Here is a 128,833-nt window from a genome sequence, read left to right as displayed (position 1 = left end):
GTCCTGATGTTGGAGGGGTTGTGAGGGGGGAGCCCTGGTGTTGAAAGTGAGGGGGGGAAGGAGGTGTGGGGAGAAACCTGATGAATGGAAATGAAAAATGAAATGAAAATCGCTTATTGTCACGAGCAGGCTTCAATGAAGTTACTGTGAAAAGCCACGTGCGGAATTCTCCGCCAGGCCCGACGCCGTCGTGAAACCCGGAGAGGTTCACGACGGCGTCGGAGGCCGCTCCTGGCCCCCTATTCTCCTAGGAGGGCCGTGCCGTGAATCTCGGCCGCCGGGCCTTGTCGCTGGCATCAAGGCCCGGCACGCCGAGAATGACGCAGCTGATGTCATGACGGATGATGGCAAACCCGCGCATGCGCGGTTGCCGTCTTCCCCTCCGCCACCAAGATCAAGACGTGGCGGCTTGATCTAGCGGGGCGGCGGAGGGGAAAGATTGCGTCCCATTTAGACGCCGGCCCGATGATCGGTGCACACCGATCGCGGGCCTGTCCCCTCCCGAGCACGGTCGTGGTGCTCAGTCACCTGTACGCCCCCCCCCCCACAAGCCCCAAACGGGCATCTCACGCCATGTTCACGATGGCAGCGACCAGGTGTGGTTGCCGCCGTCGTGAACCGGTCGCGAACAGCAGGCCGCTCGGCCCATCCGGGTCGGAGAATCGCGGGCCGCCGTGAAAAACGCGACACCCCATTTTGGGGGTGGTGGGAGAATCGCGGGAGGTGCGAGAGCGGACCTCCCGCGATTCTCCCACCCGGCGTGGGGAGCGGAGAATTCCGCCCCACATTCCGGCGCCTGTTCAGGGAGGCTAGTACAGGAATTGAACCCACACTGCTGGCTGCCTTGGTCTGCTTCAAATGCCAGCGATTTAGCCCTGTGCTAAACCAGCCCCTGATGTTGACGGTGAGGGGGCGGGGGGGGGAGAGTCCTGATGGTGGGGGGCAGGAGGAGAGCCCTGAGGGGCTGTTTAGCTCTTAGGGGCTGGTTTAACACAGTGGGCTAAATCGCTGACTTTTAAAGCAGACCAAGGCAAACCAGCTGCACGGTTTGATTCCTGTACCAGCCTCCCCGAACAGGCACCGGAATGTGGTGACTAGGGGCTTTTCACAGTAACTTCATTGAAGCCTACTTGTGACATAGAATGTAGAACAGTACAGCACAGAACAGGCCCTTCGGCCCTCGATGTTGTGCCGAGCAATGATCACCCTACTTAAACCCACGTAACCCGTATACCCGTAACCCAACAATCCCCCCATTAACCTTACACTACGGGCAATTTAGCATGGCCAATCCACCTAACCCGCACATCTTTGGACTGTGGGAGGAAACCGGAGCACCCGGAGGAAACCCACGCACACACGGGGAGGACGTGCAGACTCCACACAGACAGTGACCCAGCCGGGAATCGAACCTGGGACCCTGGAGCTGTGAAGCATTGATGCTAACCACCATGCTACCGTGAGGTAGCTACCGTGAAATGAAATTTTCATTTCATTTCATGTTGAAGGTGGGGGGATAGAGCCCTGATGTTGAAGGTGGGGGGAGGGGGGGGGGGAGGTGTGGGGACAGCCTGATGCTAGAAGTAGGCATGGAGGGGGGGTGGGGGGACAGCCCTGATGCTGAAGGTGAGGGAGGGAGGAGGAACAACCCTGCTGCTGATGGTGGGGGGGGGGGGGGGGTGAGAGAGGGGGTGACAGCCCTGATGCTGAAGGTGGGGGGGGGGGGTGGGAGAAGGGGGGACAGCCCTGACGCTGAAGGTGGGGGTGGTGGTTTGGGGACAGCCCTGATGCTAAAAGTGGGGGGGGGGGGGGGGGGAGGTGTGGGGACAGCCTGATGCTAGAAGTGGGCATGGAGGGGGGGTGGGGGGGGGGGGCAGCCCTGATGCTGAAGGTGAGGGAGGGAGGAGGAACAACCCTGCTGCTGATGGTGGGGGGGGGGGGGGGGGGGTGAGAGAGGGGGTGACAGCCCTGATGCTGAAGGTGGGGGGGGGGGGGTGAGAGAAGGGGGACAGCCCTGACGCTGAAGGTGGGGGTGGTGGTTTGGGGACAGCCCTGATGCTAAAGGGGGGGGGGGGGGGAGGTGTGGGGACAGCCTGATGCTAGAAGTGGGCATGGAGAGGGGGTGGGGGGGGGGGGGGGCGGGGGACAGCCCTGATGCTGAAGGTGAGGGAGGGGGGGGACGGGACAGCCCTGCTGCTGATGGTGGGGGGGGGGGGTGAGAGAGGGGGTGACAGCCCTGATGCTGAAGGTGGGGGTGGTGGTTTGGGGACAGCCCTGATGCTAAAAGTGGGGGGGGGGGGGGGGGGGGGAGGTGAGGGGACAGCCTGATGCTGAAGGTGAGGGGAGGAATGGATGTTGTGTATATGGATATAATGAAAATGTTTGACAAAGACTAGTTAACAAAGTTTAGACTCATGAAATAGGACATTCAGTGTCCACTTGGATTAAACAAACTGGTTAAAGGACAGAAAACAACAAGTTGTGGTAGATTTTGTTTTCCAGACTGGAGCTGATAGATAGTGCTGTTCCCCAAGGATCAGTGTTCGAACCAAATAATTTTTTGATACATATAAACAACCTGCCACCTATGTTAACTAGCATTTGTCAAACATTTACTTTACATCCATATCAACAACATCTATTGCATTTCCTTCTTGAAAGCCTTCTCCATTACTTCATCAAAAAGTTCAGTGATATCAGTCAAGCACAATGTGCCTTTTGCAAAGCTGTGTTGGCTCTCCTTAATCAGACAAACCTCTCTAAGTGGCTGGTTTTTTTCCCTTTGATTATTCTTTTTTAAAACCTTACCCCTGAATTTAAACTGACTGCATGTAGTTATTAGGAATGTTCTTACATCCTTTTTTGAATAGTTTGAATATTTGACACCAAATGTGGAAACAGTAAGGATGATTCAGGCTGGCAGAATGGGCAGACAAATGGCAGGTGCAATTTAATACCAAGTATGAGGTGATACATTTTGGACATAGGGACAGGCAATACAAAGTAAACCACATAATTTCTAAAGATTCTCGAGGGGCAGAGGGAACTGGGTGTTCATGTGCGTGGGTCTTTACTGGTGGAAGGACCTATTGGGAGAATAATTAGCAAAGTGTGGTGTCTCGAGAAATACAGTGGAGGCTTCCAGTAGTAAACAAATGGGTTTATTGATGAAAGGCACAGAACACTAAACAACAGATCTACAGCTCCCTGGTCCTTACTGCACGGGGTCCTGCTCCCAGGACATTGCGTAAACTCCCCAATGGCCGAGGTTCGCATGCTTGCCGCGATTGGCCCCCAAGCCGGTCACGTGGTCAGTGGAGCTTGTCATAATATACATACAAGTATATGATGGTGCACAGACAGGTATTGATTGACACACAGGATGACCTATGAACACACTGAACACAGCAGCCAATCACTAGACAGGACACAACCACTATAAAGCCAGAGGGCACTAGTTTTCCCGCCCTCTCTTGGGATCCAGCCTCTGAGACAGTCAGAGCCCGTGAGCAACAACTAGAACATACACCACGTGGTAGTAAGATAGTCTGGTCAGGTTAGCCTCAGGTCTCCAGTCAACTCAGCATAGTGTCAACCCACAGTTGAAGTATGTATGATAGTTAAGAGTTCAATAAAATAGAGCTGCATTTCTTCAAGTGTTGGAAGCCTGTCTCTCTCACTGCTGCAGTAAACGTAGTCCTTGCAGACCCAGCTTACCCAACACATCATGGTACCAGTGAGTCATGCTCGAGTTTGACGGACCTACCTTGAGATAGTCTGCCTTTGACCAGCGATCAGCCATCCGGTAACATGGACAGCGTCCGCCCTCCCCCGCCGCTCCGCATCGCCGGCAACCTCGCAGTTCCAGCTATATCTTGAAGCCACCGACCTCGAAGCTGCATCGGATGCCAGGAAGATCGCTCTCTTCCTCTCTACAGCCGGGGACCACGCTATCCACATCTTTAACTCCCTCACCTTTGCTGAAGGCGAGGACAAGGCAAAGTTTAAAACAGTCCTGCTGACGTTCGACAGCCACTGTGACATCGAAGTCAACGAGAGCTTTGAACGCTATGTGTTCCAGCAGACGCTTCAGGGTAAGGATGAACCTTTTCAGTCCTTCTTAACCCATCTCCGTATCCTCGCGCAGTCCTGCAACTACGGCTCCACTTCCGACTCCATGATCCGCGACTAGATCGTTTTCAGGGTCCACTCCGATCCCCTTCGCCAGCAGCTCCTTAAAGTTAAGCAGCTGACTCTTACCATCGCCATCGAGACCTGCGTCCTACATGAGCACGCTAATAACCGGTATTCCCATATCAAGGTGGCAGAGACGGCGCGGCAAGGTCCCCACGATGCGGAACGGGTGCAGGCCATAAAACAGCTGCAGGGCCTGAGTCTGGATGAGGGCGGCCATTTTGCGCACTTTTCCCAGGCTCCTGCGCATGCGCGCAATGACCGAGGGGATGGCAAGGCCGACGACCGAACTGCGCACGTGCGCACATCGTTCGACCGCACCGCGCATGCGCGGTGGCGCACGGAGCGTCCTGACGTCAGCGTCATGACGTGCAACAACTGTGGCTCCGCCCATTTAAAGCGACAATGTCCCGCGAAATCTCAACGCTGTCTCCAGTATGGCAAGCTTGGCCACTACGCAGCACTGTGCAGATCTGCTCAACTGCCCAACACCCAGCAATCCCAGCCGCAGCGCAGGAACGTCCGGTCAGTACAGCAACCCGTTGCAGACTCCGACTCCAACATGGTTCCAGATCCCGACACCGAGGGACTCACATCCCCATTCCGGGTGGGCATCATCACCAAGCATACGATGCTTTCCGCAAAAAAGGTCAAACAACTCCCAGTGATGAGCATTGATCCGGACGACGAGTGGTGTGCCACCCTTATGATCAACAAATCTCGCATACGCTTCAGGCTGGACACCGGCGCTTCAGCGAACCTCATTTCAAAGTCTGACCTTTTACACCATCCGCGTCAAACCAAGCATTCTTCCACCGGCCTGCCAGCTCCTCGACTACAATGGCAATGCCATTGCTGCCAGTGGTTCATGCCAGCTTGTGGTACCGCATCGTTCTTCAAAAGCAACCCTGCGTTTTGAAATTGTAGGATCCAACAGAGCTTCCTTGCTCGGTGCTCAGGCCTGCAAACTCCTGAATCTTGTGCAGCGGGTTTACACCATGTCATTCGCAGAGGCAACGGCTTTGCCAGATGTCAATTTCCAAGCCCAATTAGATGATATCATAGCACAATACCACAGAGTCTTCGAAGGTATGGGCACACTCCCTTACCGATACAAGATACTTTTGAAGCCGAATGCCACACCTGTGGTTCATGCACCGCGTCGGGTGCCGGCACCCCTTAAGGACCGCCTCAAGCAGCGGCTGCAAGACCTCCAGGACCAGGGCGTCATTTCTAAGGTCATGGAACCCATGGGTTAGCTCCATGGTTTGTGTCAAAAAACCGTCAGGGGAACTTCACATTTGTATCGACCAAGAAGATTTGAACCGTAACATCAAGAGGGAACACTACCCTATACCTAAATGAGAAGAGCTCACCAGCGAAATGGCTCACGCCAAGTTTTTCACGAAGCTGGACGCCTCCAAGGGGTTTTGGCAAATACAGCTGGACGCGTCCAGTCGAAAGCTGTGCACATTTAACACCCCGTTTGGTCGTTACTGTTACAACCGGATGCCCTTTGGCATCATCTCCGCCTCGGAGGTGTTCCACCGAATAATGGAGCAAATGATGCAGGGCATTGAGGGGGTGCGAGTGTACATCGATGGTATCATTATCTGGTCCACGACTCCTCAGGAGCACATCGATCGCTACAAACGAGTGTTCCATAGAATCCATGAGCATGGCCTGCGACTCAACAGAGCCAAATGCTCGTTCGGTTAAGCAGAAATAAAGTTCCTTGGTGACCATATTTCACAGTTCGATGTGCAGCCAGATGCAGACAAGGTGTCGGCGATCAACGCCAAGAAGACCCCGGAGGACAAGAAGGCGGTCCTCGGCTTCCTAGGGATGGTCAACTTCCTTGGGAAGTTTATCCCCAACCTTACATCACACACCACAGCTCTCCGCCATCTTGTTAAAAAAACTACCGACTTCCAGTGGCTCCCCGCTCATGAGCGAGAGTGGCGTGAGCTCAGGGCGAAACTCACCAAGGCCTTGGTTCTGGCGTTTTTCGACCCTGCCAAGGAGACGAAGATCTCCACGGACGCGAGCCAGGCTGGTTCTAGAGCCATGACACCTACTGAGCAACGATATGCTCAGATTCAAAAGGAATGCCTGGGCCTCCTCATGTGGATTGACAAATTCCATGATTACGTGTATGGACTCCCCAAATTTACGGTGGAGATGGACCACAGGCCATTGGTGCACATCATCCAAAAAGACCTCAATGATGTGACGCCATGGCTACAACGTATCCTCCTCAAACTCCGCCGCTACGATTTCGACCTGGTCTACACCCCGGGCAAAGAGCTCATTGTGGCCGACGCACTCTCGAGATCCATCACCACGCCGTGTGAGCAGTCGGACTTCATCTGTCAGATCGACGCTCATGTGAAGTTTTGTGCATCCAACTTTCCGGCCACTGATGAAAGGGCCGTGCAAATTCGTTTGGAGACGGCCAGTGATCCTTTACTCCAGCGGGTCATACGACATCTCACGGATGGTTGGCAAAAGGGGCAGTGCCCACAGTTCTATAATATAAAGGACGATCTGGCGGTAGTGGACGGCATACTAATGAAACTGGACAGGATAGTAATCCCACAGAGTATGTGAGAGCTGGTCCTTGGCCAAATCCACGAAGGTCACCTGAGGGTCGAAAAGTGTCGCGGTCGAGCCCGAGAGGCAGTATATTGGCCAGGCATCAATCAGGATAACGCTAACATGGTCCTCAATTGCCCAACGTGCCAACGGTTCCAGCCGGCTCAGCCAAAAGAGACTTTGCAGCCGCATGAACTGGCGTCCTCCCCATGGTCCAAAGTTGGTATTGGCCTCTTTGATGCAAAGGGCCGAGACTATGTCCTCCTCGTGGACTACTTTTCTAACTACCCCGAGGTGGTCAGACTGACTGACCTCACATCAGCAACAGTAATCAGGGCATGCAAAGAGACCTTTGCCCGTCATGGCATTCCACTTACAGTTATGACTGATAATGGCCCGTGCTTCTTCAGTCAGGAGTGGACGGATTTTGCCCAGCTGTACAATTTTAGGCACATCACTTCAAGCCCCCACTACCACCAGTCGAATAGGAAAGCTGAAAAGGGGGTCCACATCGTTAAAAGACTGTTGTGCAAAGCTGCTGACTCAGGTTCAGATTTTAATCTGGTGCTGCTAGCCTACCGGCGACTCCTTTGTCCGCTGGCCTGTCCCCAGGACAGCTGCTAATGAACCGCACACTACGGACGACGGTGCCGGCTATCCACATCCCGGACCTTGCCAATTTTCCGGTCCTGCAAAGGATGCAACAGTCTCGGGTCCAATGCAAGTCAGCGTATGACGCCCACGCCACAGATCTCCCAGCTCCGGTCCCTGCTGACCGAGTTCGTGTTCAGCTACCTGATGGTGGTTGGTCTGCCACAGCTGTGGTGGTCAAGCAAGTGGCCCCGAGATCATTCCTCGTTCGCATGCATGATGGATCCTTTCTTCGGCATAATAGGCGGGCACTGCGGCTAATTCCACGCTCGCCACCTGAACGTGATGTCCCACCTCGCCTGCTGGTTCCTCAGGACGCGCCCTTCCACGAGGCCACTGATTTGCTAGTTCTTTTACCGACCTCTACATTGGAGGCAGCTCCGCCCGTTCCAGTGTAGGCGGCCCCTGACCCACCCTTGAGGCAGTCAACCAGAATTCGTCGCCCGCCACAGAGACTGAATTTATAGACTGAATGTTGCATTACCTTGCGATCCGTTTACACATCTGTACATATTGTTTCTTCCTAATTTGTTGTCTGCCCTCTATCTGCACTAGACACCTTCCCATGTAAATACGTTCACATACTTTGTATATAGTCAGGCTCCTGTACACACACACACTCACTATTTATTGACCTATACACATTTTTTTAAAGTAAAAAAAAAAGGGGGGAGATGTCATAATATACACACAAGTATATGATGGTGCACAGACAAGCATTGATTGACACACAGGATGACCAATGAACACACAGAACACAGCAGCCAATCACCAGACAGGACACAATCACTATAAAGCCAGAGGGCACTAGTTTTCCCACTCTCTCAGGATCCAGCCTCTGAGACAGCCAGAACCCGTGAGCAGCAACTAGAACATCCACCATGTGGTAGCAAGATAGTCTGGTCAGGTTAGCCTCAGGTCTCCAGTCAACTCAGCATAGTGTCAGCCCACAGTTAAAGTATGTATTGTAATTGAAAATACAGAAAAATGTGTCATTTGAAACATGGAAGTCTGGCAATATCTGGTCTGAGAGGATACAGGGAAAGATCCCACAAAAGGTTAATAGCAGCTGCAAAGAGCAGGATTATAAAATGCAGATTCTTTCTCACAAGCAGGCTTATCAAACACACAGGATCATTGTGGTAAGCTAAAACAATGGCTCACACCTTTATTGAAAATAACTATCTCAGGAAGTATCTGGAAAGGCATGGAGTTTCAATTGAATTAAGTGACGAATGTTTAAAGCAGGCAGGTCTTTCAAGTCATAACCAAGTTAAATTTTAGCACACAGCTAAAAGTAAAGTCTCACACCTTAATTGAAATAAACTCTCTTAGTAAACAGCTGGAAAGGATGGATGATGCTCAGTCGAATTTGGTGTCAATTCTAAGTGTAAAATTCTACGAACATCAAGTCAATTAAAAGAAAATTGGAGACGACCTGTCTACGAGAGACATAATTTAAAGTCAAAATCAAAGGCAAAGTTATGAGCTGGGGACAATTGGAAAATTAAACGATTAGAAATCACAGAAATAAAAGTAACACCTATTGAAACCAAAGCATTTTGTAATCAGATCGGAGAGGTGACGTTATGCCCAAAATGAATAATTAGTTGTATTAAAATGTTTACATCAAAGATACTTTTTAACAATCAAAGTGAAACAAGCTCATTTACAATACAGTCGTTAAAACTTAATAACTCTTTGAAAGAGAATATAAACCGGAAGAAAGGCAACAGCAACAGGAGAGAAGGGGAGGAGAACTCAGAGAGAGAGAGAGAGAGAGAGAAAGAGCTCGGTCATGGGAAAGACAAGACAAGCAGCCGAGTTTAAACAGTTGTACATCTAAGGAAGACTAGAATTTAAACAGGAGTCAGAGTCAGCTTAGAGATAGCTAGCAGAGTTAGCTCTTATAGCTCAGTACATGGATCAACAAGACACGGCAACAGAGCTAACCAGCGAATACATCCCAAAATGACCAGAATTTAAAGAAGATTGAGTGTCAAGGTGGGCCTGAAGGTCCCTACAACCAACCAGCAGGATCCAGAAGCAAGATATTTTTACCTTTCTGTAAAGAAAGTGTTTGCAGCTTTTAAAAGAAAAAATATAATAATAAAATAACTTACTTAACCTGAAAGAGTGTTTTTTTTCCTAAAGTCTACGTTACTTACTTAGCAATGCAGGACCCAGGACATCGATGCTACTAAGTGGTAAGTAGATAAAATCTTCGGTGAAGGTATGGGTTATACTGGGGGATAACTTGAAAATATAGTTTGACCTGAATAGCACCCATCAAAGCCTGCATTGGAGTCAGGGAGTGAGAATCTCTGTTCACCATTTAGAATATTGGCCCTTTTTGGTATAGGGGGAATTCTAAGAATACTGGTGAGTTTTCAAAAACAGTATGATAGTTAAGAGTTCAATAAAATAGTTGCATTTCTTCAAGTGTTGGAAGCCTGTCTCTCTCACTACTGCAGTAAATGCAGTCCTCGCAGACCCAGCTTACCCAACACATCAGAGCTCACTCCCTCAGAGGGGTCCACTTTCACATTTGAGCCCCTTAATACACTTCCCCATAACTATGTACAAAAGTTACAATTGTTAACAGGGTCAACTGAGGAAAGAGAGTCCATCAAAATGCCCAGCTGTCTGGAGACCTCCGGATCCTCTAGGAACTCTTGGATACAATTCTAGTCGTTCAAAACAGAACTGGCAATTTTCATGCAAATGGTCATCCTCTTTTAACCAAAATAAAGCAATTGTCCATTTTAAACATTGGTGTTGGAGTGCTGGGTACCCGTGACATTTTCAGGTCAACCAATTATGTATCAAATATTTACTTTGAAAGCTACTTCCTTTGTTCAGTGTCTGCCTGGCTCTACCTTGATTAAAATCCTTTATCACATCTAGAAAAAAGCCAATAAATTATATTACTAAAACCATCCCTTCAGCAGACTGGCATTGTTTTGGAGTGGTCAGAATCCCATTTGCTCATCACAATAGCATAATGTGCAAAGTAGGAAGACAAATTATTGAAGGATTTGACATGCTGATTTATTCCATTTTTACATCTCTCCCCACAACCACTTTTGCATTCCAAGTAAGAACTGCTCTTGCAGCAATCCTGCTCTCTACTTAAACCAGCGGCACAGTGTGCACTGTTGCTTCACAGCTTCAGGGTCCCGAGTTCGATTCCTGGCTTGGGTCACTGTCTGTGCAAAATCTGCACATTCTCCCAGTGTCTGCGTGGGTTTCCTCCAGGTGCTCCGGTTTCCTCCCACAAGTCCCGAAAGACATGCTTGTTAGCTGAATTGGACATTCTGAATTCTCCCTCAGTGTACCTGAACAGGCGACGGATTGTGGCGACTCAGGGATTTTCACAGTAACTTCATTGCAGTGTTAATGAAAGCCTACTTGTGACAATAAAGGTTATATTATTATAAAACCTTGTCTATCAAAACGCTGCCTTGATTAAATTTAAAGACCAGCCTCCACTATTTTGTAAGCATCACATGATCGCACTGTTCACAGCTCTGTTCATCACTTTGCTGCTCACACTGTAATTTGCTGGATTGAATTTAACCTGCTTTTGCTGGATAATTACACAGTGACAGATAAATGGCAGTGTTGCAGCTATACTGGATCAGCTTGGCTAGGGACACAGCTGGTTCTGGAGCACATTTCTTCAGTACTGTTGCTGGATGTTGGCGAGCCATATAGCCTTTGCAGTATCCAGTGCCTTCGGCCATCTTGTGATGTAATTTGGAGGGGATCAAATTGGCTTTTCACAGTAACGTCATTGTACTATTAGTGTAAGCCCACTTGTGACAATAATAAAGATTCTAACCGCAAATCCATGCAACTGAGTTCATGGTGCAAAATGGTGAAGCTTCAGAAAATGAGATATTGAAATGTTACCCAACTTTAAAAAAAATATATTATTAGTACTTCCAGTTTTTACAAAGATATTTACAAACAGGTTTGTGGTTTATTTAGAACGGTTTTTACATGCAACCCCCCCTCCCACCCCCACCACCCACAGGCTTCCCCTTCCCTCATCTGTAGCATTTTCTGCTTTTTTTCCCTGCTGGGGCTTTTATTTTTTATTGTTTTGTGTTGGGAGGGGGAGGGGGCCTGCATGGCCCTTCGCCTCCTCCCCTTGCCCCCCCCCCCCCCCCCCCCATGCTTCACTTTGTGCTTCTCTTGGGGATCCCTTGTAATGTGGAGCAGGGTTGGAGATAGCTATCGCAGAATATTCCATTCTTACTATTCCTGGAAGCACCGCTTTTCCCACTGCACAGAAGTCTATCCTTGAGTATGCTTTGTGAACCGGCAAAAAGAACAAGAATTCCTTCTCACCGGGGTGTAGGAATCAACTTGGGTCCACCACGCCATCTGCTCCATGAATATTGACAGCTGGCTGGCCATGCCCATCCTTTTCCCCGATTCAGGGTTCGATCAGTCTGTCAGTGGGTTCTGTACACAGTTGAAATCATCCCCTATGATCAGTCGGTACATGTCAATGTCGGGGATTTCTGCCATGGTCTTTTTTATGAAGAATGTGTCATCCCAGCTGGGCACATACACATTAACCAGGACTATTGGTGCCCCGTCTAGGACACCGCTGACCATGACGTACTGTCCCCCTTTGTCCGTGGCCATCTTTGTCGCAGTGACCTCGTCCTCTGCTATTCCCCGAGCCCTCGTCCTGTAGCATGAATGGTACCCTGTCCCATCCAGCCCTTTCTCACACAGTCGGTCCTCCTCCCTCAGTCTTCCTGCAGGATCAAACCTATGTCAGCTTTCTGATGGGTGAAGACTCTGGATTTTTTCATTGGGCCGTTCAGTCCCCTGGCATTCCAGGTGATAATCCTGGTGGGGTTTTTTTGTCCCCCAGCTGCTGTGGAATCAACCATATTTACCTAGTGGACCTAGCCCTGCACACTGGGGTTTCCCTTTGCTAGGGGGCCGTCCAAAATGGCTATTGGCACCGTTCTCACCATGAGGCCGGGACCCTCAGCTCCAGGTTTTCCCTTTGTCCAGGGGGCACCCAACACGGCCGCCAACTGTGTACGCCATGTGGGTGCATCCCTGCACTCTGGTGTCTCCCTTTGCCCAGGGACCCTCCAAAGTAGCTGCTTGCAATCTTGTTTCCTCTGCTGTTCCTCCCCTGCCAAAGCCCTTATATACCCAACTAATTTTTCAAATGTTCCTTTGTGTTCCTTTCCCCCCCATCGGTGTCACCCTTTCCCCTTGGCCCCATTTGCTTTCCCCCTCCCAGGCCTTGTGCCCCCCCCCCCCCCCTCAAATCAGGTGCTCTCTCCCTGCCAGGTGCGTTGCGGTCCCCCTTGCTTTCTATCTTCCCATGCTAGCTATTTCTGCTAGTGTGGTGGCCCTCCTCCCTAGGCTGGTCCAGCTCCTTCCTTATGCCCGCTGACTGCCCTTTTTCCCTGTTTAAACTGTCACCTGTCGTCCCTGTCCCCGCTTCGTTCTAAGACCCAGTCTTCACTTTATGATCGGAACAAGGCAGCAGTCCCGCACATACATGCTCAGTGTTCAATGAGTCATTTGCTTTTTCAGAGTCTTTCCCTGCACAACTCTCATCGTTGTTGTGTCTGTCCCTTGTCCAGGCTGTTGGTTCTGACAAACTCATTTGCTTCCTCTGGGGAGTTGAAGTAAATGTTCCTTTTTTTTTGATATGTGATCTTGAGCCTGGCCGGGTACAACATACTGAAATGTACCCAGTTCTTGTACAGGGCCGATTTCGCCTGATTCAACTCAGCCCTGCGTTTTGCTAGATCTGCCCCAATGTCCTGGTAGATTCTGTCCTTCCCAGGTGCTCGGTTTTGTCTGAGGTGCGTACCGCAGGATGCTCTCACGGTCTTGATGTCGGTGGAGCTTTGTGATAATCATCCTTGGCTGCTCCCCGGCCTTAGGTTTTGGTCTGAGCAACCCGTACACTGTCGAACTCTGGGGGTTTGGGGAAGCTGTCGCTCCCAACCAAGTTGTCCAGCATTTGGGTGACATAGTCCGTCGGGCCTTTGCCCTTGATACCTTCCGGCAGGCTCATGATCCTGATGTTTTGTCATCGGGACCTGTTCTCCTGATCCTCGACTTTCCCCCTCAAGTTCCCCAGGGCCACCACAAACCTTTTTAACCTCCCTTTATGACGACGATTCTGTCGCTCTGGTCCGTTGAGGCCTTCTCCAGGTCAAGGATCATCCTCTCCAGAGTTGCCACTTTTTTCCCAGTCCATCAATTGCCTTCTGCACGGTGGCCATCGCCTCTGCCACCTTGACCGCGCCTGGATCTCTATCCTGAACGCCTCATTCATGGCAGTCAGCTTTCATCAGGAAGCTCTTCCATCCGTCTCCAAGTGGTTGGGGGCCTGATGCTCGGGTTGTTGGCCACCCTTGCTCCTGGGTAATCGGGGCACCTTCGCCTCATGGGCCCACTGTCTAATCCGCCTGCTCGTCATGGCTCTTCCCGCACCTTCTGCAGTCTCTTCGGTCCCTCGAGCTCCCATTCACTGGCATCTTTTCTGGTTTGTTCTTGAGAGATTTCCTCCTTTGAAACTTGGACAAAATTCAACTAATAGTGCCTTTTTTTGTCATGGTTCAGAGGAGAGCCACCTGATGTGCGTCCACTCAGCACATCGCCGTACATTTATTACCCAACTTGACACAATGGGTGGAACTTCATGTCAGCAGTGCAGGACCTGACCTCCTCAATGAATTCTGGTGGTACACCCACCAATCTGATTTCCATGGGCCCCCCAAAAAATTAAGATGTCTAATTGGTAGCAAGAACCTTGCCACCAGGGACATTTAGTTGCTGAACTGCTGTGTTGGGGTGGATGCTCTGCCCCGTCCACCAGCACCACAAGAAATGGTGGTCACTGCTGGTATTGCACAAAAGGTCTATGGAGAGGACCATTAGTAGTCAAGAGTGGGGATCCCAGAAAAAAGGTGGATGGAGCCAGTAGCCTCAATTGGTCTCCTCCCTCGAGTCTGCCCAACTTGCCCTTGAATCAAGAGGGAGGTGGAATCTCCAACTTGCTGCCTGGTTACATGCCCCCATGCCCTAAACTGCACCTTGAGAGGGGCAGGGCAGTGAATTCTACCCACTATGATTCAGCAGGTTTGGGTAACAACGAGCTAAGCCGTTTTTACCAGGTTTAATCGTACAGTTTGTGCCTAATTAATTGAACTGTCATTGTTCCTTCTCTTGTCTACTGCAATTCATGATAGTTGATTAACTTGAAAGTCAGTGCTTTTAAAACTAATTCATTAACCTTTCCAGCATGAATAGGAACATTTTAAATGAAAAATAAAGCTTTATTTGCGAAGAAAATTTTAGTTTGAAGAGTTTATTTTCATTAACCTATCCAGCAACAAGAACATTTTAAATAAAAACAGTAAAGCTTTGTTTCAGAAGCAAATTGTAAAGTTTCAAAAGTTTTATTTTCAAAATAAATATGTCAACTTAACTTTTCAAACACTTCAATTTTAATCTGTTTGTTCAGTATTATCATTTGTTGGATCAAAAGGGTCAGAGCTAATATTAGGATTTGCTGATTTAAATTGATCTCCAGATAGTATGAAGAATCATAAGAAACCATTTTCATTCATTTTAGACAGCAAAAAGTGACCCTTGTACCCAGCACAACTCAAAACGCAGTTCCGATGTGATCGAATGGCCTCGTCGTGCCCAATTTGGTGACACGTCGAAGCTGTAAAATCTTGCAAGTGGCCTTGGAACCCCTCTCGAGATCTAACAATTTTTAGTGATCTGGATCTCTATCTTGCTGGGTGAGATCCAGATTAACATATATGTGGGAGCCTGATTCTCCCGAGGCCCGGGAACAAACTGTCTCACCTGAGACTTTACCAGAGCGCTGTTTAGCACTGGCCCACACCAACATGGACCAGGCGTGACGGCATCTGGGGACCATCTGAGAACCTTGGTTGTCGGGCTCTGGGCAGGGTGGTACTCTGGCACTCCTGCTGGCACCTGGGCACTGCTACACAGGCACCCTAGCAGTTCACTCTGGCACTGTCAGGGTGTCAGAGGACCCCCAAAGAGGTAAGTTGGGGCAGTGGGGGGGGGGGGGGGGGGGGTGTCGTAGCCGCATTTGGAAATGGTGCCCCGATCACTTCCTGCACTGACAAGCTAATTTTGTCTGCACAGGAAGTGAGTGCAGTGCAGTTCCAAGAGGCCAAAAAAAACACAACCGAGTCCCGTTTGATAGTGGGTGCCGAGCTCGTACCCGCTATATGCACCCGAAATTGAACTGTTTTTTGTGTGTTAAATCACACCCATTATTTCCCCTTGCCTGAATGGCAAAAAGGTATGGACATCCTTTCACCACCATCCCAGTCCAAAAAATAACTTGATTATCAATTTAATCATTATATTGTTATCGTGTATGGCAGGAAAAGAGGCTTGGGAGGAAAACTTTAAATGGCAGACCCACCATCTCTATATCTTTTGCTTGACAAAAGGTTTTGGCACTTTTTACGCAGATCACGTTTCCTAGTTCTGGAATGGGTAGAAACAAATTTTTGTAAGTCAATGCTTAAAGGGTTGGGGTGTGTTTCAGAGCACCACAATAAAGGGATCACATCATGATAGCATTCTAGTTTACAGACTTCATCAAATGTTTGAAAATATAATCCCCACAAGCAATGCGAGCTTTCATCTTTTGAGTAAGTGTCTAGGTTTATATAAGCCAGTGTTTAAATGGTAACCTCAAATTGCAGGTGTCGTTAGAGGCCATTTCCAAATTCAATATGGCTGATGGGCACAAGATGAAGTAAAGTGGGAAGAGTCTTATGTGAAGCACAAACACAGGCATAAACTTATGTCTGTTGGGCCAAACGGGTCACTTCTATGCTTTAAAATTCTTTGCAATTTGTACCTTCAGATGGGATTGAATATAAAGAAACAGAAGTGAAGCCAAATTTTCAGTTTACAAAGTTCATACTAGAATTGCTGCTGCTGACACATTTTAGTTCAGTGCAGAATGAATACCCTGAAAGAACTCTTGCTAAAGAAAAAACATGAAGTCATATCGGCCATCATTTGAAAGGAAGTGATTTGAGTGCAATTTCCATTAGAACTCCTTTAAATAGTTCTCTGAAAAGCACAACAGCTGGTGAAAATTACAATGTTGTTTCAAAAAACTTACAAAAGTTCAAAAATACAAGTTTCTGTAATACAGTATAAATGCATACTTTCAAATAGATTACATTACACAACCAGGAAATCTGGTGCTAAGCACTTTTAGCCTACTTTATTTTATAAAGGATCAATATCGTAATTGTGGACTCAAATTTATGCAATTAGAAAAAGACAAGGTTATACAAGGGAGCAGCAGTATCAACCTACATACTACTGAACTAGAAGTAGTTTTTCAAAAAAGTAATGTAAATTTTTCTGCTTTAACAACAGCATGTCAACGAGAAAAACAACAAACTGAAGTTCGATAAAAAGTTACAGAAACTAACAATTTTATATTTCCTCTCTTTAAGAAGATTAATCAAACTATGTACATCTCAACATTCAACTCAAAGCTTCATATAACTCATGGACAAGTAATGCTTACAAAATGGTGTTACCCAGACTGCACTACTCCCTGAAAGGTTCAAGAAAACAAAACAGCAATTGTTTTGTTTTACCTTCAGGTTTTGTATGGACTCTTTGCTTTCAATTATGGCAATAATTAGAAGAGTCACAAACAAGAGAGCATGCACAAAACAGAAGCAGAATTTAATCTGTGCACCATCTTCATTTTTAATCCAGACGTCCTTTTTTTAAAAAAAACTTCAGGTTATGTTCACACTATGCCTTAAACCGTAACTTTACACTCTGACTTTTCCTTAGGGTGGAGAGAGCGAAGGGTTCTCAACATGAAATTTCTGTTGATTGAGGGCCAGAGGTTTCAACACCTCCCACATTAGTATTCGAGTTAGCATTGGTGTTCTGGTTTAACCCCATGGCTGGGTGACTATAAATCTTGGATGCTTCTCCGGTGTGAGCTCGACTCCTGTTGCCTTCTACGCTGGATCCTGATGCTGAACGGGATCTCATAAGACGAGTCATGCTGGCTGCAGGCACTATGATTAAAGAACAAGGCAGAAATAAAAGAGTGCATGGCTCACGAGGCGCAACGATGACCATTAATAATGTACTAAACCCATCCAAGGTAAATGTTTTTTACTTACTGTAGCCCATGCCTTGCACGAAGTATTTGAAAGCTTCTGTAAGCTTTGCTGGCTACAAGAAACAACCAAGAATGAAATAATTTAAAATGCATTAAACTTTTCAGATCTATTTTGTATTAAAAATATTCATCATGCTTACAACAGACTATGTCCACAATGTGCCTTTTATTTGGAAGGTGGCTACAAGTACAAGAGTGCTCAGAGAACTCTACTTCAGTCAAATCTACCCAAGACCCTTCCCACCAAAAATATCCAGATGGGAGACAAAGTCAGTTCATATATTTGGGGGGGTGCCCTAATGGGAGGATGACACCACCACAATTTATGTGTATGTAGCACATTGAATGTAATAAAATGTCCCAAAGTGTTTCACAGGGTCATTACAAATCAAGACCGTAGGGTAGTCATATAAATAGATAAGGAAGAACGATGGATGTGGTGTATTTGGACTTTCAGAGCACTCTTGATAAAGCAAGAGATTGTGTGAAATATTAAAGCGCATGGGATTGGGGGCAATATACTGGCACAGATTGAGAATTGGTAAACAGACTGGAAACATAGTAGGAGCATAAATGGGTCTTTTTCAGAGTGGAAGGTGGTGAATCACAGGGATCAGTGCTTGGGCCCCAGGCATAAATCAATAATTTGGATGAGGGAATCAAAAGTAATATTTCCAAGTTTGCTGACAACACAGAACTAGGTGAAATGAAGAGTGATGAGGAGGAAGTAAAGAGGCGTCAAGTGATTTAGAATATTGAGTGAACAGTAAAATACATGGCAATGACGTATCGGTGAATAAATTGAAGCTATCCACTCTAATAGGAAAAACATAATGGCAGAGGATAATTGAAAATGGTATTAATTGGGAAATGGTGATGTACAAAGGGACCTGGGTGTCCTTGCAGACTAGTAATTGAAAATCAAGTACACTTGTGCAGCAGACAGTTAGGAAGGCAAATGATATGTTTGCCTTCATTGTAAAACAATTCGAATACTGGAGCAAGGATGTTTTACTGAAGCTGTACAGGGCCTTGGTGAAACCATACCTGGACGAGTATTGTGTGCAGTTTTAGTCTCCTTATCCAAGAAAAGATATACCAGCCATAGGGGGAGTGCAGTGAAGGCTCATCCGACAGATTCCTGTAATGGCAGGATTGTCTTACGAGGAAAGGTTGGGTCAACTAGGCCTGTATTCACTGAGTTTAGAAGAATGGGGGGAAATCTCATCAAAATGTTTCAAATTCTGACAGGGCTGGACGCAGGGATGATGATTCCTCTGGCTGGGGGTCCAAAACAAGGGATCATGGTCTCCGCCTTTAGGACTCGCCTATACCACATAAGGCTGTAGAGGCCAAGTCACTGAATGTATTTAAGGAATAGAAAGATTTCTAGACACAAAAGACATCAAGGGGTATGGGGTGAGAGCAGGAGGATGGTATTGAGAAAGAGGATGAGCCATGATCACTTTGAATGGTGGTGCAGGCTTGATGGGCTGAATGGCTTACTCCTTGCTCCTATTTTCTATGTTTTAAAGACTATCATAGAGGAAAGTGAGTTCAAGTCTCAGGTAGCTGAACACATGGCCCCAATGCAGAACAGTTTAAAAATCAGGGTTGCTATAGCAAGGTTTTGGGGCTGGGATTAAAGATTAGAGATTAGCAAGATTGAGGCCATGGAGGAATATCTCCTTAAATCAGTATGTGAAAGACTGACATAGCAGGTTTCAAATATACCTGAACAACTTGTGGCATTCCTCCGCAGTCAGACATCTATTTCAAATCAAAAGGAGAGAATAGTTAATCAAAATCTTGTATCTAAATGTGTGGGAATGGTACAGCCCATTCTTTTTCTGATAAGAAATGTTATTCTAAACATAAACAATAACAAGAAAATTACATTCCAACAAAACAGAGTTAACAGTTTGTACATTTTCCCCCCTTTTAATGCCCCCCCCCCCCCCCAAGCGATGAACAGCTCCTCAAGTATCGCCATGAAAGGCCTCCACCTTACCTCAAAGCCCTCTTCTGACACTCTAAAGCCAAATTAAACTTTTCCAACCGGAGAAGCTTGTGTAGATCTCCCAGCCAAGCCCCAATCCCTGGTGGCGTATCTGATCTCCAATTCGAAAGAATTTGTTGCCGGGCAATCAGAGGCAAAGTCCAAAACATCAGCCCCATGCCCTCCAGCACCTCAATAGACAATCACCATGGGGATGTGGTCCGGCTTCACATCGGCCCCACTATTCTCAATAATGTCTCGAACACCACCTCCCAGAAGCTCTCCAACGTCTCGCAAACCCAGAACATAACTCGCCAGCCCGCGCCCACATTTCTCACATCCATCCATTACCCCTGGAGCTCAACCAAGCCCGGGTCATGTGTACCCTGTGCACAATTTTAAACTGAATGAAGCTCATTCTAGCACAGAAGGAAGTGGAGTTCACTCGCCGCATGCCTCACACCAGAGAACCCATCCTACCTCCCTCCCCAATTCCCCCTCTCACTTAAAACAATTCCACCAGTGGTTTACTCTGCTCTCTCAACCACCCTAACTATCCCCAATCCTGCCCTCTCCCACCTCATCTGGGACTAGCTCCAGCAACGCATATTCTGTAGTCGGGGAAATGCCAGCAGCTCGTTTCGCACAAAGTCCTACATCTGCCAGCACCTACACTCACTCCCCCTCAGTAACTCAAACCTCTCCCACAGCTCATTCAACTCAGCAAATTTGTCATTTGACCGTGACCTGCTCCAACTCCTCCTCCCTCAATCACCTATACATCCCATCCATCCACACTACCCTCCCCCTCGCTCAAACCTGTGGTTCCCATACTATTGCGACGTCAAGACCGATATTTGATCCAATTTAAAGTTCCCCCTCGGCTGATTCCAAATCTTAATAGTCCCCCCCCCCCCGCAATGCCACATTTGCTGCCCAATGTGCATCAGGTTCAGGAATGCCAACCCCCCCCCCCCCCCCCCCCCCCACGCTTTTGTAGAAGAGCCTTCTTCACCATGGCACATTTCCTCCCACACAAATTCTGAGACCAGCGCCTCACCCTTCCTGAAAAAGGCTCGAGATAAAAATCAAGAGGGACTGAAAAACAAGCAGGACATTCCCCTTTACCACCTGAACACTCCCTGTCCATGTCAAGTGCAACATATCCCACATTTAAAGTTCCCCTTAACCCCTTCCACTAACCCTGTCAAACTCCACCTATGCATTGTGGCCCTCATGCATTACCCAAATCCCCAGTTACCTGAACTGCTCCCTTGCCACCTTGAATGGTACCACCCCTAGGTTTTCCTCCCCATCCCATTCACCGGAAACACCTCACTCTTCCCCATGTTCAAGCTGTAGCCCGAAAAAGTCCTGAATTTCTCCAACAAGCCTATAATTCTGCACCATACTTTCCAATGGGTCCGACAAACAACAGGTCATCCGCATACAGTGCTCCCTAACCACCCCCACCCCACCCTCACAAACCACAGAGTCATGAACATAGCCCAGTCCATCACGTAATCTCCCATCCACTGACTCTATCTACACCTGCCACTGCTCTGAGAAAGCAGGCAACATAATCAAAGACCCCTCCCACCTAGTTTATTCACTCTTCCTTGGGCAGGAGATACAAAAAAGTCTGAGAACACACACTAATAGATTCAAAAACAGCTTCTTCCCCACTGTTACCAGACTCCTAAAAAACCCTCTCTCATGGACTGAACTGTCTCTTCACACATCTTCTCTACTGAGTAGGACTACACTCCTGTATGCTTCACCTGATGCCTATGTATTTACATTGTGTATTAATGTATGCCAAATGTTTTTTTTTGTGTATGAAATTATCTATCTGGACTGTATGCAGAACAATACTTTTCACTGTACCTCAGTACACGTGACACTAAACAAATCCAATATCTCTGCCAAGGGGGCAACCGTTATTTTGGGTACTCTCCACCTTTTTATTACTTGTATCAGTTTTTAAGATCTCTAGCCAACTTGCTCTCACTATTTTTTCCACTCAATTTTTTGGTTCCCCTTGCAGGTTTCAAAAACTTTCCCAATCCTCAGGTTTACTACTATTCATCACATTACAAGCCACTTCTTTTAATCTGATGCTATACTTGACCTCCCTGTTAAGAAAGGAATGGGTCATTCTTGTTACATTTTGTTACGGAATGTATTTTTGGGGAATATTATAAGTAGTCAGGACACTGGTATAGTTGAATACGCTGTTCGAAGTACTCAGCTAATTTTGATGAGCATTAATAAGCAGTCCTTGAAGTGCTCCACATGATTGTTCATTACAATTGATATTTCTCATTTTGCAATGCGGAGATAAATTAAGTGCATTCTAGTATGAAACAGCACAGGATGTGCTTTGAGGTTGCTAAAAATGTTAATATCCATCTTTGATGCATAAAAAGGTGCATGCTGTTTTATAATGAACTGCATAGAACATGCACTGAGATTCTATAGAGGATAATTTAGCATTCAACTATGCAGTTTTACCAGTATTTTGTCCACATTACTAATTTTTTTAAAACTAACTTGACATTAGAACAGAAATATAACTGTGTTGGAGCTAGTAATCTCCTGGCATCCATACAAGTACCTAAAAATACACCCCAAAACAAAATAAACTTTTAAACCACTTATGCAAAACCTATTTTAAACAAAAAAGTGTTTGAAAATTCCCAGCTCATGAGATTTCATTTTACACCAATAAACGTCATGAAAATAGCCCAGAAGCTCAATTCCAAAATAAAGAGCTTTCAAAGGACACTTCTGGCAGCCTTTTAAAAGAAAACAAAGACTGGAAACTATTGAAACAAGAAAATTGCAAGTGAATTTTAAACAATAAAAAAAAATGTCTATTACCATGTCCTGAGCAAATCAGTGTGGTCAGCAGTGATGTGACAGTGCTCATCACGTGTAAAGTTGCACTTTCACATTTTTGTTACTGAACGCAAAAGGTATTAATAAGAATGATAGCACAGCAGCTGCAAGTAGCTATCTCCAAAAATCGTCTGTCTAGGAGCCTCTCTCAACATGGAGTGATTCCACACCGAGTTTTGATTGGTCATCCAGGCCAGGTGACCCCCTACTCTACTACCCTTAAAGTGTATCCATCTCAGATGGCCACCTGCAAAAGGACCTGTCAAATTATTGGGTCCAAAGCTAAGGGCCGCCCCAAAGAGCGCAAAATCTCAGAGGGATAAAAAGAGACACAGCCATGTGTTTGGTCTCTCTTGGATCCAGCCTATGCCAACCCAAGTGCAGCATAACGACCAGACAGACAAGTTCAAGACCAACGATCGATACCAGACGGATAAGCCCAGCAGAAACAGAGCCACGTCTTCCACCCAGCCACACAAGATCCGGACAAGGCCTTGTCCATCTGCATAGAGCCGGTTGTCCTGAAGTTAAGTGTAGCTTATTGTCGTTGATTGGTGTAGTTTAACTTGTGGTGTTTTGTGTTGCATGTCAAAGTAATCCTTGTGTGTAAATAAACCATCTTTGAACTTGAACTGACTAACTGGTTGTGTGGTCCTTTGATCAATATCCAGTAAAGCCTTGCGGTGGTATCATTTGATACCTGGCGACTCTAAAGAGCATTATTAATTGGCAACATTATTGGCGAACTCTGACGTGACTCGATTAGAAGTGACTTCTAATGAGTGACTTCTAAGTGACCGAGAGAACCCATAAAGCTTTGAAATCCAATTGCGAGAGAAAGAAAGAACGAACCACAAGTGCAAGCCCATAATCGACCATATCACCGAATTTCAGAAGTGTGTACGAACCTGCATGCGTACTAACAGGGATCCAAGGTAAACTCGTTAGATTGTGTCAAAACTATCAAGGGAATTGTGAACTGGAAAAGAGCTGTGGCCATATCCGCAGTTCAAATTGCCGCCTTAGCCCCCTGTCCCATACTAACGATAGGAAACAGAGATTAACGGTAGGAAACAAGAGAAAAGAAAATTTTTAAAAAGATATTAGAAGCAATGGCCACTAAAGCGATGGAACGTTTAATGAACCCACAGGAACCCGAGGTTGCAGCGACCAACAGTGCAGAACAATGCCCCATATGGGAGGAAGAGTTGAGGAAGTATTTGAAGGGGAACGGATGGCCCCTTTGGTCTGATTTTTATTCAAATGAAGAGCCAGGTCCAGGAGGCATAGGACAAACTTGGTGGGACAACCTAACCGAGGTGCACAAGAAAAATGCAGTGCAAGTGTGAAAGCCGATGGCAATACTGTCCTGTCTGGCAGAGTTGCGAGGCACAGAGGAGGTCGGGAGGACGCTCCGCAGGCAGCTAGCTGAGAAAGAGGAGAAGAATGAGGGAAACAATAGTGAAAGCGAAAAGATTATTGAGCAACTCTGGGATCAGTTGGCAGCTAAAGATAAAGAGATGGCTGATGTCAAACGGGCACACCAATCTTGTTTAGTTCACCTTAGCAGCTTGCACACACAGTACGATAAAGCCTACCAAGGTACATAGCGCGCAGTCTTGGTACGAGAAGAGACAGAACAGCAGTTAATGAGTCAATGCGCGGATTTAAAGGCAGCTTTACGAGCGCTCCATAGCTCCACTACAGAACAAAAGACAGAGCACTGTAGCCCATGCGAAATGTAGACAATAGAGAAGTTGCAATCACTGCTTTCAGTGCAAAATGGATTTAGGTATACTTTTGGACAAAATTTAGATGAGGAAGGTGCCCCCAATTGACAAGAACTAAATGAAACCGCCCAGAGATATGTGGAGGACACAGAAAATCACAATAGAGCCCCCCATGCCCCAAAAGAAAAGCACCCGCACCACCGACTGCACACACCCTCATGAATCCAGTCACCACACAGCACAAGTCATCGGATCAGGAGGAGCCCGATTGAGTTTACACCACCCCATTATCCATCACCCAATTGAGGTGTGCCTGAGCTAAAATTGATCCATTTGAACCCACCGCAGACCCGCATAATTTATTTGAGAGAGTACGCCAGCAAAAGGTTATGTACGGTCCAGACGAAAGGGAGGAAGTTAAACTTATAGTAATGAGCGTTGACCAGTCCGTCAGCTCAGCTTTGCCAGAACCCCAGAATGCAGCAGGAGGAACCCTATAGGAGATGAAAACGGCCATTTTAGATGTGATCGGGTACAACAAGGGAGACCCAGTAGAAGGTTTAAACTGCTGGAGGCTAAAGGAGGGAGAGCATCCGACCGCATTTGCAGGTCGCCTTTGGATCCATTTTAAGGCAGTATTTGGGGATTTGAACCGTGCATACTTAAATGAAGACGACACCACTAAATAGTCCCGCACTTTAATCTCCCACGCAACAGAAGGAGGTCAAAAGGTTTGTGTGAATTACAACCCCGCAGACCACACACATAATGAAGTTTGTGTTTTGAAACAACTCTCCAGAGCTTGGGAACAACCCCTACACAGACAGGCAGATCAGGAACAGATAGAAGCAAATATGCACCCAGTTAGAACTAACCAGGGACTCACATGGATAATCGAGGCTAGAGAAGTCCAATATCCCAGGGAACCATACTGAAAGGAGCAATACACCAGAGAGCCTGCTCCACCTTACGTGCCCCGGGGTAATGTTACCCTGTGGGCACTTCGCCCGGGATTGCAGGAGACCCCCGATACCAGCTAGACTAGCGCCCAAACAGATAATGCAGTAATCAACACCACAGACTGACGGTGTTCAGACCCCCCCAATTTGGGTCTGTGACACACTCTGGGACAAATCAGGCAGACCAGTAGTCACAGGCACAGTCTGGGGACATCCAGTAGAGTCCTGCACCACTTTAAACTCCTCCACAATGTTTCAGCGCAACAAATGGCCCACCACAGACACCATCACCCTTAGTGGGTTTACAGGACATGTACAGCAGGGATACATTACAGCCTCCGTAGATATTCAGATAGGAACCATAAATATCAGGCACCCCATTGTTTTAGTTGACTTGCCCCTAAACAGCCGGGCACATTCTAGGAATCGACTTTATGAGCTCCCACAACCTTTCTTTTGATCCTGTGAATAGGCTTGTATGGAAAATGGCCAAAACAACGAGAGCCCCCGTTATGCTCACAGTAGGGGACTACGAACATAAGATTTGCTCAGTAGGAGACTATTGGTTTGATCTGCAAACAATTAGTACAGACCAGACAATTAGAGAGGTCCTCAGAAAACATAAAGCATCCTTCGTCCAACGCAAACACGATTGTGGGATCCCAGGCATGGTCACAATTTCAGGTCTCGATCCCAAGCCCCAGAAGCAATTCGGTTTCCCACAGCAAGCAGAGGGTGAGATCTCAAAAGTCATCAATAGCTTACTAGATCAAGGAGTAATTTGGCCCATAGCCTCAACAAACAATGCCCTAATTCAGCCCGTAAAGAAACCCAACGGTTCATGGAGATTAACCATTGACTACCGAGAGCTCAACAAGGTCACCCCATTAGCAGCCCCCACTGTTGTCATGAGTCCCTAAACCATGCTCAAACAGGGAGTACACGCAAAGTACTTTACAGTGCTGGACATTAGCAATGGCTTTTGGTCCATTCCCTTAGATAAGGCCTGTCAATACAAGTTCACGTTCACATTTCAAGGACAGGAGTATACGTGGACATGCCTCCCACAAGGTTTCCACAACCCCCCCTCCTTTTCACCGACAATTAGCCAACGGACCTTCCAAATGTTCCCGCCCCGAATGCCTTATTTAGTGTATGGACGACTTACTCCTACAGACAGACACAAAAGGAAGAGCATGTTAAGCTTCTTTCAGAATTGCTAGGTCTCTTACAATCAATTGGATGCAAGGTTAACCCGAAAAAACCCCAGACCCTAAAAGAAAAAGGTCCTTTATTTAGGCACCGTTATCATCCATGGGAAGCGAGAGATTGAACACAAACGAATGGAGTCAATAGTTAAATTGCTCCTGTTCCACAATGTCACTGCACTCCGGTCATTCTTAGGATTAGTTGGATATTGTAGGAACCATAGAGATGGTTTTGCCACAAAAGCAGCCCCACTCTCAAGAGCTCCTTAAAAAGAACGCCCCATGGGAATGGCTTCCTCAGCACACGGACGCCACTGATGAATTAAAACGTGCCCTAGGCACAGCCCCCACTTTGCAAGTTCCAGACACACACACTCCCTATGCCATAGAAGTAGCGACCATCGACCGAACCCTATCAGCAGTACTCCTACAGGAAAGACATGACTGCTTAGGACCCGTAGCCTATGTCTCACAAATTTTGGATCCTGTAGAGCAAGGATTTTCAGCCTGCGAACGGCACTTGCTTGCAGTCTTTTGGGCAGTGCAGTATTTTGCATATATCACAGGCCCTAACCCAGTAATGATTTTAACCGAGCACACCCCAATGCAGCTATTGTTAGATGGTAGGTTAAAGAACGGTTTAGTCAGCCAGATTAGAGCAGCTTGCTGGACACTGTTGTTACAAGGAAGGGACATTACAGTTAAACATACAAAGGCCCACACATTTTTAGCAGACAACCTTCAGTATGCAGGAACCCCACAAGTGCCAGATCATTGCAGCCAAACACCATACAGGACCCTTTAATCCGAATTCACCACACACGAGCAGGCATCAGAACACAGAATCCCCAGACCACGGACAATACTTTAAAGATTACGTAGAAGGTTCCTCCACCACAGAAAAATGGAAAGAGAATAACTGGTTGCGGAATTTATATGGAAGACACACAGGGACGTGCATTAGAGGAAATATGTTTAAAATTGCCCGGCCACCTCAGATCACAAGCAGCCGAATCAGCAACTATAGCACATGTAGTGCAGCACCCAGATTCCTTTCCGACCCCAGCGGACATACATTCGGACAGTTTATATGTCTGCAATAGTTTGGCAGAATTCCTGCCCCTGTGGGAATCTCGAGGATTTGTATCCGCTGATGGTAAACCCCTACCCTCAGCCCCATTGTTGAAGCATATCCTTAAGACAGCAAAAGACCGCACATATGGCATAATCAAAGTGAGAAGCCATCATGGTGACGATTCCAAGTCTGACTCCAGTTATGTTAATCCTTTTACAACGCTTTTCGATACAGAACCCGGAGGTGTCCAGATGAGAAAAAAGAACCGCATGAGATTTACGGTGTCCTATTTACTGATTGAGCCTGCCCGCCTTCTTTCCTTCTTATTGCTACATGATTTTAATTAATGTCGGCCTGACACCCAATTTCTTGATACAGTCATAGCTACTCTTCCGACACCGTTTACTGACCAATGGCCGTTAAAGGAACAATTGTTGGATCTCACACGTTACAAATTCTTTCCGCTCGTTTCGGTCATCGAGGTAGGGAGCAACGGCACTAATCCCCGCCCTGCCTGAGGACCCGAAATGCATTCGGTCAGTTAAGCTCGGGTAGTGGAGCAACGGCACTGATCACCGCCCTACACGGGAATCCCACCCATTCTTGCCCTGCCACGGCCCACACGCACCTCATGTTCCCGTCACTTCAAGTACTCCGGAATGGTTCTTTACACTTTTCAGTCTCTGGCAGGTGTTAGTTTTTCCTTCTTTGCTCTTATTGTGGTTTAAAGAATGCCCTTTGCCACAGTCTGTACACTCATCCCTTTACCTGCCGTGACTCTTTGGTCGCTTCCCTACCTGCTATTTACATGTTTGACACACTTGGTTGCCACATATATGCTGCGATACACGAACTACCTCTGGACCCTGGGACGAAGAAACTTTATAAAACCGGCCACCCTAAAATTCGGCTGGTTAAGATAAGCCTCAACCTCCCATGGTTGTGATTTAAGAAAGACTGGTCAAAGAAAATGTCCGCCAACTCAAGCATCGACCACAAGCTGCGTACTTTAAAAATTTGCATTTCTTGTCTCTCTAAAAAAGGTTATTTCCAAAAGAAAAAAAATGAGGGAGTCACATATGGTGACAATTCTAATGGGTAATTGAAGTTGAGAGAAAGACAAACAAAACGAGATGTTAACCAACAATATTAACAGATATTATGCTTGCACCCCCAATATACGAATATACGAAGAACAGAAGACAAGATGAAGACAGGACTGATTACCTCCATTGCGATCATCGCTGGACTCCTACAACTGCGCGCATTACAAGCCTCTGTACCCCACACCACATCAGCCCCGAACATGACCACACAACAGGATACCCCTAGCTCGGACACCACACCACAGAGTTAAACACTGATACCCACCACTTGGTGCAAAACCATTGTTAAATGGTATTCCCTCCCAGATACAGTAGAGGCCCTTCTGGTGATAGCGATAATCTGCAGTGTCATCCAGACACTTAGACTCCGCAAATGGAGAAAAGAGCCTCCCGCTCCCCGATATATACACGCCGAGCGCCCTTCTTCGGAATTCATCCAAGCCAACGAACAATGTAACCACCCCCAATACGGGGCAATCACCGGTTTGCACCAGGGAGAATAGATGGTGGGTTTTTGAGTTGGCATAGGGCAGGCATCAGGTGGATGGGGGACCTTTTCCTCGATGGGAAGTTTGCGACTTTAGAGGAGTTGGAGGGGCAGTGGGGCCTCCCCCCGGGAATGCTTTCAGGTATATGCAGATTAGGGCGTTTGTTAAGCGGCAGGTGGTGGAGTTCCCGCTGCTGCCGCCTAGGGGAGTGCAGGAAAGGGTGCTCTCGGGGACGTGGGTCGGTGAGGGTAGGATATCGGCAATTTATCAGATGATGCAGGAAGAGGAGGCAGCCTCGGTGGAAGAGCTGAAAGCGAAGTGGGAGGAGGAGCTAGGGGAGGAGATCGACGATGGGACGTGGGCGGACGCCCTGGGGAGGGTGAACCCGTCCTCTTCTTGCGCACTGCTCAGCTTAATTCAGCTGAAGGTGCTGTAAAGGGCGCACACGAGTGGGGCTAGGATGAGCCGGTTCTTTGGGGAAGAGGACAGGTGTGGGAGGTCTGGTGAACCACACCCACATGTTCTGGGCTGTCCGGCGTTGGAGGGGTTTTGGAAGGGGGTGGCGGGGACTTTGTCCAAGGTGGTCGGGTCCAGGGTGGAGCTGGGCTGGGGGCAAGAGAGGCCGGTACCCTGGCCTTTGCGTCTCTAGTAGCCCGGCGTAGGATTCTCTTACAGTGGAGAGACGCGAAGCCCCCGAGCCCGGAATCAATGACATGGCCGGGTTCATCAGGCTGGAGAAGGTTAAGTTTGCCCTGAGGGGGTCGGTACAAGGGTTCTTCCGGTGATGGCAGCCCTTTCGCGATCTTCTGGCGGAGAGGTAGAGGGTGGTCAATCTCAGCAGCAACCCGGGGGGGGGGGGGGGGGGGGGAGATGGGTTAAGAGTCTGTCAAGGGGGTTTGTTTTTGCGACGGTGTGTTTGCTATTTTCTTCTTTTTTGTATTGTTATTAAGTTATTAATTTATTGCTTTGTACTGGGGGGGGGATTTCTCTTTCTGTTTATTTCTACACCTTGTTTAGTTTATTGTTGGGAGAAAATTTGTTGTTGGAAAATTTGAATAAAAATTATTTTTTAAAAAACAATGTAACCACCGATAAAAAGAAAGATTGTGCAGCTCTGTAACGTTGTTAAGTTAAGTAGAAATGTGATGCTGTCGTTGGTTTAAAAATTTTGTATTCTACACAAGTTCCTTTATATATTTGCCAGCAGCATGAGAGTAGCTTAGATAGTGATAGTTAGATAGTCCCTTGTGCGAATAAGTCAACTGTTAATAGTTGAATGTTTTATAGTGAGCCCATAGAGATTATGAATGTATAATATGTTAATAAAACTTAGGATAAAGTAGTGTAGAACCTGTCCTTGACCAAGGGTAACCGGCACACCAAGGAAGGATGAGGGATCAACAGTGTGATCCACCACGTTTCGCGTTCAGGATCAACAGGACGGGATGTAGCCATCTCAGATGACCACCTGCGAAGGACCATGGGAATTATGGCCAACCCAGGACTCAGGCACACTCAGAGCTTCTGTGTATATTTGCAAGCTGGATAGCTAGACGTGATCAAAACCGCCGCTTCAGTTGCATTCTAAAGGCCCATTTCCCCAGAACAAAAAAGGACTGTACTCAGGTAACCGATACAGATGCAGACTAACCGGCGCCACTCCCTTGCTAAGCCAGCCCAAACAGCCAAGGTCAATGACTGCTCAGGACACGCCCAGCCATCAAGGCACCTGCCCCTTTATTAGCCAAAATCGAAGGCAGTAATCGAAGCCTGTCGAATTATTGGGTCCAAAGCTAAGGACCGCCCCAAAGAGCGCGAAATCCCAGAGGGATAAAAAGAGACACAGCCATGTGTTTGGTCTCTCTTGGATCCAGCCTACGCCAACCCAAGTGCAGCATAACGACCAGACAGACAAGTTCAAGACCAACGATCGCTACCAGACGGATAAGCCCAGCAGAAACAGAGCCACTTCTTCCACCCAGCCACATAAGACCTGGACAAATGCCTTGTCCATCTGCATAGAGCCGGCTGCCCTGACGTTAAGTGTAGGTTATTGTAGTTGTTAGGTATAGTTTAACTTGTAGTGTTTTGTGTTGCATGTCGAAGTAATCCTTGTGTTTGTCAATAAACCATCTTTGACCTTTAACTGACTAACTGGTTGTGTGGTCCTTTGATCGATATCCATTAAAGCCTTGTGGTGATATCATTATTAATTGGCAACAAAAGGGACAATCACCACACCACGGATCTTGTAAAAAAGCTGTCTGCAAAGATCTACTAAGTTCCGTGGCACTGCATTAATTTCATTTTGACACCAGCTAGACAGAATCTCTAATGACATCACTTGACAAATATCAAGGAGCCAATCATATGAAAGGATTCTATGACAGCAAACTAGGAAGCAACACTTCTTTTATCAGTCACTTTTCATAATTTTAGAACAAAAAAAATTGGGACATGCAAATGGCATTAAGGTAGCTTACGGAATCATAGAATTTACACTGCAGAAGGAGGCCATTCGGCCCATTGAGTCTGCACCAGCTCTTGGAAAGAGCACCCTACCCAAGGTCAACACCTTCACCCTATCCCCATAACCCAGTAACCTCACCCAACATGAGGGGCAATTTTGGACACCAAGGGCAATTCATCATGACCAATCCACCTAACCTGCACATCTTTGCACTGTGGGAGGAAACCGGAGCACCCGGAGGAAACCCACGCACACACGGGGAGGACATGCAGACTCCGCACAGACAGTGACCCAAGCCGAGAATCGAACCTGGGACCCTGGAGCTGTGAAGCAATTGTGCTCTCCACAATGCTACCGTGCTGTCCGCCTTCCATGTTTATCATGGAACAAAAAAACTATTTTTTCCAGGCCAGAGGTTGATCATGGCTTAGCTACACTTCATTCAACAAGGCATAACAAAGAATAATAAAGTGTAATTTCTCATCAATTCATTGATTGCAATCTGCAGGAAATTCAATGGCGAACCACAGTGGAGTAGGGAATCAGACATCAACATAATAATCTTTATTATTGTCAGAAGTAGGCTGACATTAACACTGCAATGAAAGTACTATGAAAACGCCATAGTCGCCACACTCCGGCGCCTGTTTGGGTACAAGGAGAATTCAGAATGTCCAATTCACGTAACAGCACGTCTTTCGGGACTTGTGGAAGGAAACCAACGCAGATACGGGGACATCGTGCAGACTCCGCACAGACAGTGACCCAAACGGGAATCAAACTTGGGACCCTGGCGCTGTGAAGCAACAATGCTAACCATTATGCTACCTTGCTGCCCTGGATCTCGGCATTTCCCTAAACAGGTGTGAATGCCAGAGGTTTGTCAATTACCACCTCTGATTCGCCCGCCCTTGAAGACCAGGGCACCATTTTCAAAGGCTGCCCCAGTGCCAAGGAGTTCACCCTGGAACCCCCCCACACACCACCATCCCCCACTGCCCCAGGTACTGCCTGAAGTAATACCAGGGCATGACCCGCTTCCCCTCCACTGAGCAATGCACACACTGAGCAGGTGCACATCCTGGAAACCAAATGGGTTTTATGTTATTCGTCCCTTACTGATGTGGATGGTTTTCCTGACGGGGGTGGGGTGATTATTCAGGTGTAGACGCCCGATAATGATATGCTAATTAATTCAAATGATATCCTGGCATACAATGTTGGAGACACGACCCATCATGCCACATGTTCATGTCGATATGAAACACGATGTGGCCATTCTTGTGAGATTTTTCACTCCCGTTGTCGAACCCACCTGATGCAACCAGGAGCAGAAAATCCTGGCCAATGTTTCACCTTAAGCAATGGTGAAAAAAAAAATCTAGCAACTACAAAAACAAATATAGAAATTACATATCAGAGCTACACATTGCACAGAATATTGCATATAGTGCAGGAACAAACACCCTCAAGCAGTTCTTGGCATCCTTCATTGATTGTTTTGAAGGTATTGTATATTCTAAATAGACATTTTAATGTCCCAGCAACTAATAAAATGAGTTCAAGTTCTCTGCTTTGATACATTTCTTACAACATCAGCATGTGCATTAGTGAACATTTAAGCTTCATGCTGTACACTGTCAATTATTAGCATTTCAAAACACCAAAGGGCTGTTACTCGTACAACTCAAAGCCATTTTCTTCTTAAAGATAAGCTGTAGTATATTGGTGTAAGCCACAAATGACATCCATTTTCCTACAATTTGAATACTTTGATACAAGGTTGAAACAACTGGATATTAAAGCTCATTAATAGCGACTTCTAAACACAAATAGTTGGTCAAAGAGAAGTGGTCTGCCAGAACAGGTTCACTACCAAAGTCTCACTTTTGACATTAATTGTATAGCACGTAGACTTGGTCAAAATTGAAAATCATTCCGCAACCAAACACTAGATCCAACACTACACCAATCGCCACTTGCAAGAACATTTTGTTTGTATTTCTAAAGACTTCCCTATTTATCCTATTTTACAGAGTCCTCCCTAAAGAGAGAAACTAAAGATTCTGGTTTGAAGGCCAGCATAAATAACGTGTTTACCATGTAAAGAGACACCATCACAATATCCTAAGAATTATTGCTTATATTTTAAACTTGCAGGATTCGTACACATTCTGGTTCAAACGGCAGTGCCTTCCAACAATGTCTTTTGCCAACAGTGGAAGTTTCAGCTACACCAAACTAATTCTGTAGCCATTACAACAGCATGCCAACATTTTGCCTTTTAGTTGTCATGTTATATTACCTTTAGCAGAGTAGTCTTTGTTGGATCAAGCTTAGTATTACAGTCAACCTGAAAAAGAATCAACATTCTCAACATTAAGCACTTTTTCATGATTATGAAGTTATCAGTTAACAAAGAACCAAGAAGGTCCAGTTAAAATAAACAGATCTTATACAATCTGAACCGGTTCCGATTTCTGTTTTGATAGACAAGCTGCTTTGTGTAATGACAGGAGGGCGAGTATGGTGCACACAATTTAAATGCAAGTAAATTCTATATGAGTCAACAGCTTCTGGTCAATGTTGACCCTTCAAGGCATGGACTCTGCATTTCGACTGATGGTACACATGGGACTTTTTCAAGTAATCAAATTCAAGCAAGAAACACGCCAGCAGCTGAAAAGTGACTTGGGACGGGGGCAGGAGGCCATATACAATTGGGGCTGTCAAAGGAAATTGGACAAGCGCCTGAAGAGGAAATATTTGCAGGACTATGGAGACAACGTAGGGGCACAAGCGTATTGGAGTTTCTCTTGCAGAGAACCACAACACAGACATGACAAGTTGAATAGCGTTTTTATGTACTGCAGCCATTCTCCTTGCAGTGTGTAATCTGCATTGGGCAGTTCGATGGCACAGTGGTTAGCACTTCTGCCTCACAGAGCCATGAACCCAGGTTCGATTCTAACTGTGGGGAGGTTGCACATTCTCCCGGTGCTCCGGTTTCCTCCCATAGTTCAAAGATATGCAGGCAAGATAGATTGGCCAAGTTAAACTGCCCCTTAAGCGTCCATAAGCTAGGCAGGGTGCTCTTTGAGGGTTGATGGCCGAATGGCCTCCCTTCTGCACTATATATGAATTGTTCTACCTCCCTAACAGCACTGTGAATGAGCCTACACCACATGGACTAGATATCTCACCATCACCAGATCAAGAAAAACTAGGTGAAGGGCATTAAATAGAACAGTACAGCACAGAACAGGTCCTTCGGCCCTCGATGTTGTGCCGAGCCATGATCACCCTACTCAACCCCACGTATCCACCCTATACCTGTAACCCAACAACCCCCCCCTTAACCTTACTTTTTAGGACACTACGGGCAATTTATCATGGCCAATCCACCTAACCCGCACATCTTTGGACTGTGGGAGGAAACCGGAGCACCCGGAGGAAACCCACGCACACACGGGGAGGACATGCAGACTCCACACAGACAGTGACCCAGCCGGGAATTGAACCTGGGACCCTGGAGCTGTGAAGCATTTATGCTAACCACCATGCTACCGTGCTGCCCAATGCTGGCATTGCCAGCGATGCCCCATCACAGAAATAAATAAAAGTGCAAGTGCTGGATGGAATATTATTAGAAGCCTGCTCTTATCAAAGCCAAGCATCCACTTCCACCAGGAAGTGGAAGGCTAAAATCATTTCATTCTTTTTAAAATTCTCTCTTCTCATTATGAGGATACTTAAACCAAATGGAACTAATCTTCCCTAGCCTGGTGTGCATTAATCAGCATGCACCACCAAAAGTCGTTTCCACATTCTAATTTCATTCAATTTAGATGTTTTAAATCCAAACAGTTTGGCAGTTCTGGATAAATGTGCTTACAATGTTTAAATGCCACTGAGGTAGCGTTAACAAAGTGTTGCACTTAATTAAATTTTCTACTCTAATGACTAAATCAAGTACTGAGCATTGCCATTTAAATCAGTTTGAGCAGACTAAGATCACAGTAAAAATCAATTGAGTAGAGATTCCAGTTTAATTGGTGGATAAATCAACCAAACACTTGTGCTAATGATGGTTGCAGGTGGGGAGGCAGTGCAAACAATTCAGGTAAAATGCAGTTAACAACTCTTTTTACCTCTGCCACTGAAGGTGGGTGGAGGTTAAGCTGGTTAATGTTCATCAGTTTGTTTCTCAATGGTAACTCAAAAACTAAATGGACGGATTTCAATGAAACTTGGTACAACAATTATTTTATTCCCTACGGTATTAATTTCCAAACATTATAATCTTTAAAGAATATAGATATTTTTGTTGAATAATTTAGACTGCATATAAAGTCAACACGTTATATGCAGCGACACGAGTAGTCAGAGAACTTCAATCTATTATTCCAACAAGAGTAATAAAATGGAATTAAAACCACTGAATTTTAGTATAGATTCCAAGAAAACCAATGTTTATGTGTTTATCAAATAGCTGCAGTAATGTTTCTTTTTTTCGGAAGCTGAGCTGTGTTACTGGCTTTTACTTTCTTTTTTTAAAAAATATTTTAGACATTATTCATTAAAATATTTTAGACATTATTTATTAAAATATTTCAGGCATTTATTATTTTTATAACTTACGGAGAGGAAGTACATCAGTATTAGGTACTGGAACCCATTTCAGCTTTCTTAGCCACAGGGATATGTGAATAATGAACTAGTGCAAAACTTTAGAAAACTACCCAATTTAATTCAACTCAATGTGCCAGTCACTAGGACTCTTTAAAAAAAAATTTTTTTAATTTAGAGTACCCAATTCATTTTTTCCCCAATTAAAGGGCAATTTAGCGTGGCCTACCCTGCACATCTTTGGGTTGTGGGGTGTCATGAGTGTCCCTTTAAGAAAAGTGTGTTTATCAAATAGCTGCAGTAATGTTTCTTTTTTTCGGAAGCGGAGCTGTGTTACTGGCTTTTACTTTATTTTTTTAAAAAATATTCTTATTCTCCATTTTCACATTTTCCTTCAAAATTTACATCCCCCCCAACAAGCAGTAAACGGTAACAAATACAAAGTCAATACCCTTAACATCAACAATGATCCTATCCTCATACCACCCCAAACAACGGCCCATCTGTCAATATATGCATCAAATAAAACAAACCCTCCCACGGTGGAAAAAAAACCAAAGGAGAAAAAGAAAAAGGAGTCCAGAATCGCCCATGGTCACCATTAACCTATAAGAGTCCCCCCCACAAACACTCAATGCCATCCAGCCTCCGAAAGAGTACCGAAAAGAGTACCGTACACCCAAGAGTTGTAAACCGCCCCCCCCCCCCCCCCCAACTCCTCCCCTTCCTCTTGTAAAGCTCCTCCCCCCAACCTCGGTTCCTACCCCCCAACTTTCCACCCCGGCTAGACTCATCAGACCTTGCTCTGCCAGGCTCCGATGGCTGCATCCCCTCCCCCCCCACCTCACCGCCGTTCACTGGCCAGCTTAAACCGGCCAGCGTGAGGCCCCTGCCCGGGTCCCTTTCCCCCTTGCCCGGCCCAAGGAAAACCCAGAAGTCCCTTTTAGCACACAAACCACGCATACACACCCACACCCCAAAGAACCCTCATTACGACTGAAAGTCCCATTTCTTTCTTTGTCCAAATATACACAAATGTTGGCTCCTGTAGCCCATACACCAGCATGCAGTGAAACAAAAAAGAAAAAATACAGTCGTGAGGCTACATCGGTACATGACCATTTCTCAATTCTGCCACAGTCCTGCTACCTTTGCAAATTCCTCCGCTGCTTCCACCGTCCCAAAATAAAAGTCCTTGAACTTTAGGTCACCCTTAGCTTCGCTGGATATACAATGCCACAATGCACCTTGATAATGTATAGTGCCCTCTTCACCCAGTTGAAGGCAGCCCACCTCCTTGCCAGCTCCACCGTCAAGTCTTGGTATACACGTATACCAGCTCCAGCCCACTGCACCACCCGCTTCTGCTTAGCCCAGCACAGGACCTTCTCCTTTACAGCATACCTATGGAAGCAGTCACTACTCTTGGCGTCTCACTTGCCTTTGGTACAGGCCTCCACGACCAATGAGCCCGTTCCAGTTCATATCGGGGGGGGGGGGGGGGGGGGGGGGGGGGGGAGGAGGGGGGAGGAAAGAGAATCCTCCCCCTTCCCCAATAGCTTCGCCAACATCGTGGCAAAATACTCATATGGCCTCGGTCCATCCACTCCTTCAGGCAGCCCCACAATTATCAAATTCTGTCGCCTGGATCTGTTTTCCAGGTCTTCCATTTTGCCTCGCAGATCCTTGTTGATCTCTATCACCTTTCACATCTCCTTCCCCATCGAGGTAAGTTGATCACTGTGCTGCAATAATGTCTCTTCCACTTCCTTCAGCGCCTCGCCTTGCTCCCGCACCTCCTCCACTGCTCTCGGCACCGCCATCCTCACCGGGTAATCGCCTCCTCCACCAGCACTTTCAAAACCGCCCCATCTCCTTCCTCATTTGTCTCCATGCGTTTTGTGAACTGCCGTTCGAATTCCAAGGCCATCACCTTAGTTATTTCTTCAGCCGTAAGCAGTGCAGCCTCCCCATGTGCTCCAGCCTCCATTTTCTTTACCGACCCCGCCGTGACCTTTCCACTCCCCTATGAATTTCAGCTGTTTTCACGGCCGTTTTTTTTAATAAACTGATTCTCGGCATTTCCCTTCCCTGTGCTTTCTCCTGACTTTTACTGCCATTGCTGCCCCTAGGACCGGGCGTTAACCCCCGACAATGCCGTTCCCGAATGGGAGCCCTCCAACAGGCGGCTGCCTCCCGTCCGCCGTCACTGAAAGTCCGCCTCTGGCTTTTACTTTCGTTTTGAGCTGAAAGTTGTTTTTGTAGCTGAGTTTTTGGTTTAGTTTTCAGTTGGGAATTGCATTCAAACAAGGAGATGTATTTTGAGTTTTCTCTCTCTGCATGCTAAGAATGTCTCCAGACAACTTTATAATTTAAAAGTGATAACTGTTCTCTGTAGAGAATTCAAACCTGCTGTCTTTGTTAAAAAGAGTATGTGACTTATGGATGATGTTGTTAGGAAAATTATTAAGGGTTAGATATAGAGTATTGTATCTGTGGGGAATATCTGTATTGGTAGTTGATAAACTGTTTACTGTGTGTTTATAAAGTGTTAACTGAATTCATAGAATAAACATTGTTTTGTTTAAAGATACTCAAGGTCTCTGTTGCATCGCACCTGGAAAGCGGGCCCCTGTGCTCCCCATAACCAAAATCTATAAACAGTCGTGGATCAGGTGAACCCCATGATATACTTTGGTGTTCTCTAAACCCTGGCCCATAATAGGGGATGAAGCCCATGCAAACACGGGGGGGCTAGGTGTAAACTCCAAACGGACAGTGACTCAGAACCGGAATCGAACCTGTGATCTCGGCACCGTGAGGTAGCAATGCTAACCACTGCACCACCATGCTGCCCTGTCACTAGGCCTCTTTACGATCAAATTCAAAATTAAATAATTACAGTTCCCATTTTGTGATTACACAAGGCAAGGAGTGTTAGCACAAGATAATTTGAGCATATTCTTAAATGGACACCATGGTTGCCAGGTCTTTAATAAGCAGCAACTTTTTTTTTTACATGAACGTCTGTACAGTAATTTATGCAATCTGAATAATGATCTTAACATACCACTGCATCCCCGCCAGGGAATGGCTTTAGGTATTTACAAGTGAGAACCTTCCTGAGGAAGCAGGTGGTGGCCTTCCCACTGCTGCAGCCATGGGGATACAAGACAGAGTAGTGTCCGGTACCTGGATGGGAGGGGAAGGTGTCAGATATCTACCAGGAGCTGTTGGAGGTGGAGGAAACCCCGGTGGAGGAGCTTAAAGGTAAGTGGGAGAAGGAGTTAGGAGGGAAGTTAGAGCCGGCACTGTGGGCGGAAGCCCCAAGTAGGGTTAACTCCTCCTCATCATGTGCCAAGCTCAGTCTAATACAGTTTAAAGTGGTTCACCAGGCACACATGACGGCGGCGAGGATGAGCAAGTTTTTTGGGGTAGAAGACAGTTGTGCGAGGAGCCCAGCAAATGATGTCCATATGTTTTGGGCATGCCCGAAGCTGGAGGAGTTCCGGCAGGGGTTTGCCAGGGCAATGTCCAAAGTGCTGGGAACATGGGTGGTGCCGAGTCCAGAGGTGATGATCTTTGGAGTGTCAGAAGACCCGGGAGTTCAGGGAGTGAAAGAAGCCGACATTCTGGCCTTTGCCTCCCTGGTAGCCCGGAGACGGATCCTGTTATTGTGGAGGGACTCGAAGCCGCCCCCCCTCCCCGGAGTGTAGAGACCTGGGTTAGTGATGGGGGGGGGGGGGGCGCGGGCGGTTAGTGTTGTGTTTATTTGGTTTTGATAATTTCGGTGGTCTGTGAAGAGCTGTTTGGAGAAATATCTATTTTTGCACTATGTTAATGTTTAACACCTATTTGTCTTTTTCTGTTTTTGTTATAAAATTTCATAAATATTTCAATAAAAATATATATTTTTTAAAAACATACCACTGCATCCACTGCAGGTGAAGCATCTCCCACCACCAACAAGGCAGGACACCTACAAATAAAATGCTGATCAGACAACTTATTACACTCAATCCCGAGGTCATCTCACTGTTACACATGTTTAAGAACAAAAGCCATTTTGATGTCATGGCAGAAAAGGCTGCAATAGTTCTGGGGAAACTGTAGCTGAAGAAAAAGGGCAGATTTAAGTCCGAAAACAATCCTCTTCCCAACCGAAATCTATCCATGTCCTGCTTTAATGGTAGCCAGAACATGGGCAAGGCAATCAACCCAATTCCAAGGAGGCAGCTTTGAAGATAAATGAAACGCCATAAAATTATGTTAACTTGCCTCAAGCCTCTAATCAGGTCCCAATTTGTCCACTCCCAATCCAGAATGAAGCCCAATTCGCTCTCTCTCACTTGCCCGCTCCAAAGCCCAAAGTCACCCCCCCTCCTACTCCCCGACCCCCACATTGGCAGTTCCCCTTGTTACCATATCAAAACCTGATCAACCTGGCATGGACACATTTTCTACTGCCAGTTAGTGACCAATGCCCCACTGGTTCATCAAGTTAAACCTCTGGGTGAAGGACTGATCACTGGCATCACTTCATAAAAATGCCACAGCATGGGTCCAAGTTGGAAGGAAATTCACAAATGGTGTTCCTCTGATTTTCTAGCTGATCCGCTGTTGTGAATCAGGCCAGTGAATATTTGTCCCCAGTGACTAGCCAGACCTAGAAAGCTCCATTGTTTTTACTCGGCAACGTTAAATCTTCTTCAATTACATTATAAATTTCAAACAAAAAGCAGGACAGCTTTTATCCCAAATTACAAATTAATTGTTGGAGCTAGAAAATAACTTCTAAATAAACTCACTGCAAGGTAATATTGTGGTGGTGATGATGATGCCCCGCAGGAAGAGGGCGCTCAATATCCAGATCTCTTCGGCTGCAAGAGGAAAAATAAATGTTTAAAGAACCTTGTTTTAGTTAATTTGCTTATATTTGAAAAGTTAAAATCAGTAAGTGTTTTCCTGGTTTAATTCACATATTCCTCTGCACATCTTTCTCACCATTCCCAAACTTCATCTACTTGACTCAATTTCTTCTGCCAAAAGTTGTGGCAGTTGTGCCACAGTTGTGCTTTGCTTTAGGCACAGATGTTCTACATATTCTAACTCCAAATTTTATATGAGTATTTTAGAACTCTACCAGTTCAATCAAACTGCAAAGTCTATCGTCAGTTCCAGAAAGATTATTCTCGTTTGGCAACACAAATGTACCAGCCATGGCATAATATTGTAAACATTGCAAAACACAGTTTTATGTTTGAATGTTCCGTGTTTTGGAAACTCCAAAGGACTACAAAAATGTAAATAAAAGAATGAGGATAAATTAATCAGGAATATAAAACATATTGCAAGAGTTTTGATAGGAAAACAGATACGGTGAATGTTGGTCCCTTCGGGGCAGGCAAAATTGTCATGGGAAATGAGGAAATGGCAAAGACATTGAAAGAATATTGCGTACCTTTACAGCAGAAGACAAATTGTATGCTAGAAATAGAGGGCAAATAAGAGTGAGGCAGAGCAAAAGACTTGGAAAAATTGGAGTTAAAATCAGACAAATCTCCAGGACATGATGGCCCGAGGTAGCTGCAGGAATAGTGGTGAAAAACTACAATTACAATTCTCCCTGCACCACCCCCCCACCACAAAAAAAAGTGTTGTCTTGGGTAAGAACAGCCCGCCAGCTGCCTTTCCTGCCAAATGTTCAAGTACTTAAAAAAGATGGTAGAGGCAGGACCCACGTTACGCTGACAGGATTAGCTCATGCTAGCAACCTCGGCCCGATTGACCGGAGGGGGTTGGGGGAGAGAGGGGGAGGCCTTGCCCACCTGAAAAATAAAGGACTCCCACCAATGGACACAGAAACCCTCCTTCACTGACGCGGGAACCCCCCCCAAACCTGGCACTGTCCCTTGGCATGACCCCTCCCCTCTCTGGGAGCTGTAATTACCTCTGCACTCCCGCTGGGGATTGTCAGGATCAGTTTTAAACCGGACGACTTGACGCCACGCCGTCAGGGGTGGGGGTGATTTTTACACGGGGGGAAATAATAGTGGGGAATCCGAGATTTAAGTGTATTCCAAACACCCTCTTTCAGGCTCAGCTTGAAATTGACAGTACTTAACTCTTTGAAGTGGTTGATGTAAACATTGTGGTCAGAGTACTTCAGAGTTACTGAACCATGAAGGTTGAAGCAAGGCTCACAGCTGTGCAGAGAAACCGTCAATCATAGCCCACTATGGGAAATGAATGAATGGCTTGCAGGTCAAGGATCTGAGGGGTTTAAACACAGGTCACTGCTTTCTCATTCCAGGAATTGACAGGTGGTGTGTCCTTTGTCTGAGCCAGCAGGGTTATGCCCAGGTGAGTGTTACAACTGTTTTTACCCCAGATGTCCGATTCTCCGCCACATTGGGAACCCCACTACTGGCATCGAAGAAGGCAGCCACTGTTTCAGGTTTATCCCTCCCTTTAAATACCCTTGCTTTTTTTCCATGTTTTCTGTATCTTCTACTGTGTAGACATATACAAAATACTTGTTCAAATTCTCTGCCATTTCCTTGCTTCCCATTATTAACCCCCAGCATCATCTTCTAGGGCAGTGGTTTTCAAACTGGTGGTCACGATGCTCAGGTGCTGCAGTCATACATTGTCATCGGTAAATTTGTATTTTGGGAAAGGAATACTTGCTACTCAGATAAATTACACAAGATATTTTCTATTCTGTAAGCAAGAAATGACTTTCTTCTGTCCAGGTGCATAATATTATTCAATATAATTATTTCGTACAAGGGGTACTATTCATCAGTAATCACAAGGTGAGAAATCAAATGACTGCTGAGCATTGAAGTGGAATGGGTTTTTTTTTAAATAAATAATTTTTATTCAAAGTTTTTCACATATTTTCAACAACAAACAAACCCCTCCATACAAAAATAAGAGAACAACAAAAAGCACATAAATAAACAGATTATAGCTATATCACACATTCCCCCAGACTTAAACGCTAAGCAATAACAAATACAATAGTAAACACAAAGTCCCCCCCCCCGGGTTGCTGCAGCTGCTGACCATCTCCTAACGCTCCACTAGAAAGTCTAGGAACAGTTGCCACCGCCTGAAGAACCCTTGCACGGGTCCTCTTAAGGCAAATTTTACCTTCCCTAATTTAATAAACCCTGTCATGTCGCTGATCCAGGCTTCCACACTTGGGGGCCTCGCATCCTTCCACTGCAACAGAATCCTCCGCCGGGCTACCAGGGACGCAAAGGCCAGAATACCGGCCTCTTTCGCCTCCTGCACTCCCGGCTTGTCCGATACCCCAAATATTGCGAGCCCTTAGCTCGGCTTACCCGGGTGTTCACCACCTTCGACACCGTCCTCGCAACGCCCCTCCAGAACTCATCCAGCGCTGGGCACGCCCAGAACATGTGGGCCTGGTTTGCCGGGCTCCCCGAACACCTCACACACTGTCCTCTCCCCTAAAAAACCGACTCAGCCTTGCCCCAGTCATGTGCACCCTGTGCAGAACCTTAAATTGTATCAGGATAAGCCTGGCGCAAGAGGAGGAAGAATTTACCCTACCCAGGGTGTCCGCCTACGTACCCTCGTCTATCTCCTCCCCAAGCTCCTCCTCCCATTTACCTTTTAGCTCCTCCACCGAGGCCTCCTCCTCCTCCTGCATCACCTGGTAGATCGCCGAGACCCCGCCCTCTCCAACCCATGCCCCCGAGAGCACCCTTTCCTCGATCCTGCATGCTGGCGACAGCGGGAATGCCCTCACCTGCCGTCTTACGAACGCCTTTACCTGCATGTACCTGAAGGCATTTCCAGGGGTGAGCCCGAATTTTTCCTCCAACGCCCCAAGGCTCGCAAACGTCCCGTCTATAAACAGGTCCCCCATCCTTCTAATACCTGCCCTGTGCAAGCTCAGGAACCCCCCATCCATTCTCCCGGGACAAACGATGGTTCGGGGACCACACCGAGGCCTCCACCTCCCCCCTGTGGCGTCTCCATTGCCCCCCAAATTTTCAGGGACGCCACCACTACTGGACTCGTGGTGTACCTCGTCGGCGGGAGCGGCAGCGGTGCAGTCACCAGCGCTCTCAGGCTCGTGCCCACACAGGATGCCATCACCAGCCTCTTCCATGCCGTCCCCTCCATTACCCACTTGCGTATCATCGTTGGCAGCCCAGTAGTACCCGCATAGATTAGGCAACGCTAGCCCTCCTCTGTCCCTGCTCCGCTCCGCTCCACTCCACTCCATAAACACCCTTCTCACCCTCGGGGTCTTCTTCGCCCATTCAAACCCCATAATGCTCCTGCTGACCCACTTAAAAAAGGCCTTGGGGATCAGGATGTGGAGGCACTGGAATATAAAAGGGAACTTCGGGAGCACCGTCATCATCACCGACTGCACCCTACCTGCCAGGGAGAGCGGCAGCCTATCCCACCTTTTAAACTCCTCCTCCATTTGCTCCACCAGCCTCGTCAAGTTGAGCTTGTGTAGGGCCCCCAGCTCCTGGCCACCTGGATCCCCAGGTACCTAAAACTCCTTTCCGCCCTTTTCAGTGGAAACTCATCTATCCCCCTTCCCTGGCCCCTTGGGTGTACCACGAACAGCTCGCTCTTCCCCATGTTGATCTTATAACCAGAGAAGTCCCCAAACTCCGAGGATCCGCATCACCTCCGGCATCCCCCCCACCGGGTCCGCCACATACAATAACAGATCGTCAGCATACAGCTATACCCGGTGTCTCCCCCCCCCCCCCTTGCACCAACCCCCTCCAACTCCTGGACTCCTTCAAAGCCATCGGCAAAGGCTCAATTGCCAACGCAAATAGCAGGGGGGATAGGGGGCACCCCTACCTCGTCCCTCAGTGCAGCCGAAAGTATTCCGACCTCCTCCGATTCGTGGCCACACTCACCACCGGGGCTTCGTATAGTAACCTAACCCAACTGACGAACCCCTCTCCGAACCTCCTCAATACCTCCCAGAGGTACCCCCACTCCACTCTATCAAAGGCCTTCTCCGCATCCATAGCCACCACTATCTCCGCCTCTCCCTCCACTGCTGGCATCACGATTACATGATTACATTCAGGAGCCTCCGCACGTTGGTGTTTAGCTGCCTTCCTTTCACGAAACTCATCTGGTCCTCGTGGATGACCCCCGAGACACAGTCCTCAATTCTAGTAGACAACACCTTCGCTAACAGTTTCACATCCACATTGAGGAGCGAGATTGGCCTATACGACCCACACTGTAAGGGGTCTTTGTCCCGCTTCAAGATCAGCGCCCTAGACATCGTCGGAGGTGGGACGACCCCCCCCGCCTCCCCTCGACTCATTGAAAGTCCTCACTAGTAGTGGGCCCAGCAGGTCCATATACTTCCTATAAAATTCCACCGGGAACCCATCTGGCCCCGGTGCCTTCCCCGCCTGCATACTCCCCAGCCCCTTAGCCAGTTCCTCCAGCCCTACCGGTGCCCCAAGCCCCGCCACCTGCCCCTCCTCCACTCTCGGGAACCTCAGCCGGTCCAGAAACCGGCACATTCCCCCCCCTCCTCCGTCAGGGGCTCCGACCTATACAGCCCCTCATAAAACTCTAAATACCCTGTTTATTCCCACCACACTCCGCACCGTGTTCCTCCCTTTATCTCCAACTCCCCAATCTCCCTCGCTGCCTCCCGCTTCCGAAGCTGGTGTGCCAGCATCCGGCTAACCTTCTCCCTGTATTCATACACCGCCCCTTGTGCCTTCCTCCACTGTACCTCCGCCTTCTTGGTAGTCAACGGGTCGAACTCGGCCTGGAGGCTTCGTCGCTCCTCGAGTAGTCCCTCTCGGGGACCTCTGCATACCTCCTATCTACCCGTACCATCTCCCCCACCAGCCTCTCCCTCTCTCCTTCCCCTCCTTGTGGGCCCTAATGGAGATTAGCTCTCCCCTGATCACCGCCTCCTACCTGCACCTCCCTATTATCGTTGACCTCTAGATATCTTTCTATGCATCCTCGGATCCGCCCGCTCGCCTCTTCATCCGCCACAGCGGACGCTGGTCCCTCTCCTCCTCGAGGTCCACCCAGTGCGGGGCATGGTCAGAGATGACTATGGCCGAATACTCCGTGTCCTCCACCCTCGGAATTAGCGCCCTGCTCATCACGAAAAAGTCAATCCGGGAGTAGGCTCTATGGACAGGGGAAAAGAATGAGAATTCCCTGGCCCCAGGCCTAACAAACCTCCATGGGTCCACTCTTCCCATCTGGTCCATAAACCCTCTCAGCACCTAGGCCGCCGCCGGCCTCCTACCCATCCTGGACCTAGAGCGGTCCAATGCTGGATCCAATACCGTATTGAAGTCCGTCCCCCCCATTATCAAGCTCCCTGCCTCCAGGTCCAGGATCCGGCCCAACATGCGCCGCATAAATCCGGCATCGTCCCAGTTCGGGGCATACACATTCACCAAGACCACCCGCACCCCCTGCAGCTTACCACTCACCATCATGTACCTACCCCCATTGTCTGCCACAATGCTCAGCGCCTCAAACGCCACCCGCTTCCCCACCAAAATCGCCACCCCTCCATTCTTTGCATCCAACCCCGAATGGAAGACCTGCCCTACTGTGGTGAGATAACCACTGTAGTTATGTGTACTGCAGTAGGGGGATGTATGCCTGTACCTGTAATACAGGTTCCTCCGGTCAGCCCCTGCCGGCTAGCTCCGCCCACAGGGAGCTTGTGTATAAATATGTATGAGAGCTGCTCAGACCCTCAGTCTACAGTTGCGGATGGAGGGACAACATCGTACAGCAATAAAGCCTCTATTGTACTAGTCTCTCGGCTTTGAGTATAATTGTTAGCGCCACAATTTATTGCTGTACGATTTCCCAGTCACCATGGACATCAGAGTCAAGCCTGACCGTCTGCAGCTGGATCCACATTCGCCTCACGCCAGAAAAGACTTTGATCACTGGCTCGCAGTCTTCGAGGCCTACATCTCTTCAGCACACCCTCCCCCGACGGAGGCTCAGAAAAAGCAACTCCTGTACTCCAGACTTAGCTCCAGCGTCTTTCCGCTCATTCGAGATGCGACCGACTACACCGCAGCTATGGAACTGCTCAAGGAGAATTATGCACCATCGACGAACACCCTGTTTGCGAGGCATCAACTTTCTACTCGCGTCCAGCAGCCGGGTGAGTCGATTGAGGACTTCTGGAGGGCCCTTATACCTCTGGTACGTGACTGCGACTGCCGGGCCCTCACAGCCGCGGAACATTCGGATTTACTCATGCGCGATGCCTTCGTTACAGGCATTGCATCGGACACCATCCGGCAACGACTGCTGGAAGGGGTCGCCCCCGACCTCGCGGCCGCAAAGGCCCTGGCGCTCTCCATGACGGCCGCCTCCCGTAGTGCGCACACTTACTCCGCTAGCCACTCGGCCCACCCGTCCTACCCCTCGTGGACCCCGCAAACGGCTCCCCAGGCCCATCCGTCCCACCCCTCGTGGACCCCGCAAACGGCCCCCCCAGCAGCCGCCCCCGCGCACTATGCCTGCGCTGCCCGCCGCACCGCACCCCCTGGGGGTCCCCACTGTTACTTCTGCGGCCAACAGAAGCACCCTCGCCAACGCTGCCCGGCCCGCACAGCGACCTGCAAAGCTTGTGGAAAGAAGGCCACTTTGCAGCGGTGTGTCAGTCCCGGACGGTCGGCGCTATCGCGCCGCCGGACCCCCGCCTCAGCCGCTCCCTCAATGGGCCCCGCCGTCCGCTTCCCCCGACCCCACGTGCAATCAGTGGGCGCCGCCATCTTTTGCCGCCCCCGCCACGTGCGCCCCACGGGCGCCACCATCTTCATCCACCACAGCCATGTGCGTTCCATGGGCGCCGCCATTTTGTTCCGACCCCATAACGTGCGCTCCATGGACGCCGCCATTTTACCCACAGGTACTGGCGGATGCCGCCATCTCGTCTCCAGGGGCCGCCATCACGGGACACGGGTCGCTACCGCTCCTCGTCGGACTCATCTGACTCAACCGCCGACCAACTACTGCTCGCCTCCGTTACGCTCGACCAGTCCCGTCCTCGCAACCTGGCACCCTCTTCCACATCGGTGCTGGTCAACGGCCATGTGACCTCCTGCCTCATCGACTCCGGGAGCACCGAGAGCTTCGTCCACCCGGACACGGTAAGGCGCTATTCCCTTGCGATCCATCCCGCCGACCGGCAGATCTCCCTTGCCTCCGGTTCCCACTCTGTCCCAATCTGGGGTTTCTGCCTGGTTAAACTCACTGTACTTGCGCCTGGTGAAAGCATCCCGCCCCTTTGAACGCCTCAGCGTGGACTTCAAAGGGCCCCTTCCCTCTACCGACCGCAACACCTACATCCTTAGTGTGGTCGATGAATTTTCTAGGTTCCCCTTTGCCATCCCATGCCCAGATATGACGTCTGCCACCGTCATCAAGGCCCTGGATTCCATTTTTTCGCCCTGTTCGGTTTCCCCGACTATATCCACAGTGACAGGGGATCCTCATTCATGAGCGACGAGCTGCGTCAGTTCCTGCTCAGCAGGGGTATCGCCTCCAGCAGGACGACCAGCTACAACCCCCGGGGAAACGGGCAGGTAGAGGGAGAACGGGACGGTATGGAGGGCCGTCCAGCTGGCCCTACGGTCCAGGAACCTCCCAGCCGCTCGCTGGCAGCAGGTCCTCCCTGACGCGCTCCATTCCATTCGGTCGCTACTGTGCACCGCAACTAACAGTACACCCCATGAACGCGTTTTTGCCTTCCCTAGGAAGTCCACATCCGGAGTGTCGCTCCCGACTTGGCTCACGACTCCGGGCCCAGTCCTTCTCCGTAGGCATGTACGGCACCACAAGGCGGAACCCCTGGTGGACAAAGTACGCCTTCTCCACGCCAACCCTCAGTATGCCTACGTGGAGTTCCCCGACGGCCGCCAGGACACAGTCTCGCTCCGGGACCTGGCTCCCTCAGGTGCCGATCCCATGCCCACACCGCTTCCTGCGCCAACCCCAGCGCCCCCCTATTCGTCCCCATCAGGTCCATCCCTCAACCCCCTGCCCACCCTCGAGGACATGGAAGATTTCGGCTTGCTCTCGGAGTCATCCCGCCAGCAGCCAGCACCAACACCATCGGGGCCATCACCGCCTGTGCCGACGTCACCACCACAGCTTCGCCGCTCACAGCGGAACGTCCGACCACCGATTCGGCTCAACCTGTAACCTGCTAACCGGATGGACTCTTGATTTTCCTTGTTGGACCCTCTTGTAAATAGCATCCTTTGTATTAGAGTTACATGTCACCCCCGCCGGACTCATTTTTACAGGGGTGAATGTGGTGAGATAACCACTGTAGTTATGTGTACTGCAGTAGGGGGATGTATGCCTGTACCTGTAATACAGGTTCCTCCGGTCAGCCCCTGCCGGCTAGCTCCGCCCACAGGGAGCTTGTGTATAAATATGTATGAGAGCTGCTCAGACCCTCAGTCTACAGTTGCGGATGGAGGGACAACATCGTACAGCAATAAAGCCTCTATTGTACTAGTCTCTTGGCTTTGAGTATAATTGTTAGCGCCACACCTACCCACCCCTTTCTCAGCCTAACCTGGTGTGCCACCTTCGGGTGCATCACCTGGAGCATGACCACATCTGCCTTCAGTCCCTTCAGGTGCGCGAACACACCCTCTTGACCGGCCCGTTCAGGCCTCACATTCCAAGTTATCAGCCGGATCGGGGGCTAGCTGCGCCCCCCCCCCCCCCCCCCCCCCCCCGCCGATTAGCCATCACCCTTTCTAGGCCAGCCACGTGCCCACGCCTCCCGCACTCAATTCCCCCCCGACAGACCCCCGCCCCGACTCTCTTTGCAGACTCCAGCTCACCTTGGCCATTGCAGCAGCAACCCAGTTTCCAACCCCCCCCCCCCCCAGCTGCGCTGCTCCCCCCGTAAGTCAGCTGACTCCTGCTGACCCCGGCCGCTCCATCGACCCCCCAGTGTGAGAATCTCCCCTCCCCCCTCCTGTCCATCAGCGGGCGCTCCTCTCCAGCCCCACCCTTCCCCCCCCCCCCCCCTACCCCGCCCCCTTCCTCCGCAAGCGCAGGAAAAAGCCCGCGCTTTCCACCACACCGCCCCACCTCCCCTGGCGCAGCTCCCTTTCCCGGCCTAATCCCAGCTCCCCCACCTCGGGCCTCCCCTCTCCCTTCCCCCCCAAACGGGGTCCCCTCTTCCAACCACCGACGCCCACACTCTCACCAAACCCCCACTACAAACCAAAAAAAGGAGAAAAAAAGCAGTACCAAACTGAACAGAACATCCCCCCAAAACACAACAATCCCCTCTCGACATCCCATCGCCACCGACCCTCAATCAGAGTCCAACTTTTCAGCCTGTATAAAGGTCCACGCCTCCTCCTGCGTCTCGAAGTAGTAGTGGCGGTCCTTGAAGGTGACTCACAGTCGCGCCGGCTGCAACATTCCAAATTTCACCCCCTTCCGATGCAGCGCCGTCTTAGCCAGACTGTACCCGGCCCTCTGCTTGTCCACCTCCACGCTTCTGTCCTGGTATCTCTGCATTCTCCCACCTGCTGCTCCGCTCTTTCTTTGCCCACCTTAGGACACACTCCCTGTCCACGAAGCGGTGGAACCGCACCAGCACTGCCCGCGGCGGCTCGTTGGGCTTGGGCCTCCTCGCCAGGACTCGATGGGCCCCCTCCAGCTCTTGGGGCCCCGGGAAGGCCCCCGCGTCCATCAGCGTGTTCAGCATAGTGACCACGTATGCTCCGACATCCGACCCCTCCGGGAGACCCAGGATCCGCAAGTGCTTCCTCCTCGACCGGTTCTCCATGTCCTCGAACTTCGCCTGCCATTTCTTATGCAGCGCCTCTACCTTCACCGCCAGGCCCAAGATCTCATCCTCGTTCTCAGAGGCCTTTTGCCGCACCTCCCGGATCGCCGCCCCTTGGGCCTTCTGGGTCTCGAGCAGCTCGTCAATCGAAGCCTTCATCGGCTCCAACAGCTCTGCCTTCAGCTCCGTGAAGCAGCGCTGGAGAAACCCCTGCTGCTCCTGCGACCACTGAGCCCACGCTGCCTGGTCTCCACCCGCCGCCATCTTGGTTTTCCTCCCTCACACTTTGTCGCCGCTCCAAATCTACTTTCTTAACTGCTCCACTCCTGGTCCAATCCATACAGTGCTGGGGAAATATTGCTGTCACCTTCCAACATTGGGAATCGCCGAACAAATGCCGCTGGGGGCCCTAAAAAGTCCAAAAGTCCGTATCTGGCAGGAGCTGCTGAGCGTGCGACTTAGCTCCGCATAGCTGCAACCGGAAGTCCCGAAGTGGAATGTTTGAACAACACAAATCTTCACTGTCGGTGAAAACAGTCGGAGCCCTCAGGTGCCTCCCAACTTTTTTTTAAGAGGCTAGAGGACAAAGACTAAATGGTTCACAACTGTACATCTGTTTTCTTGACTATCAAGTATGAAGACAATGCTTACTGCGGTTTCTCAAAATCTACTATGCAACACAGCTTTTATCATGATAATGCCCCAAAAATACAAAGATGGAGTGCTAAGTAGACAAAAGGATAAGATTGAAGTCAATGGAAAAGACTCTCGGAAACGGTGTGCAACAGGTTACTTATTCACTCGAGCCCACTGTGCACTTCCATCCTGACAATCACATTCCGCAAATCCCACTCACAGCAAACATTAGCAACAAAATAAACAGAACTCTAGCCATGATTTCACCCTCTATTCGGAGGATAATTATGGATGACAAAGACCATCTAGCTCAGTTCATCCCATGATGGGCATACAAATTATGGTGGCTCCTCAAGCGTGCTCCATTAATTGGAAGAATTTCCTATATTATACCAGTAAAAGCTCCCAATTTGCTGTGAAGTGATTTGGGATATTGTAAAAGGTGCTGTATAAATGCTGATTGTGGCCGGAATTCTGTTTGGGAGACTTGGGGCGTAATTCAGTGACACCCCGTTGTCACCGGGCGCAGATCTGGTCACAACAAGTGACTCACGCAAGAGCACCAAATTGGGCTCCATAACAGTTCCCCGACTGGCTCCGTCCGATGTGATCAGAATCCCGCCCTTACTGGGAGTTAGTGCCAAAGAGCCTGACAGCTGGAGTTGTTTTAAGCCCTCCACTTACCACACACACTCAAAATGGCTGGCTCACAGATCGGCACTGTTAATGATATTAAAATCCATGTAAATTACAGTTTTGTATGGATCCGCCAGCGATATCGCCACCAGCGCGAGGGACTCCGCAGAGCATGCCGTTGGAATCGGCACAGGGCGCAAAAGGACTTTTTCCCTTTTTGCACAATTCTCTGCCTGATCACGATTCTCACTTGAGCTGGTGCTGCGAAGCAGAGGATCCAGCCCTTTGTTTTTCTTTCATTACACCTTTGCCTCCTGCATATAGATATAATGAAACAAGATGAAATTGGAGGCTTGATGCTGCTCCTCTCATGATAACCAATCACAAAGCTATCAGCTGACATTAGCCAAGTGGTTACGAAGTTACCAAGAAATCACTAATTTACTAAACAAGTTAACACTGCAGATAACCTCCCTCAGGAGGTTCTAGAATTCCTGGACAAGAACACTCTCCTGATAGATGTTGCACTGCTGTTGACATAAGATAGCCAATGGCAGGCTTTCTTAAAACAAATTGACCAGTGAAGCTACCTGAAGGTTGGAAGCAGTAGCACAGTGCTCAGTGAAATTGACGCTTGATAGACTGGCTGATCAGAAGAGTCTTTAAGCAAGTCTGAGCCTCGAGCTGCTCAGTCTGGACGGTGAGAAACCACGTTTAAAATACCGAAGCCTGCCCACCCCCGGCACCGTCCTTTACGAGGCCCCGCTTGTATACCATCTTTTTGTGCCTGATGTACCAGGACACCCAGTACCAGAGAGCTCTGCAATCCCTCTCCATTTAAATAGTATATTGCTTTTCTATTCTTCCAGTCAAAGTTCACATTTTCCACCATCTGCCAAATTAAAATTTTGCCCACTCACTTAACCTTTCTCTATCCCTTTGTAGCCTCCTTATGTCCTTTCACAACTTCCTACTTGTCACTCGAAACATTTCGCAGCACACAAGTCATTGATACAAATTGCAAGATTGTACCTAATTATATTTACGGCCCCAGCACGGATCCCTATGGCACTCCACAAGTTATTGCCCAGCCACAGTGAAGCAATGGCAATATAGTTCCCAAGTCAGGATGGTGCAGGGGCCTGGATGGGAAAGGTGGTGCTGTGTTTGATTTGGTTGTATCACAACTAGCTGCCTTGAGGAACCAGCGCATTCTGCAATTGAGCTTGGAAATTTCTAACGTGTGGCTATACAATATGGTGTCTTTACCCAAATCATAATTATTCATTATTTAAGAAGAAAATTAAAACTGATCCAGTAGTACTTTACCTGTTGTACGAATCAACAAATAGCTGCAGATTGTTGTGATTAATATCAGAAGTAATGTAAGAGCGGTACAACTGGATCAAATCAGGATTAGAATGCATTTCATCCTAAAATAGATTGCAAACATATTAAAACTGTTAATTACAACATAACACAAAGTACAGGAAGTAGTTTAACTGTCGATTTAGGGGAGACAAAAAGTGGCTGTGGGCCAAGGAGTGACAAGACTTTACCTCCCACAAAAGACCAACCACATTATTATATGCAATATATAATCCCAAACACAATACAAATGTACAGTGAAAACAAGAAATGCTAGAAATGCTCCAGTCTGGCAGCAACAGTGGAGGGAGAAACAGAGGCAATACCTCCACAGATGCTGTCAGACTTGCTGAGCATTTCCAGCATCCATAGTACTTTGCTTTTTTGTATCAACTGTAGATTTATAATAATCTTGGCTACATTTCCTGGGTTTACTCATCACAATTATCCAGATTTGTTCATAACATTCAAACCTATTTTTATATCAATGGCATGGGAACTATCGTTTTTAAATGTTCTTTGGATATGTATGACGCTGCAAAGTCACATTTATTGAGTGAAGTATCGCTAGTTCCACTCCACCCACACCCCCCCAAAAGGTGATGGTGGTGGCCCTTCTTCAAATGCTTCCACTTCATGATGCTATTTCTTCAGTAAAACCATCATGGGAACAGATAAGATATTGTGTCGGCAAATGACAGAAATTCAAAAGACGCCCAAGGGTTATTTATGCTACTGTGAAATTTGATGCGATTCGCATGAAATCTAATGTTATTTGCACAACATTGTTGCTCGTAATCTAATCTACTCAGTGGCAGAAGTCACATGGAAGCAACAGGAGAACTGGAGAGTCACAGGATTGGCAACCTGTTGGTGATATACACTCCAATGATGGGGGTTGGAGATGGAATTTCAGGGGTGCCAATTATGCGGAATACTCTATCCTACATGTTAATCTCAGTGTGGCTGTGGTGCACCCGTCGAAGCGAATGGTTAAGCGTTAAGCGGGATGAGAGAAGAACTAGCTAAGGTAGACTGGGAGCTAAGACTTTATGGTGGAACAGTTGAGGAACAGTGGAGAACCTTCCAAGCGATTTTTCAGTGCTCAGCAAAGGTTTATACCAACAAAAAGGAAGGACGGAAGAAAGAGGGAAAATCGACCGTGGATATCTAAGGAAATAAGGGAGAGTATCAAATTGAAGGAAAAAGCATATAAAGTGGCAAAGATTGCTGGGAGATTAGAGGACTGGGAAATCTTTAGGGGGCAACAGAAAGCTACTAAAAAAGCTATAAAGAAGAGTAAGATAGAGTATGAGTGTAAACTTGCTCAGAATATAAAAACAGACAGTAAAAGTTTTTACAAATATATAAGACAAAAAAGAGTGGCTAAGGTAAATATTGGTCCTTTAGAGGATGAGAAGGGAGTTTTAATAATGGGAAATGAGGAAATGGCTGAGGAACTGAACAGGTTTTTTGGGTCGGTCTTCACAGTGGAAGACACAAATAACATGCCAGCGACTGATAAAAATGAGGTTATGACAGGTGAGGACCTTGAGAGGATTGTTATCACTAAGGAGGGAGTGATGGGCAAGCTAATGGGGCTAAAGGTAGACAAGTCTCCTGGCCCTGATGGAATGCATCCCAGAGTGCTAAAAGAGATGGTTAGGGAAATTGCAGATGCACTAGTGATAATTTACCGAAATTCACTAGACTCTGGGGTGGTCCCGGTGGATTGGAAATTAGCAAATGTGACGCCACTGTTTAAAAAAGGAGGTAGGCAGAAAGCAGGAAATTATAGGCCAGTGAGCTTAACTTCGGTAATAGGGAAGATGCTGGAATCTATCATCGAGGAAGAAATAGCGAGGCATCTGGATAGAAATTGTCCCATTGGGCAGACGCAGCATGGGTTCGTAAAAGGCAGGTCATGCCTAACTAATTTAGTGGAATTTTTTGAGGACATTACCAGTGCAGTAGATAACGGGGAGCCGATGGATGTGGTATATCTGGATTTCCAGAAAGCCTTTGACAAGGTGCCACACAAAAGGTTGCTGCATAAGATAAAGATGCATGGCATTAAGGGTAAAGTAGTAGCATGGATAGAGGATTGGTTAATTAATAGAAAGCAAAGAGTTGGGATAAATGGGTGTTTCTCTGGTTGGCAATCAGTAGCTAGTGGTGTCCCTCAGGGATCCGTGTTGGGCCCACAATTGTTCACAATTTACATAGATGATTTGGAGTTGGGGACCAAGGGCAATGTGTCCAAGTTTGCAGATGACACTAAGATGAGTGGTAAAGCGAAACGTGCAGAGGATACTGGAAGTCTGCAGAGGGATTTGGATAGGTTAAGTGAATGGGCTCAGGTCTGGCAGATGGAATACAATGTTGACAAATGTGAGGTTATCCATTTTGGTAGGAATAACAGCAAACGGGATTATTATTTAAACAATAAAATATTAAAGCATGCCGCTGTTCAGAGAGACTTGGGTGTGCTAGTGCATGAGTCACAGAAGGTTGGTTTACAAGTGCAACAGGTGATTAAGAAGGCAAATGGAATTTTGTCCTTCATTGCTAGAGGGATGGAGTTTAAGACTAGGGAGGTTATGTTGCAATTGTATAAGGTGTTAGTGCGGCCACACCTGGAGTATTGTGTTCAGTTTTGGTCTCCTTACTTGAGAAAGGACGTACTGGCGCTGGAGGGTGTGCAGAAGAGATTCACTAGGTTAATCCCAGAGCTGAAGGGATTGGATTATGAGGAGAGGTTGAGTAGACTGGGACTGTACTCGTTGGAATTTAGAAGGATGAGGGGGGGATCTTATATAAACATTTAAAATTATGAAGGGAATAGATAGGATAGATGCGGGCAGGTTGTTTCCACTGGCGGGTGACAGCAGAACTAGGGGACATAGCCTCAAAATAAGGGGAAGTAGATTTAGGACTGAGTTTAGGAGGAACTTCTTCACCCAAAGGGTTGTGAATCTATGGAATTCCTTGCCCAGTGAAGCAGTTGAGGCTCCTTCATTACATGTTTTTAAGGTAAAGATAGATAGTTTTTTGAAGAATAAAGGGATTAAGGGTTATGGTGTTCGGGCCGGAAAGTGGAGCTGAGTCCACAAAAGATCAGCCATGATCTAATTGAATGGCGGAGCAGGCTCGAGGGGCCAGATGGCCTACTCCTGCTCCTAGTTCTTATGTTCCATGATGCACTTTGACTTGCTGTTAGAGAAGATCATAAAGATATCAGGGTGGCCATACTTTGAAGTACTCAGCATTTGGCTTACACTTGGATCGGCCATTTCAACACTGGCTACAAGTTAAGCTTCTATGCAATAGGTATGCCCCAAAATGTTGACTAATTGTGTGTGTGTGTGTGTGTGTATATGTTGGGGGGTTACTGGTGAGAAGGATGTTGGAGATGGTCATTACATGAAAAATTGCATCTTGCAACTTTTCGTCAACAGAGTGTGCATGTTACGGAGGTTCCTTTGTAAGTGGACATGAGTTGCTTTATGGTGCTGTTGGAAGAATTTCCCTTTTAACTAACCTTATTAACTTTAGTTGTTATATGGCTCTTAGGGGCAGCTACCCATTTATCTTTTAGCATTCAGTTCTTATATCCATACCTGGATCAACAGCATGATGGGGTCCAAAGTAGAGTGGTACCAGTTAGAATCTGAATTGGCCGTTAGAATGTAGGTTTCACTTGAAAATTCCTTCCAACAATTCATTCCCAGTTGGTTTGTCCATTCAGCATCTCCGAAAGATGCTTTAGTCTGCGTTCTTATATTAAGATGCTAATTGAGCCTCTTCCGGTTAGTTGCCCAATTTCTCACCATCATTCTTGACAAGACGTGTCGAACTAGAGTTATGCTCTTGTCCACTGGTTACAGAATGCTCTTGGCTACACATGCAGGTAGCCCTGCATTATAGCATAATTATTCCAAGGCAAGCCAGTTGTTGCTTCTGACACGAGATACCTTTTTACACTCCCCATTGAAGCACTGTTGGTTTTAGTACTCATGCCCCAAGACCACAGACTGAGGTGATACACAATTTTGATGCTGCAGTGCCTCACAGAATCTTAGTTTTGGGCTGCCAGAGATTTTCCATGGTGGCAGTACGAGATGTACTAAACAATGAAGCACATGACAGTGAAGACATGACTGGTCGCCAGTAATTCTGACCAATGCAAGAGTAAATTACAATGTCTTCAATAGGGATGAGAATGAGGTAAAGCTAGCTATGTCCTCATAGCTTCATAGAATTTACAGTGAGGAGGCCATTTGGCCCTTGGAAAGAGCACCCTACTTAAGCCCACACCTCCACCCTATCCCTGTAACCCAGTAACCCCACATAACCTTTTGGACACTTAACCTTTTGGACACTTAGGCACAATTTTAGCATGGTCAATCCACCTAACCTGCCTTGGACTGTGGGAGGAAATCGGAGCACCCGAGGGAAACCAACACAGACACAGGGAGAAAGTGCAAAGTCCACAAAGACAGTCACCAGAGTCTGGAATTGAACCAGATCCCTGGAGCTGTGAGGCAGCAACGGAAGCCACTGTGCCACCGTGCTGTCTCATGTAAATCAATCTGGTAGCTACATTCCGCAAGACTCTGTTAGAGGTCGTAAGATTGACCCCATCATGAACATTCAAGATTCCTATCCAGTGCACATTCTGTACCCTTCCAACCCGAGGTTTGTTGAAACAAGATTAGGTAAAATCAACTCAAGGGTAGAAGGGAATTTGTTTCAAGAATGATAATCAACCGATTCCCTCTTTCATATCAAATGTCATGAGATGTCCAAAGACAATGTTGAGGATACCCAGGGAGACACAACTTATACTTTAGCTTATTTAGTGGTGAAAATTGAACCAAATTAAATCAGCACTATTCTTTGTTGTGGAAAAATATTCTAACCACATTTCCCGTATGAAGAGATATGTAAAATAAGGAACTCACCTTTCCAAACAGATGAGAGATCACAACATCTGTCAAGTTAGAAGTCCAACCAGTAATCTAGGAGGAAACATTTTTTTTTTTTTTTTTTTTAAATGTCAGTAACAATCCTCAATACACAGCACACCCATTTTTCTCCTCAGAAAAATTAACCATCAGTATCAAGTGATGTTATGTAACAATGGCGAGAAGAAGTCGTCTTCAGGAGGACACAGATACAAAGCAAATGAGATTTACTGCAGATGAGAGATTATTTATTGTGAAAGGAGTTCAATACAAAGAGAGACCCCTCGCACCTAGGCTTTGCCCTCTTCCACACCCTTCCATCAGGCAGAAGATACAGAAGTCTGAAGACCCGCACATCCAGATATGAATAGCTTCTTCACCACAGCTACTAAACTCAACGATTCTCTCTTGGACTGATCCGTCTCCCTGTAAGAACAGTATTCACGACGCCCTATGCTGCTCTTGTTTGGCCCTTGTTCTGCACTGTAACCAATCGCTATTTGTTGATGTACCATTGTCAATGTACTCTGTTGATTATTCTTTTGTCTACTATATACGTACTGTGTACGTTCCCTTGGCTGCAGAAAAATACTTTTCACTAATTCGGTACGTGACAATAAATATCAATCAAAATTCTGAGAAGATGGCAGGAAGGGCATACAGGATCCACAATTTTTGGAATTTATGTTAAACCTTTACGGGTATCAATGATTAGGCTGCAACTACATTATTGTGACCAATTGTGGGCACTACACTAGAAAGAAAAATGCTAAGCCTTGGAAAAAGGACAGATGAGATTAATTGCAATTATACCAAAGATTAGGAATTTTAATTTTGAGGATGAGTTGAGAGTGTTCTTCAGAGAAAAGGGTATGGTGAGATTTTAAAAATATTTGAAATTATAATAGATTTTGCTAGGAAGAACCGGTTTCTTCTGCAAGTGTCAGCAACCACCCAGGCAAAAGAATGAGGAGGAGAAACAAGTATCCAGAAGATGTATTTTTTATTACACCCACTTCTTCATAGAATACAAAATTGGCCCAGCAAAGTATATTCTTTCTGGGGTGGGTGCAAAAGGAGGATACTAACCCCAAAAACCCTGATTCAAGCACCACAAGAATCTTTATTAAAACTAGGTGACACTGCAAGGTAGGATAACACCTGTATAGGTCTTTATTTGAATGACTGCCTGACCTACCTCAATCCTTAAGAGGGCAACTAAACAAAGATGACAGTTACACTGAAAATGTACAAATATGCAGAACTACATGAAAATCATTTTATGATAATTGTGTTTATGGTGAAAGTGTAATATTCTCCCAGATATATTTTATCAATATAATAAAAATAAACCAGGGATACCGCAACACATCAGCAGAACAAGCTTTTTCTTAATAAACATTTTAGAGCAGCGGTGGGCAAACTACGGCCCGACAAAGGTTTTTATGCGGCCCGCCAATGAGGTGCCCGGAATCATAACTGGCATTTTTGAAAAGCCGCCGGGGAAAAGCCGCTGAAGTAAATGCGCTTATTAAATAAGCGCATTTACTTCAGCGGCTTTTCCCCGGCGGCTTTTCAAAAATGCCAGTTATGATTCCGGGCACCTCATTGGCGGGCCGCATAAAAACGCGCGTAGTGGGGTGGATGAGTGGGGCTGTCTCATTGGTCGGTTTAGTTGGGTGTGCGACCAATAGGAGTCCAGGTTACAAACAATAAGCCTTATTATTGTTTGTAACCTGGACTCCTATTGGTCGCACACCCAACTAAACCGACCAATAAGGCAGCCCCACTCATCCACCCCACTACGCGCATTTTTATCGTTGACTCGGCTAGGCTGTGCTTCTGTCAGTGTTAAGGATCAGCACAAGCAACTTGACACCTGATTTCAACAAACTGGTAAATGACTGCAGTCAGATGCATCATTCTCATTGACATTGTTCTGTTACTTACTGAGTTACTTTGTTTTTCAAATAAATGTGCTTTTTTTTCTTTAAAGACCTTTTATTTTGGCTATTTAAAATATTAATTATTTTACTTAATATACTATGCGGCCCTTTAAAATTGTGAATTTCTGAATGTGGCCCTTGCACGGAAAAGTTTGCCCACCCCTGTTTTAGAGGTATTTTTGGTATTGCAACAACACCAAAATAAACAATGTACATGAAACTATACACATAGTGCAAAAGCCGTCACCCTCCCTTACAGATCCCACCTTTATTAACCCCCTACTCTAAGCTAAACCAACCCCCCCCACTTCTGCTGCCGATTAATTTTCCGCGAAGAAGTTGACGAACAGTTGCCACTTCCGGGCGAACCCTAACAGTGACACTCTCAAGGCGAACTTGATTTTCTCCAAACAGAGCAAGCTAGCCATGTCTGATAGCCAGGTCTCCGACTTCGGGGGCTTTGAGTCCCTCCAAGCTAATAGTATCCGTCTCCAGGCTACCAGGGAAGCAAAGGCCAGAACGTCTGCCTCTTTCTCCTCCTGGATTCCTGGCTCTTCCGACACCCCGAAAATCGCCATCTCTGGACTCAGCGCCACCCTTGTTTTTAACACAGTGGACATGACATCTGCAAACCCCTGCCAAAATCCCAGAAACTTCAGACATGTCCAGAACATATGACATGGTTCGCTGGTCCTCCCGCACATTTTGCACACCTGCCTTCCACCCCAAAGAATCTGCTCGTCTGGGCCACTGTCATGTGAGCCCGATGAACGACATTGAATTGTATCAGGCTGAGCCTGGCACATGTTGCGGACGCGTTTACTCCACTCAACGCGTCCGCCCATAGACCATCCTCCATCTCTCCTCCCACTTGCGCTTCAGCTCCTTGGTCTGCGTCTCCACTGACACTATAGGTTCCTTGTAAATGACAGAGACGCTCCCTTCTCCTATCCATCCTCTGGAAACAGGACAAAATTTTGGCCAGCAATTTAGCATCCACATTCAACAGGGATATCGGCCTGTAGCTCCGGGTTCTGGTCCCGCTTCAAAATCAGCAAAATTGTGGCCTGTGACAATGTCCTCACCCCTCTTTCCTTTGCCTCACTGAACATCCTCATCAACACCGGCCCCAATATCCCAGGGAACTTTTTACAAAACTCCATTGGGTACCCGTCCGGCCCCTGGGCTTTACCAGACTGCATGGCCTTCAGACCCTCCACCGTCTCTTCCAACCCGATTGGCGCCCTTAGCCCTTCTACCAGCTCCCCGTCCACCTTTGGGAAATTCAGCTCCTCCAAGAAGTGCCCCATCCCCTCCGGCCCCATGGGGGGTTACGACCTATGCTGCCTACTGTAGAAATCCCTAAACGCCTTATTCACCCCTGCTGAATCTCCATGGATCTACCCCTCTCACCATCTGCTCCATGAACCCTTTTAGTTCCTTTGCCACTGCTGGCACCCTGCCTGATTTTTACCGCTCCAAGCCAGGGTCAATAACTGCATTGAAGTCCCCTCCCATGACCAACCTGTGCGAGTCCAGGTCCGGTATCTTCAGCACCATCCTCTTTATAAACTCCACATCATCCCAATTTGGCGCATACACATTTACTAATACCACCTGCACCCTCTCCAGTTTCCCACTGACCATAATGTACCGACCTCCCACATCTGAGACTATTCCACCTGGCTCAAACACCACCGCTTATTGATCAGGATCGTGACCCCTCTAGTCTTTGAATCCAGTCCAGAGTGAAAGACCTGACTGACCCAGCCTTTCCTCAATCTAATCTGGTCAGCACCTCCTGCAACATTACAATGTACCCCTTCAGCCCCCTAAGATGCACGAACACACGTGCCCTCTTGACCGGCCCATTTAACCCTCAAATATTCCAGGTGATCAGCCTTGTTGGGGGGCTCATTGCCTGCCCACGCCCCCCCCCCCCCCCCCCCCCCCACAGTTCGCCGATCAGCCATCCCCTTTTTTGGGCCCACCTCCAGCCCATGCTCCGCGCCTCCACCGGTCCGCCCCCCGGCAGCCTCCACCTCAACCTCCTCTCTGTCCCTTAGCCCAAGACCCTCCCTCGTCAGCAGAACATTTACCTCCCCCACCACCCCCAGTACCAATGCTCTGTAACCCAAACCCTCCAATAAACCGAATGTATGCACATCCCCCACTGTGTTTATGTGAGCTAGCCTGCCCAGCTAGCTTGGTGGTCCCCATCCCTGGCGCCGGAGAGTCTTCCACCTATTGTTTCCCCCCCACTCATGCAAACATACTCCAACATCAAACAATCCCCATACAATTGCCCAACAGAAAAACACCAAGATCTAAACAAGCACACCTCCATCCCCAAACAGTGCAAATGAAAACCTTAACTCACTCAGCTCTACCGCTCGTCCCAAATCAATGCAAAAGGCATTTTAAATAGCTTCTACAAAACGAAAAAAAAGAAACTTTTCTTTTAAAAAGAACAGAAAAACCTTAAAAAGAAACATGAACATTGCAGCGAAGTTCAAAAGTTCTCAGTCCACCAACAGTCCTTTCCTTTTCATGAAATCCAGCACGTCCTCAGGCGACTCAAAATAAAAGTGCAGTTCCTCGTGCGTGACCCAAAGACGGGCCGGATACAACAGTCCGAACTTCACCTTTTTCTTAAACCAGATCGACCTAATCTGGTTGAAGCCTGCTCTTCCCCTGGCCACCTCCACACTCAAGTCTTGGTAAACCCGCAGGATACTGTTATCCCCCTTACAGCTTCAGGTCTGCTTGGCCCACTGTAGAATGCGCTCCTTATCCAGGTACCTGTGGAATCTCACCACATTGCCCTCGGGGGGGGGGGGGCTCCCATTCGCAGCTTCCTCGCGAGTGCTCTGTGAGCCCTGTCCACCTCCAAGAGTCGGAGGAATGCCCCATCCCCCAGCAGCTTCTCAAACATATCTGCGATGTATGCCCCAGTGTCCGCTCCTTCAGACCCCTCCGGGAGCCCAATGATTCTCATGTTCTGCTGGCGGGACCTATTGTCTAGGTCCTCCAACTTCTCCAGGAGCTTCTTCTGCTGGTCTCTCAGCATCCCCACCTCCAACTCCACCTTTTGGATCGCCCGATCTTGGGTGTCCAATCTAAGCTCTAGCCACTCAATTGACGTTTATCAGGTCCAAGCAGTCCTGTTTCTGCTTAGCAAAACCCTCCTGAATAACTTGCATCAGCTGCTCCGTTGACCGCTGGTCGACAAACCAGAGGTCCGGTACCTCTGCAATGCTGTCTCCAACTCCAACTTCAGCCCAAGCCTTCTCTGTCTTTCTGTTTCTGCCTTTACAAGCACTTCTAATCCTTCTCTCCATGCACCGATGTAGGAATTCAATACACAATTGCCTCTGTCATCAGTTTTACAATTCAAGTCCGGTAGATAATCGGGGGAAAAGGTGCAAAATTCCAACCCGAGCGGGAGCCACCAAACGTGCGACTTACTCCTTCATAGCCGCCATCAGAAGTCAGAACAAGCTTTTTCAAAAAATTATATTTATTGCTGGATCACTTGATGTCTTAATTAATCTAATTGCTCCAGCATTGCATTACCTTGGTTGCTGCCCAGTCCATCCATCCTTCAGCGCAGCAATTAATATTAATGAGGCATAATCCCTCAACGAGATCAGGAAAAGTCAACTGGAGAACAAAAAGTCAAATAAAGTGCTTAAATTAGTACACTCAATCAGTATGGCAAATTAAATCTAAGATTATGGACCAGATTTTCCTGAACCAGTGATCAGTCTCCAACCCAGAGTCTGTCCAGCCTATTTTCGTCAGGAAGGTGGGCACAAGCTGGAGACAGGTAAAGCCCACCTGTTTTACTGGGACATCTATTCATGGTTATCAGGCTCTATCCACCCTCAACCACCACTACTTCCACCAATCCTACTCCCTCACCCAGTATGCACTAAGTGTGCAACAAAATGAGCCATATATCACTTGACTGCTTTTTCAAAGATTTACCAAATAGCCATTGAACATTACTTTCAAAATTATTACTTCTCGAAATCTTGTCCAAATAAAATTACATTGAATATTCTATTCCAAAGATTTGACAACTGTATCAACAAAAAGTAGATTGAGGCAGACAGCTAGACATCCGTTTACAGATGGCCTCATTATGAATGGCAAGCTGATATGAAGGGAGGTTTTTTCAATCCCTGCAAGTTTATTTGTACAAGATTAAGAGGTGCAAGTGGATTAAAGATTTCCTCAATTGGACTTTCACTGCCTGTGGTTGGGAAGGTAAGAGGGATATATTTCTAAAGGGAATGTTGATTGCCTAAACTTCTGTTTCCTGTCTCAAAACTAGGGTTCCTCCATGGCTCACAACTCCAAGATGAATGAAACACACCTAACAAAAATTGGCCAACTTTGCAGGACCTTAATATCCACCGCCACAATGAGCAGGCAAAGATGCACCATTTAACCAATGGTAAAAGAATTGTTGGAAATGGGAATTGGTCCTGCCCGCCAAATTTTAGAGATCTGTTAACTTGGTTCAATTCCCATTAAAATTCAGACCTCCAAGCTTACTCATGCATGAATTTATCGGATACACTCCTGCTGGACAAAAGGTACCATCAGACTTACAGCAAATTTAGTCAGGATATATGCACCAGCTCCAACTCCTATTCCAATAATGCTCTTTATACTGAAAAACAAAATCGTATCATTTTAGCCATCTATACCAGAGCAGGCGAGATGCAACGATCATACAATCCGGGGGCAAAGAGGTCTAAAGTACTTTGGCTTACAAAGTCTCAACTTGAGAGCACATCAGAACCATGGGCAGCACGGTAGCATTGTGGATAGCACAATTGCTCCACAGCTCCAGGGTCCCAGGTTCGATTCCGGCTTGGGTCACTGACTGTGCGGAGTCTGCACATCCTCTCCGTGTGTGCGTGGGTTTCCTCCGGGTGCTCCGGTTTCCTCCCACAGTCCAAAGATGTGCAGGTTAGGTGGATTGGCCATGATAAATTGCCCTTAGTATCCAAAATTGCCCTTAGTGTTGGGTGGGGTTACTGGGTTATGGGGATAGGGTGGAGGTGTTGACCTTGGGTAGGGTGCTCTTTCCAAGAGCCGGTGCAGACTCGATGGGCCAAATGGCCTCCTTCTGCACTGTAAATTCTATCATTCTATGATTATAATAAGGAAAATCCTTTTGTATTGATTTCAGCAAGTATAATTGCTTACATGGATGGCTTTTCGTAGAGAAACATTAACTGAAACCTTAAAAAGTATTCAAATATTTATACAGGAGATTGAGATTCTATTGTTTTATAAAGTAGGAATAAAAATATTTCTCTGAAAAGTGGCTGTTCTATTTGATGGGTGACTGAATGGTTCAGGACATATAGACTCATTCAATACTAAACCTATTTAACAGAGGGTCTCTGAGAACTGGCTTCTCACCATTTGAGAAGAATGGATTTCAATGGTGCATAAGGGGGGTGTCCCTTTCAAAACCAAGACGTGACCTCCATTGAAGGTTTGTCCTTGACAAGGCACAAGTCTGTGATGGAATATTCTCCATTTGCCTGGATGAGTGCAGCTCCAACAGTATTGAAGAAGCTTGGCACCATCCAGGACAAAGCAGCCTGCTTGATTGGCATCCCAATAATAAATATTATCCTTTCCTGCACTGACAGTGGCAGCAGTGGGTATGATCTACAAGATACACTGCAGAAACTCACCAAGGATCCTTAGGCAGTGCCTTTCAAACCCACGACCACTACAAGAGCAAATGACACTTGGGAACACAGCCACCTGGAAGTTCCCCTCCAAGCCACTGACCACCCTGACATGAATCTTTTTTTCAGAGGATGTTTTTATAAGGGTTTTTCTTTTTATACAAAATAAAGATGAAAGTGAACATAAGGAACTATATACATCGGTTACAATTAGAAGTTCATAAAATATAGGAGCAGAATTAGGCCACTCGGCTCATCGAGTCTGCTCCGCCATTCCATCATGGCTGATATGTTCCTCATCTGCTACCAACAATGCTACAGACCAAGAGCTGGATTGTGAAATCAGCCAGGGCATCTCCTCCCCAGAACACATGACCTCGGAGCAGGAGTAAGCAATTTAGCTTCCCTAGCTTAAACACCCTCAATGCAAGTATGGCTGATCCCATCCTGGCCTCAATTCCACTGTCCTGCCAGTTCTCCATAACCCCTCAACCCATTACCTATTAAAAATTTGTCTGGCTCCCCCTTAAATTTGCTCACTCTCCTCCTTTCTTACCTATTCGGCTTCCGGTTCCTTTATCCATCCCTTTACTCTTTTCACTGTTGCTGCCCAATGTAACTGCACCTGATTTAAATGAGGAAGCAATTCCCAATCCCTCGCAAATTAAATCTATGCATGGAGAGGGGTTCCCACTATTGGGCTGCCATTTTGAGCAGGCGGCCAATAGAAAGACCTCACAGCTGCTCCCCCCAACCCCAACCGCCCCCCCCCCCCCCCCCCCGTGTATGGGGTTACCATACCTGAACCACTTCAAACAGAGTTAAGTGCTGTCGATTTCCAGCTGACCACTTCATAATCACTCAAGCATGAAGGGAGGGGATTGGAAAGCACTTAATTATATATGAAGTGGCCCTGGACCTTCCAATCAAAACTTGATGTTTCTAAACGTTGGGAACACTTCAGAGTTACTCAACAGTGAAGGAAGATGAATGGAATAATTCGGACAGCTGCTTGTGCAAAAGCTGACAATCACAGCCTAGTATAATCAATATCAAAGAGAAACGAATGAATGGCTTGCAGCTCAAACATCTAAGGGGGTTTAAACACAGCTAAATGGTTTTCACTTTCCAGGAATTGACAGATGCTGCTTCCAGTGATGAGCCAGCATGTGTATTGCCCAGGTTAGTGTTAAAGCAGTAAAGTTTTTCACTGCCTCTCTCTGGAGCTCTCTCGTTTCCAGACAGGGGTCTCTTTTCTAGGGGGTTCTCCTTATTCAGGGGCCTCTGTGGGAATCTCCTTATTTAAGTAGCCTCTGGTGGAGGGTGGCCCTCAGTTGGACTTTGTGAGGGAACATCCATTATGAGTTATTCACTTGGCCACTGCAAGGTCCGCCGTGTCAGGGCCATGCTTGTCACAACCTGTAGTGATTCTCGTCCACATGATTCCTGGCCCAGAGGATCAGGGAATCACATGGCCCCGCTAAGTGAATGCAATGGCCCATTTCTTTCCTCCTGCTGGCATGGACCATGAACCTCAATCCTGATGCCAGTGGGGGTCAGAGCATCAGAAACAGATCAGCACCTTTTCTTCACAACCGCTCAATTTTCAGCCTTATCATTAATTCCACTATCGGCAGCGAGAATTGAGAATTTTGCCCAATGTCTTAGCTGTGGATTTTTATTTTTCCAATTAAGGGACAATTTAGCATGGCCAAGCCAGCTGTCCTGCACATCTTTGGGTTGTGGGGGTGAGACCCAAGCAAACACAGGAAGAATGTGGAAACTCCACACAGACAGTGATCCGGGGCCAGGATCGAACCCTGGTCCTCGGTGCCGAGAGGAAGCAGTGGTTGTGCAAAAGCTGTAATCACAGCCTAGTATAATCAATATCAAAGAGAAACAAATGAATGGCTTGCAACCACCGTGCCACCCCAATGTCTTAGCACCTAGATCTCAGTTTGTTAGATTTGCTGTCAGAGATACATATAAACAAATACTACAATTCGTGACAGAATATTTAGCAATCGCAATTACACAAATTGAACAGGTTGAAGTCTTGCTAAATCAATTATTGTAATACGAAAACTGAAATTTTTTAACCTTACCCAAACTGCTTCATAATCGCTGGAAGCATCTCAGACATTTGGTCCATTGATGGGTACTGGTATCTACAGGCAGATGCAAAGATTTTTCCAAATAATTTTCAAAACAACACTATGATTATTATCTAAAACACTTTTGAAATCAATCAGTTATTCACAGCAAGTGACAAGGCCTATTTTTCAAAATATAAAACTTAAGGAGTTGGCTTTTTTTAAATGCAAGATAAATGGAAACATCCGACTGAAAATGGTAAATAACCTTGATGTAGATGCAAATCAAACAAGCTTGGGCTAATTACAATTAAAAAACAACACAGGTCAAGTTGAAAGTGAGAAAACCGGAGCAACAGATGGAGCATCTTCGAGCTTGTGGTGGAACCAGAATTGCAGATTCATGCAGGTCACAGATCAAAGGGTTATTTTGAGGTAAACGATAATTATTTTGTATTTCTGTTTGAACATCCCAAACTATGTCATATTGCTATGTGAATAAGCTAGTCAAGAAGGTGCTTTTGTTTTGAGTTTTATCTGTGTGTTCGTTCATAGGAGCAGTCAGCGGAGGCCAGAAGCTGTAGAGAAACAATGGGAGCAGATTGGGGGGGGGGAAAGTCGGTGTCCGTCAAAAGAGCATAGGGACCATTAGGAAATGGGTGTTCCTGATTTTTAAATCACTAAGCAAGTAGGTAGATGAGGCCTGTGCTTGAGCGGAGTAGTCGTCCACACTGATGATGTCCCAAGGGACATGGAAAGTTGCTTCGTCCAAATGCTCATCGGACACCCATGAAACCTTATACATTGGAGAATACCAGGAATACGGAGGAAGAATTAAAGTGAATTCCAGAGAGCTCAAGAATTTTATAGAATGGGCGTGTGTGTGTGTGGTGGGCCCACAAAGTGTAAAAAAAAACTTTTATTAAAAAAAAAGAGAAATCTTGTTTTTCATTCAGTTAATCACTCACTGGGTGTTCACATTTTGCTTTAACATCAAGTCGTGGGCAGCATGGTAGCATAGTAGTTAGCACTATGGCTTCACAGCACCAGGGTCCCTGGTTCGATTCCCGGCTTGGGTCACTTCAGTGCGGAGTCTGCACGTTCTCCCCATGTCTGCGTGGGTTTAGTGTGGGTGCTCTGGTTTCATCCCACAAGTCCAGAAAGATGTGCTGTTAGGTAATTTTCTCCAAATAAGGGGCATTTTAGTGTGGCCAATCCAGCTAACCTGCACAGCTTTTGGGTTGTAGGGGTGAAACACATGCAGACATGGGGAGAATGTGCAAAGTGACCCAGGGCCAAGATTCAAACCCGGGTCCTCAGCGGCGTAGACCCAGTGCTAACCACTGCACCACATGCCACCCTGCTGTTAGGTAATTTGGCATTCTGAATTATCCCTCTGTGTACCCGAACAGGCGCCGGAGTGTGGCGACTAGGGGCTTTTCACAGTAACCTCTTTGCAGTGTTAATATAAGCTTACTTGTGACAATGAAGATTATAAATACAAATAAATAAGTGTCAATCCTTTCAGGACAGTGACCTTCCCCATTTGGTTGGGCAGGCAACTACAATATTGTGGTGTGGGGAGAAAAAAAAAAAAAACACCCTATGGGTCTGTAGTCTTGAAAAGTGAGTAACTTCAGATTGGAATACTTGCTTAAACATGGAGCAACTTCTCAGACTGGAAGCCCTAGCTCAGGCCAGGTTTTTACTGATCAGGTTGGGCAGCAGGAGAGGAAGATATCACAAGTGCAAAGCCACGTCTTTGTAAACACATGATGCGATTGTTCGTTCCCCTGATGGGGCACGTTTCCAAACATTCAACATCAAGACCAATATAATAAATGAACATATTATTATTGGCCTCTATGCCGAAATCATTTCTGCAACCCATCAACTTATCCATCCATGGCAGCGTGATAGTAGAACAGCGCAAATCACAACTGGTCTCTCAAACTGTGTTGTACCCCCACAACCCAAAAGATGTGCAGGTTAGGTGGATAGGCCATGCAAAATTGCCCCTTAATTGGAGAAAAAACAGCACGTCTTTCTGGACTTGTGTGAGGAAACCGGAGCACCCAGAGGAAACCCACGCAGACACGGGGAGAACGTGCAGACTCTGCACAGACAGTGACCCAAGCCGGGACTCGAACCTGGGACCCTGGCGAGCAGACCTCCTCTGGGAGCTCGGCATCCGGGGGAAGGAGGCTCATGCTCAACTCCAGGGTGCCTAAGTGATTGCAGCAGTCATGTAGTAAAAATGGCCTCCCTAGCCTGGGCTAGGAAAGGAGCTTCAAAAATATCACGCTGCACTCGCACATGTAAACTGCAATGCTTATTAATTTTGGGTTGTTATTGCACTTATGCAGACTGTGGGTATAATTGGGGATTTGCTTGTTCTCTAATTAATCAGGAACAGATGGAAACCAAGGTGTTTGGAGGTTTTGTTTGATGTGTGGTTCTAAATAAAAGTTTAACTTTTAAAAAATTGGGTCTCCAGTTCAATCCATCACCACTTGGTTTCACATTCCGTAAATGGTAAATGTGGGGCGAGGACAGGACGGGCTTAATTTGTGAAATGTGATTTAGGAATTTGCTTACTTGATAAACGTGTATGTGGGAAAGCTACATTCCTACAAGAAAGCAATACCTTCAGAAGCAGGAGAGAGGAGGAAAAAAAGCTAAAGGTTGAAGTAACTTATATTGTTAAAGATGTTTTCATGGCAATTTACATATTTCCGACGAGCAGTGAAATATAGGCACAAGAAATATCAATTTGCCACAAGGAGACACAGGAAAATCACACCATTACAACGAGACAGTCATAAAAGACATCAAGTCATATCCTTTAGAAAAAGGAATGAAATGCGCTACACTTTAAAAAATTTTTTTTTAGAATAACCAATCAATTTTTTCCAATTAAGGGTCAATTTAGCATGGCCAATCCACCTACCCTGCACATCTTTAGATTTTGGGGGCAAAACCCACACAAACACGGGGAGAATGTGCAAACTCCACACGGACAGTGACCCTGAGCCGGGATAGAATCTGCGACCTCGGTGCTATGAGGCAGCAGTGCTAACCAGTGTGCATCTATGCTGTCCAGGAAATGTGCCACTCTTACATGTGATGCCAGACCCATAGCAACATGGTCGACTCTTTCTGAAATGACTGAGAAGTCACTCAATAGTATGAAATAGTTATGAAAATGGTCGAAGAATAAAACCAGATGAGTCTGGTGTTCACCCAGGTATCTAACAGTGCTATGTGGGTGCACACTCAATACGTGGACTGCAATAGTTCAAGGTTCACTGCCACCTTCATGGGGAGATTAAAACACTTCTAAACGTAGGCTTGCCAGTGACAGCCACATCCCATGAACAAATAAAAACAGCTAGTTATCTTTTGCTTGCCTCTATACCACTAAGTTACAAATTCAGAAACCACAAACCATTTGTACACTTTGGTACTGGTTTTGAATGGTCATTCTTACCCATTTGGAAAAGTTGGAGCTCCCTCTTGCTGGCCAGGTGCATTAATATGATAAACAGCAAAATGAAGTGTAATTTCTTGCATGTCTTCAGAATTGAAGAGAGCGTTGAAGCACGATTTGTCTATGAAAAAAAAAGAGAGAGAAACCCTTTAAATGTTTGTAGGAAATGCTTAAAATGAATGCAAAAAATGCTGATGGATGGTAGGGGCAATTTTACACTAATGAGGAAGTCAACAACAAGCTGCAAAATAATTTGCCATTTATTACAGTTAACAGATAGAAAAATAAATCAAGACAGTGCAATGCATCTACAATGTAACATTCCTAATCTTAAGTGAACTCGGGGATATTTTTATTTGTTAAATCCATTTCTATAAAGGAGGACTATTGTAGTTCGGTTAAGTACTAGAATAATTTATTTTTCCTTTCAGGTTAGCACAATAAAGTCTATATCTGGCAGTCAGTCAACTCATAGGGCAGTCTCTTCCTTGGAGTGGCATTGGATTATCAGCAGGGCCAGGGTGAGAGTTAGTCCCGCATCTGGATTTGAGTCAGGCCTATTGGGAGTGACTAGTCAGGGAGGCGGAGTCCCATGGGAATCACAAATGTGTAAGGAGTCCCATAGATATCATAGAATTTACAGTGCAGGAGGCCATTCGGCCCATCGAGTCTGCACCGGCTCTTGGAAAGAGCACCCTACCCAAGGTCAACACCTCCACCCTATCCCCATAACCCAGTAACCCCACCCAACACTAAGGGCAATTTTGGACACTAAGGGCAATTTATCATGTCCAATCCACCTAACTTGCGCATCTTTGGACTGTGGGAGGAAACCGGAGCACCCGGAGGAAACCCACGTACACACGGGGAGGATGTGCAGACTCCACACAGACAGTGACCCAAGCCGGAATCGAACCTGGGACCCTGGAGCGGCGAAGCAATTGTGCTATCCACAAGTCTACCGTGCTGCCCAATTGAGCCGGTGTTTCAAATAGTTACCCAGAAGTTACTAGAGTTTTTAAATTCGAACTTTTGTTTTGTAGCAACTATTAGTGTAAACTTGATGGAACCATCCAAATTGGTGATATAATTCCCACCAATTGAGTGTTTTACAAAGATCTGCACAATACCCGTGCTCCTATACTCATGCCTCCTTCTAAAAACCCAAAGCACAAGTAGCTAAAGAAGATTTAGAAGAAAAGCTCTTGCTCCAGACATAACAGGCGAGGTGGATGGGAGTAGAAATCATCTGCAGAGCAATTATAGAGTTGGGGGTGATTCAAAACAAAAGAGATCGAAGCTCAGGTTGTTGCATTGTTAAAATGCGAAAAGGTAGCTGCTGAAAACACATTGCAAAATGTGCATATGGGAAACCTCCATCAGGAAGAAAATTGCTGGAGTTTTCGGTGTCATGGGAGTATTTGGGGTAATATGTCGGCCTTTCATCCTCTGCAGACAATGGATATTGGAATTCAACCAGCAATGGTGGCCTTCCTGCTAGTCGCCGCAGGCATGGAGGAATGTCCTGCGGCTGTCCGAACTGGAGTTGCTCGAGGAGGTGGAGGAAGCTGCAGCAGCGGAGCAGGCAGCAGAGGGGCAGGTGGCAGCCGCAAAGGTTGGAGAGCCGGCTGGCCAACAGGCCGATGAGGCGTCGCATGAGGCCTCGTGTGTACCAGCACTGCCTTTCCCCAATAATGCTCACATTCCACTAACTACTTTTTTAAAAAACATTTGTTCAAGTAAAAACAAGGCCCATAGGCCCTTTTAGTTTGGTCCGAGCAAAAAAGTGGAAAAATTAAATATTGAAAAATTATGGAGAATCATATTTTAAAAATTAGCAGAATTGCATTTATTTCACACCACAGGAGAAAACCCCTCTGTATTTCAAAGAAATATTTAGTGCCCAATCAGCTGGCTTGAAAAGACACAAATACTATAAAAATCAAATGGCTAAACAAGATTGTAAGGGGGTTACATTAATCCCAGATTAGAGTAAAGCAGTTGTAAATGCCATAAAGCACATGCTTTTTGTGACCCATTCACATCTAGCAGCTAGCCTTGCCAGCAACATGCTGCATATCCTATCCAATCTAAACAAATAAATCAAGAGGCAGCAAGGCCTTAATTTTACACTGGCCTCTTTCTCTCACCCCTGTTCCTAACTGATGATGCAAGGCAAATTAGTCCAACCCTCCTCACTTACTGCCAGAAACCATTCCGACAGTACAGCCTCCTATAACCAAATTCCTGCTCCCACCCACTAATCAGGTAGCAAACCTGGCCAGGAAGCTTTATTTCAATGTTTTAACAAAGACTGGCAGGGATTTCCACGTCCAAAGTCTTTGCTCATGTGCCGCCTGCTACAGACTCATAGCTGCCCTTCCCAGCCCACTGTAAAAATCAACACCAAGACTGAGACAGAAACACAGACGTACAATAAAATATTAGACAGTGCAATTACGTGAAAAATGAGACATGTTAGCAACTTGGTATTCTGTGGAAAAATGCTAGAGCCGATATTTAGTTTCACTGATTTTCAAATTGATATTATTTTAAGTTTATACGTAAAGTTTAGCACAACTCCATGTGGAGTAACACTAATTCAGAATAGAAGTCCAGATAGACAATGCATAAACATAAAATCAATGCATACAAACAGGATTTCCACAGAGGCAGGCAATCTGTAATGAAGAAAGGTCAGGTTTGTGCCATGGTTTCTTAGAAGTTCTGACTATTGTAAAGTGCATCTTGGCTTCTAAAATAGTTTCTGAATAGACAAAAAATGTGCACAGCTAGAACCACAACTTAAGGGCTCTCTTCGAGACAGACAAGGAGAGGAGAGAACACTGATCTCATGTAGAACATAGAACAGTACAGCACAGAACAGGCCCTTCGGCCCTCGATGTTGTGCCGAGCAATGATCACCCTACTTAAACCCACGTAACCCGTATACCCGTAACCCAACAATCCCCCCATTAACCTTACACTACGGGCAATTTAGCATGGCCAATCCACCTAACCCCCACATCTTTGGATAGAGTTGATAAACAACTTGATTATTTGCAGATCAATGTCAAAGATGTGAAAAGGCCTTAAAAATGTATAGAAGTCACTAAATAAAGTAAATTCAGGAAAAAAAAAAAGAATATTTGGCTTGGTAGCAATGTGATTTGCTGTCCATAAATAACATGCACACCTAAAACTTAGAAAAATATATTTAAATGGCCATCCCTCAAACTCTGCTGTTATCCAAGGAACTACAAGCAGCATTCCGAGGATTGTCATGATTGGCAACAGTCAATTTGGTGAAGTAATTGTTGTTACACTACTACCACTTACAGTTCATCCCAATGTCGTGAAAGGTGAGTATGACTGGCCGACTACCTTTTGGTGTCCCACGCACCGCGACGCGGATAACACCAAATGGAGTTTCAACATCATGCTCCTGTGGAAGAGATCAGGATTAGCAGTCAGTCATTCATTAAATACTTCTTCATAATAATATGCACACTATTAAATTGAACAAAATCAAATTGTAATCAAGTTATTTCAATTTATCCAAATTTCAAATGTCTGCGTACTACCAGTAGGTGCATATGGTTTCCAAAGACCAAAATGTTAATGTGTTACATACATTGCAAATAAAAGCTGCTCATGTCAGCTGGGTTCAGTTACATTGGAAAGTGTGAAGGTGCTAGTTATCATTCAATTATATAGTCTTAATAAAGTCTTTGTAGTCTAAAGTAGGGCAAATGTACTTTTGTAATTAAGAATTCAAACTAGGAGTCATCTCCATGTTTGCCAGTGCATATGGCTCTGTCTAATGCTGGACAGACCCGTAGATGCATTACTTTACATCACTTTGTGGGCAGTATACAACAGCAAGAGTATAAGGATTCAATATCTGGAGCACAATCTAGCCCACAATGCCTGTGGAGTGCTGAAGGAATACTGCATTATCAGATGTGCTGAAAGAAATAGTAAACAGATAGCATATAGCAAACAAACGTCACCACCATCTGGTAGGCTCAACCTCCTTCGATTACTGTCCACGCCCCCATCTGCTGCTGGGAAACTTCTTCCAGACAAAATAGCCATGCCCCCTACGCTTCGGGGCATTAAAGGCCAACCTGAAAATTCCAGTCAGTCTCTCACAAAAGGCTTCAAGTAACCTTTAATACCCTTACATAGCTCACTACCATCAAGAGGCAGGTAGCCCTCGCAAGTTCCAAATTATGGCTTTCTAAATATATGGGCTGGGATTCTCTGAACCTCCGCACCAAAATCACCGACTTGAACCTCCGGCGAATCGACGGCAGTCGTGCGTGCGACGCGGTGCCTGTCGGGGGCCGTTGAAAAAGGCCCCCATGGCGATTCTCCGCAGTCAACCGGCCGAGTTGCCACCGGCGTGGTTCACCTGCGGCCAGTAGTGCAGGGCGCAGGGCCGCGTATCGGCGGCTGAAGCAGCACAGAGCACTCTGGCGGCGTGCTGGCCCCCTGTGGGCCATGGAATCGCTGGGCCAAGAGGCCCATTGACACCAGTGTCAACTCTTAGCCGCATTTTTTGAGAATCCCGTTTTGGAGAATTCCAGCCATGGCTTAGAGGCAGGATGGTGCCAGGAAAGCAGCACAAATTTTCATGCCTGTATTTCCCCCATCACCCATCCCTGTCCCCAATGAAAAACTTACTTTTCCTTGAACAAACTTTAATTATCTCTCTCATCACAAGGTTTGTGTTTGCTTTTGCATTCGGTGGAGTGCCCAAATAAAAAGGCATGATATAAATATAAGCTTTAATCACAGGAATCACACAAGTAAATTCAGTCTGAAGCTTACCGCGGTGTTGTGGGGTGGGGGGATATCCCATGGGTAGGCGTGCCATGTAGCATGAGGGAGCTATTGCCTAGCATCCCAATCAGACCATGATGCAGGGACAATGTTCCTGAACACTGCGGGAGGTAAAGGACGCAGCAGCCACATCTGAATACAGGGGTTGGGCCCCAGCATTGGGGACATATCGCAACCAAATGGTGGGTGTGTGAACCGGGGTGGACCAGCGCCTGGTCCAGATGCGGGTGTCTGGAGTACAGGGTGGGATCCGGTGAGCAGGGGCACCCACTGTGGCTGGGGGTGCGTGGGCAGGGCTGGCAGGAAGCAATAGGGAAATGGAGGGTCTGGAGAGGAAGACACTGCTAGTAGTCTGTCTCACATCCTCTCCAGTTCCTTACAGATCTTACACGGAATGGATATCTTGAACTCGCGTAATCTGCCCTCGTGGTGCTGCTTGCAGGCCAGGCACCGGTAGCAGCGTAGTCAGCGGCTCAAGGCTAGGGGTTCATGTACAGTGCCCTGCCCCACACCCTGACGACCCAGTCGCCCATCAGGCCAACGGAGGGGGGGGGGGGCTGCGACCGCTCAAGGCGTACAGGCATTGTTGGTCTTTCGAACAAATGATGGACAGCATGTGCCGCAGGAGGCTCTGCCTCAAAAAGAGATAGAGCGGTAACTGTGCCATGTCCTTGCGGACTTGGCACCACATGGAGGAGGATACCTGCTCACGGTGGCCGTCAAGGTTACTGGAGCCCTCAACTTCTACTCCTCAGGATCATTCCAGGACTTGAACGAGGACTCACGCTACAGTCCGTAAGTGCATCAGAGGGGTCACGGATGCTGTTTGTCCAGGCACTGAACTATATAAACTGACATGGACCAGGCCCAACAGGATGCTCGGGTGGCAGTTTCTCCTCCAATGCTGGAATGCCCCAGGTCCAAGGGTTAGTAGATGGCACGCATATCATCTTGTGTTCACCAGGCCGTCTGGGAGTGCCCTTCATCAACAGGAAGGGGTTCCACTTCCCTGAACGTCCAGCTCATGTGCGACCACCACATGAAGATCATACACGTTTGTGCACGCTACCCTAGGAGTGCGCACTACAGCTACATCCTGGGTCAGTCGGACATCCCAGGGCTCTTCAAGGACCACCCCAGGATGGCCGGTAGGCTCTTGGGGGATAAGGGGTACCCACTGAGGACCTGGCTAATGATGCCAATACGGAGGCTGGAGACCGATGTGGAGACCCGATATAACGAGGCCCACATGGCCACCTGGGCTGTCATTGAGCGGTGCATCAGACTCCTCGAAATGCAGTGGTGCATTGCACTCTCCTCACTCTCTCTCCTCTTCCTCCCCCCCCCCCCCCCCCCGGAAGGTCACCCGCTTTGTCTGCTGTGCCCTCCGCAACCTGGCACAGCAACAGGGTGACGTGCTGGAGGTGAAGGGGAGGAGCATATAGCCACCTCCGAGGGGTGGGTGGGATGATGATGATAAGGCACTGGGTCAGGAGGGGCTGGAGGACAGGTGACAGCGGTGAGGAAAACCCAAGTCATGAGAATGTAGAATTACGCCCGTGTGCGTGTGTGTGTGTGGTGGAGGCAGATTCAATACGGGCTTAAAAAAAAAGACTTGGATCATTATTTTTTTCTTCTTCTTTTAAATCTAGAATACCCAATTATTTTTTCTCCAATTAAGGGGTAATTTAGCATGGCCAATCCACCTAACCTACACATCTTTTGGGTTGTGGGGGTGAAATCCACGCAGACATGGGTAGAATGTGCAAACTCCACAGGGACAGTGACCCTGGGCCGGAATTCGAACCGGGGTCCTCAGCGCCGCAGTCCCAGTGCTGACCACTGCGCCACATGCCGCCCTGACTTGGGATCATTATCTGAAGGAGGAAACATTTACAAAACTACATGATAAAAAGGTACAGAGTGGCCCTAGTGGCTTTTGCATAGAATTAGCACACATGAGCCAAATGACCTCAACTTGTGCTGTAAAAACTATAATTCTATGACACAAGACAATCAGAGATTTTTGGGATTGGTGTAAACATATTCATTTTCAAATAAAGGCAAATATCCCATTGGAACTCAAATTGGGGGAACAGTATGATGCTAGCAGTCCATCAGCAGTTGGTTGCCCAACTTGGTTGGGCTTTGACAGGCGAGGACCTTGAGAGGATAGTTATCACTAAGGAGGTAGTGATGGGCAAGCTAATGGGGCTAAAGGTAGACAAGTCTCCTGGCCCTGATGGAACACATCCCAGAGTGCTAAAAGAGATGGCTAGGGAAATTGCAAACTAGTGAGAATTTACCAAAATTCACTAGACTCTGGGGTGGTCCCAGCAGATTGGAAATTAGCAAACGTGACACCACTGTTTAAAAAAAAAGGAGGTAGGCAGAGAGTGGGTAATAGTAGGGAAGATGCTGGAATCTATCATCAAGGAAAAAATAGCGAAGCATCTGGATAGAGAGAGTGTCCCATTGGGCAAATGCAGCATGGGTTCATAAACGGCAGGTCGTGCCTAACTAATTTAGTGGAATTTTGTGAGGACATTACCAGTGCAGTAGATAACGGGGAGCCGATGGATGTGGTATATCTGGATTTCCAGAAAGCCTTTGACAAGGTGCCACACAAAAGGTTGCTGCACAAGATAAAAATGCGTGGCTTTAAGGGTAAAGTAGCAGCATGGATAGAGGATTGGTTAATTAATAAAAAGCAAAGAGTGGGGATTAATGGGTGTTTCTCTGGTTGGCAATCAGTAGCTAGTGGTGTCCCTCAGGGATCAGTGTTGGGCCCACAATTGTTCACAATTTACATAGATGATTTGGAGTTGGGGACCAAGGGAAATGTGTCCAAGTTTGCAGATGACACTAAGATGAATGGTAAAGCGAGAAGTGCAGAGGATACTGGAAGTCTGCAGAGGGATTTGGATAGGTTAAGTGAATGGGCTAGGGTCTGGCAGATGGAATACAATGTTGACAAATGTGAGGTTATCCATTTTGGTAGGAATAACAGCAAACGGGATTATTATTTAAATGATAAAATATTTAAGCATGCTGCTGTGCAGAGACCTGGGTGTGCTAGTGCACGAGTCACAGAAAGTTGGTTTACAGGTGATTAAGGCGGCAAATGGAATTTTGTCCTTCATTGCTAGAGGGGTGGAGTTTAAGACTGGAGAGGTTATGTTGCAATTGTATAAGGTGTTAGTGGGGCCACACCTGGAGTATTGTGTTCAGTTTTGGTCTCCTTACCCGAGAAAGGACGTACTGGCACTGGAGGATGTGCAGAGGAGATTCACTAGGTTAATCCCAGACCTGAAGGGGTTGGATTACGAGGAGAGGTTGAGTAGACTGGGGCTGTACTTGTTGGAATTTAGAAAGATGAGGGGGGGGGGGGGGGGATCTCATAGAAACATATAAAATTATGAGGGGAATAGATAGGATAGATGCAGGCAGGTTGTTTCCACTGGCGTGTGAAAGCAGAACTAGGAGGCATATCCTCAAAATAAGGGGAAGTAGATTTAGGACTGAGTTTAGGAGGAACTTCTTCACCCAAAGGGTTGTGAATCTATGGAATTCCTTGCCCAGTGAAGCAAGGCAGTAAATATTTTTAAGATAAAGATAGATAGTTTTTTGAAGAATAAAGGGATTTAGGGTTATGGAGTTCAGGCCGGAAAGTGGAGCCGAGTCCACAAAAGATCAACCATCATCTCATTGAATGGCAGAGCAAGCTCGAGGGGCCAGATGGCCTACTCCTATAGAACAGTACAGCACAGAACAGGCCCTTCGGCCCTCGATGTTGTGCCGAGCAATGATCACCCCACTCAAACCCACGCATCCACCCTACACCCGTAACCCAACAACTCCCCCCCTTAACCTTACTATTAGGACACTACGGGCAATTTAGCATGGCCAATCCACCTAACCCGCACATCTTTGGACTGTGGGAGGAAACCGGAGCACCCGGAGGAAACCCACGCACACACGGGGAGAATGTGCAGACTCCACACAGACAGTGACCCAAGCCGGAATCGAACCTGGGACCCTGGAGCTGTGAAGCATTTATGCTAACCACCATGCTACCGTGCTGCCCCTAGTTCTTATAAAATGCATGACCACCAATCTTTCTTGCTCACGAGTCAAAACTGAACTGTTTATGCTGCAGTGCAGTTTCTATCCGCTGGATGATGAAAGGCTTACATTAATATTGTGCCTTTCAAACTTCTGAACTGCTTTACAATACAATACTTTTTGAAATGTAATCATTGTTTTAATGGATGAATTATAGCAGCCAATCTGGATATAGCAAACGCCCTGCAATAAAGGAGATAATAAACAGATAATCGGTTTCAAGTGCTAGTTGGATGGATAAATATTGGCCAGGGCACCAGTGCAAACTCACCTGCTCATCTTCAAATTCATGCCATTGAATCTATTACAAGTTGAGCACGCTGATGGGGCCTTGGGTTAACTGGTCATCCACATCCAACAGTATAGCATTGGAGAGCATCAGTGAAGTTTTAGTGCTCAAGTCTCAAGAAGTAGAACTTGAACCCACAACATTCTTACTCAGGTGAGCGCGCTACCAGCTAAGCAAGGCTGACGCACATAGCTGATCCACTTGCATGTATTGTTTAAAAGGATCGAAACAAAATTTTCCCTTAATTAGCACTACTGCATCACAGCACCGGAGACCATGAAAATTCTGGTCTTGAATGACTGTCTAGGTGGAGTTTGCACGTTCTTCCAGTGTCTGCCTGGGTTTCCTCCCATAGTCCAAAGACATGCAGGTTAGGTGGATTGGCCATGCTAAAAATTGCTCCTTGGTGTACAGGGATATGCAGGTTATGGGAATAGGGCAGGATATGGGGTTATGGGGATAGGGTAGGAGAGTGGGCCCAGGTAGGGGGTTCTTTCAGAGGGTCAGTGCAGGCTAGATGGGCCAAATGGCCTTCTTCTGCACTGTAGGGATCCTATGGATTCTTAGCCATGTACAGCCATCACCTGTAAAGCACATTAGTGCCCTGCATGAAGAAAGCCTAATTTTGCCAGGTTATAAAAAAAAAAAAAGAGTGTAGCATCAAACTGGAAGCTCATTCAAAAGATCCACCACTGGCACAAGGAATTTCATGGCTATCTTCAATGCTGCAGAATTCTATAGAACACCGGGTCAACATGGGTTTGAAAAGGTGGAAAATATATCATTTGGGCTTCAAGTCCCTTTATCGTGATGAGGGTAGGATTTGACTGAAGAGGCTTTAGCAGTAAAATAATCTGCTGACCATTACGACAAAGAGCTGAATAGAAGGCAATACTCGTCAAGTCAGAAGTGGGGAAAGAAAAATGAGGAAAATCACAGCTTCTGCACTAGTTGCTCATGTCACATGTTCAACATTAGTTTGGATTATTTTGATCAAACAAATTGTCATCCACGCACCGCATATTAGTCATCAAATTTCAGAGTTAATATCAGCTTTTGATTTAAGATACGATACAGTAATCTTGCCAGTCTGGAAATCTATTGTTTGGAAACACAGGTTGTCTGGAAATTCTGAGCAGACCCAAGCAGTTCTCTCAACTTAGTACAGAACTTTGCAGAGAATGGAATGTACAATATTATATTACTACTTTAAATGTTTTATGTTTCACATAAATACCTATATCTAGGGTTTTTTACTGTTCGCACACACTTGTTGTTCGGTATTGTAATGCAATTCCATAATCCAGAAAATGTCAAACTCCAGAAATGATTTGGGTTCCTAGCATTCTGGTCCGGAGAGGTTACGGGGGAGACGGTGGCATAGTGGTTTTGTCACTGGACTAGTAATCCGGGCACCTAGGGTAATGCCCTAGGGAGCAGGTTCGAATCCCACCATGGCAGATGGTGGAATTAAATGTCAAATGATGACCATGAAACCATTGTCGATTGTTGCAAAAACCCATCTGGTTCACTAATGTCCTTTAGGGAAGGAAATCTGCTGTCCTTAGTGGTCAGGCCTACATGTGACACCAGATCCACAGCAATGTGGCTGATTTTAAAATGCCACTCAGTTAGAGGGCAATTGCCTGCGACACCCACATCCCAGGTGCCATAGTGTGGTGACTAGGTATTTTTCACAGCAACTTCATTGCAGTGTTAATGTAAGCCTACTTGTGACACAAGTAACGACTATTAGATGAAAATAAAGAAAATAAAAAATTAGGATTTAAAAATTGAAAAATTACCTGAGTTTCAAGTACTTGGAAGTTTCTGGCATTTGCCTGTTGCAAAAGAAAAATTTATTATAGACCAGTAACTGAAGCCTTGATCCAACCATGCTGGTTAGGACCCTCTGGTCTGTACTATAATTGATGCTTCTGCATCCGACTGACTTACTGTTAAAAGTTTTTCCATGGCTTTGTTTTCTTCCACGCTCTTCAAGTAACTTGCGCACTCTATCTACTCTTTTGTTGATGACTTCACTCCACATTACATCAGGTGCCTTCTGATTACATAGAAACATACATAGAAGACCGAAGCAGGAAGAGGCATTTCAAGCCTTTCGACTATGCTCCTCCATTCATTATAATGGGTGATCATCAAGTTCAACACCCTGATCCCACCTTCCTCCCATCCCCATATCCCTTGATCCCATTCACCCCATCCAATTCCTTCTTGAAGTTACACAATGTCTTCATCTCCACTACTTTTTGTGGTAGTGAATTCCAGATTCACCATTCTCTGGGTGAAGAAATTTCTCATTACTTCAGTCCTAAATGGTTTACTCCTTATCCTCAAACTATGACCTCTAGTTCTGGACTCCCCCACCATCGGGAACATTCTTTCTGAATCTACCCAATCATGCCTTCAGACTCTTAACCATCATTCCTTTTGTGACGTATTAACTAAGTCACTGCACTTTAACCAAATTCATATTCAATAGTGAAATGAAAATAGTTTTTTTCCATTTTTATCTTTGATGGCTCCACTTGCTTTATTCAGAACATAGAACAGTACAGCACAGAACAGGCCCTTCGGCCCTCGATGTTGTGCCGAGCAATGATCACCCTACTCAAACCCACCCTATACCCGTAACCCAACCCCCTCCCCCCTTTTTTTTTTTTTTTTATTATTAAGGACACTACGGGCAATTTAGCATGGCCAATCCACCTAACCTGCACATCTTTGGACTGTGGGAGGAAACCGGGGCACCCGGAGGAAACCCACGCACACACGGGGAGGACGTGCAGACTCCGCACAGACAGTGACCCAGCCGGGAACCGAACCTGGGACCCTGGAGCTGTGAAGCATTTATGCTAACCACCATGCTACCCAAGTAATTAAAAACTTTAATTACCTGAATGCAGACTGGAATAGCGATAATGTAATGGGCGAGAGGTGCAATGCCGCTAGAGAGCAGAAAGGGGTAAGTGTTCCTATATGGTGTTCAGGAAAGTTTTTTTTTTTTAAAACATCAGTACATCTCCAGTCCAACAAGAAAGGATGCACTTAACCTGGTTCTTGGAAATGCTGTGGGCCAGGTTGGTCAAGTGTCATCAGTACAGGATCATTTAGGAAACAGTGATCATTGTATTGTAAAGTTTAAGATGATAGAATAAAATAGGCAACCCAGAGTAAAAATAATTAACGGAGGAACAGCTGACTTTAATGGAGCAAGAAAAAAAAAAAAAGAGTTGGTTCAGTTAGATTTAAATGAAAGGTTGGCAGGTAAACTACAGCTGAACAATATAGATATGGTCCAGACAGTCAGTCTATTCGCTTAAAAGAGAAAGATAGGGCAAACAAATCCAGAGACGTCTGCAATAAAAAAAAGTTAGAAATTTAGATAGCGTGCTTATGACACGTCAGGTAGAAAGTACAGTTGAGAACCATGGGGAATACCAGAAGGTTCAGAGGGGAGGTGAAATTAAATGAAAATCGCTTATTATCACAAGTAGCCTTCAAATGAAGTTACTGTGAAAAGCCCCATGTCGCCACATTCCATCACCTGTTCGGGGAGACTGGTATGGGAATTGAACCGTGCTGCTGGCCTGCCACGGTCTGCTTTCAAAGCCAGCAATTTAGCCCTGTGCTATTCTAACAGAATAAGCTCTTTAGAGAAATGAAGGACTGAGAAAAGACTGGTAGCCAATATAATGGGGAATCCCAAAGTCTTCTTTAGGCATAAAAATAGGAAACAAAGGAGTTGGGGCAATTAAGCACATATATGAGGGAATTTATACATGGAGGTAGGGGCATAGCCAAGTATTAAATTAATATTTTGCATCGGTCTTTACCAAGGAGGTAGATACTATCCAATACATGGTTAACAGACAAGGAAATAAATTTCCCTAGAAGGGTTTGAAATTGATGAGGACATGTTAGATCAACTGTCAGTACTGAAAGTTGACATGGCATTGGAACCACATTCAATGATATTGAAGGAAGTGAGAATGGAAATTGCAGAGGCACTGGCCATAATCTTTCAACCTTTTCTAGGCTCATGGGAGGTGCGAATGTTAGACGCCTATTCAAAAAGGGTTGAAAAGATAGCTCTATCAGGCCAGTCAGTTTAACATTCATAGTGCACAAGCTTTAAGAGACAATTATTTGGGATAAAATTAGTAGGGACATGGAAAATGATTAGGGTTGATTAGGAAGAGCCAAAATGGATTCTAAAAGGGAAATTATGTTTAACTAACTTACTGGAGTTTTTGAGGAGGTAACAGAAAGGATCAATGAGGGCAATGCTTTTGATGTGGTGCACATGGACTTTCAGAAGGCATGTAATACAATTCCACACATATGAGAATTATAGCTCATGGAATAAAAGGGACAATAGCAACATGGATACAAAATTGGCTTAATTAATAGGAAGCAGAGAGTAATGGTCAATGGACATTTTTCAGACTGGGAGAAGGGTTGTAATGGTGTTCCCCAAGGATCGATATTGGGACCCTTGCTATTCTTGATATATATTAATGACATCCTGGTGTACTGGGGACAATTTCAAATTTTGCAAATGACACAAAATTGTAAGTGTATTGTAAACTGTGACGAGGACAGTGTGGAACTTCAGGATACAGACGAGTTGCTGGAGTGGGCAGATCGGTGGCAGTACAGAAAAAACTGAGATGTGATGCATTTTGGTAGGAAGAATATGGTAAGACAATATAAAATACAGGGTAAAATTCTTGAATGGGCTTAGAAACAGAGACCTGGGTGTATATGTGCATCGATCATTGATGGTGGCGAGAGCAGTTAAGAAAGCATATAGTATTTTGGGCTTTAGTAATAGGGCACAGAAGGGTAGCACGGTGGTGCAGTGGTTAGCACTGCTGTCCCACGGCACTGAGGTCCGAGGTCCGATCCCGGGTCACTGTCCGTGTGGAGTTTACACATTCTCCCTGTGTTTGCTTGGGTCTCACCCCCACAACCCAAAGAGGTGCAGCGTAGGTGAACTGGCCACGCTAAATTGCCCCTTATTTGGAGAAAAATGAATTGGATACTCTTTTTTTATAAAAAAAATTAATTAATAGGGCACAAAGCAAGATTATGCTGAACTTGCACAAGAAACTATTTAAGACCTCAGCTGGAATATGATGGACAATTCGGAGGGCCACACTTGGGAAGGATGTGAACACATTGGAGAATGCAGAAGAAGAGGTTTAAAAGAATGGCTCCAGGGATGAGAAGGGGAGAGGTCGAGACTGTTCTCCTTGGAGAAAAGGCTAACAGGAAATTTTATAGAGATGTTCAAAATCATCAGTAAATAAGGCAAAACTATTTCTGCTCGCAAAGGATCAAGAAAGAGGGCACAGATATAAAGTGATTTGCAAAAGAAACAAAATATATGAGGAGAGAAACATTTTTACACGAGCGGTTTGGAATGTACAGTCTGGAACTGTACCGGAGGCAAGTTCAATTGAGGCATTCAAGAGATGAGCACTTGAATAGAATCAATGTGCAGGGGTATTTGGAGAGCTGGTGGCCTCCTGCTGCACTGTAACAATTGTCACCCTAAAATCTCAGGACAAGAATACAAAAAAAAAGCTAGTTCTCCGCTTCTCCTTTCTATTCCATTTTCCTTCCTTATTCTTCAGGTCTTTAATCACCTAACAAATTGCCCCCTTTCAACTTGTGGTGTATTCCATTTCAACAGTGCTGGTCTTCAATAGGATTGCTTTATGCACCATAAATTCTTCCACTGCTTGAAACGGATAACATTTTTAATAAACTTGATCCTATACATACACTGAAAATCGGAGTGAAATACATTACATTGAACATGCCAGGTTTTCTAGTCACAAAACATGTGTTCTTGCAGTAAAGAGTTAAAAAAAAATGCAGAAATCGGAAAGCCCATCTGCTTAACATTTAAGATAAAAACATCCACAAGATGTGCGGGTTAGGTGGATTGGCCATGCTAAATTGCCCGTAGTGTAAGGTTAATGGGGGGATTGTTGGGTTACGGGTATACGGGTTACGTGGGTTTAAGTAGGGTGATCATTGCTCGGCACAACATCGAGGGCCGAAGGGCCTGTTCTGTGCTGTACTGTTCTATGTTCTATGTTCTAAGTTCACAAGTCTTTTTTGCTTCAAGTTGAGTATTCTTCAGCTACATCTCTCTCTTCCCTACCACATTAATTTATTGGTTGTACAAGCAATTTATTCCTTCTTAGATTAAGTTGGTAAGTGAGACTGTAATTAGGTAAATTAACAATGATGTTGAAATTCTGCCACACTGCAGAAAGAAAGAAAAAAAAACTTGAAAAGACTAAACAATTCTACCCATCACAAATAGAGCAAGAACTGTGAAATAAATGCATGAACTACTCCAACAGATCCAATTTTACAGGTTTGAAACATTATTCACAAGGTGCATAGTTCCTTTCCCTATCCAAACTTTATATAAATGGTACATAATACCTCATTAGGTATTTTTTGAAATACGAACAGTTAAAAGGAACACAACACTGCTGAAAGGCTAGCATGCAAAACAAACCATGTGATAGGTCAAATTGAAGACAAGACCAAAGGGACAATTTTATATCCACCTACCCAATGGAAACTGAAGGGTTTTTGCCAGGGAAGTTACCTGCTGCAAAGTTGCCCACTTCCAGTCATATTCGCTCAGGCTTCATCAAAGTTACCCACCAAAGGCAGTAGTCTACTTTTTCCAATCAGCATATCAAGATTTAATAATGTCATTAGGTCCCAGCTACAATTTACCTCATTTATGTACTGCTGTGGATGATTTGCCAAGTGAAGGCAAGTCCTGCTAGGAAGAGGAAGCAGCCACAAGAGGTAAATATTACACTTTCTTTGTGGGGCCAGAAATGTTTACGCCTCCCAGGCTCTGGACGCCCAATCATTTCCTTCTCCACCCCAACCTCCTTTCTCATGCTTGCCCAAGTGCTCGCAGGTGCCCTTTGCTGCTTACTGTACTGCAGTCTGCTAGCTATTTGCTGCCCATTGCAGACAGGTGGTGAACTGGCATTATGGTAAAATTGCCATGGGCTATTTTCAGTTTCACTAGGTTAGTTTCTAACTAGCGACCTGCATAACGGTACCATTAGACAGCAAGAAATACTACAACACAAATAATGTCCAATTACTTTTTAAAAATGTTTTCTTATTATTCCCCACACCAGTGTTCCTGGTCTCAGGAATGCTCTATTTTTCCAGGAACATCCCACCTGGGAAGATCAAAATGAAGTTATTTAGAGACTCTCCTGAAACTTCCCGGGAGCAAGGCAAGAACCACATATATCAAGGGATGGCACCAGATTCCAAAACGGTGAGAAACCATGAATCATCTAAAGATTTAAAAAAATATCAAATTGCCATCTTTTGACTGTCCGATGCAACAGTGAGACTGAAAATGTTACAATCCATAAAAGTTCTATTTAAGTTGCTGTTGTGGTATCCACGTTGTCTCAATGGGTCTATTTTGCAGGTCCGACTTCTTCAGAAGCGGAAGTACATGTCATTTCAAATCATCATTTGCAGTATTCTATTTTGTATGGTGTGCAAAATATATCAGTCATAAAAGCTAATCAAGCTTGTGAGATGAAAGATTTGCAGACATCTATGGATAGCGTTTTTCTCGAATTATCATAATTAGACAAGCATTTAAGCTTAGTTCGGCTGGTACCTGGCATGGCCTCTGCACCAAATTCATCATAGTAGCCTTTTTTTTTATTTCTGAAATAAACATGGGGATTTTATGGATCCTAACATTACTTTCCTCAATTCAAAACCAGATTACCTCAAACCACAGGCTTCATTTGAAGATGCACAAAAGGACTAAGTTCCGCAGGTTGAGGGAAAGAAAGAAAATGCATCTCATATGCCATTTGCAAAGAGGCTAAACTAGGATTTTCCCCAGCTTTTGTCCTGGTTCATTCTAAAAGAACTGAAAAGCAGAGAAATTAAATCGGTTATCAAACCTCTGTTCGGTCACAAGGAATACTGTGGAGAGTTCATATTATGGAAAGGATAGAGGCATTGGAGAGCATGCAAAACCAGACGGAGGACATAATTATCAGGAAATATTGAATGAGCTAGGTTGCTTTTCTCTAGAAAATAAAGGTTGAAGGAGGCTCTTTTATTATGAACGGATTTGATCAGGTAGACAAATGCTTCCATAAGTGGAGGGCCAAAAGAAAAAAAGGCCGTAACTACAATTCAGGAAAAATATGTCTTTACCCAAAAATATGGAACTCACTACCTCAAGTAGTAGTTGAGTCACATCATATTTTTTCATTATGGTGAAGCCTAGATAAACAGAGGCAGAAAGAAACACAAGGATATCCTCATTGGATTAAACAAAGAGGGGTGGGAGTGGGCTAAGTTGAGCATTAAGAGCTTGTTTCTGTGCAGTGAATTATTTCTGTGTAAAAGAATACTCAGTGTCTAAATCGTTAATTAGCTTCAGAACAGGAGAAATTCACTTGCACACCACATTTTAAATTATAGTTTTAATCAAATACAAGCAAAGCAGTTTTATTTTCTTCTTTATTTGTTCATAAAATGTGTGCATCACTGACGGGCAGTATTTGTTGCCCATCCCTAACTGCCCTTGAAATGAGTGGCATGCTCGGCCAGTTAAGATTCAACTAAGTTGTATGTGGATCTGCAATCACTCATAGGCCAGACCAGGCAAGAATGGCAAATTTATTGCCCCAAAAGGAATAGTGAACCATACAAGTTTTTTTTGGGTTTGCTGAGATTAGTAAACTTTTGTTGACTAAGATTAGCTCTTATAATTCAGATGGGGTAATTGAATTAAAAATTCCGCCAGTTGCCATGTTGGAATTTGAACCCGAGCATTAGCCTGGGCCTCTAGATTATTAGTCCTGTATCATTACCATTATGCTGTCTTCCCTAAATACTTCCCCAAAAGGTGGAAAAGTAGCACAGTGGTTAGTACTGTTGCTTCATAGCACCAGGGTCCCAGGTTCGATTTCCTGGTTGGGTCACCGACTGTGGGGAGTTTTGCACGTTCTCTCAGTGTCTGTGCAGGTTTCCTCCGGTTTCCTCCCACAAGTCCCAAAAGACGTGCTTGTTAGGTGGATTGGACGTTCTGAATTCTCCCTCAGTGTACCCGAACAGGCAGTGGAGTTTGGCGACTAGGGGCTTTTCACAGTAACTTCATTGCAGTGTTAATGTAAGCCTATCGGTGACAATAATTAAGATTATTATACTCAAAATGAACAACATCAAACCACTCAAAATTATTTCCTTACCTCACCGAACCCCGAATTGTCCACTAGTAGCTGTCGGATTTCAGAAAGTTGAATGTCGCGGAGAGACATAATGCACACTTTGTAGGGTAACTATGAAAAAACAAAATGAATATCAGAGGATTACCCCAAGAATAACAATTACCAAATTAAGAAGAAAATACATTTTTTTTTAAATCATTTCTATTCCTGATTAAATTCCCTTTCGGTAGCCAAGAAAATTACTAGTGTAAATGTATTGAATTAAAAACACATTGCAACACACACAACTTGAATGGTGAGCAAGTGTTCTGTCTGGCCTGCTTTATTATATGGCCGTGTGCATCAGTGACTTGTATTTTGTTCCAGCAAACCATTGGAGGACAGGAAAGGGCAGAGCATCCCATGGTGTGATCCCTGACACCCAGGCAGCAGCACGGTCAGTGTACCACCCCACCAAAGCCGGCCCCCGAAAGCCTTCAGTGGCCAGGGAGAATCCCAAGTGCCATCATGCCTAATCCACGTTTGTGGACCAGTACTAAATGGCGTGCTCTTCCAGACGTTAGTTCATTAGTTCCCGGGCCTCAGGAGAATCGGACGTAGACATATTTGAATGCTAGCAAGGGAGAGATCCAGACTGTGATGCCTTAAATCTCGAGGAATTCAGGACACCGCAAATCTCGCGAAAGGTCTCTTGTGAAATTTAACAGCATCGTCACGAGAGCCGGAGGACTGGAAGACTTCGGCTATCAGAGTAAGGAAAGAAAATTGGATGCCATAAAAAGACCTCAGTTTGGACAGCAAAATAAACATTTAAAACCAGTTGTGCTAACAGAAGAAATACTACTATCCACAGCATAATACCTCACACCAACTTTACATTTTAACACAATTGGCTCATAGCTAGCTATTTGAAATGAACATTTCAAATGAAATGAAAACTCGCTTGTCACAGGTAGGCTTCAAATGAAGTTACTGTGAAAAGCCCCTAGTCGACACATTCCGGTGCCTGTTCGGGGGTTGGTACGGGATCATCAGTCTACTCACCAACAGCATGGGGGTGGGGGGGTAAGGAATGGAGAGAAAGTGAAGGCAGCAGTACAACTAAAACAAGATAATCCTTTGGAGGCAGCTGTCAAAAAAAAAAAGTGTCAAACCACTAAAATGCTGTAAATAGTTTCTTCTTTAAGTCATTGATATGCTGAGATTGCAATCTGCAAATCATTACACCTGCCGATTACTTTTTCTGAATTGTTCTCATCTTGAAAGTTGGGTCAGCTGCAATCTCTACATACTATTATAATCAATTAATCTAATCTCCATCTCAGAAATTGGTGACCAGATTACATGGCCAATCTACACACCAACAAAAATAAAGATAAATTCTGGTTTCTACAAACCAGAAAAATAAAAAAACCTTGCATATTTATGTAGCATCAGATGCCTCAAAGCCCTTAACAGCTAATTTCAACTTTTGAAATGTAGAAATATAGTTCGGTACAAAACACAGCAACCAATTCACACTCAGCCAGTTCCCATAAACAGCGATGATGATGACCAGATTATCTGTTTTTCCCTTGATGTTGACGAAGGGATAAATATTGGCCATGCCATCTGACAGCTAGTGAACAAGGCATCAGGAACAGATAGAAGCCCTGCTGGAGCACTGAAACATGGCGGAGAAGCACTATTGGCACAAATACAGGATCTAGTTTCCCTTAGCTGGAGGGGGGGGGGGGGGGGGGGGGGGGGGGGGTGGTTAAAAGAGAGAGGGAAAGAGAAAAAAAACACATGTCAAGAGATCTCTCTGCCATAATTGTGATAATCTTCAAGAAAGCTGAAAGGTCCTTTACAGAACAGTCCTGCTTTCAGCCACAGGGAAGATAATAACAAGGGTCCTCCTTAATCACTTTCTCCCTATGGCTGGAAAGCTCCTCATAGAATCACGATGCATAGTCTGCCCACTAAAGGGCACAACAGACATGATCTTCACCACATATTCCCTGTATTTCTCTTATAGTTGACATCACTAACCCTCATGCATGGCCTTCTTTGGCCACAAAGGCCTGCAACACTGCCAACCGTGAGGGATTTATGGAGTGTCCTCTGTTTTTGCTACCCCAAAAAAGTTTGTCACCTTCCACCGTCTGCTTCAAGCTAACATGCAAGCCGTGATCCTCCCCACCAGATCCACAATTCACTTTCGGACTGGGGTCAGGCAAGGCTGTGTCATTGCACAGACACTCTTCTTTATCTTCCTTATTGCAATGCTCCATCACACCTTAGCAAACTCGCTGCTAGAGAGGAGCTAATTTACAGAAATAAGAATCTGTTCATTCTCTGCCGCCCAGACCCAAGGTCCCATCCTTGGACATTGAACTACAATATGCAGATGAGGCTTGCATCAGCGCACAGAGGCCGATTCCAAGTCATATCTACACCTTCATCAAGGCGTACAAAAGCATGGGCCTTACACGAATATCTAGGGCGGCACAGTGGTTAGCACTGCTACCTTACAGCTCCACTGTCCTGTTTGTGTGGAGTTTGCAAGTTCTCCCCATGTCTGCATGAGTTTCCTCTAGGGGCTGCAGTTTCCTCCCACAGTCCGAAGGTGTGCAGGTTAGGTGGATTGGCTCTGCTAAATTGTCCCTTAGTGGCCAAAAGTTTAGGTGGGGTTATTGGGGTAGGAGGATGGGTGCAGGCGCAGGCTTAAGTAGGGTGCTCTTTCCAAGGGCCAGTGCAGACTTAATGGGCCAAATGGCCTCCTTCTGCACTGTAAAAACCTATGATCTGAAACATCAGGTCATCGACCAAATCTGTCCATGCCACACAGCGAGTTATCAAAATCCACAATGTGGTCTAGGACAACTTCCCATGTCTTGGGAGCCTACTGTCAACAAGGGCAGAGATAGATGACGCGAGTTAGCAACATCTTAATGTCACCGGTCACCTGAGCAAGAGAGTGTGTGAAGGCCTGGCACCAAGCTTACAGCTGATGCCCTACCCTCCTATATGGCTCAGAGATGTGGACTATGTACAGCAGGCACTTCGGAACCCTGGAGATCCTGCTAATCCATTGCAGGATAGGTAAACATTTGTCAAATGTTCTCACTCAGTCCAACATAGGCCATAAGACGTAGGTGTTTTGTTATGCTCTTGACGTAGCACAAGCTGCTTCCTTGATGTGCACTCTGGCAAAAGGTTGGTTCAGACTTGGAGATAGCTTTAACACAATTCTCCTACTTGGATTCAACTCTCCTGTTAATCCCGCTATAGCTACTCAGACTGACGAACCAGTCTGCTACAATCCAGGTGGTGGGTATGATGTGTTTCAAATCAACCCTGTGTACACACTGAGTGTCTCCACTGGAAAGAAGAAGATCATGTGTGCTGTGTCCTTTTATATAGGTTGGTGTAATGCCCTCCTGTGGTAGTGTCACCTCTGTGTGTATCGTGAATGCCCATTTGTCGTGTCCCATCTTACTGACCTATTGGTTGAGTGTCTGTGTGTCATGTCTCTGGTGCTCCCTCTAGTGTGTCTGTATTTACATTAACACCTTGTGTATCTACAGTGATGCATATCACCACATTAGGAACAGAAGTAGGCCACTTGGCCCATTGAGTCTGATCTGCCATTCAATGAAATAATGGCCGATTGAACTTCCAACTTCACTTTCCAGGTTACAGATTAAATATCTGTCTATCTCAATCTTGAACATACTTATCAACTCAGCCTCCTCAGCTGTCTGCAGTAAAGAATGCTACAGATTCACTACCCTCAAGAAATTCTCCCTCATCTCTGTCTTAAATGGGCGGCCCCTTACTCTTTGGTATGCCTTTGGGTCCTAGACTCTCCCACAAGAGGAAACATCCTCTCAGCATCTATCCTGTAGCTGTTTACGGTTTGCTTTTGAGCCACAAGGTTCTGCATTCAAGTCCTGCCTCCAGGGCTGGAGCACAAAAAAAAACTGACACTGTGCAGCTTTTTCACTTGAGACCTAAAGGATCCATCTGGCTGCTCAGGTGGATGTTTTACGGTCCCATGCCTCTATTTCAAAGAAGAGCTGACACGGATTCAAATAAATAAAATGTTTTGCGGTACTCCTGCTACTTGGATAACTTTTTAAAAAATATTTATGGAGCACAGTGTCCGAATTAAATACACAAGTTTAAACTAATGTTAAAAGAGAGAAGAGAAAAAAAATGACAGTCAGATTTGACCTTTTCCATGCTTCAAATTTAGATTTTCTTTTCTCCTCTCCCATTTTAGGCTAAGAGTGTTGTTCCATCAAAAAAAAAATGGCCATGGATACGCTAGGTTTTATTCAAAGCTACAAGTTCTATAGAATTAGCAAGCCTTTTTTAAACCTGAAAACCGTGCTTATGTTTTTATCTCCATCACGAAATACCATGGGCGGGATTCTCCAGTCTCCAATGCCGAAATCGCGTTTGGCGATCGGCTGGAGAATGCCGGTTTGCGCCAAAAATCAGGGGAGGCGCCGCTTTTGCGATACTCCGCCCCCTCGAAAACGGCATACTTGCAGAGACGTCACCCGAGGCCTTCCCCGATGCACCGGAGTTCCCAATGGCATGGAACTGATCCTATTTTTTTGGAAAGCCAGTGTGGCAGCTGCGGACTGAGTCTAGAGCTGCCACAGTCAGGTGGGAGCCAGGGGCAAGGTGGGAAGTGGTCCAGGGGTGGCAGGCCTGGTCAAAGGGAGGCAGTTTTTGGCAGGCTGGGTCCGATCGCAGTTGTCGCCAAGTTGCATGGCGCAGCTGCTGCAGGCCGCCAACGTGCGCATGTGCGGCCACGGACCTGGCAATTCTCCAGCCACATCCGCAGGTAATGCTGGGTACTTTACGCTGTGTGCCTGCTAGCCCCCCATCAGACGGAGGATCGGTGCTGCTTTTGCGCTGTTTTTTTTTGGGCGTAAAACACCACTGTTCCCATAGTGTCAGCACTTGGTCTTCAAATCGGAGAATCCAACCCCATGTTTGTGAAATCTTGGTGAAAAATACATGTGTTCCAACTTTTGTTTTCATAACAGCTGGTATCATGCACAATGGCAGCCGTCTATTAGTGAAATTAAATGCAAACCTTATTACACCATATGATTTGAATTTTAGGGAGTTACTTATGCTGGAAAAGAAAACAGTACAACTGGTTAGTGTTTAACTGCTATTCTCATTGCAGTTATTTGGAGGTGGTGTGGAGGAAAAGGATGTACAAATTCAGCTACTCAAGAACAAACACAATCAACTTTTCTTTCAAGCACTTAACATATGTATCTCAAATATAACGAAATACTGAGATAATGCACAATGACTTATTTCACCCAAATGATCCAGGCTTCTGATTCTAAAGATAAAATCAAATTACTGCGGATGCTCCCAAACAATAGAGTATTCTGATTCTAAAGATATGAGCAAATTACTACGGATGCTGGAATGTGAAACAAAAACACTGGACAATCTCAATATGTCTGTCTACATCGGAGGAGAGAAGGGGTCGAATCTGAATGACTTGTACAAGGGAGGGGGAAAGAATAATTCCCAATCGTATAAATATCAGGCAAAGCAGTGTTTATTTCAGCTTTTACATCAACCTCAAGTGACCAGATGCAATTTTGAATTGTTTTGCTACAAGGTGCTTTGTAAAATGTACACTTATTGGTGAGAAACAGGTGATATGCAGGGATACTCGCATGTCATAGCAACAAATCAAGGAGTGGATTACATGTTGAAGACCAAATGTCCAGATCTTACTTTACTGGAGAATAAACACAACAAGGCGATCCTTAATATGTATTTCACATGTAACAGGAACTATTAGTCCCGAATTTGCAGCAAAGAGAAAGGGGCTCTGACATTATGAAAATGCTTGGGGTTCCCCGATGTCCATGGTCAGTCACTAGGTGTTCCATGGCACAAACACAGTGAGAAGTCTTTCAACTCCAGGTTAAAGTCCAACAGGCTGTTTCAAATCACTAGCTTTCGGAGCACTGTTCCTTCCCCAGGTGAATGAAGAGGTAGGTTCCAGAAACATATATTTAAAGAAAGTCAAAGATGCAAGACGATACTTTGAATGCGAGCATTTGCAGGTCTTTACCCCCACTCCCAACTGACAGTGACTAACTTTAAAAAAAACCCAAAATGAATGATTTGTCATCTCAGGTAGAACCACTATCGACTCCCTAATGGTGCACTTTATCTTCTCCAAATGCAACAATTCCATGTAATCACCCTACCAGGCTGAGGCACTGGGCAGAGTAGGAGACCCCCACCCATGCAGGACTCACCTCTGGCTATTAACGATTCAAAGGCAAGGATATCCACCTTTGCTTCCATCTGCAGCACTGATGAGTCCATGACCCTGAAAATGGCCACCAACCGACAAGGCTCCAGTTCGCCACAAAGGATCTGTGACATGGTGTTAAAGAAGGAGGCCCAAAAGCTTAACAACTTGGGACACAACCAGAACATGTGTACGATTGCCCGGCCCCCGAGAACTCTGCTCACAGCTGCCATCCACCCCTGACAAAAATCCACAGCTCTGATCTATAAAGATACCTCATGGAATTCAAACGGGGCAGAAACCAAACTGACACTCAGTTCCTAATCTGTATAATCTCCTGGGAAGCCGCCTACCACCTCAGTTGATGAGCTGGCTGTACGCAAAATTTGAATGCCACAGCTGACTCACTGCCTTACCTGTTGGTAACAATTCAAATTGAGTCTGCATCTTTTTCCTGCTAGCAAGCAACTCCGGGCACAATGCAGTCCCCTCCCTCTGCCACTCCACCCTCGCAGTCCTTTCCAAAAGTCCCCTCCCTCTGCCACTCCACCCTCGCAGTCCTTTCCAAATGTGCTTTATAGATTATCTCCCCCATAATAATCACTTTACAGGCTTCCCATAGCGTAGAGGGAGAGATAGATTCACTCTTGTTAAAACGTATTCCTGAAAGGCAGAATAAAAGTTTGCAAAATCGTTCATCTACTAACAACACTTTGTCCAACCTTCATGGAGGGTGCTGAGAGCGACCTGACTCTAGGACTAAGTCCACAAAAGTGTGGAGCATGGTCTGAAATCACAATAGCCGAATATCCCCACCCTCTTCAACCAGGGGAGTAAAGAGATCTACACAGCAAAAATGTCAATCTGTGAATAATTTGATGGACATAATAATCTTTATTATTGTTACAAGTAGGCTTACAGCAATGCAGTTACTGTGAAAATCATGGTGGGAACAAACAAATAGAAAAATCCTTATCCTCAGATGCAAAAAACACCACAGACCTACCCTGCCACCCCCCCACACCACCTGCTGCATAAAAGCTAACACCACCATTGCCACCCTGAGATTGGTCCAACCTTGGGCAATCAAAAATGGGACTAGTTTATCAAAATTGCCACAACATGGACCCTACCATTGAAGCGGAATGAAATATCAGACTCATCCACCCCTTCTGCAACCTTGTTTGGTCCCTTGCCTGCAAACGGGTCTCCTGCAAAAACACCACCTCACCACTCATCCCACCCAAGAACCGAAAAAAAAACAAGTACGTACAAAGAACATAAAACATAGTGCAGAAGGAAGCCATTCGGCCCATCGAGTCACTTAAACCCTTACTTCAACCCTATCCCCTTAACCCAATAACCCCTCCTAACCATTTTGGACACCAAGGGAAATTTAGCATGGCCAATCAAGGTTTTACCCCCCCCCCCCCCCCCCCCCCCCCTTCACTTCACTCTTGCGAATCTCACTCCTGACTCGAAGCCCATCGCTACCAGGACCAGGCGGTACAGTTCGCTAGACATGACGTTTATCAAATCGGAGGTCCAGCGACTGCTGAGTGAATGGATCATCGAGGCCAGCAACAGCCCCTGGAGAGCGCAAGTGGTGTTCGTCCGGACTGGGGAAAAGAATCGGATGGTTGTGGACCACAGCTGGACAATTAACCGATTCACGCAACTGGATGCGTACCCCCTCCCCCGCATAGCGGAGATGGTCAACCAGATCGCGCAGTATCATGTGTTGTCAACAGTCGATCTGATGTCGGCCTACCACCTGCTCCCAATCCGCCCGGAAGAGCACCTCTACACTGCTTTTGAGGCAGCCAGCTGGCTCTTCCACTTCCTCAGAGTCCCCTTCGGCATCACTAACGGAGTCTCGGTCTTTCAGAGACGATGGACCGAATGGTGGACCACTACGGTTTGCGGGCTACATACCCGTACTTGTGACCATCTGCGGCCATGACCAGCCAATCTCCAGCAATTCCTCCAGGCCGCCCAATCCCTCAATCTCACATACAGCAAAGAAAAGTGCGTCTTCTGTACTACCCGACTAGCCATCCTCGGCTATGTCGTAGAGAACTGAGTCCTAGGGCCCGACCCCGACCGTAGGCGTCCCCTCACAGAACTCCCCCCTCCCCACAGCCTCGAGGCCCTAAAACGATGCCTGGGGCTGTTCTACTGCGCCCAGTGGGTCCCCAACTATGCGGACAAAGCCCGCCCATTTATTCAAACAACCACTTTTCCCTGACGGATGAGGCCCGCTCGGCCTTCAGCCGCATCAAGGCCAACATCACCGAGGCCGCAATGCACGCGGTGGACGAGTCCATTCCTTTCCAGGTAGAGAGAGATCCGTCAGACGGCGCACTGGCCGCCACACTCAACCAGGCGGGCAGGCCAGTAGCATTCTTCTCTCAGACACTCCACGCTTCCGAAATTCTACACCCCTCAGCGGAGAAGGAAGCATAAGCCATAGTGGAAGCCGTACGGCACTGGAGGCACTTCCTAACCGGTAGGAGGTTCACCCTCATCACCAACCAACAATCGGTCGCCTTCATGTTTGACAATGCACTCCCGGCCCTTTGAGCGCCTAAGCATTGACTTCAAAGGGCCCCTCCCCTCCACCAACCAGAATGCATCCTTCTTCACCGTCATCGACGAGTACTCCTGCTTCCCCTTCGCTGTCACCTGCCCCAACATGACCTCAGCCACCGTAATAAAGGCATAGCGTTATTAAATTTCATTGGGAAGAGGAAAGCATGCTTATTTATTTTTGTCCCCCATCTCTTAACGAGACCACAGGTCAAACCCGAGTTCTTCCCAGTAGTCTTTGAAAAGATATATTTAACTCTGATAAGTGTGAGGTGATTCATTTTGGTAGGAAAAATTTGAATGCGGATTGCAGGGTCAACGGCAGGGTTCTGAGGAATGTGGAGGAACAGAGAGATCTTGGGGTTCATGTCCACAGATCTCTGAAGGTTGCCACTCAAGTGGATAAAGCCGTGAAGAAGGCCTATAGTGTGTTGGTGTTTATTAACAGGGAGCTTGAGTTTAAGAGCCGTGGGGTTATGCTGCAACTGTACAGGACCCTGGTGTGACCACATTTGGAGTATTGTGTGCCGTTCTGGTCACCTCACTATAGGAAGGATGTGGAAGCATTAGAAGGGGCCAGGATGCTGCCTGGTTTGGAGGATAGGTCTTAGAGGAAAGGTTGAGGGAGCTAGGGCTTTTCTCTTTGGAGCAGAGGATGAGAGGCAACTTAATAGAGGCTTTGAAGATGATGAGGGGGATAGAGGGCGTTCAGAGACTATTTCCTCGGGTGGATGTAGCTGTTACAAGGGGGCATACTATAAGATTCAGGGTGGGAGATATAGGAGGGATATCCAAGGTAGGTTCTTTACTCAGAGAGTGTTAGGGTGTGGAATGGACTGCCTGCTGTGATAGTAGGCACATGGAGCACACCAGAATGACAGGGAGTGGGATAGCTTGATCTTGGACAAGGCTCGGCACAACAGTGAGGGCTCAAGGGCCTGTTCTATGTTATCCACCTAACCTGCACGTCTTTGGACTGTGGGAGGAACCCCACGCAGACACGGGGAGAACGTGCAGACTCCGCACAGACAGTGACCCAGCAGGGAATCGAACCTGGGACCCTGGCGCTGTGAAGCCACAATGCTAACCACTGTGCTACCCAACAACTTTCCACACCCACTTGGCCACCCCCAACAACCAAGAATGCAATCAGCTCAAATTGAGCCCATTTGTTTTTACAAAGGCATCCGACATCCTCGGACGCAAAATAAGTTACTCGGGAGGCATGCCACCCCAAACCAAACCCTCCTTGTACACAGTGGCTTGGGCTTTGTTAAATGCTGCCTGCTACTTTGCCAGCTTCACTTCAATGTCCTGGTAAATCCCGATGCCGTGACCTTTACACTTATATTCCCGATGCTCCTTAGCTTATTTCAGGACCCTGTTCTTTTTCCTGGGAACTGTAGAAATGCACAGTAACAGCCTGTGGTGGTTCATTGGATCGGGATTCTGCTCGAGTGCCCGATGGGTTTGATCCAGCTCGGGAAGGGACGCGAATTCACCCTACCCAACCATCCTTTCCAAACATCTTCAAGAAGTACTCAGTTGGATTTGGGTCTTCCATACCCTCTGATAAACCCATAAATCGGTCTCCCAGCGGGGTTCGCCATGTTGGCCCTCAATGCCTTATGTTCACCAGCCATCAAGGTGATCTCAGCCTCCAGCGAAGCAATTATTTGCCATGCTTCAAAAGAACTGCCTCAAAGTCCTTATCGGCACCATGCTCTTTTAGTTTCAGAGATATTTTCCAACTTCGATTGGATGGGAGCCAGGGCAACCTCCATTGACCTATGGGCGGCACAGATGATGTAAAGTGGCTGCAGGAAGATTTGGAGAGACTTAGTGAATGGGCAAGAAGATGGAATATAATGTGGAAAAATGAGGTGTAATTCACTTGGTAGAAGGAACAGACGTACAGAGTATTTTTGAAATGGTAAGAAATTAGAAAAAGTGTTGCTGTACAAAAGGGATCTGGGTTTCCTTCTCTATAATAAATAATATTTATTGTCACAAGTAGGCTTACATTAACACTGCAATGAAGTTACTGTGAAAAGCCCCTAGTTGCCACATTCTGGCCCCTGGGTGGGTACACAGAGGGAGAATTCAGAATGTTCAATCCACCTAACAGGGTGTTTTTAGGGACTTGTGGGAGGAAACCAGATCACCTGGAGGAAACCCACAGAGACACAGGGAGAACGTGCAGATTTGATTCGATTCATTGTCACATCTACTGAAATAGTGAAAAGTATTTTTCTGTGGCTGAGGGAACGTACACAGTATGTACATAATAGACAAAAAGAATAATCAACAGAGAAATCGACAAATGGTACATCGACAAATAGTGATGGGTTACAATGCAGAACAAGGGGCCAAACAAAGCTAATACATGAGCAAGAGCAGCATAGGGTGTCGTGAATAGCGTTATTACAGGGAACAAATCAATCCAAGGGGGAGTCGTTGAGGAGTCTTGTAGTTGTGGGGAAGAAGCTGTTCCTATCTCTGGATGTGCAAGTCTTCAAACTGCTGTACCTTTTGCCTGATGGAAGGGCTGGAAGGCAATGCCTCGGTGGGAAGGGTCTCTGATAATGCTGTCTGTCTTCCTGAGGCAGCGGGAGATGTATACAGAATCAATTTGGGGGTGGTGAGGATTCCACACAGACAGGTGACCCAAGCCGGGAATCAAACCCAGGTCCCTGGCGCTGTGAATCAACAGTGCTAACCACTGTGCTACAGTGCATCCGCTATCTCTATAACAACCTCTTTCAACACTCTAGTTGTATATCAGGTCCTGGGAACTAAATCAACTTTCAGTCCCATACAATCTTCTTACTTATACTATGTCCTTCAAATCCATTTTCTCCCTCGACCCTTGAATCTCTGTCTGGACTGTACGCAGAACAATACTTCACTGTACCTCAGTACACGTGACAATAAACCCAAATCTAAATCCAACCCCCATGTGACAATAAACCCAAATCTAAATCCAACCCCCACGCTAGCCAACTTCATCATGTCCAGCCCCCATGGCCCATTGTGGCACCGTGCCAACTTTATGCCAATGCCCTCCCCCCCCCACCCATCATTCTACCATACTAAAATCACTCGGCATCCACTCACCATTCCTCCCCTCCAAAATGTTTATAGGGCAGGAATTTTAAATGCCTTGACAGCTCATGACATTTTTGACAGGTCATCTTGACTGTTCCAATGAGCTTGTACACTTTTTAATGCACTCATGCCTTTTAACAATTCTAACGACCACTTGACAGGCCCTAATATTTGGCCACTTCTGCCATGGGAAAACATCGCCATTGTGCTGAAATCTGGACCTAAATGGTTTTGGCGTCACTCACTTACATTTAAAATTCTCCAGTCTTTTGCATGGTCAATGCCACAGTGATTAGCAGAATATTCACTCCAATCAATTGTAATCAGCAGCTTTTTACTGGAAAAGACCCCTACTAGCGTCAAATGTGGAATAGTCATGAAATTAGCCACCTTTCATCTTTTAACATCAATTAATTTGCAGCAGAGCAACCGATTGAATATTCTTGGTGTTTTTTTTTTGTTTTGTTTTTTTTAAATTGGCTTTTATTACATGACATCAGATGCCTGTGAATTTGGATGCAAATGTGACACCACCAACCTGCTACCCCCAATCCCTGAAAGCGTACCAATCAGGTAAAACTCATTCTTTTGACCTAGGGGTAATTTTGTGGTCGAGAAATGCGTCAAGCAGCCTGTTGAACAAAAGATTGCAGGTATTCAAGCACAATGTTGCCACAGGCATAATTCACGAAAATATTTTGTGCTTTGCTTTGATTCCACCCAAAAATGTTTTCTGGGCAGAGAATTCCAAGTCAATATGGTTGTATAAATGTACTGTGCCAGTATGCATAGTTTCTCTCTGCAATGTAGTCCTTCAAATGGTGAAATTATATTTAATGCTATTTGTTTTCCTGATGGGATTCCCCATCTTTTTTCAGTAAATAAGGTTTTGTTGTAATTACATTTACAAAGATTTGACAGAAATGCTCTAACCATTCAATAACCAAATCAATAACATGGAGATGGCCTAATGGACTTGTACAACGAGTAGGCCCAGCATCTCTCATTTAACTGGCCCCTGCAGCAAGGAGAAGAGGAGTAACAAAAATAACATTTTGAAGGAGTATATTAAACAATTTTGCAACTGCTCCCTTGTCAGAATCTTTAAATCATTCACTGAATGCAATGGCAATTTATACAAAACCCAATATTAGTTATGTCAGTTAAAATGGTAAATGCCAAAATATATAGCACTTCCCACACAGTTCTTCTCATATATGGGTTTTAAACGGTCCACTGATCTGGTCAAGTTATTCTTCGACTTATTTTCTGTTTAGTGGTGAACCTAAACAAAGAACCAAAGCCTTCAGGAGGAAACAATAAAGGTAAAAATATTAAAATGTTACAAGATGATGGCTTAAGAATCACAACAGAGCGGCGCGTGGCATAGTGGTAAGCACTGGGACTACGGCACTGAGGACCCGAATTCGAATCCCGACCCTGGGTTACTGTCAGTGTGCAGTTTACACATTCTCCCCGTGTCTGCATGGGTTTCACCCGCACAACCGAAGGATGTGCAGGTTAGGTGGATCGGCCATGCTAAATTGCACTTTAATTGGAAAATAAATAATTGGGTACTCTAAATTTTTTTTTTTTATAAAAAGAATCACTACAGGTTGGGGTAGGCCATCCTAGACCTCTTCTCAACCCCGCATCTTAAAAGGTCAGGGTAGGTAAGAAAGCAGCGGCAAGACCACCCAGGCAATTTGATGTTCACCTACAGGCAGGGGCTGTAAAAATCTGCCCAGGGGACTTTAAAAATCTGCCCAAAATATGTAGATCTTCAGTTGCAGCAAAGTAGTGTTCACTTTACATTACTGCTACAGTTGCTTCAAAGCTGCGGAATATTCATACACGCCAGCAACCAGAAATGCTGGTTTTGATCACAATCTACAGGGAGGCCATTTGGCCCATCGAGTCTACATCGGGCCTTGGAAAGAGCACCCTACTTGGGCTCACGCCTCCACCCTGTCCCCATCTAACCTTTTTGGGCACTGAGGGACAATTTAGCATGGCCAATCTACCTAACCTACACATCTTTGGACTGCGGAAGAAACTGGAGCACCCGCAGGAAACCCACGCAGACACGGGAAGTGCAAACTTCCCACAGACAGTCATCCAAGGACGGAATTGAACCAGAGTCACTGGAACTGTGAGGCAGCAGTGCCAACCACCATGCCACCCTTTGCTTTGAGAAGAGAGAACAACCACTGCAAGATGATGCTTGTGCCTCAGAATCATTAAAGCACTGAAATATTAATGAGAGTGGATTAGTTAACTAGTTGGTCAGATACCATATTTGCACAACACTGCAATCATTGTGGGCCAGCACAGCAAATCTCTTATCTTATTCAAACAAATTTATCAAAGTCAGTGTGCTAAATGAAGAACGTGATTAAATTTCAAACGAACAATGAATAACTGCATTTCACAGATTTAAATGTATCTGCAACCTGTGCATTACTGGTTGCAAATCAGAGTCTAAAGTAAAATTAATATAATGCACACTTTATACATTTGGGGAAACAGTGTATAGAAAAGCATAAATTAAGAAACCATTTAACAATAGTCCTCAATTTTTTTGGTCATTTAAAATATAAGAGGGAAAATGATTGGTACAATTTAAACTATGCTGCTGTACAATTTTGGATTTAGGGACAACAAAAATGACTGGATGGCATTATAAGAGCCCTTTGTCATAGTTTTAGCAAGAGAACTCTAGACATACTGGTAGCAAAAAGAAAAATAAGAGGTTGAAGACTACCAAAGGATTGCACATAGAACTATTTTCCCTCTTATATTTTAAATGACCAAAAAAATTGAGGACTATTTTTAAATGGTTTCTTAATTTATGCTTTTCTATACACTGTTTCCCCAAATGTATAAAGTGTGCATTATATTAATTTTACTTTAGACTCTGATTTGCAACCAGTAATGCACAGGTTGCAGATACATTTAAGAGTCTCTTAAGAGTCTGTCCTGATATTAAAACATATCAGAACAAAATTAAATTCTTGGGAAAAATATTAAGAGCGCAAGAAATGGAAATACGTTACTCATTAATGAGCAGAATTATGCATTATGAATCAAGTGTGTCATTTTAGGTTGCTCATAATTAGGCAATAGAAAGACTTAAACAAATGAATGATCATAAAATGGAAAATAAAACAGCAGAGGTGATCAATGGAAAGGGTGAAATGATTGAAGGAATTATATTGGAAGAACGGAAAGCAGCATTGTTTGCCTCCATTTCTCACCATGGATACTTTAAAATATATCCACGCTCAAAATGCCTTCCTGATCAGAACACACAGCATCAGTGTTAAGAAATGCAGAAATAGTAGGGTAACAAAACATGTTGCAATCAGCCTCTAATGGGATGTGTGGTGGTGGTGGGGGGAGAAAGAGAATTCAGCCACCTTCATAGAACATATGGGCCACTGTCTGTGGAGTCTGCACGTTCTTCCAGTGTGCGCGTGGGTTTCCTTCGGGTGCTCCAGTTCCCTCCCACAGTCCAAAGGTGTGCGGGTTTGGTGGATTGACCATGCTAAATTGTCCTTCACGTCCAAAAAGGTTAATTGGGGTTACTGGGATAGGGTGGAGGTGTGGGCTTGGGTAGGGTGCTCTTTCCAAGGGCCGGTGCAGACTCGATGGCCCAAATGGCCTCCTTCAGCACTATAAATTCTATGATTTGTAACTTTGGCAGGACATGGGAAGGAGTCCGCACTGGAATTAATTTGAATCAATGCAGAAATGCTTCACTCAAGCGCATCTAATCCAACCAGCTAGAACCCAGGAAAAAAAATGTTAACCAACCGAAATCCTCACCCCAGTGACTATTAAGGGGATAGGAAGATGATTTACTGTGCTCAAGTACAAGACCCAATCACCATTTCTGCTTCTATATTTATATAGCTAACTGCATCTTGCTGCGCAAACAGAAAGAGACAGGACCTTGAATATTGTTGAAGAGACATGCTGCCAACACTTTCTTATTCTAATCAGGACCAAAAAAAAACGTTAGAATACTAAATTTATATTACAGAAGAATTTGAATTACTAGAGGCGTGGGGAGCCAATAGTCCCTGCTGCTTTCAACATCTCAGCCAGGCTTGAATAGCCAACTAAATAACACCTCTATTCTCCTACAAAGGGATTCCTGTGTTTGTCCTGTTGAGTGAAAGATGAAAAGCTTCTACGATTTATTTTAGCAATATTCAAGACAGGACCTTGTGTGCACACATACATGCTGAACAATGCAAAACCATTGATGAGTGTTTAGTTTGGGCCGCCAAAATATTTTGGAACAATTACATTAAATTGGCAGTAGAGGCATGAAAAAAAAAACAAATAAGAGATCAATCTTGCATCATCATCATCGCATGCTCTGCCAAAGACAGGTCCTTCGCTCCATATCTATACTGTGTAAGCCTTTTCATAGAATTTACAATGCAGAAGGAGGCTATTCGGCCCATCGAGTCTGCACCAGCTCTTGGAAAGAGCACCCTACCCAAGGTCAACACCTCCACCCTAGCCCCATAACCCAGTAACCCCACCCAACACAAAGGGCAATTTTGGACACCAAGGGCAATTTATCATGGCCAATCCACCTAACCTGCACATCTTTGCACTGTGGGAGGAAACTGGAGCACCCGGAGGAAACCCACGCACACACAGGGAGGATGTAAAGACTCTGCACAGACAGTGACCCAAGCCGGAATCGAACCTGGGACCCTGGAACTGTGAAGCAATTGTGCTATCCACAATGCTACCCCACGGTAGCATTTCATATAGCTAGGAGTATGATTTTCATATAGCTATGAGTAATCCAACATTGACATTCTTTTCCTTTCTTCTTGAAGTCTTCCCGTCTATTCCTTACAAGGCTGTTCTCTTAAGATGTGCCCTAACTGTCCATTTCTAATTACATCAGCAAATTTCTTTGCTCATTCAATTGTTAATTTCTGTCCAACCTGATAAGTTTCCCCATTCTCTTCCAAACCCATATTTCAAAAGGCATTTTGCAAGTTGGTCTTTTCTTTCTGCAAGTCCAAGTCTCACATACATACAAGGGGGAAAACTTTCAAATCTAAGTTTTTTTTTATAAAAGTCATTTCTAGAGTTGCTCATTAAGCTTTCTGGTCAGCAACCATCTTTCTACCAAATACACCGTTTACCATTGTTCCAATTTTTGTTGCACCTCCATTGGATATTCATCCAATATAATGGAGTTCTTGCACCTGTTCTAGTTCTTTCCCTTATAAGATTTCTTGGCGATTGATCACTTTGTCAATGTTAATTTTCATTCCAAACTTCATCCCTGGTGTTACCAAGTCTACCTACTCGTTCTTCTGATACTTGCTGACAAGTGCTTTTGTCACCTGCAAATGATTTACCACTCCCCGGCCCCAAATCTTAATGCCAAGGTTCACCTAGATGATTTTTGGGAATAAGGAATTGTTGGATTATGAGGAAAGATTGGACAACTTTAGTTTGTATTCATTTGAGTTTAGAAGGATGAGAGGTGATCTTATTGAAACACAAGATCCTGAGGGGACTTGACAGAGAAATAGCATAGACATCAAACATATGTGGTCGTGGGTTTGGAAGGTGCTGTGTAACAATTAAAACACCTCACTGGAAGAGAAGGCTCCACAAGTATCACTATCCTCAATGATGGGACAGTCCACCACAATGTAAAATGATAAGTATGAAGGATTTCCAACAAGTGCCACGTGGATGATCCATCCTAGTGTCCTAAATCATCAGAGATGCAAATCTTTAAGACAATTTAATTTACTCCACGCAATATCAAGAAATGGCTTAAAGCACTGGATACTGCAAAGGCTATGAACAGTGACAACATTCCGTCAATATTACAAGAAACTTGCGCTTCTAAACAAACCGTGTCCCTAGCCAAGCAGTTCCAGTACAACTACAACACTGACATCTATCTGGCCATCTAAAAAATGGCTCTGGTACGCCTTAGAGGAGTGCAACTCCAACAACACTCAAGAAGCTTGACTATCTCCAGGACAAAGCAGTCTGCTTGATTGCATCCTTTATTCCCTCCACCACTGACACACACAAAAAGCAGTGTTACCACCTACAAATTGCACTCGAGAACTCACCAAGGCTCGTTACACAGCACCTTCCAAACCCACGACCACATATCGGTTTGATGTCTATGCTATTTCTCTGGTCTCTGCTTCCAAGGGGCCAACATGATCTTCAGCTACTCTGTTCCCTTTTATAGTTGTAAGAAAGATCTCAAAACTCTCATACCTCCAAATAATCTGGCCTTCATAGATTTGGCACCATGCCAGTAGCAGTCCCCAGCACATGACCACCACTCTCCAATTTTACCAGTGGTGGCAGTGATGGTTCTGCATCAAGGCCCTAGAGCAACCACTCAAGTTTTTCATCCTCCCACCTGTGGCAACTTACCCACAGCATCAGAAGCCCAAGCCTGTCCATCAGACTGCCAGGTGAAATCTGGCGAGCCTTGCTGCTGGGTTGGAGTTTGAGTCCTTGCTGATTTGAGGTCCACCTTCCCCCAGCCAAGGTTCAAACCTCCCCCTTGCCCTTTCCAACCTCCCCACCCCACAGCCTACCAGCCTGGCCTCCGCTAGGCCTCATCTTACTGCCTGGCTTCTGAAGCTGTATACCTACCCTACCCTTGCTGCAGTAACCATTGTCCTGTTGGTGCTACTTGGACAAGAATGCTAGTCTTAAGGTAGGGCCAATAGCTCTGGAGATACAACTTCCGCTCCTTCTAAGGAGAGAAGTGCTACCTCAAGCCATAGCTAAGGGCAGACAGCTATTTAAGGACTGCAGGTTGAGCTGAACGAGCAGAGACTGGTGGAACCACTGTGCGCCCAACCCGACATAACTGTAGGCAACAGATCAACGCACTTTTTAAAAACAAACCTCTCAACAACTTCTCCTTTAACTCATCTCACTTTCTCCAAATCAAAGGTGTAGCAAAGGGTACCCGTATGGGTCCTAGCTATGCTTGCCCTTTTATGGGCTATGTAGAACATTCCTTGTTCCAGGCCCATCCGGGCCCCCTCCCACAACTTCTTTACTGGTACATTGATGACTATTTTGGTGCCATGTCATGCTCTCACCCAGACCTGGAAAAATTCATCAACTTTGCTTCCAGTTTCCACCCCTCTATCACTTTCACCTGGTCCATCTAAGACACTTCCCTTCCCTGATCTTTCGATCTCCATTTCCTGCAATAGACTATCCACCAATATCCACTATAAACCCACCGACTCCCACAGCTATCTGGATTACAGCTCTTCGCACCCTGCAAGGACTCTATCCTATTCTCTTAACTCCTTTGCCTCCGTCACATTTGTTCTGATGATGCCACTTTCCAAAGTGGTGCTTCGAAAATGTGTTCCTTCTTCCTCAACTGTGATTTCCCACCTACAGTTGTGGACAGGGCCCTCAACAGTGTGCGGTCCATCTCCCACGCCACTACCCACGCCCCCTCCCAGAACAAGGATAGAATCCCCCTCGTTCTCACATTTCATCCCATCAGCCTCCGTATGCAAAGCATAATCCTTCGCCATTTTCACCAACTCCGGCGTGATGCCACCACCAAACACATCATCTTCCCTTCACTCCCTCGGTCAGCATTCCGTAGAGACGGTTCCCTCAGAGACAATCTAGTCCACTCCTCCACCATACCCAGTATCTCTCCCATCACCCATGGCACCTTCCTATGCAATCACAGATGTAACACCTGCCCCTTTACCTCTTCCATGCTCAACACCCAAACCCAAAACACTCATTCCAGGTTCAGCAGCGTTTCACTTGAATCTCTTCCAATTTGGTCTACTGCATTTGCTGCTCCCACTGTGGTCTCCTCTATATCGGACAGACCAAACACAGACTGGGTGATCGCTTTACTGAGCATCTTCGGTCTGTGTGCCTTCAGGACCCTTACCTTCCTGTTGCTTGTCATTTTAACAAATAGAACATTACAGCGCAGTACAAATGACCCTGCTCCCATGTCTGTTCTTGGCCTGCTGCAATGTTCAAGTGAAGCTCAACGCAAACTGAAAGAACAACATCTCATCTTCTGGTTAGGCACGCTACAGCCTTCCGGCCTGAACATAGAATTCAACAACTTCAGATGATCAGCTCTACCCCACCTCGACACATTTGTTTTCATCCCATTTCATTTTAATGTCTTTTACCACTTCTTTCTTAATATATATTTAGTTCCCTCACCCCCCCCCCCCAATCTTATCCACCTTTCCTTCACCTTTCTCCCCTTTGCTTCCCCATCCCCTCCCCCCACATCTACAGTTCATCCTCTGATGTTAGTTTCCCTGCTGTTTGACCTTCTTTTGTTCTCTCGGGACTGCTGTTTGCACTATTTCCCCTTGGTTTCTGCGGCCATTAGCACCCGGTTTCATTCTCACTCCACAGTATCAATATTTCCCACTTTGTCGAAACATTAGCTCTTTTCTCTCCCTCCAGATGCTGCCAGACCTACTGAGATTTTCCAGCATTTTCTCTTTAGTTATAAAAACAAAATTAGGTGACCTAGTGCATTGCAAGAAAAAGATGGGCGACCTGGGTCAGACTTGGAGAGTTGAAAACTATATATGTGTAGTTTAAATTTAAGGGGCCTGCTTTGACACCACGGCAGCACTCCTCCCCTGGCAGTTTCGCACCACGCACGAGTATATAACGCCACTCAAAGCCACCATTCAGATGAATGATGTCCATCCATTTTGTTATGCCAGCTTTCAGTTAAAAACACCGAGACGGGCAGATCATTGCCTTGTTGCTGGACGCTTATTGTGGCGAAACTTAACTGACACGTTTCCTACAACGGTGTTGTAAAAGGACACGAATCTAACCTTCAATTTCAAATCACGATCAAAAGTAGTAATTTGACTATTAAAGTCATTGACGTCGTCGCCGCCGCGTTTTATTTTGAGGCGGGGTGATAATAGTTACCCGCTATTTGAGGGTCCAATACAAAATGGCCGCCTTCGCCCTGCCGTTTGCCCAAGCGATTGGTTTTGAAATCACGGCCGCGCAGCCACAGGCGGGAAGCGCGCTCATTGACCCTTTATTACCCTGTCCTCGCCGCCAATCAGTGCGCCGGACTCTGCAAGAGGCGGGGCCTGCCCCTGATTGACAGCCCGACCTCCCGCTTTTGATTTTCGCCCCAGCCGTGGGCGGCGGTTAAAACGGTTGGTGGCAGGGTTCCACCCAACGGCCGCTTTGCAAGCGCCGGGTTCTCAAAACGGTCCGACGCACGTTCACGCCTCCGGCCCCTTCAGTTTAATAAAATAAAATAAAAACAATATGCGTTTTCTGTCCGCCATCAGTAGAACAGAGTCGTTATGAAAACCTCCTCCCGGTTGAAGTCGGCCCCGGGCTCCCGAGTGCCCAGCGGCGCCGCCTGGAGTGAGAGTCACCAGGGTGGGTGGGAGAGTAGCCGCAAACTGCGCCGGCCGACTGGCAAGCATCGGAGCGTTGCAGTGAAATCCGGGAATGACCTGCACACATTAGATTTGCAGAGGGGCGGGAAAACGTCGGAAATATGAACTTGCCAAGAAGCGAGGTGCGGTCGATGCAGCTTTGGCGCGATCCTGTCCCGTGGCTACGGCTTACTTTTCAAAATGGGATCTGCAAGGCTGCCAATGGCAAAGGGGAAAACTTCCCTCGTCAAGGCTCCCGCTTGCCACATTATCCGAGGGAGGAGGCGGATTGCCCCCAGGTGCCGTTAACTAAAACTGGGAGAAGTAGAAAGAGGAGGAGAATCACCAACCCAGAAGATCCGACTTTCCCTCTTGTCCAAGCAGCACTTTTGGTCACCAGCTGTCTGAGGGAGGAAGAGAAGAAAGCACCAAGACAAACCAAAGACCTGGAGAACAGGAGGAAAATATCCAGAAGTCAACTCAAGTTTAATATGCTCGTTTAAAATAAAAAATGTAAATTATACCATGTTCTTATTTTAGGTGTCCAGCATTGGCCATCTGTTATTCTCAACATTCGTAGAGTTTTACAGCACAAAAAAAAAAGAGGCCCTTCAGCCCATCCATCAGCGCCGGCCAGCAAGCATAGATTTGTTTTGGTGCATTTTCATTGCATGCAATGACTCTGGCGACATAATAAATTGCTGACCACGCCTCAGGCAACTTGCGTGTGTGGGTGGAAGTGTATGCATTGTGAGCAACTCATTGGAGAAGAAAGGGTCCATGTAACATCTGAAGCTGTCACAGGCAAACTCCAGTGGTGTAGAATTCTAGCCAAACTTTACACGATGGACATGTAGTGTATTCCCAGTCACCTAGCTTTTTTGCGGTGGGGGAGGCAGCTGTTTGGCCACATTGGGTTCTTTGAACGTTATTTATATCTAGATAACACCTGGGAACAATTTTACGGGGAATAAATTGCCGAGTGACACCTGTAACACAACTGGCGTGCCCTAGGAACCCTCAGAACATCTATTTTGTTTACACAACAGCAAATAGTCAGCATTTTTACGGCGCACTTCAGTACTAACGCCAGTGGGTCCATTTTGCAATAAAGGAGTACATTTAATATGTATAGGTATTGTTGCATAATGCGCGACTGGGATGAGAGGAGAGGAAAGAAGTCCAGAAGCAGAAGTTGGAAATATTGTATAAACACAGGAAGATGATACGACAGGATGTCTAAATGTAGTACAGTAAATACAGCTGCATCTATCAAGAACGCCGTGAAGAGAATAAATCGTACAAAGACGAAGATGTCAGCTGAAGAGACTTTCCATGTGGGGTTCAACTGCAAGATACTTGAGCAAACAGTTGAATAGTTATTTAAATTTCACTCCCAATCTCATTTAGTTTCTGAATGTTACATGCTGCTGGAGAGATTAAATATCTCATCTGCTGCACTCGACAGGAGTCATAACTCAATCCACTAATTTTGTTACTCAATCGGTGCTTGATTTTTTTAAAATTTCTAAACGCCTCTTTTCTAAAGCAAGTCAAAATTAATACGTTGAAAGCAACTTTGCCAAAACATAAAAACAAAACTTACCTCGAACTAAAGAAAGACCTCGCACTTAGTTAAGTTGTAGGGCAATCAGCCCGTTTGTTTTTAAAATCTTTATCTTTTAAAGTTTGGAGAATTTCTTTCCGTATGTTTTGCTCGGCTGCCTGGTACTGTTTTGGTATGAGCGGATGTAGGAGGTTTTTTATAAAGCGTCCAGATTCAGCCCTGCCCACTTTTTTCATCCTACAGACACGTGTCTTTCATTAGAAAGAAAAACACTTTACATTTAAAGCTATTGCTTTGCCAGCAAAACTCACTTTATTTGCAAAGTACGCATTAAAAATAGGAAAACGAGAAATGCGCGTTTAAACTTTTTTTTAAATGGAACTAGATGCAACATGGCGTATGTGCTTTCGAGCACATCCACGTACTGGGCTACACTGGCTAATTAACTGTCAGGAGGCAAAATGCAAAATACATTTTCATTGTCAAAACTTGTCGGCAACTACTTTGTGCAGTTCTCACAGCTACGTGATTACGTGCACCAACAACATACCATTACACCACGCAAACAGAATGATGCAATATAGAACAGATAAGGAATAAATCCTTGGACGATTATCCAATGGAGATATCGTGTTTGTGTTTATCTCGCATGCAAGAAAACCTTTAGCAGACAACGAGAGATAGACATTTTGGAATTATTGAGTTTTTTTAATTGAAGTGCAGTTACAGTGTCCACATTCCCTAATTTAGGGTGTGTGCAGCTGTACAGCAAGGATATATCTCCTAACCATTTAAAATACTTTGTCACCGCCTAAAAGTAGTTTACAGAACATTTACAATACCGAATCAAGCCATTCAGCTCGCATGCTCCATACAGGCATGTTATACTCCGCAGGCGCCTCCCCCCACTCTTAATTACCCCCTCCTACCTGTTTCTCCTACTTCTTAGTGGATGTATCGAGCCTCCCCTTAAATTAATCAATGTTACTTGCTCCAACCACTCCACATCTTCAAAAATCTGCTTGAAGAAATTCCTCCTAAATTCTTTATTTAATCTGTCACCGAGTATGTATGTTCTGGGCTTGACCACAAGTGGATACATTCATCTTATCAACTTCATCATTTATTTTCTCAGTAACTTCATTGCAGTGTTAATGTAACCCCACTTGTGACACGAATAAAGATTATTATTATTAATTTCGTTATTCAGATAAAAGTGCCTCCGCCTATTCAAACTGGACTGGTGTTTGTATACATGCATCAGGAGTGAAGTCTTTGATGCAGTCATATCACTCAAGTCATCACTTACAGGTCAGAAAAATTAAATTGTTAAAAAGCTAGTTAAAATAATGGCAACATGTGAAACATCTCACTTGAACAGACATTGGGTCAATTTTCTTGTCAATTATGCCTATTCCAGAGGAATAATGGAGGAATGCCGCCCAAGGACCAGTGAAGGCAGGTTCCATACAGCTATTACTGCATAGAAGGAGATCATTTGGCTCATCGAGTGTGTCATGACATCCTGTGCTGGTGTGTGCAGTCAATTCCAGCCCCATTTGACCCGGTGTTGCAACAGCGAAATAAGATGTTATTTTAAAATACGCGAGGACCTTGGCTGAGCCCAATAAACTGCAGTCTCCAGGAATGTAACTTCAACACAAGTAATCTTTTATTATGCACAGTATTATAATTAAACTGACAGAAAATGTAACTGACTACCTTATACTCGTTTTCCACCTCCTCTGCCTAACTACCCCCAGTCTCTCTCCACACACACCCATACAAACAGCAGAGGAAAGGGTGATTGAGAGGTAAAGAAAATATTAATAAAAATAAAAGAATAAAGGATCTTGATGGGCTAGGATGGCTTCCTGGAGTTCAAGCTTTTGTTTTGGTACTTCCTTCTTGGCTTGTAGATTCAAAATTAGTTTAAGTTTACAGCAAAGATGTGGTGGACATTCACTGGTTTTAGTACAATAAAGCAGTTCTTTACTTCAGCGGTGATAGAGATATACTGCCCCTTTCACTTCTACCAAGCTCTCTCAGAAAGCACCACACAGGTACCAATCATTAACCATTGTCAGGCAAAACACTGTCCTTGACCAACCCACAGGTTGCCAGTTAGCCAATCAAACTAATTTCCTCCAAAACCGGGTCCTAAGATTCACTTGGTGCCGACGAGTCTGTTTCTCCTCTCCAAAATACAAAACCTAGGATCACAATGTCCTGACAAGTAGGCTGCATCAGCTTCAGTCCTCTGCTTAAAGGCACATACCGAATATAGATCCACTGACCAAAATAATAAACTAAATTGGGAACAAAGGAAATAAACAGGAAGAACTCTTAAAAGTCTCACCAGCTTTACTTGATGAAAGATGTCATTTGGTCTGCCCTAAACCTGATGGTCTTCCAGTGTGGGGTGCTGTCTATGACTGATTGTTGCTGACTGGCACATTCAAAAATTTTCAAGGTAATGTAGATGCACTGGCAGATGTAATGCGTCCCCCTGCCAATGCATTCATACCAGATCTGATGAAAGGTCACAGACCTGGATTTTTGTCTCACCAAAGATACTGCCTGACCCGATGAGCATTTCCAGTGTTTTATGTTTTGATTCCTGAACTGAGACTACATAAAGGTAAATTAAGAGGAAGGATTGTATAAACTAAACTTGTATTCTTTGAAATTTGGGAGATCACAGGGTGATTTGATTGCTGTTTGAAGGATTTGAAAAGATTTGCTCCCTGATTCCACTCTTGAATGGGCTGCTACTACTTTTAAGATTATAAGGACAGATCCCCAATGGTGGCGGTAAAAGTGGATAAGGTGGTCAAGAAGGTATATAGAATGCATTCTTTTATTGACTGAGGCCAATAGCATAAGAGCAGAGAGGTTACTCTATAAAACATCAGTTAGACCACAACTGCATACACTGTTGGCCACCAGAATATAAGAGGCGACAACATTGACTCTGGATGAAGTCGCATGGCATCAGGTCAAAAATTGGCAGGCAAACATTTTGCTGATTACTACCTACCATCTTCCCTTAGTACTCACTACTCTTCCATGTTGGACACCACTGGCAAGAACCCTGAGGATGGAAAATGCACAGAATATGGCATAGGCAGGGAACTTCAAGGCCCGAGTGACTCAGTAGCACCACTACTGACCAAGCTGGCTGCGTCCTGAAGGACATATGACAGGTGGTGCAGGAAGCAACAAGAGGGAAAAACCTGCTAGACCTTTGTCCTCATCTGTCTACCTTCACAGGTGCTTTTGTCCATGGCTGTTTTGGTAGGGGTAAGCACTGCGCAGTCCATGTTGAGACAAAGTCCGATCTTCACTTGAAGAATACTGTCCATCTTGATTTGTGGCACACCAGTGAGCTAAATAGATTCGGACTGAAACTGGGCATCCATGAGATGCTGTAGGCCATCAGAAGCAGCAGAATTGCATTCAACCACAATCTGTAACACCATGGCCCCGAGTTCACGAGCAACACAAATCATATCTAAAAGTGAAGTTTCAACCTGGTGAACTAACAGCACAGGACTAAGCAGTGGAAGCAGCATGAAAAAGATGGAGCTAAGGATGAACACAACCAAGGAATCAGATAAAAACTCTGCTCTCCTGCCACATCCAGTTGTGAATGTGGCAATTACACATATAACCAGAGGAGGAGACTTCACAAATCTTTTTTATATATCCTGTCATTGGATTTGGGAATCATGGCCAGACCAACATTTATTGTCCATCCCTAATTGCCCTCAAGAAGGTGGAGGTGAGCTGCCTTCTTGAGCTGCTGCTGTTGCACCACAAAGTTGTTAGGGAGGACATTCCAGATTTTTGACTCAGCGACAGAAGGAACGTCAATACATGTATATTTTTATGATATGGCAGTTTTAAATCTACATATAACAAATGTAGCAAACAAATCAGTATTTCAATATAATTGCCCTGTTCACTCTTTCATCTTGTTTTGCAATGCAGCTGCAATTGTATTACTGCCAAGGCATATACCATATGATTATGCCTACTCGATGATATCATATATAACTGTGAACAACTGTCCATCTGATGATGTAAGATTTCGTAACCTGTACGATTTTGGGAGTTTTATTCCTTTGTACATACCACTCCTATCACCAAATCAGGGGATCTCAGAATTATAAACATGTTTGAAGTGCGATTTATTTTGGTTAAGATAAAACAATTAATTTAGCTCAAGTTTTGTTCCCCTTATTCAAATATCACTCAATCTGCTTTTCTCTCCAACTCACATGTCCAGACAGATGCATACACATTGCGATCATTGGACAATCTAACAGTAGTCTATCCTTTCCATGAAGAAGCTGTTATACAGAATTAACTATTGCTGTTCAGTTGGGGTTTTGGAGCATGCATCAGAGCTCAGGAAAAATTGTGGCAATTTATCTAATCCTAAAGGAACTAAGTACCAATGATTGTAGATGTACAGTAGCTTCCTCGTTGCATTGTACTGTTTTAAAATGCGGGCGAACTTGAGGCCCAATGGCAATACAAATACACATTTTGTGGTTTTGTGATCTTTTGACCATTCAAAAGTGTCTGACATCTCCCTGTTGTTTCATTACCCACTGAGGTCAAGCCACTGAGATGTTTATCAATGGTGCTGTTCATTATAACCTATTATTATGCAACCTAAATAGTGCCTAATCTTAGGGCTGCGGCTTGCAAGAGAGTCAGCCTTTATCCAAATATTTTTTTCCCACTGGCTTTCTGCGCAATACCCTTGTCCATCATATGGCAGAAATCAAGAACTCAACTGGTGGCAAACTGAAGGTGCACAAACCAGCGTTATTCATCCTATTTTCCTGTAATTTTCCCGATCCAGTTCATCCCCTTGTCTAACTTTATTCCGTGACTTCCTGCACTCTGCTGAGCATATCCTTGTTCCTGCTGAAATCTGCTCCCCAGCTTGCGTGATTCAATATGTAGCCATGCTAAAATTAAGAGCCACGCTATAGCACGTTCTCCCTGTATCTGTGTGGGTTTCCACCAGGTGCTCCGGTTTCCTCTCACAAGTCCCGAAAGACATGCTGTTAGGTGAATTGGATCATCTGAATTCTCCCTCTGTGTACCCGAACAGGTGCTGGAATGTGGCGACTAGGGGCTTTTCACAGTAACTTTAGTGCAGTGTTAATGTAAGCCTACTTGTGACACTAATAAAGATTATTATTATTAGATCCAATGCCACAGGAGACTGGTGGTATAGTCTAAGTGGAAAGCTGTGCTGTATTTTCTATGTTCTATGATGAACAATATTAAAAAGTGGCTTAAGCACCTGCGACATGAGTACTTAGGTATGTGAGTGTAATTATTTTAGTCCAGAGACGTGGACTAATAATTCAAATAATATTTCAAATCCAAGAGTGGCTGAGAACTTGAATACAGTTTTTTAATAAAAATCTGGGCATTTAAAAAATAAACTGATATTAGTAAAAACTACCATGAAGCTGTTGAATTGTTGATCCAACTGTTTCACTGAAATCTTGGAAAAGGAAGACTACTACCCTTACCTGGTCTGATCCATGTGTGAGCACAGTCCCGCACCACTCCTGTTATCTCTTTCTTAACTAAAGTGGCTAAGCAAGCTATTCAGTTGTGTCTGACTGTTACAAAGGATAAGAAGACAGCTCACTCACTTCCTCAGGTCAACCAGGAATGGGCAAGCATTACTAGATTTGCCAAAATGCCCATGTCTCAGGGTTGAATAATTATGCTGCTCCATCTGGAGATCCCACTCTTGCTTGCTGTCCTGAAGGTAATGCATGTGCATAGGTTGAGGATTCATATTGAATGGCACACAGACTGGCAGTGCCATTTATAGAGCCCACTTGCCCCCAATCCTGGCCCTGGCAGATGCTAAAAATCAAGCATTAAGTTTCATCCCATTGGCATCATAGAATCATCAGCACAGAAAGAGGTCACTTAGCCCAACAAGCCTGGGCCAGGCTTTGAAGAGCTGTTCATTCTCTGTTCATTTTCATTATTTTACCCTCTAGCTCTGCAAATTTCTCCTTCTTTTGTTAGTTATTATTGAAGGTCCTTGTCATCTTTGTTTCAGAGAATGCATTCCAGACCATAGCAGTTTACTTTGTGAAGAAAAAAATCTGCTTGTCTGCTTCTTGACCTTTTCTGTATCCAGATTTAATCTTGCTGAATCTTCCTCGCCTTCCGAGCTGTAAGTATAATAATTCTAATTTCTTCACATAATTGAAGCCCATCATAGAATTTACAGTGTAGAAGGAGGCCACTCGGCTCATCAGGTATGCACCGGCCCTTGGACCCTTAAGTAGGGTGCTCCACCCTACTTAGGCCCACACCTCCACCCTACCCCAGTAAATCAGTACCCCACCTATCCTTTTTCTTTTGGACACTAAGGGCAATTTAGCCTGGCCAATCCACCTAACTTGCACATCTTTGGAGTGTGGGAGGAAGCCGGAGCACCCGGAGGAAACCCACACAGACACGGAGAGAAACATGCAGACTCCGCACAGACAGTGACCCAAGCCAGGAATTGAACCTGGGACCCTGGAGCTGTGAAGCAACAATGCTAACCACTGTGCTATCACGCTGCCCTGGTACCATCTGGCAAATCCCCTCTGCAAAATTTCTTAAGCTGCACATCCAGAATTGAATACATGTTATTAGCTGGGAACTAACCAGTGATTTGAAAAGCTTGGCACAACTTCCTTGTTTTTGTAATCTATTCATAACGACAAATATCTCAGTTGTTTTTTCAACAGATTTATCGACATGTCCTGAAATATTCAATAGACTTGTGAAAAGATACAGGTGCCTCCATTAAACCGCCTCGCGAGATCTAACAAGAACTCGCTGAGTAAGATCCAGATATACATATTTAAGTGAGCCATTGGTGATGGCTGGGTGGTCATAACAGGGCAGGGTGGCACCCTGCCTCTCCCTGTGGCATCAAGTGCCAGGCTGGCACCATGGCACTGCCACTCTACCACTGCTAAGGTGCATGTGTGGCACCGCCAGGCTGGAAGGGGCACTGCCAGGGTGGCAATGCCAGGAGCTTGGACTGAGGGGGGCCATGTCCATGAAAGGGGGATGCAGGGGAGTATGAAGTGTGGGTGAAAGGGCCTCCTACAGGTTGGGGGGGGGGGGGGGGGGGGGTGAAGCCTGGGGGTCCTAAAATGGGGAGGGCCCAAAAGGGTGGGTGGGTAGGCCACCATAGTGGAGTGTCCTCATTCGGGCGGGAGAGTGGAGTAATGCCATATGTGTGGGGCGTGACATTGATCATGGGTGGGGGGTGTGGGGATCCTCAAGCTCACTTAGAAATCAGGGCACCTTTTGAAAATATGCAGCCCGATCTCTGAGGAGCTGGTCTCACAGGAAAAGTTAGCTCTCCATTGCTGAAACAATTTCGAAGTGTGGGCTAGACTGGGGAGAAACTCCCCAACACCCAAAAAAATGACTGAGGGCTGGATTCTTCGTCCCGCAATGCCTGAAGCATATTTTGCGCCGTTCCGAACGTGATGCTCCGACCCCCAGTGACGGCGGGATCGAACTTCATGACCGCGTGACAGAAGGAGGATGTAAATGAATGCAAATGGGTCTTAAATGACACATATGTGTCCATTTAGCATGCCCAGCAGCCTATTCTCCAGGCCTCTGAGCACCCCCGGTCTCCTGGCCGGGAATCACATAGCCGCAGATCACTTCTGGTATTTACCAGCGTGGCCCTGATGTGGTGGACCTTGTGGTATGCTAAGGGGGTAATGTCTTTGGGGAGTTGCCCACAAAGTCCATCCGAAGGTCCTCCCCCCCCACCCCCACAATGCACTACCTGCCCACCCCTCCTTTACTAGACGGTCCCTCGGACGCCTACCCTTAATAGGGAGACCCCTCCCCCCGAGGTGCCCAAATTGAAGGAACGCCCACAGGGACCCCCTGACCAGAGGGACCCCCCACAGGGACCGCTGACTAAAGGGACCCACCACAGGGGCTCCCTGACTAAAGGGGCTCCCACCCCAAATGGACCCCCTGACTAAAGGAACCCCTCATAGGGACCCCTGACTAAAGAGACTCTCCCCCGACAGACACCCCCACAGACCTGCCCCCAGAAAAGCCCCCTCTCTGGAAGCTAGACAGCTTCGACCTGGGGTGGGTATACAGAAACTGGCCAGGGGCACGGACACCGCATCCCACCACCACACCCCTCCCCTTCCCCCTCCCTTCCCCCCCCCCCCCCCCACTTCTTGGCCTGGAACCCACTCTGTGCTATATACCTGCTGCAGTACAGGGTATGGGCCCTGGGTTGGCAGTAACACCAGGTCTGGTCCATGAGATGGAGGATGATGACAACCTGCTGTGCGATGAGCTCTGGTGCTCCACATCATATGACAAGAACTGACCTGCCCATGGTAGCACTTCCCACTGTCCACCTGGGTGGTCCCTGCATGCGAGCTGGCCATTCCATCACACGGTCCCATTGGGTGGCATTGATGGGGACGGCTGGATGGAGGTGGGGAGGGGTGGAGAGTGTGGACCCCGGGCCACCCACATCGACCGCACATTCGCCCCTCTCCCCCCCACCGCACTGCCTCACACCCATCTGCCAGAGCACCAAGGCAGGTTGTAATTGTGTGAACAGATGTTTATTGTGCCAACATATATATAGATTTGTGCCTTAGCCCCTATCACTAAACTGTACCCTGCACTCATGCCAACTTAACTAACTTTGTGGTATTACGGGCCCTAACTTTACGTCTTGGTAGATCCTCAGACAGTATATCAGGAGTGGAGGTGGCCTGCTGTGCCTTGCCACCAGAGTCCCTGTCCTCTGGAGCCCACTGGGCATGGATGGGCCCGTCTGCAGCTTGGGCGTTGCAGGTGGAGTGGTGCGCCCTGTTCTGCCCACTGCTCACCAGATGCGCCAGAGACAGGCGGGATGAAGTCCGAGGTACTGCGGTGTTTCCAGCACCTCCCCTGCGGGAGTCACCATCACGGGTCCCATCACCTCCACTTTCCTCGGGGTGCTGGATGGCCCCTGGGCTACTCTATGGGATGGGAGTGCGAGCGGAGCTAATCCTTGAGGCTCTCCCGCCACCTGGCGCTGCCAGTCCTGGAGGCCCGCTCGCAGCCATGGAGCACAGGGAGTGGACTATCTCCGTCTGGGACTGGGCTACCTCCCTCTGTGTCTGTGCCACATCAGCCAATGCTTGGGCAATGCGGCCGACGTTCCTAGCCATGGCCTGCTGGGACTGGGCCACGCTCAGAAGCGCAGCTTCGATGTCCAGGTGGCCCTGGCATAAGGTTGCCGTGAGACGGCAGCCCTGCCTTGGGCCTTGGCCAGCGCCTGCACAGAATGGCCCAGGCCTTGGACATGCTGATCCATAGCCAACACTGTTGCTGCCAATGCCTCCACCGTGGACGCCACCCGTGCGGTGTTGGCCTGGGTGACATGCATTGTTGGCACCACCCCCTGCTCCTGCACGCGGTAAGGCTCCTCCACATGCGTCTGCAAGGTCTCTGGCTCTGTGACTGCATATCTCTGTTCCAGAAGCCCGAAACCCATCTGGACGGCAACTAGTCCCTGGAAACGGCCTGCCTCCGGCCCAAGCTCCAGGATGTCCTGCATCTCGGGTGGACGGCTACCGTCCAAGCTGCACGCCTTGCGCGGGGGCTCTGGCTGTGGCACTGGCTGACGGTCGCCCACCCCCCACCCAGCCGTCCCCACCAATGTCACCCTACGGATCCGATGAGACCATGTGACGGACTGGCCAGCTTGCATGCACGGATCACTCAGTTGGGCAGGCGCTACCATGGGCAGGAGTCAGATGTTGTGATATGATGCGGCGCACCGGAGCTCATTGCAGAGTGGGCACTCATCTCCCCATGTGACCCCCAACCCATCCCCTCCCCCTTCAACCGCACCCTCCCCCCCCCCCCCGACCCACCCTCCATACTCCCCCTCCAACCACTGTGAACCTGCATGTAGCTAACAATGCCCCCCCCCCCCCTGTATCTCCTCAGAAAAGCTCTCCCATAGTCGTCAGGAGAGAGCCCAGACTAGCGGGAGGGTGTTAGACGTAGGAATCCTCACCACCTTCGAGGAGTGGTGCCCTAGAGGTGACGTGGCTGATGGAGGACGGATTGGTCACCCACGTGGAGACTGGCGGACACCTCAGAGGTGAGGAACCACCGGGCGCCACCCGGGGGACCTGTCACGTGTGACTTGTTGTTGCCTTACTGGCAGACCCATCTCTCCCACTGACAACATGTTCATTCTCCAACAGGTCCTCCAGTCAACGGCACCGACCCATCCTGGGCGGCACCCTCTCCTGCCTCCCACGAGGCCACCTCGGAGGAGAACTCCGAGGATGCCACCGTTACAGTCATGGCACAGCTGTCATCCCCACCCTCCACCAATGCAGATGCACACACCTCGGTGGGACATGTTAGTGGGCAGGCTTCTGGAACACAATCTGGTGAGCACCATACAGTTGCTGCTGCACATCAGGTGGAGGCATGAACCCCTCAGGCTGTTGGCAATAAAACCAATATACAAGAAAACACACAGATGGAGCAGGAAGCATCACTTCAAAAGGCTGAAAGAGTTGGTGATGCAAAGAGCAGCCAGAAAACCGGTCTTCCAAAAGATGAAGCAAGACCAAGTGTTCAGTCAAGGTTCAGGAGACCAAGAAGATTATGTCATCTTGAAAATGGAAAAAACTGTGTACAAGGGACATGCTTAAAATCATTATGCATATCATATTTTGTAAAGCACAGTTACATCTGTGCACTTCCAAAGGAAGTAGGCTGTGCTGATATGCATGTGCCCAGTAAGTTACATAGTTATCCATTCATGTTTGTGGTTATCGATATGACCTCCAACCAGCAGGTGGATATAGAGATCCACCATGTGACTCGAGATATCTGGCAGTTGGCAGTAAGTTGTACTTGACGATAGCCACACTAGAAGTGGCTCCAGGAGAATTCACTGAACTAATTTAATCATTACCATTTGTATCATAGGTTGTTACCATGTGTTCAGTTTGTTAATGAACTATCTTACCAGTCAAAGACCTAGCTGTTCTGTATGCATCTGTACTACAGCAACAACACAGAACATAACAGTGGTGACTGCAGTAGAGAGCCTGGTGCATGGCGCCGGCATCAAAAGTGAAGGTGTCCAAGGTGTCACGCAGTTGGTGGCGGTTGTGGCTGAGAGTTTCGGCAGAATGTCCGACTCGCTGAGGAATGTCACCCAGTACCAGGCTGACCTTGATGAGGTTCTGCAGGGCACGGCTGGGGCACTGCGGAGCATCGGCGAGAGCGTCAACATAATGGTGCAGACCATGCAGAGTTGGCAGAGCCAGATGATGCAGGGGCAGCCATGGCTCATACCAGCTGTCCCTCCGTCCCAAGGTGAACCCCAGGGCCCTATGGGCACCGACCTGGAGGAGGGTACGCTGGGTGCCAACCCGGATCTGTCCCATGGAATGGCAACGATGGCCACCAGCTCCCCTGAATTCCACCCCTCTGATGTGGCCACGTCTCACAGTCAGTACACGGGACAGGGCGGTACAGCTGTGCGTACAAAGATACATAGAAGATAGGAGCAGGGGGAGGCCTTCTGGCCCTTCAAGTCTGCTCCGCCATTCATCACGATCATGGCTGATCATCCAACTCAATAGCCTAATCCTGCTTTCTCCCCATAGCCTTTCATCCCATTCTCCCCAAGCATGTGCCATTGACAAGTGTGCCGGGGCCCCCTGGCCTCAGAGCCCCCAGAGGATGCCCACCCAGGGCATCAAAGGCCATGGGATGTGGCAAGCAGCTGGCTGCCTCCACCTCTGATGTGCATCTTGGGGAGACACCTATACATAGTGGTAGAGCTAGGAGGGCAAAGTACGTTGAGAATCATAGAGCACCAGGGGAGGGGGTGGGTGGGGTAGATACGGGGGTGAGGGGCGGTGGGCGTTTTGGAGAGTGGGGGGGGGGGGGGCGGCACCATCGGGAGAGTGGGGAATTGTATGATACTTTAAACACCCTTCAAAACAACCATTATGATGCCTCTATCACTTTCTTCCGCAATGCAGGCTGTTCTCCGATCCCTTGGCCCATCTTTCTAGGCACCCCCCCTCGACCCCGTGGCACCCACCCACCCTCCTATGATGAACATGATCCAGGGGTTGGCATGTTGGTGCCGCCAACGGTTGCCCCCGGTTGTCCACACAGTGCCTCCCTTCCCCACCCTCCTATGGCGATCCACCCCTACCGAGGGTCCCGCCCCCCAACTGAGCACTGGGGTGGCAAGTCCAGCACCCCCGGTCTCTTTGCCTGTGAGCAAAGATGGCTACTCACCTCCTTGGCGCCCCACAGAAGCCCTTCCGCCAGGTTCACGTTTTTCAAAAGGAGTACTAATCGGCCAGCGTGACTACTTGCTGGGGAGGACGCTGATGACAGGAGGCCGTTGGATAAGGGATGGCTCTCGTTAATTGTATGGAAATGGGGCTTAAGTGGTGATTTTGCCTACGGGCCCGAGAAACGGAATTGTTTGGCGCCTGGTCGGTTCTCATCTTTGGCTTCTCCCGCTATTCATCGGCCACGATTCACTCGAGCGAGAGCGTAACGAGGCCAGAGAATCACGTCCTTTGAAATGTTTCCGTTAAATTGTGCCCACATATGGAGATCTCAGAGAGAGATTATGTGATCCAGCTCTTAGAAGAATGATACTGGATTTTATATAGTCGGAATGACTGCCGGAGGGGCAACAACCTTGCTGTTTGTGATTTGAACAAAATGCATTAGAGAACTCCTTCTAAAAGGAGAATTATGAATCGACCAGCCACGACTGCCACCCAACTGTGGAAAGGGACCTTTTGGCTGTAAACAAGCTTCTGGATAATCCGTGATTTTTTTTTCTGACTTATTACTTGACTAAGTTTTTTTTTAGATACTATGCAGAGGTTTATTTTTATTTTTTGCATACTAGGCGGGGAAGGGAGGAGGGCAGATTGTGTTGGTTTTGCATCACCGAGCAATTGGATATATTTGTACATTTTAAACACTGTTGTTATTAATTTATGCATCTTTACCTGAGTGAGTTTTAGCAATACAGTAAAGCTTGTTAACTGAAGGAACCTGGCTGGCTTTTTTCTTGCACCAAGCTATACACAGAACTTGTGAATTGATGAAAAAACCAACATGATATCAATGCTTTTCTTGTTGCCTCATCAGGGAGGGTGGCACAGTAGCACAGTGGTTAGCATTGCTGCCTCACAACTCCAGGGACCCGGGTTCAAATCCAGCCTCGGGACACTGTCTGTGTGGAGTTTGCACTTTCTCCCTCTGTCTGCGTGGGTTCCAGGTGCTCCGAGTTCCTCCCACAGTTCAAGGATGTGCAGATTAGGTGAATTACAATAAATTGGCCCTTAGTGTCCAAATGTTAGGTGGGGTTACTAGGGATAGGGTGGAGGTGGGCTTAAGTGGGTTGCTCTTTCCAAGGGCTGGTGCAGACTTGTTGGGCCGAATGGCCTCCTTTTGCACTGTAAATTCTATGATTCTATGAGAACAGACTTCTGGTTAATTGCAGTGCTTCTACCAATTGGAGTCCATTTGCCCACCAATCATAGTTCATAGCTCATTGTATGTTAGCTTTTATTGCTACAGGATTTGAGTACAGGAGCAGCGGAGTCTTGCTTCAATTGTATAGAAATTTGGCTAAATTGCACCCCAAGTACTGTGAGCAGTTTTTTGTACCTTTATTTTAGGAAGATTATTATTGCCATAGAGGGAGTGCAATGCAGGTTCACCAGATTGATTCCCGGGATGGTGGGACTGTTTTATGAAAAGAGATTGGGGAATCTGGGCCTGTATTCTTTAGGGTTTCAGAGAGATGTGATCTCGCTGAAACCTGCAAAATAAGGGATAGGCAGGGTAGATGCAGGTAAGATGGTCCACTGATTGGGGAGTCCAGAACCAGAGGATACAATTCCAAAATCAGACAGAAGCCACTTTGGAACAAAATGACAAGAAATTATTTTTCTCAGAGAGTTATGAATCTTTGGAATTCTCTACCTTAGAGGGCTGTGGAAGCTAAATCATTGAGTCTGCTTAACGCAGTAATTGATAGACTTCTTAATACCAATGACAGAAAGGGATATGGGATAGTGTGGGGAAAAGGCATTGATGTGGATGATCAGCCATGATCATATTGAATGGCGGAGCAGGCTCGATGAGCTGAATGGCCTATTCCTACTCTTGTGTTCCTACTCCTTGATTCCACAGGAAGGATTTTCATCCGGTGATATAAATGGGAATGGTCAATTATAGAAACTTAGACCTTTTGGCAGTGACTTCAAATTTGCAGCGGTGTTATAACCCGGCTGGAGGCCACGGGGTCTGTAACCTCAGAGTCCCTGTGGCCTCACCTGAGTATGATCTCCCTAGATGAGGGAGGGCGGAGCCACTCCTTAAGCCTGGGGCCTCTGGGACATAAGTACCCCGGGCCAAGTGTGGGCAAGTCGCGGGAGACCCTTCGGGGAGTAGGAGGTGTAATATTACAGGTGAAATTAATTTGGTTTCTTACAGTCATGGCTTCCGTCCGGTTGCTCGCCTGGAACTTTACACTGGCGACAAGGATGGGATTGGCTGGGCCGACCAGGGTCTCCTCGCCATGTGGATTTTGCGAGACCCTTTCAAGGAGCCATGTATCTAATTATCGTGGATGCCCATTCAAAGTGGATGGATGTCCACGGAATGACCGCAACGACATCACAAGCCACTACTGAGTGGCTCAGACAAAAAAAGTAGAAGTATCTACTTCGTCCTAAAGAATTCCCATACCATGCACACAGACAGACAAAGGACAAAAGATAGATCTGCAGCGCTGGGCTTTAAACAATGGGCATTATAAAATAGAGGATAAATTTCACAAGGTTCCGATGCTGTCAACCCGGGGTTCCTTTGTGGGAAATAGTTTTTAAATTAAATTTAGAGTATCCAATTAATTTATTTTCCAATTAAGGGCCAATTTAGCGTGGCCAATCCACCTACTCTGCACATGTTTGGGTTGTGGGGATGAGACCCAGGCAGACACACATGGGCAGTGACCCGGGGCCGGGATCGAACCCGGGTCCTCAGCGCCGTGAGGCACCATCGTACTACCCCTTTGTGTGAATTGGGCCACTGTTCCCGGAAGACATCTGGAAGTTTCCACCAGCTGGTCTCAATGTTACAGGTCCAAGTGGAGATCAGACATACTCAGATGAGTATTTCCTGGCTACTGATTTCTATCTATGCACAATTTTA

At 46.3% G+C, this 128,833-nt stretch overlaps 1 protein-coding gene across 9 annotated transcripts; it reads right to left on the bottom strand.

The window, feature by feature from the left end:
• Positions 1 to 14,790: 14,790 nt before the first annotated feature.
• LOC119972309 (protein NDRG1-like) lies at positions 14,791 to 113,710 on the bottom strand. 9 transcript variants are annotated; one of them, XM_038808805.1, is made up of 17 exons: positions 113,543 to 113,704; positions 112,287 to 112,382; positions 90,514 to 90,603; positions 83,008 to 83,043; positions 75,280 to 75,385; positions 71,941 to 72,061; positions 68,463 to 68,525; positions 65,258 to 65,318; positions 64,214 to 64,300; positions 58,689 to 58,745; positions 53,686 to 53,789; positions 41,036 to 41,107; positions 40,155 to 40,206; positions 33,904 to 33,951; positions 19,397 to 19,432; positions 17,664 to 17,715; positions 14,791 to 17,555 (listed from the first exon to the last, which is right to left on the bottom strand). In XM_038808805.1, the coding sequence occupies exons 3-17, from the start codon at positions 90,580 to 90,582 to the stop codon at positions 17,344 to 17,346; spliced, it is 1,176 nt and encodes a 391-aa protein (XP_038664733.1). In that variant the 5' UTR covers positions 90,583 to 90,603; positions 112,287 to 112,382; positions 113,543 to 113,704; the 3' UTR covers positions 14,791 to 17,343. The 9 variants fall into 9 exon arrangements, with proteins under 9 accessions (XP_038664733.1, XP_038664734.1, XP_038664738.1 ...); XM_038808806.1 differs by lacking the exon at positions 112,287 to 112,382 and having other exon boundaries at positions 113,543 to 113,710; XM_038808810.1 differs by lacking the exon at positions 83,008 to 83,043.
• Positions 113,711 to 128,833: the final 15,123 nt, after the last annotated feature.

Source organism: Scyliorhinus canicula, chromosome 10, assembly GCF_902713615.1.
Source record: "Scyliorhinus canicula chromosome 10, sScyCan1.1, whole genome shotgun sequence".
Lineage (NCBI taxonomy): Eukaryota > Metazoa > Chordata > Chondrichthyes > Carcharhiniformes > Scyliorhinidae > Scyliorhinus > Scyliorhinus canicula.
The sequence above is the reverse complement of the archived record's forward strand: the minus strand, read 5'-3'. Positions and strand labels throughout refer to the sequence as shown.

Bases quoted from the DNA above. Each gene is read 5' to 3' on its own strand.
- LOC119972309 (XM_038808806.1), bottom strand. From the start codon at position 90,582: ATGTCTCTCCGCGACATTCAACTTTCTGAAATCCGACAGCTACTAGTG. The intron at 75,386-83,007 runs GTAATTTTTCAA...TCTCTTCCACAG, and splicing joins TCCAAGTACTTGAAACTCAG to GAGCATGATGTTGAAACTCC. The intron at 64,301-65,257 runs GTAAGTCTGATG...TTTGTTCTCCAG, and splicing joins ATATCCTGACTAAATTTGCT to TTGACTTTTCCTGATCTCGT.